This window comes from Pipra filicauda, unplaced genomic scaffold (assembly GCF_003945595.2).
Source record: "Pipra filicauda isolate LSUMZ 115617 unplaced genomic scaffold, ASM394559v2 scaffold539_size335297_pilon, whole genome shotgun sequence".
Taxonomy (NCBI): Eukaryota; Metazoa; Chordata; class Aves; order Passeriformes; family Pipridae; genus Pipra; species Pipra filicauda.
In genome coordinates this window covers 7,189-129,084 of record NW_024104686.1, presented here as the reverse complement: position 1 = coordinate 129,084, position 121,896 = coordinate 7,189, and the positions used below count along the sequence as shown (strand labels likewise).

The 121,896-nt window shown below is 44.3% G+C and overlaps 1 protein-coding gene across 4 annotated transcripts; it reads right to left on the bottom strand.

Annotated features, from left to right (window-relative positions):
• Positions 1 to 2,146: 2,146 nt before the first annotated feature.
• On the bottom strand, positions 2,147 to 90,419 carry ROR1 (receptor tyrosine kinase like orphan receptor 1). Of its 4 annotated transcripts, none has more exons than XM_027747954.2 (10): positions 90,318 to 90,419; positions 85,405 to 85,472; positions 51,953 to 52,024; positions 40,234 to 40,521; positions 39,123 to 39,153; positions 16,648 to 16,775; positions 15,184 to 15,501; positions 13,055 to 13,300; positions 8,724 to 8,935; positions 2,147 to 5,111 (listed from the first exon to the last, which is right to left on the bottom strand). In XM_027747954.2, exons 3-10 carry the CDS (start codon positions 51,993 to 51,995, stop codon positions 3,687 to 3,689), a joined length of 2,691 nt encoding a protein of 896 aa, XP_027603755.1. In that variant the 5' UTR covers positions 51,996 to 52,024; positions 85,405 to 85,472; positions 90,318 to 90,419; the 3' UTR covers positions 2,147 to 3,686. The 4 variants fall into 4 exon arrangements, with proteins under 4 accessions (XP_027603755.1, XP_039243113.1, XP_039243111.1 ...); XM_039387179.1 differs by lacking the exons at positions 85,405 to 85,472; positions 90,318 to 90,419 and adding an exon at positions 81,768 to 81,817 and having other exon boundaries at positions 2,147 to 3,600; positions 4,144 to 5,111; XM_039387177.1 differs by lacking the exons at positions 85,405 to 85,472; positions 90,318 to 90,419 and adding an exon at positions 81,768 to 81,817.
• Between the last annotated feature and the right edge of the window lie 31,477 nt (positions 90,420 to 121,896).

Here is a 121,896-nt window from a genome sequence, read left to right as displayed (position 1 = left end):
TTAGATGGGATATTGGGAAGGAATTCTTCCCTATGAGGGTGCTCAGAGAAGCTGTGGCTGCCCCATCCCTGGAAGTGTCCAAGGCCAGGTTGGACAGGGCTTGGAGCAAACTGGGATAATGGAAGGTGTCTCTGCCCATGGCAGGGGGTGGAAGGAGATGAGCTTTAAGGTCCTCCCAACCCAAACTGTAAACCAGGTCTACTTTGGATACATGACCCCACTTTGAGGAGGCACCTCAAAGTGCATCCTGCCAACGAGCCAAATTCCTTCTGATGAATAAGCAGTAACTGGAACCAATGGATGTTGAAGGTACACACACATTCCAGAGCACTGGATCCATGGGGAACAGCATGTGTTTGTACTTGGAGAGCTTTCATCCCACCTCCCTCACTGTCAGGAGTGGTTTGAGTTACGGGGACATTTTAAGGTTCTTCTGGTGAATGCAGGTTACAGAACAAGGAAATGTAACAGAGTATTTCCAACCTCCTGGATAACCTGATTCATTCAAAGCAAATCACAGATTCCCTCTGGACAATTTCTCATGCTCTGGATAAACATATGCTGATGATTTCTGAGTTTTCCAGCCCAAATTTCTGCACAAGCAGATCTGTGCTTTACCTTCTGCTTTCAATCCAGAGAATGCAGAAACCCACCCTAATCACTCCTTTGTGGGAACAAAGGATCCAAATCTCCATTTCAGGCTCTGCATTGTGGTCTTTAAATCAGCAAATATTTATTCTCTTTTGCAGAAACATAACTGAGCTGGAGGGGATGAGATTCTCCAGACTGAAGGTTCACTAAACAGTGTTTATCCAGCTTTATTTCCAGTCCTCCAGAGCTTCTCAATCCAGCCAAGACTGTTGCATTTCCAACAGCCTTGGCTGTCCTTTCCCCTTGAAGGAAGAAGGGATGATGATCCTGGTATGTAGCATTAAAATACGGAATATTCCCTCCTCCTTCAGTTGCCACAAAACCAGATTTCATCCTGCATTCCCAACTGAGGAGTGATTCCTTTATTTCTGGCAATATTTATTTTCCACATCTAACAATTTTTCAGATTTTCCCCTCTAATTCCTCACTCTCTGATGAATTCCTTCCTTCCTGGGTCAGCAGTTGCTCCCTGTGCATCAGGTGTGAGCCAGACTGTGATTTCAGCCTCACAGTTCCCAAATTTTGCCTGCTGGGAGAGGGAAGGCAGGGCAGGGAGAGGTCTTTCCAGGAGTTTGCAGGTGTGTTGTTCAGAGCTGGTTCACATCTGTGAGTCTAAAAATATTTTAACATTAAGGACCCAGCTTACTTTGAAATAAAGGAAAACCCCAAACTGAGCTGTGAGTGAGTTTGAACATAAAACCAGAAAGTGTGTGAGGGACTATTTTATGATCCCACTGCTGCTCCATGAAGGATGAGGTTATTCCTTCCCATCAAGGGCATTAAAACCAAGTATGGAAGTACACAGCAAAGCTTACCTGGTACAGGTCAATCCCATGGGAACCAGGTGAGGGTGATCCTTCCATTCCCTTCAGTCACTCCGTGAAGGCTGTTCCTTGGCAGGGATGAGCCAGTACTTTGATATCACTGATCTTGATATCTCAGCATCTTTTTCAGCCATGGAATCACAGACTGGGTTGGGTTGAGAGGCACCTTAAAGCTCATCCAGTTCCACCCCCTGCCATGGACAGGGACACCTTCCACTATCCCAGGTTGCTCCAAGCCCCGTCCAACCTGGCCTTGGACACTTCCAGGGATGGGGCAGCCACAGCTTCTCTGGGCAACCTGTGCCAGGGCCTCACCTCCCTCACAGCCAAGAGTTTTTTCTTAATATCCAATCTAAACCTACTTCCTTTCAGTTTGAACCCATTCCCCCTTGTCCTTGTCTGAATCTTCAGTCAAATCCAAATTTTAGCTGACATGTAACATATTTCCATTACTGATCCAGATGTAAATTCAACCCGTATGAAGCTGATACCTCAGGATCATAAAATACCTCAGAAGACACCAAAGTCCTTACTACACAATTACCTACTGTTCTTAACCTGTGAGTACATGTTACTCCCTGATGAACACAAAACATTTCAAGTACCTTACCCCAAGATGGAGGAAATACCGGTATGTTTATGGTAAAACAATGTTTTAATAAACAGCAGCATAAAATAATCAGTGTTTAATATCATCTCTGGCATGTGAAATACAAAAATGCACATATCTTAATTATAAAATAGCCTTTGTTATTACATTTTCATGCTTGCCTAATTGAAATGCCCATAATTAATAAATCAATCATCAAGTAATACAGTGATTAAAAGCATGCAGTGAAAACAAAGAAAGATATTTGTATAAGGTAGTGGCTGAATATCACCAGAATATATTTCAAGAACATCTACATCAGGTTAAAAATAAAAAGAAACAGACCAAGATATAAAATGCAGAGATGTATTTTCACTTCTGCTGTACAAAACATCCTCACACTCTTGTGCAAAAAGATAAAAACAAAGTCATATTATACAACATTGTCAACTGAGCAAAAGATTGTTTTCGTGTACAATAAAAATACTATTCAGTACAAAAAAAGAGTCTGTGGAAAACTGTACCGTACACAGCACGTGTGTAACTCATTAAAGTGGTTTCAAATGAAGAATCTGGATTGGTTGTACCTGAATGGGTTTTTAGCAATTACACAACTGATGTATTTCTAAGTGGAAAGTCAACACTAATTCACATTATTAGACACAATTGCTATCGATGGATTTGCTGCCTGATGGAATGTGAGTCTCCCTTTTTCTCCAGGGTTACTGGAGTCAGAGTCACTGAAATGACACAATAAATATTCCAGGGAAAACTGATTGTCATCTATAAAATTGGGGTTGGGAGCTTTTCCATTACACAGTTGCATAGCAACAAAAGGAGATAAAATTTCTGCGTGAATGATTAGGTTATGAAATGTTATTTTTGAAGAAGTTGATTCAGGTTCTGAAATTAAAACCCTTTAACTTCACTTCCTTTAAGGCAATTCCTTAGAACCCCATCTGTCTTTGGCAGCCAGCAGCAGATGAGTTTTGTAGGCTGCAAGTTGATAACTCGAGCATTTGTGCTGTCAGAGAAATGACGGTTTTTGGTCTGAATCTGAGCTCAGACTCCCAACTTAATGAAGGACCAAAATCCTACCTGAAGTGATTTATTCAGCTCTCAGATCACATATTTGAAACATAATCCTCGACTGCAACATTTACAAATATTTTACCACCCATTGGCACTGAAATTGCACACCCAGTGGATCTCCAAATCTTTGCATCCCTTAAAAAAAGAGACAAATATTAAAATATGTTTTCAGTATAAAAAAAGTTTCTGTGATTTAAACCACACTGGAGGTTTAAAAAGCTGTGAAAAAGTGTATAATAAAATGTTTTTATTTAAAGAAAAAAACAAAATTCCCCCTTCCCCTCTTTGAATTGTCGGTGGCACTCGGAGAAACGACGCGTCCGCTGCCAAGGCTGAGTATTCCCACCACAAGGATCTGTCCCTGGTTGTTTCTGCCCATCCTGTCAAGCAGTGAAACTTCACAGAAGATACTTCCTGCAATGTCTGTTCAACAACCAGAGGAATCTGTAATAAAATATTTGCATATAAATCTTTTCTACGACTTTCTAGTTTGTGCTGTAAATAGTTCTATTTACAAAGGCCCCGTTTATTTACAACTCTGCCGAAATCATGGATTCATTGGGTCCATGGATGCTGGAGTCTCCCAACAGGGAAGACTGCTTGGAGTCAATTTTGTATGGTTTTTGAGTTTTATTTCCAAAGACTGTAATCCCGATCCCCCCTGGATGATTAGGAATTGCCATGTGGGATAGCAAAGGGATATTTGCTTCCTGGTTGGATCCCGACGACGGCAAACTGGTGACGTGCCCTGTGCTGGTGGATCCACTGGCGCTGCTGGGAGAGCGGCTCTTGGGAGGAGGACAGTGCTGGATCACCCTGGGAGGGCCCTGTGGGGGGTAGTGGGCGGCTGGGAAAGCAGCATATCCCGGTGGGATGGGGTATCCGTTGATGGGGATGTACCGCTGGTTCTGAGGTAACGGGGGGCCGATGAACCCGGCGATTTGGCCTTGAGGTATCCCCTGGGCTGGGAACATGTAGTTGGGGTACCTGGAGTTGCTGAGGTTGCTGACGGGGCTGGCGCTCAGGGAAGTCGTTTGGGTGGTGGCATTCCCACCGGAGGGGGTGGTGGAGCTCGTGTGGCTGGAGAGCCCCTCCCAGGAGCGCAGCCGGGCGTGGATCTCCTTGAAGCGCGGCCGCCGGGACGGCAGGTCGTGCCAGCATTCCGTCATCAGGCTGTACATCCTGGGGGGACAGTCCTCGGAGCACGGCAGCAGCTGCCTCTTCCTGATCATCTCTATGACCTCCTGGTTACTAAACCCGTAGTAAGGCTGAAGCCCAAAGCTGAATATTTCCCACAAAACCACTCCGAAGGACCAAATATCCGAGTCGGAGGAGAACTTGCCGTACATGATGGCCTCTGGAGGCATCCAGCGGATGGGCAGGAGGGACTTGTTCTGCACTCTGTAATAATCTGCCGAGTAGATTTCCCTGGAGAGCCCCAGGTCGGAAATCTTCACGTGGAGCTGCTCTCCAATCAGAATGTTGCGAGCGGCGAGGTCCTTGTGGACGAAGAAGTGGCTGGCCAGGTACTCCATGCCTGCCGCGATCTGCACCGCGATGTGCAGGAAGTCCCCGTGGTCCAGGCTGGATTTCACGGTCCCGTCCTCGTCGCTGCTGCATCCGACATCGGAGTGGGGCGAGCGCATGATGAGGAACTCGTGGAGGTCGCCCTGGTTCATGTACTCGAAGAGCAGGCACACGGGCTGCTCCTGCGTCACCACGCCCAACAGGCACACGATGTTGGGGTGGTGCAGCTCGGCCATCAGGGAGGCCTCCTGCTGGAACTCTGCCCACTGCTGAGGGTTGTTAAAGTCCTTGAGGGTCTTGATGGCCACGAGCTGAGCGTGGTCCATGCCGGGGAGGTAGAGGTGTCCCTTGTAGATCTTCCCAAAGGCACATTCACCCAGTTCTTCCATGAAGCGAACAGCTGAGAGAGGCAGCTCCTTGGCTTTGCTCTGGTAAAGAAACCACAGCAGGAACATATCAGGAAAACAGGACTGGAAACACATTTTTCAGTAAAATATCTCTTTGTGCAGATGCCTGGAAGCCAAGCAAACACAGGAGCTCCTTGGTCCACAAACCCTTTTGGCAATGTTCCTGCTTGGCCTTGTGAGATGTCAGGGCAACAGCATCAGCCCTGGGCCAGGCACAGCCTGAGGGACATCAGGATCCCAGCATCAGGAAAGCACCACCTCACCTCGGTGCACTGTGCTCCAAAAAGTAATTGAGGTTTCCTTCTTACCCTCTCCACAGGATCAGGTACAAGAAGTAAGTATTAGATGCAAATATATGCAGGAACCATCAGAGTTTCAGCACTGGCATTTATATACTTGGCCTTGGGCATTCCTGTACTTCAAATTGAATGTGACTAATTTCAGGAATTGAGGCACTTTAAGAGGTCCATGCTCAAGTGTTTTCTGGGCTAGGGCCTAAAGTTTTAGCGGAAAAAAACCCTATTTTTTTATACTATGTCCTTGTAGCCAATTCTCCTTTGACTTTGCTATTAACCCTTCCAGGTACAGCACAGACTCTTTGTGTTCACACCTGACCGAATGTTCCATCCCGAAACACGGAGGACAGAGTCACCTGGAAAACTGAGAGAGTGGTCAAAAAAGAAAGGCAAACTTCTAAACACCGTTGTTATTCTGTTTGCAGATATTCACTCTCAGGCCATAAAGAAGCTGTGTTATTCTCAGACATAAACTTCCACTTGTACTTGTAACACCCAAACCCACTCTTTAGGGTCCTCAGTAAAGCCACAGGTAGTAATTTAAGGCTAATGAGTTTGGGATCTAAATTGGGGTTTGTAAATCAGTGTAAACATTGGCATCTGCATTCCTGAAATCATATAACAGCAGCTTTACAGTGGCAATATGGGAGAGAACTGGCATTTAAAATAATCACAGAAAAATGACATTTTAGCGTAAATTAATTCAAATTACAGTGATCACTTATGACTTTTAGACAAATGCTACATTATTAATAATAATAATAATAATAATAATGATAATAATAATAAAGCCATTTAAGCAGTCAGTCAGTAGACTGTACGTTGATGGCAGGAAATTAGCTATATTGTTGAGGAACAGATGGTTTATATTACACAAATCCTTTAGGCTAAAACTTGTTTAGGTCTGGTATATTGTAAATTATATTTTAGTAATGAAAGTGAAATGACCTCTGTCTGACCTGAGCCTGGGTTCGTCTGTTTGAACCAACAGAGTGGAAAACTAGGGAAGAAAATGAAGTCATAAAGTTTTGGCAGGAAGGGCTCATTTCAAGTGGAGTGATTATAAATCTGCTCAGTTTTTGTTTGACAAGTATTTGTCATCCCTGGGTGTCTAAAATGTAGGGAAGTGTAAAATACACAAGAGGCGGGAGGCCAAAGGAAAGGGGGGGCAGGGAGAGGGAAGCCCAAACCCCTCCCCCTCTTCATTAGCTGGATGACAAGAGAACCCTAATTTATTATATTTTTTGAAGGCAATTAAAATCCCTTCTAACTGGAGGAAATGCTAACATTTCTATTTATCCGAGGAAACATCTCCCTCAGTTGGAGCTCGAAGCCTAAGTGTGTTTTGCCCCAAAGTTGACATTAATACTGGCTATATTATTTAAAAATAAGATTCCACTTCCTTTATTTTAAAATATTGTTTGAAAGGCAATCAAAACATTGGAGACAGGGAGAGCTGGGTTCCTCAGTGGGAAAATCCAGAATTAGCATAAATACGATGGAAAACTTTTGCAGCACATGACTTAAAAATAAAAAAGAAAAGCAAATGGTCTATATATTTGCAAACATTTCCAGGCAAGTTGTTTTCCCATTTTGTGTTTGTCAGCAGGATGGCTGGGAATTATGACCTCATTAAAATCATGCTGATATTCCCATTATCTTCAATTTAACCAGGATTGTCTCCAAAATATCTACTAGAAAAGGGAGCAAGAAGCAAATCCAAATTTAACAAGATATTCCATGGAAGTTGGATGCAAGATGTAGTTTTGACACTTACGAAATGGGGTTTTTTTGTATTATTACCAACATTTTGATATAAAGCTACTCCAAGCTATATACAACAGTTGAGATTAAGAACTTTGAAGGAAAATGAGGATAAATTCACTGGGCTGGTATGTGTGGGAGACTGAGGAGCTAAAATATAACACCAAACTTGGACAGGGCTTGGAGCAATGTGGTCTAGTGGAAGGTATCCCTGCTGGAACGACATGAGCTTTAAAGTCCCTTCCAACCCAAACCATTCCGTAATTCTAAGTGTAACCTTTCCTGATGCTGAATTATTAGAACTGCTGAAGAAAAACCAACTCTAGCAATATTTAAAGGTCAGAGTTCACACTGCTGAAACTCAATAAAATCCAAATTGGAATTAATTTTGCTTTGTCATTCTTTATGAAAAATAATGCCCGACTGTTTCAGGCACCACAGTCTGCACAGTTTCTATTCTAATTAATTGTAAATATAGATTTTTCACTCTGAAAGAACAAAGTTCATCAAGTTCTTGAAGAGCCATAGAATATCCTGAGCTGGAAGGACCCACACGGATCAGCCAGTCCAAGAGACTTGGCACGGTGAGAAAAACAAGGGGAATACACTCCCAGGGCATTATTCTGCCTGTAGATGGCAGGAGGCAGTTACAGCCCTGAGAGGGTGACACAGGTTTGCACATCCTGCCACTAAACAAGGAGCACGAGGTTAATCAGGCTTAAATCTGAAATGATTTGTAAAAATTCTTCCTGAACCTGGGACTAAAGTGAAGCCAAACACCAGCAGCAAGAGCCACGTTGGCCAGAGCTGCAGGCAGAGCTTTGAGCTGGTTTGGTCATTTATCTTTTTAACTAAGAGAATGAAAGCCTGAAAAAACAAGGAACAAATCTTTCCAAAGGGATTTCAGCTGAGTGAAAGAGGACACATGGATGCAGCAGACCCGTGAAAATACTCTCTTGAGGAAATGCTGAACCACGTCTTGATCAGCACTGCTCTCCAACTTAAATGAGGCATTTTAGAGATGCTTCAGGAAAGGGTTGCTTGTTTTATCACAAAAAACCCTCCAGCTCCTATTTGTCCAGATGAGGACAAATTACAGGAATTTAATATAGGAATTATAGGAATTTAATGTAGGAGTTTTATAAAGTATACAAATTAATGAAATATATAATAATTAAGAACAATAAATAAAAATTAAATAATAATTAATAAATTAAAAATAAATAATAATTGAATAAATATAGGAATTATATAAGTTATAGGACTATAAGTAATATAGGAATAGAAATTATATAAATTATAGGACATATATAAATTATATAAATAATAAATAATATAAATATATGAATTTATTATAGGAATTTAGCATAGGATTTATATCAGGAATTATATTCCTACAACAAGAATATCATAGGAATTGGCTCCACGGCCCACACTTGCTATGCTGCTGCAGAGAAAAGCCCTTACAAAAATCACAGAAATCACAAGTTGGAAACCAGCTCAGCATTTCAGCACCAAGTTTTTGGAAGCATTTCCCTCCCTGCCTGTCCAGACAGCAGGAATGTGGGATTACCTTTGGTTTGTAGGCGTTGAGCATGGACATCTCCACGTTCTGCCCTCGGACGTGTTTCGGCTGCCTCTGCACCGGAGGGGACGACGACTTCTGGTTGTTGCGACAGATGCAGATGAAGAAGAAGAGCAAGGCTATGGCCAGGGGGATGGTGACACTTGGCACCAGGATATACAGGATCTCCATTTTATTCTTTTCCTTGGAATCCTTATAATCTGTTTCAGAAAAAAAAAATCCCAAACCAACAACAGCTGCAACACCCCACAGAGTCAAATACATCCCTGGCTCAAGTGTTCAAAAGAATAAAACATCCAGTTTATCTTACTGCAATTCACCTTGAATGCTGTTCTATTTCCTTAATATTAAGAGAAAAAATAATTTGGTGGAGTAACATTTCTGTAAGGACCCAAAATGACCAAGAACAATTTCCCAGCAGCCTGCCTGGTCAAACCTGCTGATGGTCAGGAAGCAGCTGAATGAAGTGAGATGGCCATTGCTTGGGGTGAAACGGAGTCCTGGCCTAACACAGATCCACAGAAAAGTTAATTCCTAAAGTAGTTTATGGAAGAAGCTTGTGGAAGGTGCCCCTACCCATGGCAGGGGGTTGGAACTAGATGATCTCTAAGGTCCCTTCCAACTCAGGCCATTCTATAATTCTAAAAAAACCTCTGGTGGGATTGCAGACTCCTAATTTTAATATGTATATTAGGTTTTGGTGCTATAGTTTCCTTAATCCAATAAAAATGTGGGGACCCATTAAAAAAGGATAGTTTTATCCCCCTATGTATTTCCAGCCTCCTGTTCTCAACATCTCCCAGCATTTCTGTGGCCACCCAGGGCACCAGAACAAATAGCATGTGCAGCTGAAAACTGATTTCCTAGTTAGTTTTAGGTGCAGGAGCAGAACAATAAGGGACTCCAGAGCAGAAGAAAGGGAGATCACACGGGAAGTGGGAGGAAATGCACAGAAATGGCAAGAAATAGAGAGAACAGTCCTGGGGTTTACCCCAGGAAGTCAGGAAAGGGGTTCAAAAAGTCCAAACACAGACAAAAGCTGTAGTGTAATCCTAAAATAAATCTTCCCAAGGACTTGGTCTTAATAGGATTAACAGGCTAATGGGAAAACCCACCCCTCTACCAACTCTATACTGAGTGTCAGCTGAGCAGGGTGGCAAAAACTGGCACAAAGGACACAGCAATGTGAGGTGAAAGGAAAGCAAGAGCAGGGATAAAGGAGAAGGATCTGGAAGAGGTTGGGAAGCCGGTTGATTTGACATAGTGTGAATGCTCCACATAATATTTGTTCCCTCTGCACTCAGGTCTCTTCCCAGTACTAATTTTAGAAACATGAACCCCCCTTCTGCCACTGCCCAAGACATCAGGCACTACTGGCTCTGGCTTCCCAGGGAATGTTGCTCAGAGGGAAGGAGGGGAGAGGCTTTGGGAAGGAGCTCACACAGCACCCGCTGGTGCTGACAAGGACAGACCTTCCACCGCCCGCTCTGCTGACGCCTGCCCTGCCCTGCTGCTTCCCAGGAGCATTCCTAAGGCTTAGGGTATCATTACACACGGATTAACACACCAGGGAACTTGGAGGATCCCCTGAGCTGCAGGACTGGTGGCTGTAGCCTGGTTGTTTATGAGGGAGATGGGGAATGCCTGTGGCAGCATCAGGTTGAGTGGATTCTGACACGATGGGGAATGTTTTATTATTCTACAGGGTCATTCCAGTTTGTTTGTTGGTGTTTTCCAGGGTGGATTTGTCCAAGTGCTCAGCGGCCCACACAGATACCTTTTATGCACTTAATTAAACACAAACTTGATCTGAAGCTTGGGCTTGACTCAAATTGTGACAGAGGCAAAGTTCAAATGGTTCTGGATGTCACTTTGCATAAGCCCTCTTCCCCCTCTCCTCTCACAGGCTCCCACTGTCCTGCTCCTCCCGCACTCCTCCTGGACCCTTCTTTTTAGATTAAGTTGTGCCATCTGTTTTTTAATTAAGAGAAGAGGTAGACCAAGTATTTCTACAGCATTTGGGAAACAGGAGAGGACTAATGACCCCATGACCTTCTCCCTGTGCCCAGTGTGCTCTCACTCCATCTCCAGTGGAAGTCCAGCATGGATCCACTGTGGGTTTCTTTGGCAGCTGCTGCTCTCCAGCACAGACACACAATCACTGCCCTTCCCCCCTCCTTCAAAACCGTCTTTGCTAAGCCTCATGCTCGAATTACTCTGTGTTTCACATCTTCCTATAATCAGGGTGACAAACTTATATGAAACAAATCTATGGCAGCTCGTGGGATACAGTTGAAGAAAGGAAAAGAAAGCAGCAGCACGAGGCAGGCAGAGACCTGGGCACCAGTTCATCACCTGGGCTACTCCAGTCAAAGGGAATTATTATTCTTATTAAGTAGCAGCCCCCGCCGTGAAGCCTCATTAGGTTAATAGGTTTCTTGGGAGCCACCCTAATTAAATCCATTTCCCATCTAGGCATGTCCTGGTGAGGCAGAATGCACAATGCTGATTAAAATGTGCCTGAAATGGCTCTTTCAGCCAGTGCAAAGCCAGCAGAATGCAAGTCCCACACAGGACTCTGGTTTTAATATGCAGATTAGCATTTAACAATTAAATTACTACTCACCTGATACAGCTCTGTTTGTCTTTAGAATAATAAAGCCACATAACAGCTGCACAGTGAGGACCAGTTAAGGCAGTGGTGAGAGGTTTTGATAATTAAAACCAAAAAGCAGAATCACAGAATTGCTGAGATTGGAAAAGCCCTCAGAGATTAGCGAGTCCGACTGTTAAACCAGCACTGCCAACACAGCTCAGACCTTGTTTGAAAAACAGAGGTGATCTTGCCAGGCCCTCTAAGCTGTATTTTAAGTTCGTGTTTACAGAACTGCCCTACCTGCATTTTGATTTTGCAAAACGAACAAAAATTGAAGATTCAGATCTAATTTGAGTCTGGTTTTCAGAGACCTGGGGGAAGTGGATGGAAGACCTAAACAAATGGTTCCTAATTGTTTTATCTGCATGTAAAAATAACAATATTGATAACATGCCAAGAAAAAAATACACATATTTCCATGGACATGCCAGAAATGTATCCAGAAATGTTATGGAAACTCAGAGTAAAAAGTTTCACACAAAATTTTATGTTGCCTACAAATTGTCACAGTAATATTCTCTTTCCCCTTGGAAAGGAGATACCTTTGATGTTACTGCTCTATAGCCAGAACCAAATTAAATGTTTTCTGGTTATGGTTATGAACATTCCTGCAGTGAGACATGTTCTGAGCCTGTTCCAAAGTCTTTTCCAATTAATGAAAAGATGGGAATCAATGCCAAAATGGGATCTGAATTATGTTCTTACTGAAAGAGGAGATCAGGGGAGAGGCAGACAGTCTGGGCTGGATCACGTGCATCTCGAACCCTCTCCTCATTTTTGGGCTCCTCAGCACAAGAAGACATTGAGGGGCTGGAAAGTGTCCAGAGAAGGGAAGGGGAAGGGTCTGGAGCACCAGGAGCGGCTGAGGGAGCTGGGGGGGCTCAGACTGGAGAAAAGGAGGCTCGGGGGGACCTTCTGGCTCTCTGCAGCTCCCTGACAGGAGGGTGGAGCCAGGTGGGGGTCAAGCTCTGCTCCCAGGGAACAAGGGACAGGGTGAGAGGAAATAGCCTCCAGGTGTGCCAGAGGAGGGTCAGGTTGGAGTCCTCACCTCTGGAGGGATTTAAAAGCTGTGTGGATGTGGCACTTGGAGACATGGGTTAGTGGTGGCCTTGGCAGTGCTGGGAATGGTTGGACTCGATGTCTTTATAGGGTTTTTCCAACCTAAAGGATTCTTTGATTCTATGACTTAATTTGGGCTAAGGAGTTGCATTGATTGCAACAGCAACCTGGAAAGTCAGGGACACTTGGGCTGCCAATGTGCAGGTATTCCCTGGGAAATTATTTTCATGGCACCACTTTATCAGCTGCAGGAGCAATAAGTGCTCAAAGGTCTCCTTGGAGCAGGGATGTTGTGCCTTCAATTACAAACACTGCAGTCAGCCTTGCCTACACACCTCTTTTCTCATGAGTTCAAAAAAGACACTTTGTGCACATCTCCCTGACCTCCCATTTGGCAGGACGTGACCCTGAGGCTGGCTCAGTTGGTTAGAGCATGGTGCCAATAACACCCGGGTCAGGGGTCTGATCCCCATATGGGCCACTCACATAGGAGCTGGGCTTGATCCTTGTGGGTCCCTTCCCACTTAGAATATTCTATGAAAATTCTATGAAAACCATTCCCCTTTCTGTCCCAAAATGAAACATAAAACAGGTCAGCACTTACCACATGCCGGGACGTCACAGAGCTCGGACTTAAAGTTCTCATCCAAGGTGAAGCACCACGGGGCATCCTTCTGGTTGCCGGGGTTGCGGCAGTAGGAGTGGCCCCCGTTGAGCTCGGGGTACCTGACGGCGGTGAAGGTGTGGGTGTGGGGGTACTGCGAGTTCCAGGGCTGGCACTGCCGCCCCGAGCGCGTCACGCTCACCGTGCCCCGGTAATCCACCCCCGTGCTGTTGTAGCACTTGTGGTCTGGAAAGGAAAATAAGCCAAAGCAATGGTTGGTGGCTGTGGTGGGTTGACCCCCTAAAGCCACTCTCTCACTCCCCTCTGCAACTGGACAGAGGAGAGAAAATACAACAAAGGATTCATGAGTTAAGGACAGGGAGAGATCACTCATTGATCACCATCATGGGCAAAACAGACTCAAAGGGGGGATATTAATTAAATTTATTACTAACAGGATCAGAGCAGGATAATGAGAAGTAAAATAAACCTTAAAAACACCTTCCTCCACCCTTCCATGCTTCTAAGTTCTATCTCCTCCCCTGCAGTGGTGCAGGGAGATGGGAATGGGGATCACAGTCACTTCTTTTTTCTGCTGCTGCTCAGGGAGAGGAGTTGGAGTCCTTCCCCTGCTCCCTGTGGGGTCTCTCCCACGGGAGACAGTCCTTCCCTAACTTCTTCAGTGTGAGTCTATCCCATGGGTAACAGTTCTCCCTAGACTGCTGCAGTGTGGGTCACTTCTCCATGGGGTCAGTCCTTCAGGCACAGGTTGCTCCAGTGTGGGTCCCCCACAGGGCCACAGGTCCTACCAGGAAAACCTGCTCCAGCATGGGCTCCTCTCCCTGTGGGTCACAGGTTCCTGCTAGGACCCTGCTCCAGCAGGGGCCTCTCACTGGCCCCTGGGTGTCTGCACTGTTGGTCACATGTTCTCACTCTGCTCTTCTCTGGCTGCAATCTTCATCTGCCCCACAACTTTTTTCCTTCTTAACTATGTTATCCCAGAGGCATTGCCGTCATTCCTGCTGGGCTCAGCCTTGGCCAGCGGTGGGTCCGTCCTGGAGCCGCCGGCATTGGCTCTGCAGGACATGGAGGAATCTTCCAGCAGCTTCTCAGAGAAGAGAGAAAGCTGCTTTGGTAGCCCCCATGCTACCAAAACCTGGTCACAGAAACCCAACAGTGCTAGAAAGGCAGATGGATGCAGCACATGGGGGGATGAGCTGCCAGCATCCCTCAGCAAACTGCTGCTGGCCCAGGGCCGGGAAAAGCCAGTTTGGGAACACGGGCTCCCAATTTGCTGCGGCTCTAATGCAGGGCCTGCTTTGCATTCACATTCCTGGGAGGATTTAAAGCTTATGCTTCTGTAATGAAAACAGCTTATGCCGAGCGTTTTTAATATAAGATACACAAAAGAAATAAAAACTACAGTGGGAACCTGAATTGCAGCCATTATTTTCATAGGAAGGTGGAGAATTTGTGGGAGCCATGTTTTATATTTGACTATTCAGATGTGTAAGGGTTGTGAACAGGCTGCAGCCCAGCCTGATCAAAGAGTGAGCTCAGCCAGTGCCTAAAATTAGGCTGGCTTAGGCAGGGACAGCCATGGATCCAGCCCCTACAACCATTCCCCTCGACAAGCAAGGGCTGCAGTGGGAGGGCAGGGAGGATGAAGCCACCCACGTTCCTCAGCATGCAAATGCTTACACTTCAGGGTTTCCTACTTTATATTAATTAGAAAAATTTCATATTAATTAGAAATTACCTGAAGAAGTCTTTCTGAATTCCTACACCCTGGACTAGCTGGCAGAGAAGTGCTGGAGTTGGGAATTAAGAGAGGACAGCACCTGGGAGCTGGCAAAGCCCAGCACCAGCTCCAACTTGGATGCATCAGCTCCAGACTGGATGCACAAACCCTCACAGCCAATCTTTACCCAGCAGTATTTTACTTATATTATATATTTCTATTTATATATTATATGTTATATGTTATAGATTACATTATAAAATACATAAGTATATGTAATAAATAATATAATTATGTTATAAAATACATAATAATATTGTATATTTATTTTTATACTGCTAGTTCTTTAGGTTATATTTCCATGGAAAACTAGACATTTTTCACTTACTTTTATTGATGGGATCTGCCATTGGAATGCCAATCCGGATACAATTGACAGCTTCGGGGCTGTCTGGCTGGGGAAGATCTTCGCAGTTGGGCAGCTTTAACCTCATCAGAATCATGGGGTTGGATCTTGCAAAAATATACTCTGTCTGGCACAGGACATTTTCCAGGATCTCACACTCATCCCGGCACAGATCCCGAGGCTTCGGGGCCGAGGAGGTCTCGTCGCAGTAGGGGAAGGCGTAGTGGCACAGCGAGGGAATGGCAAACTGGGAGCACTTGTCTGACAAATGGCTGGAAGTGCCAATCATGGTGAAGGCAGCTGAAAAACACACACAGGGGTTGCACTTAAACTGCTGGGAATGCTATTCCTGTGCTCTTGCCTCACTTCCCATTGCAGCTTTTATTCTCAGAGGTTCAGGTGATGATTCCAGAAACACACATCACGAATTACACCAGAAGTTATTAATGATGCTAATTTCACTGACAAGGAAAATACACCTGGTTTTCAACCAGGGTTAATGCTAAGCACATTACCAAAACCACAAAGCCAATTATTCTTTTTTTTCCCCTCTGAATAACTTCTAATAGTTTGCAAATTCTTGTAATACTTGGATGCCTCTTGGCCAACAGGTAAAACCCAAATTCCCGCAGGCTGCAGGATGACAGTACCAGTTCCTTTGTGGAAGATGACAACTTTCATACAATCCCAAAAGACTCTTCAAACTAAATGCTGTAAGATTATGAACTGTTGGCTGTACAAAAACCATTGGCCTTTCTTGGGGGCAATGCAGAAGCCTTTTTTGTGATGCTGACAGTGTCTGGGGACAAAGGAAGAACATTCCGGGGAGAAGAGAAATTTGGGATAATCTGACAGCAAGAGAAAAATCTGAATATAGAGAAGATGATTACCACAACTGGGACCTGGCCAGGAGTAAATTATATTAAAAAGAATAGATGTATCATGATATCTATGAGGCCTCTCTTTGAATTTCCCATCCGCATATCCCACAAAAACAATGAAAACTGGTTCTTTACTAAATCCAAAGGAAGAACACTCCCTGCTGGATTTTTTATGCAGCCTTTTTCAGCACCTAAATGATCTCAACCACATAAAATCAACTAATTCTGATCTCCCTTTGCTTTCAAAATCTGTTTGGGTAACAGCAGCACAAGGTAGCCTGGCTATGAGCCTCCCAGAAGCTGTAAATACACAGACCCTTCTCCTTGAAAAATCAGTTTTTAGGTTTTTTGGGGGATCTGGAGGAGTAGAGGCATGAAAGTTGTTCAGACTGTCACTCTCCAGGTGACCCCTCCATGGACACCACGCAAGGCAGAGTCCAGGGTGAAGCTCATGGCAAGAGGGAATAAAGTGCAAATAAAACCGGTATTGCTGTTTACAAAACTCTAGCAGCTTTTTGGGAAGAGACAGCTCTGTGGGGAAGAAGCCAATGTGCTGTTTACCCACCTGTAATCTGGTTCTCTATCTCCCCCTGCATGTGCAAGGACTCCATGTAGACGGTGCGGTTGCCGATGAACCGCGCGCAGGCGATGCCCCGGTAGGGCTGGCAGAACCCGTCCTCTTCATACTCATCCCTGAAATCAATCAGGAACACAAAGGGCTGAAACATTTCACAGGCAACTCTGCAACAAAATGTCCCCCCAGGGAGCTGCCTCTTGTATTGGGAGGGGCCGAGGCGAGGGGCTCCTGGGATTTGTGCTCACGATTCGATTCGTTCTGGACCTGCCGTCCCTTCCAGGAAGGATCTTGGATAGGGGATTATTTGGTCTTTAGATACTGCTTGGCACGGGCTTTGTGCCCTGGAGAGTTTAACATTCAAACATTCCCACACTGCTGCAGGTAGTTTTTAGTGCCTCACCAACCAGCCCAAAGTGAAGATGAGGATTATTTCCTTCTATTAACTTTAGGTTCATTTGCGAGATATTGAAAACTCTTCGTGAGACACTGAAAACTCTTTGTGAAATGCTGAAAATAATAAGGATTATTTCCTTATATTCAACAAGATCTTGAATATTTATTATTTTAAAAAATCTTCATTGGCCTGGTAAAAAGTATTTGTGGCATTTCAGCTCAGCCAAAATATACATTCATGTTGTATGAAATTAATGTTTTTTGCATAATTCTTGTTCTACTCAAGAATACACCCAGCCTTGATTAGAAAAGAACCATAAACTGCCTGAAAAAAAAATACTTATGTTTATTTAAAGCAGCTAACACATTGTTTTCTATTTTTGAACCAAACTTGCACTTCATATTGATAAATACAGCAGGCAGAGACAGAATTTAAAGCGTGTATAGAAAATGCAAACTCTCCCAGCACTGATGCCCTTGAAATAGGAAATGTTCCCTCAACCTTCCGTGTGTGGTAACATTTAGTGATGAAACAGAACCAAGGCTAAGACAGGAGTTAAATGGACACATTTCTTTCATTAGGTGCTTTGTTTTAGGCAATATAGGAGACCTTTAATACATAAATCCAGATGTGAAATTATTTGCCAATATTCTTCAAACAAAGCAAAGAAAGGAAATTACTAAACCTCTGAAGACCTGGTTATTTTGAACAGATAATCCACAGCTCTGTGCTGGTACTCAATGGAGGGTTTTAGGGGTGTTTTGAGGTGCATGAATCAGCCCTTTTACTTCCTTGCTTTGAGAATCCAGGTGGAGGCATTCTGCATTGAGATATTTGGGATCCATTTTCTGGGCAGACACCCGGGCTCTGCTGAGGTCCCAGCAAAAGGAGACGCCTAATGAAAATTTGCTGATAATTTCTTTGTTATTCACACCCACCCCAGACAGCTCCTATATGGTTCTCAAAATTGGATAAAGGATACTGGAATATCCCTAAGTATGATGACAGCTGGGGAGGCAACAGGTTACTTTCTTTGTGTGCTTTTTTTTTTTTTGCAGAATTCATCCTCCCCCAGATGCCAAAAGCCGAACAGTGGAATCACCCTATGCCTTAACAGGGAAAAATCAGAGCTTTTTTAATCAACTCCGCCATTAAGTTTAACAAAAGGCACTTTCATCCCCTCCTGAAGATTTTGGCTGTGAGAGCTTGGAAATGCAAATTCCATTTATCCTCTTTGAAGTGGCCCATTCATTGTGTGCGTGGCTCACAGAGCCAGCGGCTGGTCCCTGTCACAGCAGCCAGGACCAGCTAATGGGATTAGTGGGAAGAAGGGCTAGGCTTGCCTTCCAGGACACCCCAGACATCTCCCAGCACTCCCGAGCTACCAGCTCCAGAGCAGCCTGTGGGATTCCCACAGAGTCGCTTTCCAGTTCATAGGGAGAAGCCAAACACCAGGAATTAACCACAGTAATTTATGAGTGTGAAGACAGGGGGGTGGGAAAGAGGGATGGGAGAGATGGAAACCTCCTTCCATAGGCATCTTACAATTGAGAAATCAATGGGAAGGGGGCCAGGCTTCATTGGATGATGTTCCCAAGATGTTCCCAAGCACATTGGAAACGGATTGCAAAAGCACAACCTTTAACTGCCAATTAAACTCGTCATTAACAGCCCGATGGTGGGTTGAGATGCCTCAGTTAATGTGTTGTATTCAGCCAACAAAGATACTCTGAGATGTAACCAGGGACACAAACCACATCCACCAAATCCCCCAATAGGATATAATTAATTATTCATTTGTTATTCATTTATTATTTTCTCCAGGCTAAATTTATTATGGAATTTAACTCAGGGGCTACACAAAGGCTCACCTTTATACGGAAGGAGGTTTAACTGCAATAGCTGCACACAGCAAGGATTAGGAGTGAGCTGGGACACCAGTTTACCTGGATGGGAATGCCCCGAGGAGCAGGATTTTGCAGATTACCTCAGAAGGTGAAGATTTAAAATGAAAGGCCTGGATTCCAGCACCTCTGCCCTGGGGCTGCATGCCAGGGGAATTCACAGAGGGAAAACAGGAGATTAGGAACTCCTACAGAGCAGGCACTACTTAGAATTGTTTCGGAAATCAGTTCCTTAATGGGGCAGAAGGATAAATCAAAGGAAAGGAACTGGAGCATCAAAGTATGACAGGAGGATCCCTGAGACCCAAGAGAATGTGGTCTCCTGGTCTCTGCTCCCAGAGCTTTGGGTCATGGTGATAAAAGAAGGGATGTACTGGGCTGGGACGTGCATCAGAACAGCAGCTCCCACATCAGGACTCCTGATCCAGGCCAGTAACACATCGCTGTGGGGAAGTTATCGGCACAATGTCATCAATGAACAAAGGCCACTCCCTGGCTCCCTTGCTGTGTCACCCTTTGTCAGCTGCTGAAAGTCTCCCAAAATCCCCTGTTGCCTCTGCAACTCTTCCTGATGTTTCCCTGATGCCTGCACTGTTTTCCATGAGATGGCTCAGGATGGAAACATTTAGATTTAGTATCTCAGGACTTCCTGTGTATCCCTTTGGTCCTCGATGGGCACCCAGAGCTGTTCCCTGGAGTCAGTGCTGCTGCCAGTGCAGCTGCCAGCAGGCACTCCCTGAACCACCACTGCCCACAACACACTGGTTTTGGGGAGCAGTCACCAGTTCTCCAAGATCCTTTCCCACTGGACAGATTCTGCTCACCAGATGTCCCATCCAAACGCAGCAAACAGAAGCATGCAGGGGCTCCTACAGCTTAAACACTTTCCCCACCTCCTGCTGCCAAGAGGCAGCTGCTTTGGCTTTAAACAAAGATATCAATTTCTTGGGATCAAGGCTGAGCTGCAGATTCCTTTCAATGTCCATCTTTTGCATCCCTCACCTGCTTTGTGTAAGCAAATCACAGCATCCCTGCTCCAGTGTGTACCTGCTTCAGGGTCCTGATCCTGTTCTTCCCACAGCAAAAGGAAGGGTCCCTTTGGCTCCAACAGGATGTAAATTAGGTTTCATTCAGCAATTATTGTGTTAACATCTACAGACAAGCTTAAATCCTAATGATTAAGTCCTAATGAAATGGAAGTCAATCCAAGCCCAGAGGGTTTTCTGACTGTGGATGGACTTAATCTCTTGAGTAAATTCTGGCTCAAGTAGAGAGGACAGCAGTCAGCAGGTCAAAACCAGGGATGCCAGCTTGTAGGAACAATTCCAGCCTAATCACAGTGCAGCTTCTGGGGTGTGGGTGTTGCCCCTCAACTGACTTACACTTCTCCTGCTGCCTGCACCCCTCAAAGCCCCGGAGAGCGTTCAGTGAAGGCTACAGAAGACAGAGGAAAGTGCTGGATCTTAATGACCAACAGCTGATACAGCACTGTAGGGCTTTAAGATTATTTCTTATAAGATTTGATTTCCACTCTGTTTTCTGTTTGATGCTTTAAATATTTCTAGCCTTGATGTTTCCCTTGGAGCTTGTCCATTGCTCTCGGATCCCCCTGCAGTTCCCCCTGTGACAACACTTCTGACTTCATGGAATAACAGAACAGAAGATTAAATTTACACCACTCTCAGGTGTCTTTGAGTATCTGATTGCACAAAATTTACAGAAGACTGAGTCCACACCCAAAACCTCTGAGTTTGCACTGGGATCTCAGAGGAGGCAGTGACAGGGCCATGTCAGGACAGATCTGCTGCCCAGAGAAGCAGTGGCTGCCCCATCCCATCCCAGGAAGTGTCCAAGGCCAGGTTGGACAGGGTTTGGGGTAACCTGGAATAGAAAGTGGTATCCCTGCCCATGGCAGGAACTAGAACTTAATTTAGCAAAAGGTTTGTAACCAGGCTTCAACATATTAACAGAAAAACTGAACCTTGTGAGATCATGTTGTATTTATTTTTGCAATCCAACATATTAAAAACACATATTCCAAAGATGGTGTAATTGTGTGGTCATTTCTACCACACCCCATGGATTCTCTCTCTTTTCTTTTTCTCCCTTCCTTCATTCCTTCCCTCCCTCCCTCTTTCTCTCTTTCTTTCTGTCTTTTCTCCCCTTTTTGCTTTAAGAACGATTTGAGTGAGTACCCGACAAGAAAGAATCATTAATACAGGCCTAATTTTGATATCTTGAGCAAAAATGGACAAATGAATGAATAGGACAAGGCAAGACAAAGTCCCAAATGCTTTGAGTATCAAGAGCATTGCCCTCCCTTCTGATCCCTCTTCCAACACCATCCTTCCAGAACTCAAGCTCCCACTTAGGTCTGTCAGCAGGTTGGTTAGGTGGGATCACCATTATTTTGCTAAGTAAATCTCTAAGTGACAGCAATGTAAACAGAGGAATGTGAGGGGTTAACAAAATCAGCCACAGAAAGGACATCCTATGGCCCAGTGGCACTGGAAGATGCCTTAAAGCCAGCAGGGATTAAGGTGTGTGTGCAGAGCCAGGCTGGTTTGTGGACATGATCCAATCTGAAGAGCAAAAGCAAATAAATGCTGTATCATCTCCACGATCTACCAAGTGGAGATGGAAAAGCTTTGGTTCTGTGTGAAGACTCTCCAGACATTCTTTTCACTTGCAAAGTGAAAGGCATTTTGTCTTGCTTAAAAGACCCCAAAGTACCATAGCGCTGAACTAGTCAGAGCTGTTAATCTAAATAATTTATATTCAACAGCAGAGTCCTGATGGGAAAATGGACTGATGGGAAAAGGCAGCCAATGATGCCTAGTTCAGACAACCACGGGCTTTATACGCTTCTCTTCCAGGGAAACTCAGGAGTGCAGGACAGGAGAAACTGAGAAACTCCTGAGAAACTGAGAAACTCAGGAGAGCAGAGCTCAGGTCCCGACACCCCGGCACATCACAGGGATCAGAAGGACACTCCTGTGCCCTCTCCAGAGCTGCATCCAAAGAGTCCTGCCTAACACCAAAATTACTCCAAATTTACAACCTAAACGTGGGTTATGGACGGTGTAACTTCAGGGCATTTTTGTTCCTAACGGATGCTGAGAGGTGACAGCACAGAGAGAAGAAACACACTCTAGAAAACTCTGCCATTAATTAAAAGGTGTGTCAATAAATTATTTTTATGATTACATATAACCAATGCATCCCCATTCATGCTGCATAAATTATTTTTACATTGTTAAATAAATTAGATTTTGTTCCATACTTGTGTTCCAGCTTCACACAGAATCAAATGAAAGGGTTTTTGCTTGGCAGATATCCCTTAAAGCAAACAGATGAATAATATTCTCTCATATTTTCCAAAGAGCAAAAAGCTTGTGCCTTGCTTTGAAAATGGGAATATATTGGCTCTGGTTCATAATAATATCCCAGCAACATGAGGGCTTTGCAAAAAGAACTGCCCAGACTTCCACGTCACTGTGTAACTGAAGGGAAAGTTCTGGGTAATACAAACTATTACTGTTTGACACCCCTTTAAAGTCACAGGGGTGAAAGGGTTCACTAGGAAAGCAGGGGCATAAAGTAAAAAATTCCTAATGGTGTCCTTTGATATCATTATGAGCACCACTGGATGATAATAATAACAACAATAACAACAACAACAACAATAATAATTACCTGGTCTAGTGGAAGGTGCCCTGCCCATGGCAAGGGGTTGGAATGAGGTGAGCTTTAAGGCCCCTCCCAACCCAAACCACTTTAGGACTCTGTGATTAAAAAATATCAATATGCAAATATGATCTGCCTCAGTAACTACTTTAATTAGTTGTTACCTCACATTCCAGACTGATGTATGCTTTACATGATGGATAAAGCATCCAAAATTACTGTGGGTTTGGGATGCTGTTTTGAACAGATTAGAACATGAGTTGGCACCAGGTGGCCCAACCCAGACCTGAGGCCATTTGGGCCATTCTACACTAAAACTGGGACAGATGAAATTTCCTGATCCCCTCCAAATCCTACAGTTCCTCAAACATATCAGTCTGAGCATTTCTCAGGGCTGGATAACCCTGTCCTGGCAGCCTGGCAGCATCCACAGCCCTGGGAGCTCCATAAAATCCATCTCTCCTGCAATGAATCCCTTGGCAAGGACAATCCCAAGCAATTACTGCCTGTTTTTCTTTGGCATCCTAAGGAAGTTCTAGTGTCTCTATCAGAACAACTCATTTTGGGAGAAAAGAGCTGCCTAGAAAATAATAATGACAAGAATGAAAAGCTCAATTTTACACAACCAAGTGCTTTATACTCTTCTCTCCAGGGAAAACCAGGAGTGCAGGACAGAAGTGTGAGCAGAGCTCAGGTCCTGACATCCTGGCTCATCCAGGGATCCACAGGGATCAGAGGGACACTCCTGTGTTTTTTCCAGAGTTGCTCCAAAGGGTCCTGCCTAACACCAAGTCATGCACCTCCAAATTTCCAACTTAAATCCAGGATTATGGAGGGTATTGCTTTAAGGAGAGTTGAGTTCTAAATATTTGATCTAAATACTGATCAAAATTAAATAAATGAGCTCTCACATTCACTAGTTTTCTCCTCCTAAACACTTGAATTATCTCTTTGCTAAGAAAACTCCTGCAAAGCTGAGGGGCATTCCCTGCAGGAGAGGGTGCTGTGCCCACTCAGCAGCTGCAGCTGGTTAGGGAACAACCCTGGACAAGCACTTGGATCTTTCCTGGCACATTTCTTACATCATTATTCAAGATGAACTGCAAATCATCCCCTAAGAATTCTGGAAATGGCAGGAAACTCCCCACACTTATATTTGGGTTGACAAAGCTATTTTAAGGCTACCTTTGGAAGGTCGGCTCCTCCAAGTTTTTGGATGCAGAGGGAAAAAAACTCTGAGATGTTTTTGAAGAGGAGTCAAGCAGGGTAAGATTCCAGGCACTAAATTCTGCCTCCTCTATCAAACCTTTGTGCTGCCCAGGAAAACACACTCCCTCCTCCTGGATTCCCCCCTGGGGCTGCAGGGATCTCACACACACGGTCTTTATCCACCTCTCATCGGGCATTAGGCTCCAGATAAGGAGGTTTTGATGGGATGACCATCAGCTTCACCCCATAAATCAGCTCTGCCCTCAGTGATACCAGAGCCCTTGGCCCCACAGGGACGTTGGGCTGATGGGCCTTGGGAGAGGATGGATGGGACTGGAGCATATCCCATCCACATCCATGTCCTGCACCTTGGACACTAAACAAGACAGGCAGGGGAGAGAGAGGACATACTGTTAAAAAAGATGACAAATTCACTGACTTGCTGAAACCTTTTAAAAAATATTTTACACTGTATGAGATTATATGCTTCTACAATTTAATCTGAACCTAAATGACACATTTATTGAAATGTGGGTATTCCCAAGTGTTCTCTCAGTTTCTGTGATGCTCATTTTTGATTGAAATAGTATTAATTCCAGGGAAAAAAGGCACCTGACATCAGCAGAGTGAATGTAGTATAAGGAAACATAAAAGGATTAATGTTCTAAAGTCGCTCTTAGCAAGATGCAAACACCTTTACACCATATAATTTGGACAACTTTACATCTTTGAATATGTAGATACAGTAAAACTTTATTAATATTATCTTTATTATTTGTTATATTAATTATATTTATTTTCAAGCTATTTTTCCATTCTATGCATTTTTTTTCTTTCTCTCCAATGGAAGAACATCCAAACTTCCCATTCTCCAGAGATCTGGCTAAAACTATTTCAGACTGTTCTTTGCTTTGGAAGGAGTTCTTCCAGAAAGCAACATCCTGCTTCTTCCTGGGCCTCAGGACACTGCAAGTACAGCTTTGAACTGTTCCAAACCGACACAAAAACTTGTAATTTTGAACACTACAAAATGAGTTTCAGACCTTCTGCAGCCCATTTCATCCCTCACCAACTCTTTCCCGCTTTACCTTATTTTCTGAAGTCACAGCTTTATTTCTGTTCCTCCCTCCCCTCTCCTTCCTTCTAACATTTAATTTGTCTTATGTGCCTCAAATAGTTCTTTCTTCTGGTGACCTAATATTTTAACCTTAAGCATGATGAAAAACAGACTTCCCAAATGTGACACTTGAATTCAAAGTGAAACACATGCCTGGGCACAAGTTAATTAAAAATAATATGTATAACTTTAGCTTGGTTAAACTATTATTTGACCAAAAATTTGCACCCATCAATAACTACCAGAGCCCACAATTACTATAAAAATAACAGTAACTACCATGAGCCCAAACTTACAAAAATTAGTGTTTTACTTGTCTTTTTATTTCACAGACAAAAAGATCTCCCTGACAGGAGGGTGGAGCCAGGTGGGAGTTGGGCTCTGCTCCCAGGGAACAAGGGACAGGATGAGAGGAAATGGCCTCAAGTTGGGCCAAAATTGGATATTAGGGAAAATTTTTTCGTGGAAAGGGTTGTCCAGTCCTGGAAGAGGGAAGTGGTGGAGTTCCCATCCCTGGAGGGATTTAAAAGCCGTGTAGATGTGGCACTTGGGGACATGGGTTAGTGGTGGCCTTGGCTGGGGGATGGTTGGACCTGATGACCTTAGAGGGCTTTTCCAACATAACAATCCTATGATTCTACGGAATTCCAGACTCCTTTAAAAAATGCAGTGTATTTTTCCAACCAACCTTCTTAGGAATGATGTCGAGGCGGGAACAGGGCAGTTTTCTCTGCTGGGGGTTGCTGGGTTTATGAGCATCAACCTCCACCTTGGGCTGGGGGTAAATCCAAACCCGATTTAAGCAGTTGGTCTGACTGAAATAACTGGTCAGGTCTAACAACTGTGAAAACATCTCAAGTCCACAGAACTCGCAGGTCTGTCATAAATTGTGCTCCTGACAGACACACATAAATAGCGGCTCCTCAGCTGGGAACAGCCAGTCTGCTAAAGGGCATCAGGAGTCAGATCATTTTGCAGATAAGAAACTCATTCCTAAGACAACAAACACAAGTGACAATATGCTCCAGTGGAAATGAAGAGCTGTGCCTTCATTCCTTGGTGGTAACTGGATAAGGCAGGGAGAACCTCTTTGTTTTCTCTAAAAGCATTTTACCTCTCTCCCAAGGCTGCACAGACCACACTTCAGTACCCACCCTGGGACCAAAGCAGTCCTATTGCAGAATGCTGGGCTGTAATATTCAGAATTTAGGGCCCAAACATTCGTATTTTGGTCAGCCTTCAGAAGGATGCCAAGCCCTAAATTCTGGAAATCCTGCTTTTAAAAATCCTGCTTTTACACATCCTGCTGTGTAAAAATGGCAGTTTTCTGCTCAGAAATGGGCCAAATCCCTTCCAAAACTTTAGTTTCTGGGAAAAAAAAAAAAGGCAGTCACCACTTTTTCCTGCTGTTATCCCCAAAGAGTGAATATGTTGCAACACATCTTCCTGCCTGTTTTCTGGCAGCAGCATTAAAGGAATTATTAAGGACATTTTAACCTCTTTTTCTTTTTTTGTTGTGGTAAATAAAGATGAAACCATCTATTTTTGCAAAGCCAACCCCTTCGAAACTCTACAAGTTTAAATAATTTCTCTAAGCCACCCGAAGAAAACCCCAATTTCTTTGCAGTGGGGTGTTTGTAAAAAACATGTAAAATAACATCCCCTTGCAGCTCATTTACAGCCAATAATTGGTATTCAAGGGGAAAAAATCACTTTTCAGCCCCCATAACAAGCACCACGTTTTCTGATTCATGCGGCAGAAAGGTCCATTTTTTCCTGGACCTGCCTAAATTTTAGGATATGCAATTTATTGATATTTACCAACACATCAAATTATCCCAGTTGCTTTATTTAGTTTTTTTTATTATTCCAATGAGTCAGCAATTGAGAATAGTAATTCTATTGAATTTTGCATTATGTTAAGTAATTATGTTAACTTGCCACTGTGAATGGCTCACAAATATCTAAGACATTTTACACAGGATTACTTGGGTACTTTGATGCAAATTATATTCAGGGGACTGTTGTCTGCCAGACTTCCTACATGGAATGGTTGGCTGAGCTGTGACACCAACATTTGAGCTGTAAATCTGAAATTAATTGGTATTGATAAGCTTAAATGCATGAAATGCATGATATTAATGCATTTCCTCACTAGAAAAATATTATTTAAGATAACAGAACTGTTTCTAGAACCTTGTTTTAATAAAGTCTGTCCTGGCAGTTGTACTTTATTAATATTTTTATCTCTGAGTAGGTGAAACGCTGGTTCATATCAATACTCACTTTTATCATGGGCTTGTCATAGAAAACATGTATTTTACAACTGCATAAAACAATCAAATGAGGATTAAGCCAAACATCATTTAAAAGGCACAATCCATGTAGCAAAGCAATTTGTGCATCGTGTGTGAGTCAAAAATCAAGGGAAATCCTGGTATTTCCACACCACTGCTCCTTCTATCCTGCCAAGGAACTTCATTTTGGCAAGACCATGATTGCCTGTTTTGTGTCATAAAAGTGTCTTATAGGCCAAGGATGGACTAACAGTCCTGTCTTACTCCCACTGGGGTAAAATACAGAGCTGCTCCACAGAAACCCATGGAGTTAGTCTGGGTTCATCCCCATACAGCTGGGACCAGACTGACACAGTCACAGCTCCTCATCATAGCTCCAAACAGTGCAGAAGAGGCTTTATGATGCTTATAAGTCCAAGATTAAGAGTTTCTGCTATAATTGGTATTTGTGTGTCTCAAGATGGAAGTGGTTGAACTGTCACCAATGACACGAAATTAAAGGGATTTATTTATTTGTCATATAAATACAACAAAAGAGTTTCTACTCCAAAAGCAGCTAAAGACGCCTTAGAAAGCACCTACTAAAGGCAAATCTTTCAAACATAGGCAGGTCAAGGCAGCTTCCATCCAGGAACTGTGAAAGAGAACATCTCCATGAGCTCTTCACACCCATCGTCCAGCCCCTGCACTGCTGGTACTCACACACATCCTGAGGAGACCCAAGTGGCTCCAAATCTGCTGACTTTATATATCCAAGACAAAACAGTGGAATGGCTGAAATGAAGCCCAAACAAGCCAGGATTTAAGGTGGTAACAGAGCTGGGAGCAATTCCCAGGAGGCTACAGAAAAGAGACCTCTCAGCTGCACTTTGGCTTTGGTGAAGTCAAGAGCTGGGTTGTAAAGATAACAGTGGCTGTGTATTTAAAACCTTCTAGGGGCATTTGCACAAGTATGTTCAGAAGTTAAAGACAGGCAAAATCAACATGACACTTTTTTCCCCCAAGTATGTGCTCTAGTTAATTCAAACCCTCCAGATTTGCAACATGACACACCCTACAGCCTCTCTAGTGGGGACTCCTCACCTCTAAAACCTCCCAGTCTCTAAAGGAGCTGTGAACCTTGAAAGGGGATTGGTTTGCAAAGTGTTCTTGGTGCTAATTGCTGGGCATAACTGTGGCAAAAGACTGTGCCCGTTCACCTCCAGCAAAATCAGGACTGAGAGGAAATTTATTTGTTTAAGGTAAATTTACCCACACAAGAAATTTGGCTGGAAAACTGTGGCAGGGAAACATTTGCCATTAATTTTTGTTTAACACTGATCTTTGTTGTCTCAGGCATCAATGACAGCACCCAACCAATCCCAGCTCAGATGATAACTGCTTTCCTTCCTCACCCAGGTAACCACACATATTTTCCTGTTAACAAGATCAATAAACTTGACACATTCAGAAATCCCTGATTAACTCCCTTCCCGGTATTTGAAGTCGAAGGGTTATTGCTTTGAACGGCCAAAGCTGAAACGTCAGGAGTGGTTTCAATTATCAGGATAAATAATGTAACACCTAATAATCTTCTCCCTGGCACTTAATGACTGTGTGATGAAGTTACACAGACTGGGAGTGAGTAGTAACTCCACACAGGTTGGCTGAGCAGCGATGTTATCCTTATAGGAAAGCTCACTGCTAAGGTTTTACACCGTGTTGCGGTAATGGAAACACCTTGGGTCAATACAGAGTTATTCCCAAATTTAATCTTTTTCCTTGACTGAATAAACACTTGCCCCAACACTGGTTCTCCTACAGGCGGTGGAAGCCCGGAGTAAACTCTTAAATTGAGCTTGGGATGATTGACATGTCCTTTCATGAAGGAATGAGGGTTGTTCCTTCCAGTTTCACGGGGGCTTTCCCAGCTCCCTCATCATGGGGCTTACAACACCCTTGACACTGGATGATTACATGACTGCCAAAGATGTCCCTTTTAATTGCTGATTTTCAAGTGTTTTTCACAAGACAGACCCCTTTAAGCATGCCCCCACTCATCCTCCCCTGGGAGAGGAGGAGCTGGCTCCCAGCAGGACACCAGGCCAAGGGAGGTGGGACATTATCCAGAGTCAAAGGAGAAACAGCCCACAATCACTGAAACATTTATCAGAAGATCTAAAGGTACACAGGGGAGATTAAGAGAAATGGATTCAAATCAAAAAAGAGTAGGTTTAGGTTGGAGATTGGGAAGGAATTCTTCCCTGTGAAGGTGGTGAGGCCCTGGCACAGGTTGCCCAGAGAAGCTGTGGCTGCCCCATCCCTGGAAGTGTCAAAGGTCAGGTTGGAGCAACATGGGACAGTGCAAGGTGTCCCTGCTCATGGCAGGGGGTGGGATGAGATAACCTTTAAGGTCCCTTCCAACCCAAGCACTCTGGGGTTCTGTGATTCTCTGAAGAAAGGAAGTTCTGCAGCCCAGCTCCCAGCTGAGGGACAAGCAGTGCTCCAGCACACGGCTCTGGATCCCAGCCTTGGAATGTCTCACCAGGGAAAAAATCAAAGGCTCGGCACTGAGTCCATTTGAAGGGGGAGGAGAAGCCTAAACTGCCCATGGGAAAGGGGTTGTGGGAAGAAGGGGGTTACATATACACAGAGGTGACTTTTCATGTGGGTGAAAGAGAGCCCAGGACAGGAAACCACCCCATCCCATGGAGCCACAGCCACTGCCTCCCCTGCCAGGACCCACACTTTGTTTGCAAGACTGCAACTGTTATTATTATTACCAGTTTTTGTTCTCTTGAATAATTCCTGCCACAAGCAACCAGAGCTTGCACTACTGTAATGTTTCAAGTATTTCATCTTAATTCCGTTTTCAGCCCACTGAAAAGCCAGGCTGGCAGATAAACCAAAAACCTCCTTGAAGTTGTGCCCAGAGCTGAGCCATTAGGATCTGACACATTGCTCTTCTTTTCCTTGGTTCCCCATCAGCACAAACTGCAAGGAGCAGGATTTGCTTAAGGAATATCAACAACAGCTGGGCACTGAAGCAAAAGAACAAAATGAGAACGAGATTGAGATTTGCCCACTGAGATTTTATTACCCGATTACACAAGATGTTTTATTGCGACCACAGAAACATTATGGGCCTTTAAATAGGATTTCCCTTCTAATTAAAGGCTTTACAGCACAGGGGAACCTCCTGTACCTCAGAGATGAGCTCAGACATTAACTGGCTTCTGAAACGTGTGACTGGTTCTTTATTCCACCCCTTACACCCACCAACTCCCAACCCCAGAAAAACACAAGAACAACATTGGGCCACCAGATGCTGCAGGTTTTGAAGTAAAACAAGACCACAGAGGACTCTGAAACACACTTGCTCTGTGTGAGAGAAGTTCAATTTTCTCTTTCAGAAAATCCTAATAAAGACAACTGAGTCACAATTTCACCAGACAGTTTTCTGACTTAATTACATTTAACTCATTCCAAGACAGCTAGAAATCACTTTATACCATAAATACATGACACAGGTTAGAGAATTATTTCCCTCCAGAGACCTTTACAACTCCTCCCCAGAAGTAACACACTGGACAATAGTGCTAATGGGGACCAGAGAAAATCCAGCAATGTGTTCTCCTGCAACACCAAAGTCTTGGGGTGACTGTGAAATCAAGGAAGTTGGTTTCCAGACCTTTACTTTTTGTTGTGTTTTACTTTTTAACTTAAGATAGATCAGCAACCCTCCAAAATAGAACAGAAAGCTCCAAAAGCCTGGGATGCATTTTACACTGTAAAATATGACCCTTGTCCCCAGAATAACAGCACCCATCTCTACTTTAGCAACTCTTTGGTGAGGTGCCATTGAAGAAGGTACTGGGTTGTACAAATATACAAATAAAACAACAGATCCATGATCTCTGCCAGAAAATTTAAGATTTGGTGGTGTCTTGAGCATAACATAAATCAGGTCTAATCCCATATAAATCAGGGACACTCTAAACCATCACTTTTTCATTTGAGGACAAGACACACATTCAGGACAAGTCCTTTCCAAAATCAAGCAGCACAGAGCCAAGTTCTGTTCACAGGACTGAAACCCGACCCAGGCCAGGATGGGTGAAATTCATTGTTACTGAAATTCATTGTCACATCTTTTCTCACAGCCTTTGGGCTCCAAAAAATCTGTCTAAGCCCCTCAAAAATGCCCTTATGATTAGAGCTAAATGAGAATTTTTTGATCAAAATTGTCTTAAAGAGCAAACATGAAAACTGGAATGTTTCACACAAACCCAGTGGTTTGGCCCAAATAGCTGCTGCAGTGTTTTAGCAGCTCCACAAGGAATTTTTGGGTTGGCTTCAAAATAGTTGTTACCTGGAATGACCACATGAAATATGGGAAAACCAGGTTCTACCTCTGCTCTGAAGCAGAGCCAGTGTCTTCCTTGCTTCAAGTGAGAATGTGCTGAGAATTTTCTGAGAAAATACTATTATTTTTTACAACAGTTGAAGAATATCTCCATGAAGGAGATGATCAGCAGAAGCAATGGAACTTTTCAGCCTTTCCTGATTTTTTCCCCTCCTTTTTCAATGTGAGAAACTTCATAATGATCCTTGTTTTGCTCCTTTTTAAATAAACCAGAAAAATACACACACAGTCTGTAACTCATGTCAAATTATATAATTACAGGATTTCTTTAGTGTTGTAGAAACACTGATAACTGAGATATTCAGTTAGAGAAAGGAAACTATCCTCTATCTGTACTTAAAGTATCAGCCCACTTAGAATCCTAAAGGTTGGAAAAGACTTCCAAGATCATCGAGTCCAACCAGTAACCAGGATCCTGAGTGGGATTTGAAAAGTTCCTACACCCACAGTGTTAAAAATGGCAATAAGGTCTTGATATATAAATAAAGGCAGCAAAGTCTTGATATAATGACAATATAAATGCATTTTTCAGTGTTACTCTCAGCACTAAACTCCCCCAGTCTCTCGGGGTCTTGCCACAAATCCCATGTGCCACATCAGGGGTTACTGACTATGCAACTGCTTGTATTAAAATCTCAAAAAAACAGAAGTCCAAATACCCTTCAAATACTGACTGGAGCATTCCACAAGGGCCATTTCTATACCAAACATTTATCCACATATGTAGTTGCTATGGGTGATCCTGCACAGAAGGAAAACAAATCCAGTTCTTAAATAGCACATTGTCTTTTCCTTTGTGTTACTGAAATGCATTAGGGAAATCTGGCTCCCCATATCCAAGTCATAATGGACCTCAGTCCCTTCTCCCTCCCCACTTAAAAAAATATTGACATGGCTGTAATTCATTTGTTTTCAGATAATACAACTATGCCTCCACACTGTGCCATACAGTGCCACATGCAGACAGAAGGGCTTTCTGTTTGCACTGCAGGCAGATAAGGGAACACTTCAGCTAAAATCTGCAAAAATATTTATCAGATACCCTTTTAAAAGTCAAAAGCACTTTCTAAGGTCAATCTTTCCCCAAGCCAAAGGCCAGTTTCTTTTCTACAGACTTACCAGCATAACAAAATACAGTTTAAGCCACTTTATTAGTAAGAGCTCCATGGCAAAGAACTTGGGTGTTTGCAGCATTGCTCATATGGAAATGTAGATGGTGCAGGGCCACAGCAAAGAACAACTGGATTTTGGGAAGGAATTTTGTGGCCATGGTGAGGCCCTGGCACAGGTCGCCCAGAGAAGCTGTGGCTGCCCCATCCCTGGAAGTGTCCAAGGCCAGGTTGGACAGTGCTTGGAGCGATGTGGGATAGTGGAAGGTGTCCTGGATGGAACAAGATGAGCTTTAAGGTCCCTTCCAACCCAAATCAAACCATTCCATGATTCTATCCTTTATTTTGTTACAGGCCACTCATGCAGTAGTTTGGGCCCATCACACCAGGATGTCAAACTCAGCCAAAGTGACCAGTGGCACTTCAGCTGCACCTGAAGAAGAACAAACAGCTCCACTCCAGGCCACAGAAACACACCTTTAATCTCACTTTGGCTCAGTTTCCCACATGTGTTCTGGGAGATAAGAGAAGGTAAAGAGGCAAAGGACCCTGGGATTCCCAGATTGTGGGTATATTTAGCTACGTAAGTACCCTGAGGTAGATAAAATACACCAAAATAGGAGCCAATTCCTTTAATACAAGACACAAATATGGTTTCCTAAATTCTGTACTACAATTACCCAGAGGTTTTATTTCTTTTTGCTCACTCAGGAAAGTCCAAGAGCTTGACTCCCAAAAACCTGTACACCCTGGTGCCTCAGCGTCCACCTCACTGTCTGTGATGCCACAGGAATGTCCCAGAGCAAACTGCAGCAGAATAATCAGAACCAGGGAAAAGGTGAGACAGTGGCATAACAGATAAGTGTGCCCCAGATCAAAGACCAAAGTGAAGAGGACAAGGCCAGCTTTCCCTGGAAACATTCCCATTCCACCCTGACATGCTCACAGCAGATAACCTGACTCCCAGCCCCTGGCAAAACTGAGGGAGTATTATTTTCACTGGGATGAAGTAATGCAGCAGGATGTGACATGGTTTCTGTCAGCATCAGCCACTCACACTCCAACTCTGCACCACGTGGGTTTTTTCTTCCCAAATATATTTATATTGGCCTCCACATCGAATATCCCACTTCGAGTTTGTGTCTAAGATCCTACAGGCCACAGGTACAAGCTGTTGTACCAACACACAGAGGGGCTATAAAAGATCCTGCATCAAAACTCGTGGGAATTGTGTTCAGTACTCATCCAAAATTTCCATCATCACTGAACAGCAGGGAGGGAGCTTCTGTGACAGCCAAAAACATGGTACAGGACTGGAAATGAACACACCTCCAAGATTCTCGGGGTCAAGCCTGGCACCCTCCTGGGGGCAGAGCCTTGGGTTCTGTGGGCTGGGAGCTCGGCCTCAGGATGAATCTGCTCTTGCCTCTTTATTGGCTTTTTTTCTTCTATACATTTTAACTTCTATGGCCAAAATTTCTCTGTTACTCTCTGAAATGCACAGTCATACAGTTGGCCAGGTCTCTCCTGGATGCTGGCCAGTGGTTACGTGTTTTCTCATTGAAGGGACCATGGTGACATCCAGCCACGCAGAGCCACTGCATAAAGATCTGTTTTATTAAAAAACCCACATGTGTTTCACTACAAGCAAAAAATAATAAAAAAAAATCTTAATCACTGAAAAAGAAGATGAGGGAATCCTGGGAGGGTTGAGGTTTCACAAGCTTTCCAAGCTATTTCTGGGAATCATAAACCCCATTTGATTTTATGAATCGAGTGCCCCTTAAAATTACAGCCCTCTCATCTCCTCTTTTCCTCCCCTTCTCATTCCCAGTGGTTAAATAAAGAAAATAAAGGTTATAGATATACAAGAGGCTCTATTAAGAATAAAAGGACTGTTTCAGAGCAATATTGACACAAGGAATTTATATTCTCTGCTCGGGAGGTGCCAGTCCATGACATCCACATCCAGTTTGATCAACATTCCCGCTGTTGCGCAGCAACCACTGCACATCCAAGAGCAGGAATATTGATGAGCCAGTCATTTTTCTCCTTTAAAACCTAAAACATCATGCCTTGTGAACTCACAGAATACTCCCGAGACGTGCCACACTGATTTTCCGATGTTTCCACTGCAGTAAGTCAAAAGTCTGTGTTGTTGAGTGAACTATTTCACCTGCAGGTTAAACCTTCTTGGAACGTGCTCATGACACAATAAACTGTGTGTGGTTTTCTAACACAGAGATCATTTTCTTGAACTCTTCCCACTGGAACTCGCTCCAGCAGGGTTTTTCCAGCTCATTTTTAGACCAGATCATGTAAACTGCAGGCTTAATTTTCTCTCCCACTATAGCTCTTGTGGCAGTTCTTGAACTGTGCTCCATCACCTCTAATTTCAGTGATTTGTGCCCAGAGTTTCTCCTGCAGCGGGTGAAGCTCAGGGCAAGCACAGGGCCCTCGCTCCAGGAAGAGGAAACAATATAGAATGAGACAAAAATAATAATAATGGAAAAGATTGGGCACACAACCATTTCCCAGGCCAAAGTATCTCAATTGTTACATCAGATTTTCTCATCTCCAGGAATCTGCCTGTTCTGATTTCGATCTGTTTCGTGACCTGAGTTGAAGATACACACTGCTATGTCCTTAAAGGATCAAACCTTGCTGTGGATATATCATGGATATAAAGTGAGTTTTACAATGATGTGAAGCATGAGAACTTAAAAAATAATGTAAAGTTATGATCTTTCAAGACATTTTTAGAAGCCATGGCTAGACTGGTGCATATTCCTGGGCTAGTGGAAGATGTCCCTGCAGCAAGATGATCTTTAAAGTCCCTTCCAACCCAAACCATTCTATAATATATTTGTATTCACAATATACAGACACGCACAGAAAGCTGCACAAGTACACATGGGTTAACCACTAAATGCTCTCTTTCATCATCCTCAAATTATTAAATTAATCCAACTGGAGGTCACATTCATAAATCCCATGGATAAAAGAAGGGGGTACCTGAGCTGATGGTGGCCTTTTACACCCAGATTCAGCCAGAGCCCTGTGCTCCATGTGCCCCTCCCAGACTCCTGCCTGCTGTGGAGGTGCCCTTGACACCATCCACTTTATGGAAACTATTCCAGGAGTCTGGGAGCCAGAGCTGGTTCCTGGCCATGCATCCGGAGTGCAGGACAGAGGCATTCCTGCTTTCCCCACAGCTCACTGAGCTCCTTAGAGCTGGCACTGGATCTGTGGCACCTTCCGGCACAACACGAGATAAAATAATGATTTATTTATGAAGCAGGAGTGGGAGTTGTTGGGGTTTTTTTTAAAGCAAAAGAAGCTTCTTCCAGCTAAGTCAGAGCAGCAGAGCAGGTTAATGGGATGTGATAACCCCCAGATAAGGGTTTACAGCTGACCTTTGCCAAAAATGGGAGTTAAAGGAAGGACGTTCAGGTCAGGCAGTGCTTCCCACCCCAGCAATACCTTGGGTTCCTCACGTTCTCAGGGACAGCACTGCTGGATTTTCTTTCATTTGCTTCAGACTGATTGTCAAATCAGACTTTTGGCTCTGGATAACTCTACCGGTGCTCGGGGAAAACAGAAACATGTAACACACACATGAATTATTCGATTATCTAGCACTGCCTGCCTTCTTTTACAGAAGTCACCATTTAACCTTTTCATTTTTAAGCTACACTTGGCCCATCTATTTCTCACATCAGTGCAGAGCTCTGCTCCTATAAATTATGCCAAGAAAAAGTGCTGAGCACATGGATTTTTTTTAAAACATGATCCTCAAATTAAATCTGTAAATGAACAGAACCTTCCCCTCCTGGCAGGCTGATAAAGAGGACATGGGAAAAGCAGGCCCAGGGAAAAGGTTGCTACTTGCCATCAGTTTTGTTCTGAGCTGATGCTGATAAGGCACAAACACTATGCAAGTACAAGTTTTCATTTCCTCAACATCCTCCGAAGTGCTTTCCAGATTTAGCCTTCATCTAAACCACTCTGATATGTCCCCAGATGTACAGGGAGCGTCCATGTGCTCCGAGCAGCACCAGCCCCACCGGCACAGCAAGGAGGAGACACAGATTCCCATCGATGTATTCTAGGGAATGAAAATCAGCTGAACCCATGGATCCACAGCCAGGTTAGCCACAGCACCGGGATTAATGACTTAACTTTCAAAACCATGGCAGGAAGATATTTTATCACGCAGTTTCCAGGACTATTCCCAAAGGAAGTATTTCCCCATCCCTGGAGGGAGGATGGTGAGGGGACTAATCTATCACCTGAGAACTTGAAAACCGGGGTTGGTTTTCACAGATAAAAGCAGATCAATTAATTGCATAGCTACAAATTCATTTGTGAACTTGTACAGGGAGAAGGCTACGCTTGAGAAGGCCACAAAATCCAATATTCAGGGTATTGTTCGCATGGAAGGAACAACAAAGAGCGGGGACCAGATTTTGAGATAATTTCCCTCCTTTATTTCCAATTTTCCCTCCCACAACTGGGCCTAACCTGTATCCATAAGGCTCTTGCACTCATGCTATCAATGAGGTTCAACACAACATACATGGACTCGTTTTTTCACTCATTTAAAACAAGTTCCAAGTTTGTAATTTCTTTGTCATAAACTCCTTCTTGATTCTCTGATTTCCTAGATTAAATCTGATTGGTTTCTAGAGGAATGTAAATGTTCTCTGTTCAGTAAAACAGATCCCTCTGCTCATTTCTCTGGATGTATTTCCCTCCAATGTTTAGCACAATGTGACCTCTCACCACGCAGAGCCACAACCTCCCAGGGTAATGAAGTGTGACTAAATATCTTTTATGCTTACGAAATTATAAGGCACTATTATAAAATCAAAATTAAAGAGGACATCTCACTTTCTTTTCACCTTTTCTCATTGTGTTTGTATTTTAGCTGGTTAAGTTGCGGTATTTCATTTTTTTGCAGGGGCGCAAAGCAACCCTCAAATCCTGCCAGAAAATAAAAATGGGAAAAAAGGTTCCCAAATGTAGTTTGTTTTAAAAAGCGAGGCAATCCTGAGTGGCCCGGACAGTGAAATTCCAGCACAGCTCTGCTTTCTGTGCTCACGTGGGTTTCTGACCACCAAGGATGTCTTGCTCAACCTCACAAATTTCAGAAACCCCAAACTAGGTGGGAGCAGACACAAAATTCTCATCTTCTCACCTCATTCATTAAGTCTCCAAACTGCTGAAGAGCTCAGCAGCCCCCGCTCCCCAAGGCACCGTGATTTCCTCCCCTGAACAATCACAAAATGGAGCTGAAATCCCAGCAAAGAGCTCCCCTTCCAAAACAAACTCCAACTCCTTGTCAGGCACCTTCACAAGGGGAGACAAACCACATTTTCTGATGTTCCATTAGAGGGCATCCTCGCATGTCCTTTTGTGGTCAGATGCTCCTCCTAATTTATATCCTCTGCAACGCTTTGGGAAAGATCTTCCATAAGGAGCTAGGAATGTTCAAATCCTCAAGTTTTTGCACCTCTTGTAATTATATTAAGAGTTTCATTTTGTGTTTTAGTTGGTTCTGTATTTCTCACCCTCACCAGGAGAGGTGGATTTTCATTATTTTTCCACACATGAGTTGTGAATAAGCTGGACACACCATCACAAAACTCATTTCAAACTTCAGGACAAGTGAAAATCACATTTGAAACACAATGAGGGGCTACAAAAGGTAAGTTTGATAATGTGTTTTGAAACAAGAGATAAAAGTGTATATTCTCAAAACCTGCCGAAGACAGAAGCTCCACTGCCAAAATACAACATGGCAAGTGCTCAGCCCCAGCAGCAGGAGCCAAACCTGAGCTCCAGGAAACAGGGAGCTGCTGTACCAACAGCCACTGCTCCCACCCACATACTCAATCTTTAAAAAGTCAGGTTTAAGACAGTTTACTAATGCAGGTACAGATAGATACAGACACAGTTTACGACCAGCAGTCCCCTTAAAATCAGTAAGAAGCCCCTTGGTAGTAAAATCTACTTGTAGCGATAAATATTTTCTATACTGGGCTGTGACATGCATGAAGCACCTGGAAGTGCACTGGAATCAGCTCAAGGACTGAAGGCACCAGAGGATCTAAAGGCAATAATATTGGAAATTAAGAAGTCTAGGATAAGAAATAGGAGTTGACATGACAATATGAAAATACAGCTACGAGACAGATAATTCAGTTATAATAAATTACCATCCTATCTGACTTAAAGCAGAATGTAAAAGTGCTCCTGTCACACAGGATGACAAATGAACTTCTGACTGCTGAAATGGAAGATTAATGAATAGATACAACAGACATGAAACAACTTACGAGGATCCTGGGCTGGCTGTTGGCGGGGGACCTGGAAAAGTGACAGAAGAAAAACAGCGGGATGAGTTATGGTGAGGTGGGAACAGGAAGCTTTTGAAAAGCTTTTAGAAGATAAAAGTAACAGTCTGTCATGTGGGATGTGGTTCGTGTAGCTGAGTAGAGGAGTGGCAGCTCCTCAGGCCCACAGACAAGCCTAAATCCTGCAGCACTGATGGGCTGCAAGAGGAGGATAATAAACAGGTGAGGAACGCAGCCCCCATTCCAAACTGCCTTAGGAGAACATCTAAGGATTAATTTCTTATCAGAAATTAGAAAATGCGGGAGGTTTATGAAAAAAGACTATGAAACTCATCACATAGATGATTCATTGTGTCCCGCTTCTAAGAGGATTTAGCAGAACTCTGTGCAAATATCTTCATCTCAGTAAGTTATTTCCCCCAACTGTGGAAGAGGAGAAGACACACTAAACCTGTTTCTTGTTTGGAACCTTCTCAGCTGTAAGCTTTGAAGGCAGTTATCTCAACATATACTTGGAAGAAAAAGTGCTTATTTTACCTGACAGGTACCTATGTATCTCAGTACCATGCCCTCAGTCTGTTGTGCAAGCTGAAATTTCTCACTCACGAGGGACAAAGGTCACTCAGGCACTTGAGAATAAAATGTTTTCTCCCCTCTGGTCTGAATCCAGTCAGGTACCATATTAGTGGAGGCTCAGGGGGGACCTTCTCACTCTCTGCAACTCCCTGACAGGAGGTGGAGCCAGGTGGGGGTCAGGCTCTGCTCCCAGGGAACAAAAGACTGGACAAGGGGAAATGGCTTCAAGTTGTGCCAAGGGTGGTTTAGACTGGATACTCTGGAAAATTTCTTCACGGAAAGGGTTGGAACAGGATACCCAGGGCAGTGGTGGAGTCACCAACCCTGGAACTGTTCAAAAAATGTGTGGATGTGGCACTTGAGGACATGGATTAGTGGTGAACACGACTGATGGTTGGACTTGATGATTTTAGAGGGCTTTTCCAACATTAATGATTCCATGACACTAGTACATCAGTGTGTTCATTTTCAGTGGACAAACACACCTTTCCCAGTGCTTTCCAAAGAGAGAACTCACCAAACTTCACAAACAGCACCCCGGTGGTGGACACGGTCTTCCTGCCGTTGGTGGCCACGCACTGGAAGTAGCCAGTGTCCGTGGTGTCCAGGTTCCGTATCCTTAGGCGGGACCCGTAGCTGGTGGCACGGAAGGAGATCCTGCGGGGCTCCTGCACCACCGGAGCGTCGTTCTTCAGCCACCGGACCGTGGGAGGGGGATTCCCAGAGACCTTGCAGTGCAGCTCTGCTGTCTGGCCCAGCGTGGTGGTGATGTTGTTCATGGGCTCATCCAGCGTCAGGAAGTAATCTGTGACACAGAGAGGAAAAAAGGTGGATAAAGAGCTCCAGAGCAGGGAATGTCATTCTGAAGAAAGCTCTGAACGTCTTTGAAGGGAAACAAAGGAAGTTACTGTCAGGTTTCCCTCTACTTTCTCAACATCATCCAATTTGACTTCATTTAACACAGAAAAAAGAGGTAACACTGCTTCTCTTTTGGCTTTTATTTTTTCTTTTTGCCAACCAGTAAATGTGAAAAACACGTATCAGAGCTCCAGTTGCTCATTCTGATGCAGACCTGCCTCTGCTTGTGTTTGGATCCACAAAATATAGGAATATATGAAATTAATTGCTCAGAAGTGAAGATCTTGTTGCCCAGAGAGATGTGGATTCCCCATCCCTGGAAGTGTCCAAGGCCAGGTTGGACAGGGCTTGGAGCGATCTGGTCTAGTGGAAGGTGGCCCTGCCCATGGCAGGTGGTGGGACTGGATGAGCTTTAAGGTCATTTCCAACCCAAACCATTCCAGGATTATCTGATCCTGTCTTGGAGCCATTTTTAACTGACTCACAAAGAAGTGCAGACAGTCTGTTGTCAATGACTTTGTAATCACTAACTGCAAATATGAGGAATAAGGATCCTATTCAGGAGGAGGAGACTTTGTTCTCAGTCAGTATGTCCATTGCTAAGAGCACTAAACTTTATCTTCAACCTGAAATTGGTCTCATGATCAAAAAATCAAATTAAATCAAAATTATGCAAAATTAAATCAGATTTTTAAAATATCATATTAAATCAAAATTAACCTCTTCTAATCCATTCCCAAGCATTGCCTTCTCCTATCAAGGGCTGTTTCACTCTGCATCCTTCAGGAGGAGGCCTATTTCTAGTAAACTGTATTCAACATTTAATTAAATCCTCTAAAGGCAGAGAGTGGGAGGGATTGGGATCGGTGAATGGGACGCTCAGGCTTTCATCTCCATGTCAGAGGTTCAAACCTAACAGTGGTCATTAGTGGTCCAAAGCATTATCAGACCCTGGCTGTCTCAGCAGGGCAGCCAGGGAATGGGAAATCCAGGTCGTATCCAGCTCCTGCACTCTCAGAGTCAGCCCAGGAGGTCAAGAAAAGCCTGTATCAGTAAGTGAACTTGGAGTCATATAATCCCAGAATGGTTTGGGTTGGGAGAGACCTTTAAGATCATTCTCGTCCTCTACCATGGGCAGGGACCACTAGACCAGGTTGCTCCAACCTGGTCTTGAGCACTTCCAGGGGTGGGGAGTTCACAACCTTGTGCTGTGCTGCTCCCGCTCCGCCGTTCTCAGGTCCACCCACCATTCACTCCAGCAACAAGCCTTCCTAAAGGTGTGCACAACCCCTGCAGCATGCAGAGAACCAGCTCAGCCAACTAACTCACCGGAGTAAGCCACTTCCCTAATTACTTATTGTAATCATGGCTTTACCAGCTACTCCCTTCATTATGGTTTGTGTAGAGCAATATCTCTTCCCTTTGTATTCCATCTGTCGAACACGCCAGCGCTTCCCTGGATTTGCACAGCACTTTGAACAGGGCATTCCTGTCCTCAGCTGGTCCCCAGGAGCCACTGAGGACAAACACCGGCCTTGCCACGTAATTTTCTTTCCACATATATGTGGAAAAAACCAACCCTTTAATGTGCAGGTATGAAACTGCTTCTCCCAGGTAACAAGTGACAGGATGAGAGGGAACGGCCTCAAGTTGTGCCAGGGGAGGTTTCGATTGGATATTAGGGAAAATTTCCTCATGGAAAGGGTTGTCAAGCATTGGCACGGGCTGCCCAGGGCAGTGGTGGAGTCCTCATCCCTGGGAGTGTTCCAAAACCACGTGGATGTGGAACTTGGGGCCATGGGTTAGTGGTGAACGTGGTGGTGTTGGTTGAGAATCTTTTCCAACCTTAAAAATTCCATGATTCGATGCAAATACGGCTGTTTCTATGCTCCCATGGATCCAGTTAGTTAGGAAATGTGTGTATGGGGTTAAAAGGGCAGAGATCCCAGCCCTGGGTGCAGACAGACCACAGGGCTCAATGGCTCTTTCCAGGGTGTCAGACTGGCTTTTCAGCTCCCCGGAATCATTCTCCAAGCTCCATCTCAAGGCTAGAAATGTTTCTGACTTGCCATCTTAATAACCTCCCTGGGAAGCCCAGTTTAAGTCAGCCTGGGTTCCCTCCACAATCTGGGTTTAATAAAGTCCCACTAACAGCCTGGAACTGGAGAACCGCAGTTAATTACCCAATGTAACATTTCTATACCACAGCCATTTATATAATTCCTGATAATGTTTCAGAGGCTGCTCCAGACATCCACAGTGTAACAGGGAAAAGGGTCTTGTGGAATACAGGAGAGGCAAATAGAGGAGTAAGAATGTAGGGCAGGTTTCCAAAGGCTGGAAAAGGATTTTAAGGTATCAGTAGCAACCGTAAGTCAGTGAAAAATAAGGGTTGTAATGCAAGAGCTATGGGACAACTTCTCTCTAGCTTCTGACTCCTCTAATTGTTCTCCACCTTCCTCCTTGAGCCACTACAGAAACACCAAAACAAAATGCATCTGCTAAATTCAGCTTAGCTTAATCCTCAAATCCATAAATTCAGCACCTGAATCATAAATCAGATCAAGCAGCTCACCTGAGATGAGATTTAAACAGGGTAGGTTTCAAGCCATTGGAAGCTTCATGAGAAGATGTTTCTCACAGATAAAGCAGTTTTGGGATCAAAAACAAGCTCCCAGAAACCCTTGGATGTTACTGAGGCATATAGAATTACGAGCATTCCTTCCCTGGCATGCACAAAAGACATCCATCACTGTCCTTCCCTGGCGTTGAGGGGCCAAAAAGAAACCCAGTTTTATTTTTATTAATTGTGTCAAACTCTCAGCTACCAAAGCCCGTCAAAGGAGAAATTCTTGGCTGTGAGGGTGGTGAGGCCCTGGCACAGGCTGCCCAGAGCAGCTTTGGCTGCCCCATCCCTGGAAGTGTCCAAGGCCAGGTTGGACAGGGCTTGGAGCACCAAACTATCTCCCCATATTTCACCTGACAGTCTCTCTGCCTTGAAGGAGCTCCCCAGATGCCCAGAGTTGACTTCCTCTGACCTAAAGAATAATTTCTTAGAAACAAGATGGTTCTCATGGACAAAGTAATTGCTGCACTTCTGAGAATGAACCAGTCCAGTGGCACTGGCCTTTGGAAACTCTGAGTTTAATCCTGGCTCTGAGTAGTCTTGGGTGAATCACTTCAGCTGTGATTTTTAGAGGAGCCAAAGGGAAGTAGACACCCAAAGCCAATCAAAGCTCACATGGGATTTATGCAACCAAGGCCTTTTAAAAACAGCCTTAAACCTTTTGGCTCAATCTCTGCAGCTATAAAGCGAGGATAATAATCCCTCTTACATCATGGGGAGGCTGCTATGGACATTAATGAGATAATGCTCATAAAGCACTTTGAAGGTGAAAAGTGCTATGGTGGGATAAGCACTGTTATTATATTTTAAGTTAAATCTCAGGGTTTCAAGCACATAACAAAAGCCCATCCATATTTAAGAGCAGCACTCTATAAAAACATTTGGGAAATGATTTAATTTACAGAAGTAAAGAGCTCTAAATAAAATTTAGCCCACCTATAATTTAATAATAGTCCAACTGATTTTTTTTTAATTTGTAAAAACAATTTACTGCTGGGCCCAGACCCCTAATGCCAAGTTTCAGCCCACAGAGAGGTTTTTTTTAATGGCTGAGTTATAAACCCTTGAAAAATGCTGACAGCCCCTTTACTGGAGCAGCACTAGCGGGTGCCCTATAATGAACTTTTAAATGACTTGAGATAATATCTGGAAAGCCAAGCTTGAAATATATTTCTGGGTTTGAGCCGTTGCCAAGGCAAACACAACACATCATAAGTCATCTTCATGATTCTGAGCACATAAATTGGAGACACTGCATATAAAACCCAAATATTAGGTATCTTTCATGGCCAAACTTTTTGCTGGTTTGATGTTACAGAGCAGCAACAGCTGTGCAAGGATGAAATGGAGAGAGTTGCGTGTCTCAGAAGAAGAAAAGTGTGTGGATTTCCACAGCTCTGTCTTGACATTGTTAAATAGGAGCCTGCCCAGTGTAATAAATCCTCAAATATTCTACTACTTTTAAGTGGAACCCAGGTGGCTTTCAAAATAAAAGCTCGTCCTGGCTGGCCAAGGAATGTTAATCTCCTGTGTGACCACATGGTTACTCTATCTTAAATTACCACAGACACATCTTAGGGCAGTAACACCCTCTCTGCTTGCAGGGGATTTTGCTGGCCACAGGGAGACCTTTATCCCCCCCAGCACCGTGTGTGCTGCATGTTTCTGATTTCACAAGGTGTTTAAAGCACGAAGGGGATGCAGGATTAGACCCTGAAAGGGTCATTTTATGAGAAGAGTTGTTGTTTCACTTATCCTTTTCTTTTTGCCCTTCTGATCTTTCAGAATATTCAAAGAAAAGTTAAAATTAAAGTCTCTGTTCAAGCCTAAAACAGCTTTAATCCAGGTGCACCAGAGACTGGTGTACCAAGTTAGTTCCATTACAGATGGGTAACAACACACCTCCCTGGAAAGGAGCATCTCCAGACCTTTTCTAAAGCAAACCTGCAGCTGTGGGGAACCATTTCCAGCTGCTGGACTGGAGAACTTGTTTAATTCTGGATTTGAAAATTCAAACCTGCACTGCGGCACATAAAGCAACCACCTGACCTGGCTGGAATAAGGCAGGTGGGATACCAGTCCACAGGCTGCTTATGGCATTTATAGAATCCTGGAATGGTTTAGGTTGGAAGGGACCTTAAAGCTCATCCAGTTCTACTCCCTGCCATGGGCAGGGACACCTTCCATTAGACAAGGCTGATCAAGCCTCATCCAACCTGGCCTTGAATTAACTTTGTGAACCAAAAGGTCTAGCAGTTCCCTGGTTCTTTGTCATACCATGCACTGGAAAGAAGAAATGCCAAAAAATGTCTCAGTCAGTGACTGCAAGACAGATTTGTTTAGTGAATGATAACACAAGAGTTATCATTAGTTAGAAAACCTCTATCTAAAAGGAAGGAGCCTCTTGGGCATGTTGGAGGGTCTGACACACTCTGTCCCATTTAATATCTTAGCCTGGAAAGCAGCATTTTCATTCATCCAGCGCTCTGGATTATCCACAAGAGTCCAGTCTGATGCTACACTAACAAGTGTCCCATACTCACAAGTATTGGCACCACCACTGAGCTCAGCCTGTCGGAAATTTTCTGTATGGAATTAGAAAATCTCCAGTTGTCTTTGGAGAAAATCAACAACGTGAAGCCCACCCAGCCTGAAGTCGCTGGAGGGGCTTGCTGGCTGTTCCATATGTTCAGTCGGCTGGAATTTTGAGCTCGAGAAGGAACCAGAAGGACTTCTGATGGAAGTGCAGCCATAGACAGGGCACATAATTCTCTGTTGGAAAAAGGATTGACCACTGATTGCTTGATCTGCCTATAACACACAGACAACTCCCAATCTGTGGGTCTGATCACCAGATCCTTGCTATTAAAAGGAAAACTTCCTGCTGGAATTTCACTTATTTTAAATGAATAAAAGCAGAGGAAGAGATGCCACACTCAACCCATGATTTGGTGACCCATATGAAGAATATCAACACTAAAGAAGTCCAGATAATGGTGTGGGATATTCAGTGACAACTGTCTTGGGACAAAAGGAAACCTTCCATGCCTTTGTTTGCCTGGCTAAATTTCCAAGGAGTTTCCTCAGTGGTAGGTGTGTGCAGGACTCAATTTGGGATGCACACGGAAGCTGGGCTTCCTCTTCCCAAACATATCCAGAGGCCTCAGAGCCACCCAGGATAACTCCCTGAACCCAAACAGGCTGCCTGAGGCTCGATGGCTTTGCAGATCTCCACGGGTGACACTCACTGTGCTTGGGATTCTCAGGACTAATTGCTGCTTTCTGATAATTAACAGTTTAGATACAGCCCTGGGCCATAGGGAGGGAGGGAAACCAGACTTCCAAAAAATGACCTGGAACTAGAATTCTATTGCTTTGATGGGAACTCGTCCCCCTCCACGGCACTGTGAACTCTTTATGTGCATCTGAGAGGTGGCATCTGCCTCTCCTTTTCCTTAAAACTCTGAGGTTTAAGGACAGATGTCTCCGAGGTCACTTTGACGCTCCGATCTGGAGAGGGGAAATGAAGTTTTCTTTACTCAGGAACCAGTTTTATAGCACAAGTAGGAAGCCTCTAAACTTCATCGCCCAAAAAAAGTGATTTGGAATAGGTAAACAAATGTCCACATCCAGCTATAAACCCAACTACTGAAAACCATCAAGGGATTTTGTTGTCACTTTAGAAGCTGCTCTGCAGTAAAGAGCCACGTAGAAAAAGTGCAGCATTAAAGGGAGGGTGCACGGAAAGGTATGTGCCTCAAGATTAATGCTGTAGAGTCAAAGAAAAGCTGTTATTTCTGACATTTTGACATAGCATCACTTTAGGATCTGGTTCTTATTAGCCCTTTCTGTGCCTTTTAAAGGTCTATTTTTTTAAAACCAAAAATGTCAGGAAATTTGGACCAGAAATGTACAATAAAACACGTCCCTTGACCCTCTGATCTATCAATCTTTCAAATAAACAAAGATAGCTGGATGAGCCAGGAAAAGATTATTATATACAGTTACCTTATGGATAATGGTCAATATTCACTGCACACACACAGCTTATAGAAAAAAATCTAACCTAAGTGAAGCTTTTTGTGAAAGATTTTTGCCATGAATGCCCCAAGTTACTCAGGGTTTCTTTTTCGGGTTGTGTTCTGTGACCTTCGAATTTCACACCCTGTATTATTTATAAATGAGACATTCAAGAAACACAAATTCTCAAATAAAACCATACACTCCATCAGTGGAAAAGCAAACAAAAGGAGCTAATGTACTGTGGCTAAAAAAATGTTCAAACAAAGTAGCAGTAATTTACTGCCTCGCTACTAACGGGACCCCACAAATCGAATCAGGATCCTGAGCCCCATCAGGGGACCTTGATTTACCCAATATCCCCCAGATAATAAAGGAAAATAAAAAGGTAAATTGTGCATGAATGTGAAAGCTGTAATTCTTCCCCTTTCACCACACGGATCGAATTCACATGCAGTGATTTCAAAGGAGAATCTGGAAATCTCCAAAGAGCTGGGGCCAAAGGCAGGAGGCACTGATCCACCTGGTTTTCTCCACGTTTGGTTTTGTTTATGTTGTTTAAGATGTAGTTTGCCTAAGAGTCAAATTCTCCCTGGGAGATCACAAAGATCTCCCCTACAAGAACTCGAAGCCAGGTCATTTCTCTGCCTGGAAAGATGTTCCAAGGGGTAGCTCTAGCCTGGATTTGTCAGGAAGGATGGCAGAGCTTCCCCTTGGAAAATCGCACACCCAAAGGGTCCCTCAGCACCTGGATGTCCCACAGACCCTTCCTTGTGCTGTAGCCATGGTCCAGCCCACCCTGCCAGGGAACATTCTGCCCACACAAGGATCTCTAGGAAGTTAATGACACATTCCCACATGCTGCACTTCTCCCATTCCTTGTTTTGACCTTCCACAGTTATTTCCTGCTGCGGATGCCCAGACCATCCCAGGGGGATGCTTGCTATAGGTGATCCCTGTATTGATATGCCTTTGAATATTAAGGATAAATCCCAGATTAACCTTAAACTACTGAGTGATTTGGGGTGCATTTTGTAAAATCCCGACTCCTGCTGCCAAGCTCTCCAGGGAATGTTTGCCTTTCCTGGAGCACCATGGGACTGCCAAGTGCTGACTGCAAGGTCTGTGCCACATGGAGAGGCTGGGAGTGCTGGGAGCTCAAATCCCGGGCTTGGGATCATGGATATCTGTAAATGGAAATGGCTCCCAAGCCCTGAACCATTCCAAAGTTTTATACTTGTTTGCCAAAGGCCATGGAAGGGAAAGAAAAACAGGCAGCATCTGCAAAACTTCACACTAATAGTTTTCTTTGGAAGCTGAAGGACCAAGTGAAGATGCCAGGAGGAGGAGGAGGAGGTACCAGCACTCCAGCTGCACTCCAGCCCCAATGCCCTCAGCTCCAGGACACATCCTTGGGCATGGCCATGATGGAACAAGCTCCACAGGAGGCTGCAGGTGGGAATGGGGGGATCACAAGAACCCGCCAGGAGAACGACTCCATCGTTCTCTTATCAGTCCTGCAGAACCAACAGTCACTGAAGTTGAATCCCACTCACAGTCAAAAGAAAATAATATTTCAAAGCTGACTCTTTCTTGGCAAAGACTCCAGTATTATCTTAGCCTAAGGATGGAGAGATCCCAAACAATTCCTCCACTGTACAGACGTAAATAGGCTCTCACTCAAATTCAGGCCTATTTCTTTGTAAATAAACCCAGGTCTGAGGGAAGGAAAAGCCTCCCCTTCCACCATCATTTTTGTGGAAGAGAAGCAGCTGAAGGAAGGGCTCTTCACCTTTTTAAAGAAGGAAAAGAAGAGCTGATAGTAAATCGGAAGCTGCAGGTTCCCTCAGCCTGAGAGAATCTCAACCAGCAACTTGGGGGTGAAAGGTTTCACATCCTGCCACTGACCCCCTGAAATGGATCTTTTCCTACCACCAGAGCCCCCTCTTTCCCCTGAAGTTCACTTAATTTTCCTTATATAATTAAATATCTCTTGAATCATATTTTCATTTCTCTTTTTCCCTCGTGGCATTCCCTCTGCACCCTGTGGTTTAGCAGTGGGAAAAGAGAGAGAAATGCTCACAGCTAAATCCCCCCTGTTTTAAAAGTGATTATTTCTTTATTTTTTATGCCCAGTTTGTTTGTTTTTTTAAGGTTTTGGTGAGAAACCACCTCCTCCCTCCCATCAATCGCTGCTTTCAACAGCTCTTCACGGGTGGCTGCGTCTCTTTTAAATTCATTTCCTGCTAAAAAGAATAAACAGGCAACTGTTTAATGCTGTCGATTTGGCTTATTTAATAGAAATTGAAACCTGAATAGGGCTCAGTTGTAAGATAATCAGTGCAGAACTCACTGAGAGCGAGGGAAAGCAGCAGATTAAGTCATTATTTCAAAATGCAGAATATTATTATCAAGACTCTGAGCTGTTCCTCCTTCCCAAACACATGGGATATAGTGGAGATGCTCATTTCCAAAAGGCAGCAGGTAGAGTTGGAGCCACTTAGTGCAGGCAGCCATTTAATTGGGAAATTTGGCTGGGAACCACTTTCATGTGGTGAACTTAATAGGCTTTAAACTGAGTTTTACTGCGTGACCTCCTGGCTGAGTGCAGCAAAGACAAGTGGATGTTGATTCCTTGAGATGCTTGTTTGCAAAAGAAATGGAAACTAAGTGCACACCTAATTTTCTCCTCTGAGGTTTCAACTCCCCAGGTCAGCATGTGCTTTATACAAGACCTTCAGCAGAAGCAGCAGCTCCCACATTAAAGCCCCTGCTCTCTCCCAGACAAGACAAAACCTGTGTGCTTCACTTTGCTGGGAGGAGAACTCGCCCTCTGACTCAGCTTTTGCATTTTAATCCCATATGTAAATTCGTGTTTAGGTGTGGGAGCTGACAGCAGCCTGAATGCTAATCAGCTCCAGCAAAGGGGCTGGTAATCCCCCAGGAATGCAGGATTCAGCCCAGCCAGTGGTAATTGCTGCATTCCAGGTGGATTAGGAGCCTGGAAGTTCATTTTACCTGTTTCTGACAATATACAGAGCTCAGGAACAGGTGCCATGGAAGTAACGTGGAAAATGGTTCAGTTATTAATGGAGAGGTCAGGCTCAGCTGGCACAGGAAGTGTCAGCTCTGCTTTGACTGTCCAAAGTTTTGCCTTCTCTCTGCAATTTCCAAATTTTGAGCGTTCGTGGCCTTAACTTGCATTTTCTAGGCCACTTAGTTATTTCTTACTTTTTGAAAAACCAAAGAAAGCTGCCAAACAAGTAAAGAAACACTGAAAGAGGGTAGATTAAGATTGGATATTAGGAATAAATTCTTCTCCAATGTGGCTTTTTACAAGGGCATGAAGTGACAGGACAAGGGGGGATGGCTTCCCACTGCCAGAGGGCAGGGTTAGGTGGGATATTGGGAAGGAATTCTACCCTGTGAGGGTGAGGAGGCCCTGGCACAGGTTGCCCAGAGAAGCTGTGGCTGCCCCATCCCTGGAAGTGTCCAAGGCCAGGTTGGACGGGGCTTGGAGCAGTTTGGGCTAGTGGAAGGTGTCCCTGCCCATGGCACGGGGTGGAATGGGATGAGCTTTAAGGTCCCTCCCAATCCAAACCATTCCATGATCCTGTCTGGGGAGACCACTGCCTTCACCTCTCTGCAGCTTTGGGATGTTCCCTGAGCACAGCCCGGCCCCGCCACGAGCACCTGGATGAATCCCTGCAGTGGGATAAGACATCCAGTCTGGCAACACCTTCTTTCAGCAATTTGCTGTGATTTGGGAATTCTCTGCTTAATGACTAGAAGCTTTTCTCCCTGTCCCACCACAAAGCACCAGCCCTTTGACTTTTGTCTTCTCCACTGTGTCCTGGGTCACCAGAAAGTCCTGCTCCTTCCCCAGTGGGAAGGCAGATGTGAAAGAATCAACCTCAAGTACTCAGAACCACATATTCTCTTCATACTTAAGCACAGCAAACATATTTATGCATAAACATAAAGCATTATGAACACATGTTCAAAAAAACATTAACAAAATACAGACAAAAACAGTTGGAAAAACCATCTGTGGCAAAATTCCACTATGGGAAATCTCCAGCTAAAGAGTAAACGGTCGGTAAAGTTTGAAGCAAATGAAAGGAGTGGTTGACAAATTGCACTCCACTGGAATGGTTCATCAGAACCATTTCAAAGACCACATTGACTCAGGAGCTGCAGCCACTGCCTTGCAATAAGGGCTGGAGGAATCTGAGCAATTTGGCTTAAATAATTAGTGGTGCATCATTTACACAATCAAGGGGAATGAGAAATACATCCCTGTTCTTACAATATATACCCTTCACAGAGCTCCGAGTCACACATAATCCCCACCTGCAAATGTATTTCTCCCTCTATTATTAAAGCCTCAAAATTTCACAATAAACACACCAAGGCAAAGTGACTGCCCAGTGCTTGTGAATTGTGAGTCCAAAGCTTAACATCCACCAGACAAAACGAGTGAAGCAGTTCATAAACCAACAGAACTCACATCTTGAAATATTTTTGCCATGTGGAACATTTTACTGATACGAGAAACAAACACAGCAATCTCCAGAAATCACAGAACCACATGTAATTAAATGCCAAAGGATTACAAGGCAAATGAGCTTTATCTTAAATGCCCCCTCTCCCCTTTGTTGGCTGATCTGGTCAAGAATTGGGATTTTCAAATCTGATTTCAGGTGCTTCTATGTATTTTGTGTCCTCTTACCTTTATCTAATTCACTGGAGATGTTCCATGATGATGTGGGCATGAAATCAGCAACAACTGAGGAATTTGCCCCTGGAAGGGAAAAAGAGAAAAACCAAGAGATGCTGTTAATATATCGATCCTACATGATCAGGAATAAAGTTCCTGGCATAGTAATGACATTATTTGAAGAGCAGCAGCTATTAAAACGCTGGCAGGCTGAGACAGATGGGCAGCAGGACCAGCCAAGTGGAAAAAGGCACTGCGCCAGTGCTGGAGCTTGTTTTGCAAGACTGTTCACTGGGAGGCCTTGTGCTAATTAAGCAACCAATCCTTGGGATGTGTTTGGCCCACCTTAAAATCCCTCCACGAGTTTTACAGAGGCAGAATGACTCTGCAGTGTGAGGAAAACACCAAAGCTATGAGGCTTCTCAAAGTGTTATCTATTACTATTTACAAGCGATTTTAATCCTGCAAACCATGAGCACAATAGGGCTATATTTATGAAAACTTCTCCTAAACAGGGGCTGGACAGACTCATCTGAACACCAGCAGCATTTGCTCATTGCTGTGATAAGTCTTTACTTCTCAAGTAAAAGCTGAATGGGGACTTCAGTCTTTACTTGTATTTTTACCTAATTTTAACATGCAATCATCAAGCTGCAGGGAGGATGGTGTTAAGGGAACTGCCAGCACATGTACAGCCTCAGCTCTAGGTCATGGTAAAACACCTCCCTGTATCCAAACATGGATGATTTCATCTAACACCCATGCAGGACTCTGGGAACTGTGGCCATCCGTGGCAGCTGCCACATCCCACCAGGCTCCAGGGATTAATGACCGTATCTAAGAGCTTTAGTGAGTGATGGTGGGAAGAGTGGGAAGAAGGGGTGTGCGCACACATTCCATGGCATGGAAAAGCAGTGCACCTCCTAATTCCCTGTGTCCACCCAGCCCCAGGAAACCTGACCTCAAAAATGAGGAGAGCGATGCTGGATACGGCCCTGAACGTGGGAAAGGAGAGGGAATCTGAAAATAAAATCAAGCAGTGCTCAATGGGAAAAGATTCACTACAAAGCACCATCCTGCAGCCCAATCCTGCATCCTGGCTGGGTCCCCAGTGCTGGGTGATCTCATTTGTCCCAGAGGTGTACAGAGAGTCGGGGGCTGAGTGTCAGGTGAGACCAGGAATGTTTTGAAGTGTATTCGTTTTACTTTGACACCATCCCTTTACCTTATTCCCAGATTTCACTTGCAAAAAGTGGCAGTGCAAGGATATGCAAAGATGTTCTGCCTCTATTTGACCCACTAGCAACTTTCTATCTCATGAAAAAATCCCGAGAACATTGTGAACACCAAGTTACAAATGCAGGAGCCGCTCGGTTCAGACACAGCCACCACACTTCTTACAAATATGGCCCTGCTTACAAGCCCACCTGGTAGCACTGCTTATTTAACACTCTGGCAAGCATTTCCAATGTAAACACCAATTGGAAGGCACTATAACTCACCTCCAAACACAGCCCAGCCTGTGCAGATACACAGGGCAGGAACCACTGCTGGGACAGATCCTGGGCCCAGGTCAAGTGGAACAGCCAGGGACACCCCTTCACACAAGCTGAGATTTTGGCCCACTGGGTTCATCCCTCCTCGTTACAGAATCCTTTAGATTGGAAAAGACCTCTAAGATCATGGAGTCCAGCCTTTGACTGCTCAGCACCTTGCAGTCAGAGTCACAGAATGTTCTGGGTTGGAAGGGACCCACTGAATCCAACTTTCAAATGAATGGCCATGCAAGGATCAAACCCACAGCCTTGGTGTTATTGGCACCATGCTCTGACCAACTGAGCTAATCATCGTTCTTGACTTTCAACTAACAGCTGAGCTTCTTATCTAACCTGAATGCTTGGCTAAACCTGCAGGGTTCACGGAAAACAGCGCGGATCCAGTGCCAGTGTCACTCTCACGGTGACCAGGATCATCCAGGACACCGAGGTCGATGGGTTTGCTCTGAGGATAAAGCTGAGATGGGGGAGAGGTGACAAAGAACCAAACACTGACCAGGACCTGGTCAGTGTAATGCTGGTACCCAAGGTTTGGATGCTCAATCTCCTGCCTCCCCACGTCCTGATTTTTCCATCTCTCCCACCCAAAAATGGGGCAGCTCCTGTAGGCCTGTGAGAAAACCCCTCAGAGACAGCGATCTGAGGTGCTGTTGCCCCTGCTGAAACCAAACTGATTCATCCCTTATGTCACAGGGCACTGCTCAAACCCACAAATAATGGGTTACATCATTCCCACCACTCACACATTCACATTTGGCACTGGACAATATATTTTCCACAGGTACTTTTGTTCACCTGGCAATATGTTAGTGTTAAGTGCCCACAAAAGAACCATATTCTGCAAACAGGCAACACATTCACCAAAACAAAAGTACTAACAATGCTATGACCACAGAGGTATTTTGATATTTAAAACTCCAGAGTGTTCAAATTGATGTTTTCTTAAACAGGCTTTGAAAACATCACAGTGAATCTCACAGAGCAGATGTCCATCATCTCATCTACAAAGGAAACCATATTAGAAAACCAAATGTCACTGCGAGGTAACTCTCCAGGCTGACAACTGGGCATTTTCTGATATCCCTCAATTAAAGCTCAGACTGAAGAGCAAAGCATTACTGTGCCCTTAGTAAATGTTTTATTTGACTGAAGGGAACATTCAGAGCGGCTACACCGTGTAGGAACGTATCACCCAATCAAAGCAGAACACAAAAGCCTCCCAGAAAAGAGGTCCACAAGACATGCCCAAATTTAATCTCTACCTGTGCTGACTCAGGACTGCTGTGCATGGAAGTGACAGCAGTGACTCCTCCCCTTGGAAAAGCTCTGTTGTAACTCCAGGCCAGGTAGGAAGCGCTCCGTGAGAAGGTGACTCCCAGCCAGCCACAGAAAGGGATGAGTCATGGATGGGGGAAGGATCAGAGCCTCATCTCAGCAAACTCATCCGTGATCCACCTCGCTCAGTAAATGTCTCCAGGAGGAAAATGGGTCTAAAAAACCAGGAATGAGAAGGACTTTTCTCCCTTTTGGGACTCACCATGTGTAGTGGGTCCAAGAGGTGGAGCACCAGGAAGGTCACACAGAATGCAAGGCACCTGCAGCTATTCCACCCAGGGTGTGGAGAGGAGGGAGCAGAGCTCAGTATCCATCACTCCAATGGCCCATCTGCCCACTTCACTCACACCCCTGACCTTTAAACCCCCACCAACTGCTCCCTTTAGTCTGTGAATCCCATAAACGGCATTTACACACAGCAACTTGTATTGGGGGCACTGCAACAGGCTTGTCCATTTGCTGTCACCAGTAAAAAATAGAGGAAAAAAATCTCCTTAATATTAGAATCACAGAATCCCAGAATCATCCAGGTTGGAAAAGCCCTCCAGGATCATCGAGTCCAGCCTGTGCCCGATCCCCACCGTGTCACCCAGCCCAGAGCACTGAGTGCCACGTCCAGAAATTCCTCCTGATACCCAGCCTCAACCTCCCCTGGCACAGGCCATTTCCTCTTGTCCCGTTAATATTGCAACTGAATTTTGAATGAAGAGTTTAAAAGTTAAGCCTTAATCCTTAAAAATTCCCTCATGCCCTGCTTGAACTTGAACTTGTTTGGGAAAAGAGTCAACCTGAGAAATGTGAGCAGCAGAGAGAGCCATTATCCCGTTAAGATTTTATTTATATATGGAATCATTGCAGATGAATGATGACTCTTATCCTTAACACTTGGAAAGATAATTATCTCTTCAAATCTCTCTGACTGTTAAGAAACATTGGTTTTAAGTTAATGAGAAGTCACAACAGACAATTAGAACCCTGTGAAAAGCCAAGTCAAGTGTATTCAAACACACTCCCCACAGAGAAGTTGGCTAATAGCTGATTTTATGACCAGATTGCATAAGTGTGGAGTGAATTTCACACGTCAGTCCTTGTAAAGCCTTTGTGACTAAATAAACTTCGATACAGTTTACAAAAAGCTGCCTCTCTGTGCAATGTATTTTAACATGAACTAAAGGCAGTCTCAGCCAAAATGGGAAGAAGGAAGGTAACTGAGATGACACCAAGGCCAGAAATGAATGAAGAGTTTAATGTGGAATAAATTTGTTGTACAGAAACAAAGCAGAGAGCAAAGGAAGCAGAGATTAAAATCCTCAGGCTTGCAGGAACTCATCTTTTTAAGGTCAAAGAAAAGTCCACTTAAACCACGCAAATAAAAAATTCATAGTGTTTTATTAATGGGCCCCCTCTGTCTTACTTTATATCCCACCAGTGGGTCATTCTACACCTTAATTATATACCCTAATTCTATAATTATATACATATAATCAGGAGTAATTCATTTTTCCTGATACAAAAATGAATGTGATTGCAACACATGTAATTCAGATCTCACTACAGGATAACCAAAACAGCAAAAAAGGAGTTCAAAGTCTGAGTAATAAGATAAACTATCCAAAATGAATGTTTAAACTACAGAAAAACAGTTTTCCATTTGCAAGTCTCTTTCTGAGTCTGAGCAGAAAGCCTACCCTAAGTGAGTTTTGCTATTCCATGAAGGAATTTGCCTAAGGAAGTGATAAAACCCCAATTTCCTGAGACGTTGAGAACAAGATTGGGCAAGACATCACTAGAGACACAAAGGGGAGTTATCCCACACTGGCAGAAGGGTCAGGGCAGGACAGCTCAACAGGGGACACGGGCACAACTATTTTGGCCAAACATTTTATGGGAGCAGATCTACTGGAAACATCAACACCCCTCAAAGAGGTGAAGAAAAATCTCTAGGAAACAGAGATCCTACTTGGGTGGAACATTAAGAAAAGAGGAATTGTAGATAAAGTTATACAACTCAGAGAAAAGCTAATTATCCCGAGTGCACAGTATTTTTTGCTTTTCTGCACATTCCAGACCGACTCTTCATCTCTCTCCCTGTCTGGTTCCTACCTGACTGATCTCCTCCAGGATCTTCCCACAGATCTGCCTCCAGGCTGTTTTTCTTCTCACCCTATCTGCCTCATCTTCCTTTTCTGCCTTTTGCAGTCTCTGTTTCACTGTTCCTTTGTAAGTTCCCCACAGGTTTTCATCTGATCTCCCAAGATATTCCATGTTGCAACCACCAGTTACAGCCTCTCCACAGCCCACCCCGGAGCTGCTGAAGGAGATCTAGACATACTTTCTGCAGACTGTAATGGATTTTACCTCATTTTACTAATTTTCTTGTCTGTCTCAAAGCTGGCACCAGCCTGAAATTTCTATAATTTATCTCAAATTCTGCTTATACCTTTAATGTGTGAAAGGATTGTCATGACATCATTATCTCAGCGTGTCAGGAGACATGTCTGCATGAGAATGTGCTTCAAAAGGAGGTGGGAATTGGGAATACTTCAATCAGTTGAATGTGGCAAAACTGCAGGAAGATGGGAAAAATTGAGAGCATTTCTGCTCTTTGAGTAAGGCAGGTGTCTCTCAAGGAGAATATATATATATTTATATGTGTATACTGCAGCAGATAGTCCATGTTAAAAATATATTTCTGAAAAGAGACTTCCCCTTCCATGCTCAGGTGAAGCTGTTGTTTCAAATATTTCAAAGTTCAATATTCTGGGGCAATAAATCTACCCCAGAACAGCCTTTATAACTGGTAAGCAAGATGAGATGCTGCATGATGGCATTTCTCCTTCAAAAGCTTAACACCAGAGTGTTGTGCTCCACCTGGTTACTCCATGGCTGAAAAAGCAAAGGCAAAGCTTGTGCTGCCAAAACCTTGCCTTGGCAGACCCAGGAGATAAGGGTTTATCAGATCACAGAATCCCAGAATCACTGAGGCTGGAAGAGACTCCCAGCCCATCAAGTCCAACCTGTGCCCAATCCCCACCATGTCACCCAGCCCAGAGCACTGAGTGCCACATTCAGTCATTCCTTGGACACCTCCAGGGATGGGGACTCCAACAACTCCCTGGGCAGCCCCTTCCAATGTTTGAACACCCCCCTCCATGAGGAAATTCCTCCTGATGTCCAACCTGAACCTCCCCTGGCACAGCTTGAGGCCATTTCCCCCTGTCCTGTCCCTTGTTCCCTGGGAGCAGAGCCCGACCCCCTTCGGCTCCACCCTCCTGTCAGGGAGCTGCAGAGAGAGACAAGGTCCCCCCTGAGCCTCCTTTTCTCCAAGTTGAGCCCCCCCCAGCTCCTCACAGGATGTACATCATTCCCTCAGAGTTCAAAACTGTCACTGTGGTGTCCAAAACACACTTTCTGCTGGCAAAGGACCCTCTGGAGCTCTCCAGGCTGCTCCATGCAGAGATGATGTTGTGGGATCCCAATAACCTTCAAATGGTTCATTTTGTTCACGTTCTTAGAATTTAAAACCCTCCAACACATCTACCTGTTATTTACCTGCAGTGTGTCACTACCGATAGCCCAGAGAGGTTAATAATCAGCATTGGATTGGGGAATTTGTCACACCAGTGAACAACTCAAGCTCTGTGGATTTCAAATTTACAAGACATTAATTTCCAGCTTCAAAAGGGAGATGTGCAGCAGGATGATTTAATTTAGTGCGAGACTGGAAATTGTTAGGAACTTAATTTATATCCCAGCCTGTTCCATCTATCAGAGCACCTCATCACCACTATTGGCACTTTCATCAGCACCCACCTCTGCCTGGGAGTGTTTCTAAAAGCCTCAAGCTCCCGAGGGCTGGAGATGAATGGAAGGATTAGCCCATTTATGATGCATCATCAGAAAGAATCCCTGATTTCAGGGCAGAAAGCCAAGAGTGCTTCATGCACCTGACACCTCTGCCGTACCTTATCCTGCAGATCTGCTCTATTCCATGAGGATACACCAGCTTCTGGCTCAGAGGTGGGCACTCACTGGGGTTTCCTGTGCAGGATACCAGTAATCCCCACCCCAAAAGGCTACTGGGGGGATTAAAGCTAATTCTCGAACACATCGTTCTTCAGACTTGTTCTGGAATATTAATATCATCAGAAAATTAAGTGATTGCTACCTGTGAGTGTCTGCAAACTCTTAAAATACCTTCAGATGTTTTGGCAGCAGCCTAGTGACTACACAAGTCAGTATTTTTAGTAACTTGGTCTTTGGCTCAGGTTATATCAGTTAAAAGTTGTTTTCTCCCGCGGGATCAGAGCCATCTCTTGGAAGAGGAGCTTTTTAAGAGGCCTTTTTTATATGCTAATACTTTAATCCTAAATTTCTAATTACTGAACTACAATTCCTTTTGATTGCAGCTATTAATTACAGATTATCATTACTGTTATACGGATTTAGAAGTCACTGTGGAATCTGGGTGCACTTTACATGGCTCTAAATTGGGTCGTTAACAGTTCCACTTAAGAAGAGCAAAACACTGCACCCTGGAGCAACCCACGGCTTTAATGACAGGGAGGGAAGAAAAGAAATGGCCAGTTGGATGAATGCCAGCAGTTCAGAGCTCACAGTCGGGTCTTTGTGCTTCTGAACTGGAGAAATGTGGCTACAATGGCACTTCAAGGCACTTCAAGCAGACGTGGAGCTCGGGAGCAGAAAACCACTGCTCAGGTGGACCCAGCACGATCCTGCACTGCACAAACTCACAGGACCTCGATGCTCTTCTAGGAAGAATTATTTGTACTCTGCTTAATCTGAAACACGAGGGATGTGGAAGGAAGACACTGGAGGAACACACTGTTTTCTTGCCCATTATTCAGGTTTTGTTGGATACGGAAATCAGAGCCTGATTGACTTTTTGTAGTTATGACCCTGGAAGGAAGCACAGCACAGCTGCTTGTCATGCAAACCTACAAACGTTGGGAATTTGCATCATAAATGCAAATTTCCCATCTCTCCAAACCTACCTGAAATAATACTGGATTTGTTTCTATGCTCTGAGCTGTTCTCTTCTGGGCATGTCAGACTGGGAAAGTCAGGAGGGAAAGTGGAAGTGGGAAGCACCCAAAGGAAATTGCAACAGAAGGAAACAAAAAACTAACAGTGACAGCAAGAAATTCCTGGGTGGGACTAGTCTGGGGCAAGTGGATGTGCCAAGAAATAGAGGAGTCACAAAAACCCATCGTCATATCACGAGGGTATGAAGAAGGACAAGGACGTCCCGGGGCACTGTTAAGTGAGGACACTTCAGTGCCAGGAACGGTGAGGAAGGGTCCAGGGAGGAATGGAAGGAGGCAGCACTCCCTGTTAGGCACTTTTGGGGGGCAATCTGGGTTGTGTGAGATGGAGGTTTCCCTAAGAACCCCCATAAAAGGCCCTGAGTCTGAAGAGCGTCGAGATCCCTCCAGCAAAAAGCAGAGTCTCTCCTGCAAAGACCTTGTGACTCCAAGTGATCCACAGCCCACAGTGACTATGGAAGCTTGCTTTCCTGAAGGTATCGATGCCATGCTGAAGGATTTCTGGGCTCTGCCTCCCTACTGGCACAGGTTCCCATTTCTTTATCTCCCCAAGCAGCAGACAGAGCAGTGCCCACGAGTGCACAGTGGGGACAGACGTGTTTGCAGACGAAGGATGAAGTGCCTGGACAGGGCTTTGCATTGCACCTGCTGGCTTGTCCCTGGCTTCCATCAGTGCCACTGCACTAAATCCACCCACAAAAGCTTTAAAGAAGGCGAACCCAGCCAAGCACAGAGAGGGCAAACAAGAAATCATTTACATCCCCCATAAATCGCGGCACACCGTAACTCCTGCACCTCAGGGCCAGGAATGACTGAGAGGGACAAGGCTCCCAGCAATCTACAATTAAACCCTTATAACTTGGGCAGAAAATTACAGCAGAACTCTACCATGTGCAAATCCATTACTACTTTTCGAGCTGGATAATTATTTTTGTTGCAGTGACGAAAAACGTCCCCATGTCAGCTCATGAATTAATGGAAGGGCCTGAAACAATTACTCCTTAAATACACAGAAGTCTCCCCAGTGTAAACACGCTCCTTTTTATGCCATATCCTCCTGCTACAAGGCAGACATTGCAACATGACTTATTGGCTGCCCATGATGGAACAGTAAATGTTGCCCCTTTGACGGCTCCAGCCTCATGCCTCGGATTTTACATGATGTTGATTAATGTACAAACTGCCAAATGCAGAAAGAGGCTGAAACACAAGGACACACTGTGAGACGTATGCTAATAGGGCACAATTTATATTAAAAGGGGGGAATGTAAATATTTAACTGATGCCAGAGCTGGATGCTTTGGCCAAGTCCGGACTGAGCTACATTGATTGTTTGAGAGGAACTTACACCCTGGTCTAAACCCACACAAGCCTGATCTCAGACAGGCTTAGAGCCCGTGCCTTTTAGAAGGTGGATTTAAAACTTAATTTCTTCTGCTAAAAGGCTGTTTTCTTCAATTTTACTTCAAGTCAACCAGCTGACACTTGTAAGAGCTGCCCCGTGTGCGTGTGGAGAGCTGGGCTTAGCCCAGGTCTCAGCGGGAGCACCGAGGGAAGCGCCGGGGGCAGGATCCTGACCCGGATCCCTCCATCTCCGGCACACGCAGGCACAGCATCCTCCAGGGACCAAACCCAAACCACGACCCTCCAGCTAATTTGGGTTTATTAGCAGCCCCAGGAGAGGTCTCTGGAGGTGAAGACTGAAGTCCCCTTTCATGGCTCGGGGTTGGGTTTCAGACACAGCGGTGACACGACACAGGCTGTCCCTGTCCTGCCCTCGTGGCACTCCGCAGCAGGGCTGTCCACACGGCAGCCAATAAAGGCAATTATACAGGTAATTAGGCTGCACAAAAGGTTTACATCAGTGTTTCAGAGGTTTATTTTAATCCCTTCATTGCTGGAACGAGTTAATGTACTGATTTAGTTACAACTTATTTACTAGAAGAAAGTTTCCGGAATCCAAGGTTTATCAAGATCTCCAGGATTCTGATACTCTCTAACATTAAGAAAAACTAAATCCAAAATTAACTTTTCACTGCTATACTTAGGAGTATCTTAAAATTGCTTCACCGGTGACTTAAGCAGAGTTTTGCAATAGATTCCTCATGATTTCAAAGGATGTTCCAGGGACTGCCAACCACCCTGCATCCCTCGGCACCACGAGCTTCGTGCTGGCAGCTTAATAAGAGCCCCCAAATCCAAAGGTTTGATGAAATCAACCTCCTGAATCCTTAAATTATGCAGCAATCCTTATGCACTTCCCAAAGCACAGTCAGGGCTGAAGAAAGGCCGGTGCTAAAGAGCCACTTCTAAACAACATAATTAAGCCTTCACGAGCCTTCACCTTAATTGCCCCCAGCAGCACAAATGTCTGTGGTCTCCATGACCCCGGAATGGCTTTGCCACAAAGCAAAGCCCACAGTCTGTAAAAGTTAACAGCCTGTACAATAGAACATCAACAGGAGCAGGGCAGGCTTGCCTTGTTGGGCTTTAACTGCTTTTGCAGCCTCATGGAAGGATAAACCACTGATGATTTTTTTATTAGCTCAACAAACAAGAGGCTCAGCATTTGGTGTAACGCTACTGCAGAGCCACGGGGATTATGTTTCAAAGCCGTGGCAACTGCCTGCTCTAAGGAACTATTTTCAGCCTGGAAATGGATCCAGGTTCCCCCTGAAAGGGAAGGCAATCCAAATAAACACGCTGAGCACAGCACATCCACATGAAGTTCCAGTGGTCCCACTGTTCCCCCAGTAGCTGCAAATCCCAGCTGTGCCAAGGCTTTGCGTGGCTGCTCCTAATTCCTTGTTCTCCAGGCCAAAGGACTGCAGCAATATCAGGCTCAGCAGGTGATAAGAGCGACTCTGCCAAAGAAAGCCCGAGCACAGGGATTCTGCTGAGTTCAAATGCTCCCATACTCATTACAGGGAAAAATTTGCCTGGGGGTTCATTACCACCAGGCAGCTCTGAGAGCATCCAGACACACTTGAAATATTTTGTACAGACTATTTACAAGTCAAGGAAAACACAGTTTCCCCTTGAAAGCTTCTAAGCAAACATGACACCAGGAAATTGGGATGGGGGAATGTCCCGGAGAATTCTCCTTCATTTCACACCGAGTATTTACAGGCTGCTCCTCCAATTTTTCTCCACTCATCTGTAATGAGTTCCCAAACCACTCCTTGTGGTCAAGCCAAATTTTTGTGCTGTTTAGCTTTTCAAATTTCCTCAAGTTCATTCCCAGGTCCCTTCCTCACACTGCCAGGAGCTACGCCCTCTGTTCTGCCCCACTGACCATCGTGTCCTAGACTCCGTTCTACCAAAAAACCCCAAAATCTTCATGATACCAAAGGAGATTGTGAATGAAAGATGGAGACAGACCACGTTCAACTGCAGTTCTTATCTCTTGAGGAGTGGCTGCAGTTTTGGGAGGAGGGTTCCTGCCTAAAAGATACAGAACACTGATACACAAAAACTAAACACTCCATCAGAGACAGGAGAAAAATGTTGGAAATAGTGATTTTTTTTATTCTGGCAATTTCCTTATCATTTTCATGATTCTGGTCACATATCACAACCTAACACCTGCTTAGTTTAAATTAAAATACCGAAGTAACCAACTTACCCTGTGGCATTAAAAGACTAAAAACTTTCCACTATTTAAAACATGGATGTTTGAGGAATATTTGAACCTAATCCAGATTTTACTGAGATACTCAGAAAATCCAGCAACAATTAATGATTTTGGATGCTATTTCAGGTTTGGTCATGTCTTTAATCCTCCTGAAACACAGTACTGCCAAGTTGTGTATTTTCTTACCCAAATTCCCAAACTGATTGACTCTGACAAGGGGTTTGTGTGCTGCTGTTATCCCTGTGTTTATGTAAGGCCAGGGATGGCAGATTAGAGCATTATAATAATCTTTGAAAAATTCAGCTATTAAAGACTCAGAAGGGGTGTAACAGAAGTAAGTAGGTTTAGATTAGAGATTAGAAAGAAATTTCCCCCTGTGAGGGTGGGGAGGCCCTGGCACAGGTTGCCCAGAGGAGCTGTGGCTGCCCCATCCCTGGAAGCGTCCAAGGCCAGGTTGGAGGGGGCTTGGAGCAACCTGGGCTAGTGGAAGGTGTCTCTGCCCGTGGCAGGGAGTGGGACTGGATGAGTTTTAAGGTCCTTTCCTACCCAACCCATGATTTTATTATTTTTTTGTGGGTTACCAGATTTGATAATGACATTTTATTTCTTGAGCTCAGCCCAGCTCCCAGCAGCCAAACACAGAGAGTACAACCAGCAGACACAGGAAACCTCCTGGCAAGTCCAAGAGCAAAAGGATTGAGTTTCTCTCTCTCCCACCAAGAGATCTCTCAGTGCCAATACTCCTCTGGAACAGGAACAACTCAGTCTGGAGGGACTGGGAAATTCAGGTCAGTCCTAAGCTTGTGAATGGGGCAAATCTCACTATTCTCACAGGAATCCAAATTGATAATCAGAGAATCCCAGACTGGTTTGGGCTGGGAGAGACTTAAAGCCCACTCAGTTCCACTCCCTGCCATGGGCGGGGACAGACACCTTCCACTAGACCAGGTTGCTCCAAGCCCCATTCGACCTGACCTTGGACACTTCCAGGGACAAGGAGTCTGCAATCTATCATAAGTACTCTCAATTTATGACAAATGACCTGCAATAGGAGGCATATTCACAAAAAGATGTGAATAAAGCAGGACTGGATTCCACAGACAGGTATATCCTGGTTATAATCCTGATCAAATTCCTCCTGCCACATCGGGGCCATGAGATGGTACAAAGGAACATCCTCTCAGAGCAAACTGAGACACACCATAAGTACCAATTGTGCAAAAGTGCCTTTTTTCCACCACATTTCTCAGCAAATCGGGTCTTTTTTGCAATGCCTGGGCTTGGAATGTGGAAGGTGGGAATTCCCAGAAGATGTGGTTCCCTCCAAACCACGGAGCAAATCGTGCCCTGTGATTTTGGTTTCCTGGCATTACTGCCTTAGAGCTCTGGATGCATTTGATACATACACAAACATATTCACAGAGACACCATGTGCACACAGGCCCAGAGGTCGGGTTGGGAAACAAAATCCTGCTCACCCAGGGTCACATCCCAAACATCTCGCCTGTGGGGAATTCTCAGTGTTCCCTGAGAAGCATTTCTTGTGGCCAGAAGCTCTGACTAACAAACTGCATTTCAATTACATGGCTGACAGAGACAAACACATTTTTACTAATCACATCTTTGTTGCTGCTCCTTCAAACTCAAATTAGTTAAAACCAAGGAGTTATTGCACCAAACTTCATCCACTTCTACCTGAGCCCTTCAAAGACACGGTTAGCCTGGAGTTTTAGTCACCTGCACTGTCATATCCAAAGCAATAAATACAATTGTTATTTATTATTAGTGATGAGCAGAACCTCTGTTTTATCCCTTCCAGACAGGAATTAATTATTAAACATATTTCTGCATCTGTGGGCAGTTTTATACTCATTCAAAGCTGGGCACAGGGATAGAATTGGGCACTAATTTGTCTTGCTGTGGGGTGTGAATCCAAGAGATTAATTTGGAAATAACTGACGTTAGGTGACAGAGCTCCTCTCTGGGCAAGGACCAGTTAAACCTGGGATAAACCAGGTAAAAATCCACAATAAACCAAGTATCCTGTGATACCTGGACATTACACTTCCCAGTCTGACCTTACAAGAAAGAAACCAAATACATCTGAACATTTGATCTCAGAACCTGGTCTCTGCTCTAAGTGGATAAACACTGGAATCTGGGAGATCTCAGCATGTAGGTATGGAAAGCAGCGCAGGTGGGTTTACATTTCAAACAAATAAATACAAAAATACTGCAGAACACTTGGAAGGCAGCAGAAAACAGTGGGGTAGAATTTGTATCTCATTTGCTGGGTTGAAAAGAAAGTCCCAGCAGTACCAAGTGTCAGTGGTGATGGGAAAGAGCTAGGCTGGAGGGAGGGAGGAGATTCCCTACCCTGAGTGCTTAAACACAGAGCAAAACCCACAAACAGTAAGAGAAAATAGCAATATCCCCAGGAATGTATTTGATTTGAGTAGGAATTTCTCCTTAACAATTAACTCTTAACAACAAATTAATATTTGCATGTCTCCTTGAAAGGACTGTCTGGTGACACCGGGATCAAACAGACATCGAGGAATGTGCTGAAATTTTAACTCTTTCAGTCATCACTCGATGATGTTACTCCTTTATTCTCTGAACTGTGAATTAAACAGAGCAAACCCCAGAGAAAACAGTGTGGTTTTTCAAGAGGCACTTGGTTTTGTTGGTGCTTCATTGAAGTCCCCCATGAAGCTGCTGCTGAATTAGGAAATGCTGAGCACTCCTGAGAGCTGCACAAGTGGAGCACAAGTGCCTTACAAAGCTATTAGCTCCCAACTGCTCTACAACTTACAAGCAATGAAAATAAAGAGAGCAAAGTAAAAGCAAAGAAAGGGGCAGAAATGTTTGAAAGCCCTTCTAAACCATCACACGCTGACAGCCTGCAGCCCCTTTCATCTGCACACAACCCACTGCAGCCACTTCATCAGGCTCCAGGTTTTAATTAAATGGAATGTTTATTTACACAATGCAGGAGAGGGGCAAAGCCCTGCTCTGCAGCCACCAGAGTCACCTTCCTGAGGTTTGTGGGCCTAAAGAGTTGGGAGCTTGGCAGATTGCAGACATAAAAAAAAGCCAGGACTTACTGAATTGAGGGGCAGGCACTGATCTCTGCTCTGTGGGGACCAGGGACAGGACCCCAGGGAATGGCCTGAAGTTGTGTCAGGGCAGGTTTAGGTTGGATCTTAGAAAAAGGTTCTTCCCCCAGAGGGTGGTTGGGCACTGAACAGGCTCCCCAGGGCAGTGGTCACAGCACCAAGGCTGCCAGAGCTCCAGGAGTGTTTGGATGATCCTGTGAGGCACCTGGTGTGACTCTTGGGGATGGGCCTGTGCAGGGCTGAGGGTTGGACTTGATGATCCTTGTGGGACCTTCCAGCTCAGCATATCCTGGGATTCTGTGATTCTGTGAACTGGAGCAGTGACCTGCCCTGGTGCTGTGGGCTCACGGCTCCGGGTCTTCAGCTGACTCTTGGTTTGGAGCTTTCCTGCCCATGAAGAACCTCCTGACATGAAGAAGCTCTGCCTGACCCAAGAGATACAACGCCAGCAGCAGACACTGCCCAGGGCACGAGCCAGAATGGCCAGTCCTGCTCCAGAGGGTTGGATGAAATGGAATGAAATCCAAGCCCACGGTGTTTGCCGGTGGCACCTCGACAAACTGCAGGACCCTGTGGAGATTCTGAGCTCTCAGAAGCAGCTCAGCCACGCTGAAGGTTTTCCTCAATGCAAACACTGGGGAGAAGAATTCCAGAACTGTGAGATTTGCTTTGGCACAGGGCAAGGACACTGTGGCACCGGGGGTGTGTACTCAGCAACTCTAGAATCCCAGGATTTCTCCCTGTTGCATGCTTGGAGATCTAGTAAGAGCTCTCTGGCAGCTTAGAAAGCAGACAAATGGGGAAAATGAAGAGCTTTGTTTGCACTGGGCTGTCAGTTAACACTGAGCAGCTGAGCTCAAGTTCCCTTTCCAAGGTGCTCTGCTCCATCCCAGCTATTATGTGAAAAATGACACAAGGTGCTGCTATTTCAGCATTAACTCAGCTCCCCAAGACCTTTATACACAAACATTTGTATTCCTCACAAGATGAACGTGGAAGGACAGGAATGAAGGAAATCTCAGACAACTCACCCAGACTTCCAGTTCCAGTGCACACACTCTTAGAGCTCCCACCACGTCAGCAGCCCAAAAACATTCATCCACTTACAGATTGTGCTTTCATGACTTCAGATTTGGGGAACCACGTTTCAAAGTGCTGTTCTTCCCAAACACTGACGGCTGAACCTGGCTTTAAGGATATCCATAGTTACACCCAGGCTAAGGAAGGCACAGGGTTTGTCCAAAAGGGATTGGGATCAGTGCTTTAATTCCCCACTGAATGACTCCTTCACTCAACTCTGACAGGAGAAATACATGGCATTACTGCAGAAAGAGAACTGGAAATCTGGCATTCTTTGCTGTCCAGAATATAGAAAAGAAGGATGGGTTTAAGGAAGGAATTTCAAACCCAGGGAGCTGTTTAAGAGCAATTTGAAAGCTATTTCCTTATGCTCATCTTCATCCTAAACTAATAAGGTCCTTAAGGAAAACCAGACCGTGAACCAAGGGGTTTATATCTCTTCTCCATGTACTGGAGCAAAGTCAGCTGGTGGGACAGAGAGGGGAGATCTGTAACAAGAATCCATTAAGTCACATGTTCCCGAAAAACCCCTGACAGACAATTTTTTGTTGAAGAAGGTCAGGGGAAAAAAAAAAGAGAAAGCTAATCCTTGAAAAATAATCTTCCAAATAAACAGAGCAGCCTATGGAGAAAGGATGAACACACTGGAGGGAAACACCAGAGAATGATCCTTTCTTTAACAATAAGTGACCTTCCACCTTGATCCTCCCTTTACAAATCATTGACAGCAAATACCACCAGAAATAAAAGATTAAATGAAAATGGTACCCAGGAAATGAGACTGATCGTACAATCAGTTCCTACCACAAGCTTTGGGAACAAGTATTTTAAATCCTGGGAAGGCCGTTGGCATTTCCAGCTTGCTTTCCTATTGCATATTTCTACACATTCAGAAACACAGTGACTGATACAAAGAATAAGCATAAAAATAGTAGTTGCATGTAAATCACACCAAGTGAGGGGAAAAAAAACCATAATTGCATGTAAATCATTCAAAGAGAGGGGAAAAAACCCGGCAGAAGCAGGTCCAAAAGGTTGAGTGATAATTGCAAATCTAAACAAGAGTTAGTTGAAGATGAGAAGAAAAAAAACCCAACCTGCAAACCAGATTATTCAAGTTTTGTGCCAAATGCCTCACTTTAAAACTTAATCAGCACTGACTGCTCAAAGCCCTGTGTTGCCAACGCCAAGCCAGCCCCAGAGATATCTGGCACCCTCATTTCCCAGCAAAGATGATTTATAACTCTGCTTGGTAACACTGCACCCTTGGAGCAGGGGGGATTTGGAACCCCTTCCTAATGAGCTTATTTGGGGGATGAAATTCTCCTAATGCTGGCTGGCAAAAGCTGAAACCGAAAATCCTTCAAGGTATTCAATTTTTCAAAGATTTATTGGGAACATAATAGCAAATATGGTCAGAATCAGGAACCAAAGCCTTTTTTTCCAGCCTAGAGAGGGTAAGTAGTATGTTGTTCCTTACATCTGGAACAGTAGTAATCTATTCCTTAAGCCTGAGCAATCAAATTACTCTAATTTTCTGTTGTCTTGGCTTGAATAAATATTTTCAAGACAAGTTATGTTAAAAATATGCACAGGCTGACTGTGCAGTTAAATGTGCTTAACATCTGTGCTGCAGTTTAGTGGGGCAAGATGGAAAGGTATCCCAATGGAAAGGGACTTCTAAAAAATCACCCTGCTTCCAGTTGAATTAATAAAAGACTAAAGAATAACTATTGTAAAAAATAACATAAAAAGAAGGGGGAAATTTAAATTAAAAATATAGAAATATATATCTAGAAATAGAATATATAGAACTATATATAGAGGGAATATATATGGAAATTAGGGGGAAATTAGGGAAAAATTAGAATAAAAGGGAGGCTGGAATTCCTGTGGAATAAATCTCCAAGGGGTGATGGACTGTAAGAAACTTTCCATCATTTCACGGGATCCAGAGCTGCCCTGGCTAAGCTGAGTAGGCAACTGGGGGGAAAAAAAGCAAGTGAGAAAAATTTTAGGGGTTTTCTGTCTCTGGAATCCCCTCCCAGCACTTGCAAGGCTCACTCACCACGTGTGGAAGTGATTTCAATTGCAGCTTGTAAGGAAAAAATGGGAAAATGGGACTTTCTCATTCCGCGACCAAGTACTGAAAACTTCTGAAATGCTGAGTGAAAAAAACAGGGGGAATTATTATAATTCTTACCAAATTATAATTAATCCTGGCCAGAATTACAAGGCAAATGCTCCGACTTCCACATTAAAATGGGAAAGCACATCCTGCCTGCGGAGCGACCCGAGCGCCTCCAGGCACAGTGGTAAGGGGGAAAACTGGCTCAAATTTCGGCTCCAAGTCCCATGTGCTTCTCATTTTCCCCCTCTGCATCAGTGACAAGCATTTCTTAAACTGCACCAGCACTTCCAGTTTGCAACAGGTCACCTAAAAAAGAAGTTATTTTCCATTTACAAGGCCCCACTTATATTCCACCCAACGGAAGGAACCAAATGAAGGCACTTAACTCTTTTTCACTAAAGCAGTTTTTCCTTCCCATTACTTTCCCCTCCAATATGAGGACAGGGGGAGCAGATCTGGGATGAAGATCTTTTTCATGAAATAGTCTTGTGCCATTTACCATTTGAAGAAATAAAGACTTGGCATGGTTTTCCCTTAATGGCAATGTCTGGAGGAGTGGGAAGCTCGGGGTTTAAATGAAGATGTGCACATCTGTAGGTATTTATTCCTGCTGGTCAGGTTTAAAAAAATAAAGACTTACTGCTCTTTCTCCATCTTAAAATCTTCAAATTGATTTAAAATGATGACATTTTGAAAGCTAATGCTCTCTTTTGCTCTCCAAGTCAGATGTTTGCACTTTCATCATAATTTCAAGCTCCTTCCTACAAACACAAACCACTTTCTGGACCATTTCAGCAAAAATATCAGGAAACCCAAAATAACCCTGATCCTTCTCATCCCCTTCTTTGCCTCTGTACAGATCCACGTTGTGGTGCCTCAAAGCTGAGCTGGGGCAGAGGGAGGGGAGGGGATGAGGAAACCCAAGAGCTGCACAGCTTTGGATGTGCTTTGAAGGGAGAATTATGTCTGTTGAGATAGAGCCTAATTGATGTTGAAAATGCATGTGCACTAATAAATTAATATCACAGCAAACTGGAATTACAGGATTTATGGGGATGCAATTTGGTAAACAGAGCTGAAGTACAGACGATCTGGGAGGATAAGAAATACAGAAGCTTGGTTTGCTTCCAACTGAGGAGATTAATGTCAATATTTAAGAAGGGCTCAATTCGCTCACATAGGAAAGGGGAAAAAACTCAGCCATCTGAACCAAAATATTGGATTAGCCCAGTGTTGGAAGATTATCCAAATGCAGGAAAATGTCACCCCACTGCTCTTTATGTGTTTGAGTCCATCAGATCCATGGAACTGCCCCTTCCAGCACCGCTCTTTGGGAAAAGTCTGTGAGACTGGAAGTGCTGGAGTTGCTTGTTCTTATTTTTCAGGATGTGGAGAGTCCCCACTCCTGCACTCCCAGAGTTCATAACCCCTTGTGAGGGCCATGATAACCATTAAAAGTACTTCATGTCACAGAGAAATGTCACCTTCCTACAGCATCACTGAGAGGAGGATCACGGAATCCCAGAACAGTTTGGGCTGGGAGAGACCTTAAAGCTTATCCAGTTCCACCCCCTGCCATGGGCACTGTCCCAGGCTGCTCCACCCGGGCCTTGAACACTTCCAGGGGTGGAAGATCTTCTGGAAGCGAGGAATAGCAGCCCTACCCCAATCTTATGCACTCCCTGAAGCACAGATGAAGCAGAAGGTCTTTCACCCTGAAGGTGAGAAGACCTGTCCTTTCCCTCCTCCAGCTGGAAGATACCTATCCCAAAAAACCTTCCCAGAGCCTTTTATCAGTCACCAAAGTCCCTTTTGATGCTCTTTCTCCCAAAAAACAGACTCTCTTGGGCCACTCAGATCAATAAAACACATTTTACTGTGGAAGGAGCAACTCAGAATAGTTGAAGTGTATCCATCCTTGTAGCTCCTTAGAAACACTCTGAGGGGTCAAAGGTTGAAGGCCAGTCCTTTGAAGAATCCCATATTGCTGAACTTTTAAAGGAATCTTAGCAGGAATGTTAATTACATGGAGTGGGGCATGACACACTCTTAATGTGCTGTGTACCCAGGCAAACTTCAACAAAAAAGCCTCAAAACCATTTTTCCTGAATGTATTGCAGGGCCCAGTTAGTGCTTAAGCACATCAGTAACTTTAATAAGGTTGAAGTTTGTGCTTAAATGCTCTACCGTAAGAGGGTTCAGATCACAAAGGGACTAGAACCAGAAAATCCCAGCCCAAAATGCCAAGGATACCAGGTGATCCCGAGTCCCCAAGCTCTAAGGGAAGAATTGCTGTGAATTGCTGTCCTTATTTATCTGTTTTATGAGCATCTCACAGTGTATTTGTTATGAAAATACTATGGGAATTGAAAATATTAATATACAGCCCTTCCTATTTGATAAAAACATACTACTCATCCATCAAAATAATGGTGGAATAATAGTGGAAGGTGTCCCTGCCCATGGCAGGGGGTTGGAATGAATGATCTTTAAGGTCCTCTCCAACCCAAACCACTCCAGGATTCTACAATTATTGGTGAGAAGAGGCAAAATTCAGCATCAGCCCTTGGAAGCACATTGCAGTTGGAGCCCACCAAGTGATTACTGGCAAAAGATAGGATTTACTTTGTGTATCATTAAACTCTGACATTAATACTTTCTGGTTTTCCCCACGCACTGAATTTTTGATGCGTGAATCCAAGGGTGTTGTTCATGGACCTTCTCTGCTGTGCCACAGATGGTGAGCGCCTCTCTTCCAAAATTCTTCATATTTACAAGTGGGAGTTATTTCTAGGGTCTTGTTTATGTAAAAAAATATTGATTATAGAAGACCTTCACACAGTTTGTCCAAAAAGTTCCTGTTTAAATTCCTTTTCCATTAACAATACAAATACTGACCATGTTTTCTTTTTTTGGAGGAAGAAACCATGTGTATCTAAGGATGTACTTAATATATCACCCCCTTGGAAAGGCTCAAAGTTTCCTAAAGGTGCATCAGTAAAAGCAGACAAAACATCCTGCAGTTATTTTTCCAGAAGATGGCTGGAAATTCCCGTTGTAGTAAATCCCAACTGCCAGTGCAGTCATGCTTATCCTCCTTTTCTAGTGAAGCCAACATGGAAACTTGGAAGACTTTTTGCTGGACAGTCCTTGCTCCAGCTGCTCCCTCCCCAAGCTTGGAACGGAGGGATTATCAGAATGTGTCCAGTGAATTAATGGAATGATGGCACCAGCAAAAAACAGCGTCTACAGCTGAAAAATAACTTGGAAAAATTGGAGGGAAGCAGCCATGAATGTGTTGTAATACATGATTTCACAGGGAAAGCCTTGATGTGGGCTGGACTTCACTGGACACTGGAGATTCCCACTTTGTTCCAGACCTTTTGGTTGTAAATGCTGCTGGTGGGATGTTGGTTCCCTGTGAACATCAGGGAAACCTGGAAATCTGGGATTTCCTCCCAAATGCCAGAGCAGCCCCTTCCAGCAGCACAGGGCAAGGCAGCACAGATGGAAAAACCTTTTATGGACTCAAAAGAGGCTCCCAATGAAACCACAGCTCTTAAAGTGGGAAAAGTGGGAGAAGGTTGATGTGGGGCCCCTCACAATACTGCGTTGGCTCATCCTTGGGAGGTGGAAAATGCCCATGCCGAGGACATGGGGTACAACTCCCTACGGACACCAGGTCTGTATCCACATGGGAAAAAGGAATATTTAGATTCCTACTTCCCACCGTGTGAACACACAGGATTACAACAATCTGTCACAATTTATTCCACAATTCCTGCAATTCTGTTACTCTTCCCTTCCATATCACTTCATCACAATGTTCAAATTCACAGGCTCATCAGTTCTCCAACAAGATTCCACCAATTCTATTTCTGCTACCCCAGCAGTCAGTGAAGTCCTTGGAATTGCACCACTGTCAAATTTATAATTAGAAACATTTTAATTGCTGTCTCTCATGCAGAGAAAGATAACTTATCTCCCTTCAAAATAAACAAATCCAAATGTAAAGAATTCATTCACAATTAAATCATTCTCTCCAGAAAACCTACAAGCAAGATGGATGATATGGGGGAGAGATAAGAGGATTAGAAATATAATTTTAAAATTGTCTTAAGGGGGAAAGTTTACACCCACTTGAGTTAAATGATATCTGTATCAGTTACTGAGAATTAGCTCAGTCCCAATTAAACAAAAATATTAGTAAAATAAAACTATAAAAGTAAAATGAATAGGCAGCATCTTTCAAAGTGGTGGCGTGTTCCAAAGTGCAGAAAAGCTTAAGAAAGGTGGAATATTTAAAGAAATCCGGAAGGCTTTAAAGTGGAGTTTAAATATTGTCCAAATAGGTTCAAGTAGAATTTTTTTAAGGTTTTCCACACTCTGTGGACCAAGTGTGAATTAAAATAAAGTATTCCAGGATGAGATGATGCAGACAATGAGAAACACCCAGGAACTGAAGGAACCTGGGTGAGGGCAGGAACCCACGGGACAGTCTCTGATAAACTGAGCTGTGGGAGCTGGTTCTAATAAAGCCCCGACTCCGGCTTTAATCAAAACCTTGAGAAGTCATACCCAGCACCAACAAAATGTGGTTCAGGGCTCTGTTCCCTCATCTATCAGCACAACTTGATTCCAGGGAATAATCTTTGGGATGGGAACTCAGATCTCAGCAAACATCCAAGGCGCCTGTTCTCCTGGTATTCCAGCACTGCTGGAAACAGGAATTACTGTCCTCCAGCAGACCAAAGAGAGCTTAATCCTGAAAGATCCACAGTCCAAATTCCAGCCCAAAAGCATCTGATATGCTTGGATAGGCTTTCCATAAGCAGCTGAACTCTGAGTGTTGGCATGAGCTCCCCCTGAGCCGTTTGAAGTCTGCCCCACTGGATCATTGATGTGCATCCGCCTCGGAGCAGACACAGCTCATCCAACAGCTCATCCAGCTGTTCACAGCCCTGGCACTGCCTCTGGAACAGCTCACAGGTTTTCCTACTAGAAAGTGAATGAGCACCTTCAGAACTCCAAGGGCATCAATAGCCCAATGTTCCAACTTCTACAGCAGTGGAGGAAGCCCAGCATGTCCCAGCACAGGCAGTGTCCTGCACTACTGAAAGAGGGCAGGGTTAGGTGGGATATTGGGAAGGAATCCTTGGCTATGAGGGTGGGGAGGCCCTGGCACAGGTTGCCCAGAGAAGCTGTGGCTGCCCCATCCCTGGAAGTGTCCAAGGCCAGGTTGGACGGGGCTTGGAGCAACCTGGGATAGTGGAAGGTGTCCCTGCCCATGGCAGGGGGTGGAACGGGATGAGCTTTAAGGTCCCTCCCAACCCAAACCATTCCAGGATTTCATGGTTACCATGCCACCTCTCCCCATTGTACAATCCCAGCACAAGGCCAGGGATGACCCTATTTGCTCCCAGCACTGCAACCCAGTTCGATAGAACATGAAAACTTTGCTCCAAGGAGTCACAGAACTGAGCACTGGATCCAATGGGACACAAGGGAACAAGACCCAAAGGCTCCTGAGCCACCAAGCACTGACTGCAGTGAATGGTTTGGGTAAGTGACAAAGTGAGTCACAACTGTTCCCCTGGCACGTGTGACAGTCCCAACTCCCCTTCCTCAAGTTCACTAAAGCACAAGAGACCTGAAATTCAAGAGAATACTTATCCATGAAAAATCACAAGGAATCTTCTTTTCCTGCTACCAAAAGCAAAAAAATTCCCAAATTATAAAAGACAAACACAAGGACACCCACTGTTGCTGTGGGCATTGATTCAGGGATGTCCCATTTTTCAGGAGAGCTGGAATATGAATTACATTTATTAAATGTCATGGTAAAGTGCTCAGGCACTGATGCACAGCCTATTAGTAGCTTTAGGATTCCAGTGTTTTGGTGGGAATGCTTCAAAACTGAAGTATGTTTTCTTTGGCTGAAGCCCCACCATTAGATGCAGTTTCTCCTGACATTTTCAGAATTGGTTTATGACTGTTTCCATGGAGGTCAAAAAGGAAATTACTGTTCCAGGAATGCTTAGATAGCATCCATGGCAGCACAAAAGCCTGAGTTATATGGCTGCACTCTGGCCAGTGTGATGGTGTGATGATTAACAAGTTGTGCTGCTATGAGGGCCCTGAGCTGGGAATGCTGCTGGGAATACGCTTCCCAAGCTCAACACTGAGACTGATCCAGGATCTTCCAGGTCATACATTTCTCTGCATGTCCAATTATCAAATTTTCTTCCTATACATTTCATCAGCCACAATTTTTATTTGTATTGTCTCCCTACCAACAGCCAGACAGCAGAGAGATCAAACAAAGAACCCCACTCCTTTTTACTTTATTTTAAAGAAAGTGACTCTGCTTAAGACTTCCCTAAGAATGGTGATTGTAAATTTATTACCTTCACTTGCTCTGAGGAAGCTGTTAAAGGCATCAGGAAGCAGCCAGATAACCAAGGCCATAAAATACTTTAGAAATTAATGAATGAAAGATGGGCTGAAGCCACAAAGTGAGGGTCTGGTTCTGGTTTTTGAACTTGTGCAGAGTTCACAGATGCTCACGGGCAGGGCTTTTATTCCAGAGAGTAAAGCACCAGTGCTCAAGTTTAGAGCAGAATCAAACTTTTTTCCAAAGTTCAGAGTTATCCCAAATCCTTGTGTTTTGTTCTGATACATGATTCAGAAATCCTGTGAGCTGGGAACTGCCACAGCTGGCTTTTGTCAGGCATTTCCTGAGACAAGGCTCGAGAAATATCCCTGTTGCTGCTCCCACCAGGAATTGCTGGCTGGAGGGACCACGCTGAGAAGGAATAAGATTCCTCCCTGCTTAACAGAATCCATGATCTGAATGGATAAAACACAGAAGGGGAAGGGATGGAGCAGTGCTCAAGCAAAATGACGGACCTAAAAGCACTGCCCACCAATTACCCCTCCTGATCTGAGCTCTCCCAGGGCACAGGGGGGGCTGAGCACTCCCCTTCCTCAAAAACTGAAGGGAATTTGAAGTTTTACCCAAGTTCTGCTGAAATCAGAGGATTCTCTACTAATTTCAGAGAACTAGAGAATCCCAGACTGGTCTGGGTTGGAAGAGACCTTAAAGCTCATCCTGTTCCACCCTCTGCCATGGGCAGGGACACCTTCCACTATCCCAGGTTGCTCCAAGCCCTGTCCAACCTGGCCTTGGACACTTCCAGGGATGGGGCAGCCACAGCTCCTCTGGGTAACAGTTTAAACAGATTCCCTGAAATTGAAATCTGTATTTTGCAAGCTGGTGCCTCTCAAACCACGACAACACCCCACCCACAGAGCCTTGCACAAGGTGTTCAGTACATCACACCTTCCACCCATTAGCACCTGCTGAAGCTGTATTCTGTCCTTCAAAGTTAAAATTCACTTTTTAGGATATCCCTCTTTTTCTTCCCTCCACATTAGCACAATGAGACCAGTCACAGCTGCTTGAGACTCGCCACTCCTTTTCCTTGCACAGTTCCCTTGTCTCTAAATGGGAAAGGATCCACCCCAGAGCCTCCCAGTTTCCCCCCAGCACAGCCTGTGGTATCAGTAGACACGGTCTTGGACCACCCACAGCCCCAAATGGCCACTAAGGCAGCGTCTTACATGGAAAAAATAATGTTAGAGAACTATTTGATGTATTTTTAACTTCTTTTAATGCACTTTAGCAGCTGGAAACAAGGTGGGAAGCCAGAATTGTGAGCCAAGATGCAAAGGCATAGGAGCTTTTCCATGGATTTTGACTGGCTTGGAATCAGGATAGCTCTGTCCAAGCTGCCTCCCATGCACAGCTCAGAGATACTCAAACTCTTTTCTGGGATTCTATTCATTATTTCCTTCACATTTCATACATAAGCTTCAAAGAAGTACACACAACAAACATTCTAGGAAATGAAGATTTATGGGGGGAAAAACCTGTGGAATAATAAATCTTCCCCTGAAATGTGCCCAGCAGAGGAGAGAGATGAGAAGAATTATTTTCACACTTTACAGTGCTCAGAGCTATAACTTTATTTATAGCATCTGTTTTAACTGAGGTTGTCCCAGAGAGGGAAAAGGGCAGCTCAGCTCCAACTTTAGGTGACAGGTCAGGCTTTTAAAGTACCTTCTGAGGCTTCTTTGAATAAAACTAAATACCAGACTTCAATTTGACCTTCTGTACACTTTAAGCATAATTACAGAGATAAAGGACTTTTCATTAAATCACTGATCTTTGGGGTACATATCTGGGAAAGAACTACCATGGCAGGGGGTTGGAATGGGATGAGCCTTTAAGGTCCCTCCCAACCCAAACCATTCCATGATTCTATGAGAGTTCATAAAGTACATTATGGGCTTCCTGCAATTATTCAGATTTGTTTGCTTAATGGCCCTATTAATGCAAGGCATCCTTAGGAATTCCATTGGTCATTATTCCAAATCTGCTTCCCAGATTTGCAGCAATGGCACAGCCAAAGTAGAATCCCAGTGTTAACCCAAGCCATGTGCAAAACTTCCAGAAAAGTGGTATCATCATTTTTTTTAATAGTCAAGCATCACTAAAATTCAGGCCATTCATTCCCACCCTAAAAGAGCTTTCCAGGCTGCCCACACCAGTGGGCAATAATTCACATTTAAGAAAAAGAAACCTCTCCTTAACTAAGGAGGATGTTTATTTTTCTACCTGAAAAAAACTTGCTGTGAGACCCAAATCAGGCAGTCAAACGTTTCAGCAAAAGTTGTTACAATAAACCACCTTTTCAGGTAATTCTGGTACGTGGCAAAAGCCATTCTAACCCTCTAACAATGAGCTTTCTGCAGCACATACTCTGGAAATAACTGTCCATTCTCCTGACAGCCTTCTTCCTGGACTTTTTTGCCTTAAACCCCATGAATGAAGGATTACCAGGATTTATGTAGCTATTTAATACCTTCAGGAAAGAAAAAGCACACAGTACAGGAAGAGAAACAACAGGTAGAGAATGGATCGATCATAATTTAAGTTAAACTTGCCAATAAATTTCTCCTAACATTGACTGATAAATATTGAGATTATTTGAACTTGTTTCCTGGATTGGGAAAACTATCCTGCAGCTGCTTCCTCTGGCTGCTCCAAAATGCTGGATTTTAGGGAGCAAAGCCACACCACAGAGGGACTCAAGTCAAAAAGAAGGACAAGTCAGAGCAATTAATAACAATTCATCTCTTTCTCGCCGAGAATTGTTTTGATTTGGGTTTTGAGAAGTCTGGGTTAAATACCACTTGTCTTGCAGGCTGTTCATGTCAAAATGATCTGGCCTGGACAGTTTTAAAAATATATTCATGTAATTTTAAAAATTCAATTTTTAAATATCTTGTTGAGTCAACGAGAACTGAAAAAATTAAGATGTTTCACTGAGACTTCAGGATTGAATCCAGAGTGTTATTTCCCCAAGAAGTGCCCCAAACACTGAATGCTCCTTCATCTCCTGACTTAAATTCCCTTTTTTTTTTTTCAGATTAATGGGATGCCATAACACACTTCCAAAGGAAATGGCCACTTTCTCTTCTCCACTGTGCCCACCAGGAACAACAGGACATGATAATCCACCTCTGCACTGCTGCTTTTCCCTCCTGTGCCCTATCCAAAGGGGGAGGGGTTAAGCAGCTCCAATCTTCCTTGTCTTCTCTGCCAGCAGGAATTAGGAAGCCCCTGTGACCCGGAGAGCTGGAGCCTCAGGGAACAGTGGGGTCAGTGTGCCCAGCAGCAGCCCCACTGATAACAAGGCTGGTTTTGTCAGGATCCCAGCACAGCAGAGCTGGAAGGAAGGATTCCTGGAATAGCCCCTTAGACACCAACAGGGAGCTCCTTCCATGCAGGAGGGGAGAGGGACGAGCACACACAAAGTCATTTGCTGGAAAATGTAATGAGGAGATGATGAAGGCTGAGCCAGTGAAAGGCAGGGCCTGCCCTCCTCAGCCCAGGGAATGTGACAGAGAGCAGAGCACGGCTGGCTTGGGAAGGGAAGGGAAGCAGCTTCCCTGGGATATGGCTGAGGAAGAAGAGGCATTTGAAAGCACAGGGAGAAAATGGAGCTGAATTTCTTTTTCCTGTACTGCTCAAAGGAGCCCTGTTGAATCCCTCCTGGGCTGGCTCTGGGTTGGGTGTGTGTTCCCCAGTGAGCAGAGGGGCTCTGTGAGTAAATCCCTGTGGGTTAATATAAATGGGTGGATAAAGGAGAGAAATCCTGTGGCAGAACCCTGAGCTCAGCCTTTACAGCCACCACAGGGTCTACATGGCAAAAAGCACTTTTTAAATGCTCCAGATGTGAAATTCCAATTCCACTTCAATTCCACTTGAGCTGGCAGTGGATGCTGTAAGGCATAAATCCCTAGGGAAGCAGGTTTCCCTGGCTCATGTGCTCATACTGGGTTCTATTCACATTGCTCATGCTGCACAATTTTGGGGGAAGGGAATAGTTAAACCTGATCAGAAACTGCAAGGGAAGAGCAGTGTGCATTCCCTGGATCCAGCTGAGACCCAGCAAGAGATGGGGAATGCTGGCTCCAAAGGAGGCCAGAGAGCACTGGTGTCCTTATCACAGATACCTGCTGGTGGCAGGGATGATTCCTGGAGAGCTGGAGCACAGCAGGGGCCGGGGAAAGGGGGGGGTTTGGTTTTCACAGAGCCTGCCCTTTCCTCCAATCCCATTAATTCCAGGGCTGTCTGTCAGCTCAGGAGCAAACCTCCACGTGACAACTCTTCTGTTCAGCTTTTGATATGCTTTTACATGGAATAGACGTTTATACACTTGTCCTGCCTAACAATAAAGAGAGGAATGATGGAAAATGTGCCTCCAAGTGTTGTCTGTGCATGGAAATGACACAGAGACATATAATGAGCAAACCCTGATCAAAGCACACAGGACAGGGATCCTGGTTTCACTTCCCTACAATGAACACGCTGTTCCACAAAAAAATGGGGAAGGAATGGAGCACGTCCTGCTTCCTTCCTGCTGCTTTTGGAGGAGCCATGGTGCAGGTACTGACTTCTGATGTCCCAAGGGTTCCAGCAGCCTTTGATCTGCAGGACCCCCACCACCACATGGGTTTGGATGCTCCACAGTTTGACTCCCACCTCACTTTGACGGTTGTTTTTTGCTGGCTAAAGAGCTCATCTGCTTTTGAATGGCAGTTCTGGGGCTGAAGCCACTCCACCTTCAGATGAAAATGTGTGATTTTTAACCTAAAACCAACATATCAGCTGGCACTGGCACAGGCATTGTGTTGATCCTTCGTTGCTGGGAAGGAAGAGGTTAAATCACCCTCCATTTTAACAAAAACATATTTTAACTAAATCCAACGCTTATTTAACATTAAAAAAAAAAAAGAAACAGGCCTGCTGTGCTCTAATAAATTTTTCCTTGGCTCCCTTCTCTTTCAATCTTGGGGAGGGGGAAGAGAGAGAAAGAGGGACAGAGATTAATTCTTTGGGAAGGTTGACTGCCCTTCCAATTGTCAGAAAGCCTGGAAGACTATGAGCCTGCTGTCCTGACACAACCAGGGATGTAGGTCAGACCCTCAGGCTCTCCCAGCCCGTCAGCCATACACGACACACGATGTCAGAATCCCATTTAACACCTTATAAAAAGCCCCAAAATTGTGACATGGCCAGACCTGGCCAGAGGAACACTTTTTATTTTGTTTAATCAACAATTGCTGGGTTAACCTGGCAACAAGCATGAAGTTAAATAGCGCTGAGACTTCAGTGGACCAGTCTGAGTCTAACTCTCCCCTCTATGCTGGGCAATCACATTCGCATTTCCATCTACTCCTGCCTCTTACCTATCCAACATTATTCCCTACTGCACCCTGAAAAGTTTATTCCATGTTACTGCAGCTGACCCAAGCACAGAGTTCCCACCACTTACTTTCATAGTTAATCCTGGAGGCTACAAAATCCTGCACTAAGGATTTCATTCCTGACTCTTGCTCTGTATTTTCCACTTCTCAGTTTCACCCGTCATTCCCTTGGACTCTGTTAAAACAGTTCCTCTCTTCTCTTGGTTTTCCTCTTTACTATCCAACACCACCCACTTCAAGGGAGTCAGCAGTTCCCACAGAGCTGTTTGCCATTCCAGACTTGGAGGGGAGAACGTGGCATCTGCAATGACACTGTGTGGTAACTATTAGCAAAGGCTGGGACACAATAATTACAAATATACTGTGAGATAATGCAGCCCTTCCCTCTCTCTGAGCCCTTGCTGCCTGTGCTTGAGGCTGAGTGAGAGGTGTTGATTTTGGGGCTTTGTTTCATTCAAACGAGTTTCTCAGACCTTCCAGGCAGTTTGGAGAAGTCTTTTAAATGATTTTAAGGAAAAACAGGAAAAATGTGTTTTCTGCAATCAATTTCAGGGTATTTTACATATAGAATAACAGAATATGCTGAGGTGGAAGGGACCCACAAGGATCATCCAGTCCAACTCTCAGCCCTGCCCAGGCCCATCCCCAAGAGTCACACCAGGTGCCTCACAGGATCATCCAAACACTCCTGGAGCTCTGGCAGCCTTGGTGCTGTGACCACTGCCCTGGGGAGCCTGTTCAGTGCCCAACCACCCTCTGGGGGAAGAACCTTTTTCTAAGATCCAACCTAACCCTCCCTGACACAGCTCCAAGCATTCCCTGGAGTTTGTTTATTGTTCATATGTATCACTTTATTTATAGTTTATATTTATTTATAGCACGGTATCAACCCAAGGTATAATGTGAAGCATGAGAGCATGATGAGAATATATATAGCTGATGTTTATTTATAGTTTATATGTATCACTTTTAGGCATTTCTAAAGGTATTAGTAAGACTACAATATAATCTCAATTTTCTTTCCCTCTTCTGTAATTTAGTTTAGAAATGTTGGTGCCCTCCTATACAGACCTCTGTGCTCATCATCTACCTGCTAATCTGAGTCTCGAATCAAGGCCTGAGACCTCACCAAAAAGCTGCCTTTTAAGATCCTGTTATGTGTTTCAGGAGGGGAAAAAATAACATTAAACTGGTTGGAATCCGAAACTCTCCTGTCTGAGTGGCTGCAGCTCGAGCAGCCAGAAGAATTCCTACAGAAGTGCCCTCTCACCCAGGCAGGGAAGAGGCTCCATCCCAAAGTTCCAAGGAGAAGCAAACACAAAGGATCTGCTGAACCCACGCTGTCCTAAGCCAGGAATTCAGAAAGTTAACAACAACCCGCTGGGGCAATATCAGCCTTCATTCCTGCTTTCCCAACTCCTGCATCCCAGTGGCCAGGAACACAAAAAGATCATTCACCTCCACATTTCTCAACAGAGTCTAATCAAGAGGGACTGTGGAGTGGCACAAACTTGCTGAGAGAATTGCAGAGGGGAGGGAAGAGGGGGCTGAATAACCTTTAATAGCTTTGAAACTTGATAGTTACCTACAAAATAATGTCATGGCTGGGAACAATGGGATCCCAGAAGCTCCTCATGGAATGACTGAGTTCATTGTTTAAATCCACGTGGCATTTTATAAATACCTATTGGTGGTGTTCAATAATGGAGGGATTTGAAAGGTTCCCTCAGTGGAGTGATATTGCTGAAATATTTATCTTTCAATATTTTTTATAGTTTAATTCTAATACTGTGTTTAGCTGACAAATGAGATTTGAGGTTTTCAAGCACAATAATCTTGTGTATTCACCTCAGACCTTTTCTTTTACAGCTGAACTTCCCAAGCCAGCTGGAGCTCTCCCTTTGCAGGATCTGCCAGGGATGGATGAAAAACAAATACAGAAACCTGGAGAATGAACAGCCACCTCAGCCATCCTGTCTTTATCAAGGCTGTGCATTTTTGGCTATGCCAAGTGTTAAAAAAAACAAATGCATACCTGTGAGCTCTCTTTAAATGCAGAGTTTAACAGCAAAAGTAAACTGCAGCCACTTAGTGTTATCTCTGCTGTGTCACTGAAATAATCAGAATGGAACCTGAAAGGTCTGAGAAATCAAATCGCCTAAACCTAGTTCAACAAAGTGCAATTACTGCATGAGATTGCTTTAAGAGTCTTTACATCCCTGCCCATTTCAGCCCCGTGCTGAGGCTCCAAGGGTTCATTTCCCTCAAAGTCCTAAAGCCCTTCCAATCCGGGATCGTGTTACGGGCTGTGCGATGGAGTTTGGGACGTGCCAAGAAAATGTCTTCAGCTCTGCTTTTACAAATATGGCAATGATCAACCCGAGGCATGATGTGAAGGCTGATTATATTTAAAGCAATTTAACATGTTGCAACAACGTGATCCTTAACGCTGCTCCACAAAACGATCCCGGGATTTAACAGCCCTGCAAACACAGCTCTGCGGGCCCGGTCCCACAAACCTGATTCACATCAGCAACATCCACCTCCCTGAGTCATCTCCCCGAGGGAAAGATAATGGATGAAAGGGAAAAGCTGAGAAGCTGCCTACAAAACTTGGCTTCAGCAGCGCAATTCAGCGCTTGGTCCTTGCTCTGCAGGCCTGACCTCAACTCGAGGGCTTCTCATTCGTACCCCTGTTTTCAGAGATTGCTGCAGGACAGCAAAAACTAAGGATTCTATCAGCGAATTCTGTCAAAGTGATTCACCTTTCCCAGCGTCTCCCTGCAGAAGCCCAGTAGAGCCACAGCCACCACTCCAGAAGGGACCATGAGTTGGGGTTCAGGATTGGGAAACAGCATCCCAAACCACTTCCAGTCAAATGACTGCTGCATTCCACAAGGATATATATTCCCAGATATTACCTTCCCAGGTGACATTTGCTTGTGAGCAGAACTCCAGTAGCATCAGGTCAGGGATCTGATCACTTGGGTTTTATTTGCATTATGGAATCATAGAATGGGGTGGATGGAAGGGACCTTAAAGCTCATCCAGCTCCAAATCCCTGCCATAGGCAGGGACACCTTCCACTAGACCAGGTATCATTTGATTACTATTCTCTACTGGGTTTTTAAATCTATAAGACCCATGAAACCCACATAAATCTAGTTTACACATGTGAGCAATGAGCACTGCAACACAACAGCACAGATTATCACCTCTAATAACTTGTAGATCACCGACCACAAAAGCCCTACAAATAACAGCTGCTGTATTTACATGTCAACAGATTGGATATTCCCGATGATCCAGATAAACAACTACACAGCTCTGGGAAATAAACAGGCACGTGAGATGCAAAGCAAACAAAACCACAAGAGACCAAATGATGCCAAAGCAAGATGTGATGGCATTCCCAGGGCTGCCAGAACAGGTATTCCAGAGGGAACTCCTGCTTCCAAGTACTGCAATTAGCAGTGTCTGTGCCATGGAAACTCGGCTCCATGGACACAGAAATGTTCCCAAATCACCTGGTACTTTTCAGTGACAGTAGAGGACTCTCCCTAGTATTCCACAATATTAAAATAAGCAGCACAGCAGGAAATTATTCGCACTGGTAAAGTAATTTTCCTCATTTCCAGCCATGCCCGTCCACAGAAGGCACTTCCCATCACTCAGTACACACATTTAAAGCTCTGGATTCCAAACCTCATTAGCTGTAGACTACTTCCTCCTCTCCAATAGACTTTCTTGGATCCTCTTCATCAAACCTTTCCCTAGACAGATATGACAACAATATGAATTCAGCTCAGAGCCTCCTGTGTACTACAAGTATGGTTTGCTGATGAGTTGCTAAGAATTATTCATTCAAAAATCAAAGGAAAGGTTCCTGTCAATTCTGACAATGGTTTAGATGTCTCAGAAGTGCAGCCTGAGATGGAGCCAAAGCTTGCATCAGGCACAACTATTCCTGCAAGACATGTTGGCACCACAGGCTGTGTCCTGAGGAACCACAAACCAGCTCAACACACTTGGATTCGGTATCAGAAAATCCATAAAAGCCCAGAGATATCATCTGGGCAGTGCTGGCAGTGGTTTTCCACTGTCTCTCAGTGATGTACAGGTCAACTTATGAAATCTCCTCCGGTCTTCAAACCTACTTTTGGAATTGTGAATTCAAACCTAAAGTCAGTTAAAAAGCACTTGGTAAAACCCAGGCTTTGCCATCACCAGCTCACGCAGGACTGAGAACAACACATCTGGACAATGGCAACACAGAATTCCTGTGGGAATGCTCAGGAAGTCTGAACTCCACTAAACACATTAATTCCTTAATAGAGCTCACTAATTATCTACTCACTTTATTGCCCAAGACTTGGAGGACTGACCTGGAAGAGCCATTTTCCCATCTTTATACAGGCCCTCATAGTTTAATTTATTTAAAATGATTATTTACTTTAAATTATTTAAACACATAACTATCTCTGTTCAATGTTTGAAATAAATAAAAATATAGAGGAAATCTGTCATTCCACCATTACCAGGAGATCTTTGTGAGATGCTCATCACCTTGGTGGTTTAGCTGACATTCAAGTGTCACTAAATGTCATGACAAAGCCATAAGATTTGTAGGTAAAGCATCAGCACAGTTACTGGGGGGGGGGGAGTTTCCAGCTTGAATTTGCAAATAGGCTTTTCTTAAGGAGTTAAATATCTCTTTGTAGATATAAAAGCTATTTTTGAGGAGGAGAAACATAAAAGCATAGCCTGAGAGCTATCAAAGTTGAAGTTTAGCTTTGTACTGCGAGTCTCTGACCTCTTCCCTCAGTCCTAGACCTAATCAATCTTAGTATCTCCCACCCAGGGATCCCTCAGAGCACGGCCCTTATCTCTGGATCAGCCCAGAAGAAAGGCAGAGCCAGATATCAGGAAATACTTTCTCTCTCCCCATCCATGTGCTGGACATAGTTGGAATACCAGCACTGATAATGTGTTGGCCACTCGTGAGTCCCGTGTACACTTAATCACTCATTTCCTTCCCGACTAAGAATAATTCCAGCATCATTTAGTGGGATTTCCCCCCTCCTTCTCCCGGGACATCTGGCACGAGGCCAAGGAGTGGCACTTCTGAGGCAGGGAAGAGATGGGGAAGGAGGCTGAGGGCTCTGATGAGAAAGTTATCATTGCCTGCAGAACTGATGGAGAGAAAATTTCCCTCAGCTCCAGAGGGATTTGGAGCTCAGGAGGCTCCAGGAACTCAGCCTGACCAGGATGTTTGACCCTTCCTGAGCCAGTCAAGACTCTGTCTCCACTTTGTGCTGCAGGCAAACTGGCTCTGCTAACCTAAGTCATGCAGAGCCTAACTCCCAGTCCCACTGGAATCCTTGGATAACCAAGGGAAAAGCACAGTTTCACCTCCAGCTTGGATAGGAAACCTCCCTCCTCCCTCCGGTGTGCTGTGCCAGATAGATGTGAGGGGCTGGAAGGACCATCCATACAGATGTGAGATCTGCTCATGGCATCATTCCTCCACAGCTCTGGAATGGGGGGTTACACCTGAGCCAGGATCAAGGACAGTGCCCAGAAGCAGCACATGGTTTGGGGAGTTCCCCCAAAAATGCACAAAACCATTTTACCACCACACAAAGCACCATTTAGTTGTTCCTAATTTCTCAAATGCAAGGGGACACACAGACATTTGTCACCTGGGGAGCACTGGTCACCTCACACCCATTTTCTAAAGGCATTTTCTCTCTTTCTGAGCGTAAGACACTTGGCAGTGTCACTTCAAGGCCATAAATCACCGAGATTCACCTGGATCACATTTCCAGGGCTGCAAAGATCAGCCACTCCATATCAAACCACAGTGTCCCTGGAAGCAGAGTGAGAGGGAAGCACTCAACACCTCTAACAACACTGCCTTATTTATAAAAATGACACCTTCAGGGTCTATCTCAGAAAAAAAATGAAGGTTAAACCTAGGAATGGTTTATTCTTAACCTCACATTTTGTGCACGCACAAAACACACTGCCCTTCATTCCTTCAATTCCAAGGAGGTGGGTCATCTTTGGTGGTGCACTTTCCATCCACGAAAACACAGCAATAGATCTGAATAAATCCAGAGTACCGAGCACTTCGGGTGTTTTATTGCTTTTCCTACCGTGTGCACCTGCACAAGTCCAGCAGTGCAGTCCCTCAAGGCCCAATACACAGATTTATACACTCTTAACACATCTCAGAAGTTAAGGAAATGATGCTTTTTTTTCTCAGAGAGATCTGATTTCTAAAAACCCTCAAGACCCTTTCACTGTTATTCCTGTTATTTATGCAAGAAAAAAGGAGGGGAAACTATGAGTGGTCTGTATTTAAAACAACAGGCTCTTTCTACCTCTGAGGGTAGAAAATATTGACACTGTTTTACATCAGTAACTGGATCCAGACAGGATGAGAAACAGCATTTCCAAGCAGAACTTCCACTGTGCCCTCTCCTGGGAATGACAGTTCACTGGGAATCAACTAATGAGTAAAATGGGTGCTCCAGGCAGACACATAGATTGTTGTGGATGTGGATTCCCCATCCCTGGAAGTGTCCAAGGCCAAGTTGGACAGGGCTTGGAGCAACCTGGGCTAGTGGAAGGTGTCCCTGCCCATGGCAGGAGGTGGAATGAGATGGGCTTTGAGGTCCCTTTCAACCCAAACCATTCCAGGATTCCATGATTCTGTGAAACAGCCTCTTCTGGAAGAACCCATGTCTGTGCCCACAATACAAACTCTAGGTTCTGCTGGAATAACCTTTCTGGAGAATTTCAACTTCCTGGCTCTCTGAAAACAGGGAGAGGGAATGGGAACCTTGAGTTGGTCTGGTCACATGCAAATTAAGTCCATGGCATTTTAAAATTTGTTCTGCTGTTTCAGAATGAGCACTTACAACCAGTTTGGAAACACCACAAGGTTGCCTGAAATCCTGTTTAAATCACAGACCAGTGAATTGCTGAAGCACAAACACCAAAACAACTGTTCTTTCTGTTTGTTTCTTAACCTTTTCCATGGAGTGACATGAAAACTTGCCTTTCCCCCTGGAGACTTTATACAAGTGGCAGCTTCAGTTGCAGCAGTTTTACAAGACTATAAAGTTAGCAGCCCCTAACACCCAATTAGCAGTTCCCTATATAAAGCAAAACCACTTCCATACTATTGTATTCCCAATAACCTGAAGCCCACTGCATCTTTTCCCTCCTTGCCTGAACACCAGCTTCCTTAAAAAGCTGCAAGGGGAAGTAAGAAGGATTAACACTCCTAATAATCACCAGTGAGATGAAACTTCGCAGATAAAAAAAAGGAAGATATTTAGACGTCTATAGCAGGAGCAACTTGGTTCATTTAGAACATGCAGTTGAGGTATTTGACATTTACCTTGTGAACAACTCGGGGTATTTTCAGATCATCTCAGAAATATTTGTGCAGCTTTTTGTCTTGTGGGCTCTTTGCTGTCACTTCACATCAGAGTCCTACCTGAGGATCCCTGCTGAAGCCCCAGCCACTGTCTGAACACATTAACACACAATTCCCAAACTTGCAGCTTAATGGATGGTACAAAGAAAGGAATGAAGTGTTGTCATCATGTTTGCAGATGCACCAGAGAGGCACAGGAAAATCAAGACCCTTACCCAGGTCACAGGGTGGATGCCTTTGTATGAGGAATTATGGGAATCCCTGGAGTCAGCCCTTAAACCATAAGGTCACTTTTCCTCAGCAGTTGAATGGGATATCTTTTCTGTCAGGAATGGCTGAACAGGGGCCCAGAGAGGCTGGAGCACCTCCACCTTTTTTTACACCAGACAGAACCACTCATGGGCCACTTGAGACCACTCTGAAGTCAGCCTTGACAGGAGGTCAGGTGAGGTGACCTCCAGAGGCTCCTTCCCATCTACATTTTCATCTGATTTCTACCTTCTGTGCATCATTTTATTATAGAATCATAGAATAATTAAGGTTGGAAAAGCCCTCCAGGATCATGGAGTCCAACCTGTGCCTGATCCCTACCTCGTCACCCAGCCCAGAGCACTGAGTGCCACGTCCAGTCGTTCCTTGGACACCTCCAGGGATGGGGACTCCACCACCTCCCTGGGCAGCCCCTTCCAATGCCTGAACACCCTTTCCAGGAAGAAATTCCTCCTCATGTCCAATCTGACCCTCTCCAGCACAGCTTGAGGACGTTTCCTCTCATCCTGTCCCTTGTTCCCTGGGAGCAGAGCCCGACCCCCAGCTGGCTCCACTCTCCTCTCAGGGAGTTGCAGAGGGTGAGAGGTTCCCCCTGAGCCTCCTTTCCTCCAGGCTAAAGGTACAGGTTACACAGGCACCAGCAACAAAGTCTGGGTGAAAGAGTTTAGTCCACAAGCAGTGTGACACTTCTGCTGTCACTTTTCTTAATCCTCCAGTGTTTCCATGAAGCAGCAACCAAGGTCTGCTTGTTGGACCTTGGACACTGCACAAAGTGCCAAGTTCCTGGCAAAGCCACAACAGATTTTTGATGTGTGCTTGTGTGAACAAGTGTCACCCCCATCTCACATGTCTCTTCCAGAAGAACTGCTCTTTTAGATGAAAATATGTCCAAAAATACCTTTCAGTGACCCACAGCAACAGCAGCTCCCAGAGAGCTCCAGGGCTGGGATCCCACACAGCTTTCAGCAGAAATCGCTGGCCAAGACTTTTCCATGCACAGTTCACCCAAGAGAGAGGAATGGGATCAATCCAGCTCCCCCTCCCAAGCTTCCCCTCTGGCATGTGCCTCCCTGGGGCTGGCTGTCACAGCCCATCATGTCACCGGGTGGTGACATCACCTGACACAACAGCCCGGGGCGCTCCATGTCAGGGAGATTGTCTCTGACACCCAGGGAAGATTCCAGATTCCGGCCCATGTGTTTGCTATCCCAAATCCTTTGTGTTTAATGACTGGAACACCACATCAGCACAACGCTGAGAGCAGGTTCCACGATTCCCTGAGTCAGCAGCTGCTGCAGGAGGATCTTCTTCCACAGTCACTGAGACACCAAACTGCACAGGGCAGGGAAAGAGGAGCCAAATCCCACCCCCGGGAAGTCCAGGCTAAAGCTGGACCCCCCATTTACCTCTGAGACCTCTTTAAAAGCAATTTGGAAAACAGTCCTAAGGAAAATTCATGCTCTACATGCACCCAAAAATACAACTCCCTGCCTCTGACACACCAGATAAGCAGAAATACAACACATCTAATAAACTCTCTATTTTACCCAAAAGCAAGACATAAAACAGTTGTTTTAACTACAAATGTGTCCTACTACTACTGTATTTCTTTTTTTACAAGATCAAACCAGACAGAATTGGTTTAATAAGCCAGACTACAAACCTATAGGAGTTATTTACAAAAATAATCGAAAATAAATCAATCTTTCTCACAAATCTCAATGCTGTAAATTTTCAAGATGAAAATATTCTTATTTAAATGGTCCTATTTTGTAAAAATAAAGTTTGAATTGTTTATCCTTAAGTGTAGGGTTTATCCCACCCCTTCTTGTTTTGGGTTTGCCAGGCTCCCATTTTCCATGTATCTCTCAACAATAAAAGGAGTTTCTTAAGCAGGAGTAAGGTCAGCCCAGCTGGTCCCTGAGGACTCACAGGGGCGTTGGGGATATAAAGGATGACTCCAGGTACCATCTCCTGTAAAGATACAAAGAGTGTCCACTGGTTCCTCAGAGAGGAAGATCCCTGGAAGTAGGGAGGGAGAAATGGGATCTTGGTCCTGCCCAGGGTGCTGTGCCACATCCTGCCCCGAGTTCCCCCTCCCTGCACAGGTGAAAAGCTGCCTGAGCTGTGCTGGGAGCCCAACCTGGGAGAAACATTAGATTTTCCCTCTGGCAAAACTTCTTTCCCACTTGGCAGCCCTGGGTTGGCCCCACCCATTCCATGACGAAAAACACCTTTCCAAAGTTAACGAATTCAACTGCTTTTCCCTGGCAAGTTCAGATCCAGCTGAGTAACTCTCCAGTTACTGAGTCATCCCCAAAATAAGAAGTCACCTTGTTTTTGTTCTGACCTCAGAGATTAAGAGGAAAGTCAGATTTTGCCACCTGGGAAGTCTGTGTGAGAGAAGCTGGAGGAAAGATAAGGAGTCAACTGGGGAAAAGAAAAGCAGTTTAATTGAAAGGGGAATTTTGAAAATGCTGGAGTAAGGATTTCTTCCCTGGCAGGGTTACATTCCCTGGCAGGGTTACATTCCCAGGGGAGACAGGTCAGGTATGAAACATGGGGAGAAGTTCCCCACCCTGCACTGTGGACGGGAACTCCTTTCTCCCTCCCTTCAGATGGGACAGGAGCATCCAGGTGGTGGAGTCCTCATCCCTGGAGGTGTCCAAGGAACGACTGGACGTGGCACTCAGTGCTCTGGGCTGGGTGACACCATGGGAATCGGGCACAGGCTGAACTCGATGATTTTGGAGCCTTTTCCGGCCTAAATAATTGTGGGATTCTGTGATCAGATTTCCACCATAAGGCAGCCCCACTAGGGACTTGTTCTCTCCAAATAATTTAGGCACAGAGGTGACCACAAAATTTTGGATCCTCTTTGGTAGCAGGGATGAGGATCAATCCCTTTGCTGCCTTTTACACCTTTGCAAATGAAACTAAAAACAACAATAATCAACTGGCCTTGCATGAGCTTTCGGCTTTCAGAATCCTCTATCCTGTGTTCCACTGGCGTAACATTGTCCTTGGACCTGGGATAAGTTTGGACTGGGGAGAAAAAGGGAAGGGGAAAAGAAAAGTAAATCTCTTATGGGATTTCTGAGATGAAATTCGTGCCAGCTTCAAGCACAGTCCGTGTGAAGGGTCAGGAAATGTTCACAGCCGTTTTAAATAGATATCAAATAGAATTAACTTCAAAAATTTACCATGATTTCTGCACATCCTGGAAGTCAAAAAGAGCTTCTGAGAAATCTGGATCAGTGGATCAGCCTGATAAAAAGCTCTACCAAAATTCCCCGTGGTTTCTGCGATTCTTCAAGTGAGCAAAACCTGCACAGCCTGTTCACAAAACCTCTTTTTTTAAAAAGAATATGGGCACTGCAACAAGGAGTGTGAGCCTGGAGATCAGCTCCAAGCAGCACAGAGGTTTCTAGGAAAGAAAACTGGGTTGAAAGAAATGCATTCATAATTTGCAGGACTTTGAAACTCAGATTAAACATAAATGTAGAATAAACACCAAAAGCTTTAACCTCAAGGAATAATGACTGCACATAAAAGCTAAAAAACATTAAAAGGAAAATCAACAGTAGCCATCTGTAAAAGAAAATACTACAGTTGACTCTGAATTTTTCAGTTCATTATGATTAAAAAACCCAAAATATCTCTGGCTATGTGAAAAAATTTTAACAAAATGAGCAATGACTGAGCAATGCCATAGAGTGGGTTTCCGTGCACATTTTAAAGCAATAAAACTTATCTTCCTCCAGTATCTGTGAGATTAACCATGAGTGTTATCTAAAAAAAACAATAAGCAAAACTCTAAAATTTGATGTTTCTTTATCATATAGAACCCAAAGAAAACAGGTTGCCCTCATACAGGTACAGAGATTTTATTCCTGCCTGCAAAGGAAGTCCTTCAAGGTGGGTTTATTAAAAAAAAAAAAAAGAAAAAGGTAGTTTGGGGCCATCACATGAATTCCAAAAGCTTTTGTCTCCCAGAGTTTAGCTGGTACTGGCATGAGAAATGACTTTTTTTTTTTCAGAGGCAAGAGTTTTAAAAAGTTTTTAGCTTTGCTTAATAGAAAAGCAAAGCTGGGGAGGAAGGAATTTTTTGGGAGTCTAGACAGGACTCCAAACAAACTTCAAAGACCAGCCCACTCCCAGCACAGCTCATCCAGGGACCAGATGGGTTGAGAGGGGGGACAAGGCCCTCCGAGCCCTCTCAGACATCCTGGCTACTGCTCCGAGGAGGTGAAGCCCCGGGACAGACCAGATAATATCCTGCTACTTAAGGCTTATAAAAATAACCTCCCAAAGTTATTAATTAATTCCCAGCTGAAGGCTGCCCAGGCAATGAATCAAGAGAGACCACATTTCTCACCATTTGCACTGTTTTCATTAAATAAAGCCTCCAAAAGGCCTCTTTTGGGTTCTGTCATCTGGCAGTTGCCGTCTCCGAAGGGAACTGGCTCTGTTGCTTCCTCCCATTATCCATGGAAATTTGGGAGCAGGATCCAGCCTGGCCCCTCAGATATATCCAGTTCTTGCAGCAGACCCTTTGCTATCTAAATACAGAATTTGAACAAGAGCAGCATTATCACTCCTTTACAACCTGGGAGGGGGAAGCTGATTTACAGCCACCCATAAATCTGGGCTGGTGCAAAATAATCAACCCACATCTCTTGGCTTTTTTTTTTTCGTTGTTTTTTAAAGCAAAAACACATGTTGATTGATGGCACTTTTTTTTTTTTGCAGGTTCATGTTGATCTTAATGAATTGTTTATGTAAAAACAAAAGCTTCATACCATTCTGAATCCTTTTTAAATGGCTTCAGGGAAAGAGTCATTATTTCAGCTGAAATGACCTTTCATTTCAAATTGTTGCTGAACACAATTGAAAACTTAAAACAGCCAGAACCAAGCAAGATGGTTTGGTTTGCTCTAATAAAATACTCTGAGTCAAAGTGAATCTTTTTTTTCAGTGTTTTAAGAATTATTTTTACAGTTTCTGTTGGTTCCACATTAAAAGTTTTACATCTCTAAAAAAATCTACTCGATGCCAATTCTCAGCTGCGGACTTTGCTCAAAGAAAAAGATGAGGGATCCAAGCTGAGATCCAAACCTCAAACTCCACAAGTGATTTGTTATTGGAGTTGCATCCCACTGCAGCATCCTTTCAATCCTTTCTGTGGCTGAGACACCGGAGAGGAACCAACAGGAATGGAGGAAGGTAGGATGGAGAGAATGGAGAGACTGGAGAGAATCAGGGAATCCCAGACTGGTTTGGGTTGGAAGAGGCCTTAAAACCTATCTTGTTGCACCCCCTACCATAGGCAGGGACACCTTCCACTAGCCCAGGTTGCTCCAAGCCTCGTCCAACCTGGCCTTGGACACTTCCAGGGATGGGGCAGCCACAGCTGCTCTGGGTAATCTGTGCCAGGGCCTCACCACCCTCCCAGCCAAGAATTCCTTCCCAGTATCCCACCTAACTGTTTTTTCTTCCACTTTAAAACCACTGCCCCTTGCCCTGTCACTCTCTGCCCAAATAAGTCCCTCTCCCTCCTTTTTCTAAGCCTCCTTAAGGCGCTGGAAGCAATGAGCTCCCTGGAGCCTCCTCCTCTCCAAGGTAGTTAAAGGTGTAGCAGGAACAGAACAGCAACTCTGAAAGCTGGATAGGACGACTTCCCTCCACGGACCAGCTCTGTGCAGCAAAACCAAAACCCTTCTGGAAGCAGAGGGTGGTGGAAAGGAGCATTTTCCTTTATATACTCTGTGCTGGGGCTGCTTGAGGACATAACCTTTAGTACTCGAGGAGCACTTGGATGCCTCAGATGGCTTTGTGTGATGAACACCTGGGCCACGGCCACCAAACACAGTCCCTGCAACGTGCCCTTGTGCTCACTGCTACCACTGGTCCTCATTGCCAAGAAGAAATCAGACATCTTAAAACAAAAGAAACATCTCACATTTGGCCATCCAGAAATATTAGAATATTATTGTATTAGTTCTGGGCCCCTCATGACAAAAAAGACATTGAGGGGCTCGAGTGTGCCCAGGGAAGGGAACAGAGCTGGGGAAGGGTCTGGAGCACCAGGAGCGGCTGAGGGAGTGGAGGGGCTCAGCCTGGAGGAAAGGAGGCTCAGGGGAGACCTTCTGGCTCTCTGCAACTCCCTGAGAGGAGAGTGGAGCCAGGTGGTGGTCAGGCTCTGCTCCCAGGGAACAAGGGACAGGATGAGAGGAAACAGCCTCAAGTTGCACAGGGGAGGTTCAGGTTGGATATGAGGGAAAATTCCTTCATGGAAAGGGTTGTCCAGCCCTGGCACAGCTGCCCAGGGCAGTGGTGTTCATAAAACATGTGGAAGTGGCACTTGAGGACATGGTTTAATGGTGAACATGGTGGTGGTGTTGGTTGACACTTGGACTTGATGATTTTAAAGATCTTTTCCGACCTTAATGATTCTATGATTATATTTATTATTATTATTTTACTTCATCTGTTTTTAAAAGAAAACTTAAAGTAGCAGCCAAGCACTTGTGGGGCTGCACTGCCACAAACAGGGTTATAAGTCCCTTGTTAACACACAACCAGAGAGTAGAAAAATAATATGGACAAATTCAAACAGAAATCACCCAGGAGTTATATTGTGCATATAGTGGATATACAGTGCATTAGACTTGGTTCAGCTAAATTCATTCCTTAACCAGCTGCAAGGAAACAGGGATACAAGGAACACAGAGAGCAGGTGAGCACTACAGGACCGACCCTGAAGCCAAACTCCTTGGTCAGGAGCAGAGGCTGGAGAGTTCCCCCACACCTTCTGGAGATGTTCTGCAGAGCAGCCCTGGAAAAGGGAGCCCAAACCTGCCCACGGCACCGTGGGCATTCCCAGCCCCACACCTGCACTGTGGGCTCCTGAAAGCAGCGGGATTTCAGGGCAGGTCATTTGTCACAACAGCAAAGCCTGGTTTTAGTAACACAGCAAACTTCTTACTGTTTCTTTTGATTAAGATGGCATTAATTTGGGATTTCTTTCTATTTAGTCTACGCGGGGAAATGATAAAAACCAGACCTGCCAAGCCCTGAGCTCAGGGGGGACTGGCAGAAAGGGCAGCTGGAGCCTTTCCCAACAGCCCCATGTCCTTGGGATGCCACATCCCCTTCACACCTGCCCAACGCTGTATTTACCCACTTCCTAAAGAAACCACAGGGAATTCCAGCCTTTATTCAGCCTTTTAATCAGAGCCTATACAGTTAATTTGCTCCTGGATTTTCTTGAAGGAATATCCAATATTTCATTATATTTTGCAAATGACTCAGACCTGCAAACTCATTGTGTTTATTTGCATCACAGACAATAAAGCACCTTCTATCTGGGGAACCCCATTAAAAATAAACGGCCTGAGAAAACTTGGCTTTTCAAACTGTGTTGTACACTTGGTTCATTATTGTCCTTTCCCCAGCCCTTATCCAAACAGTCCTGACAGCTTGTTTATGGAGAGCTCTGCAGTTCTACCTACCCAGGCTGTGCTGGGCACAGAACCACGGGAGAGCTCCAACTGCAGCCTGACCTTAAAAATAATGATAAAAATAAAACTAAGTAAAATAAATTTAAAATTTAAAAATAAATATAAACCCCAAAATCACTAAATGGTTTAATTTGTGGATGATACTGGAAAACATCCTCTAGTGACTCACTGCCAATTAGCCAGAAATTTCTACCTAAAATGTTACACATGACATCTTTTAATTTGATATTATAGTACCCCATATCTCAGGCAATATAAAATTTACCTTTAAATTTACTCTTAAATTTAGCCTTAAAATTTACCCTTCTGTTTGTGGGATTTTTAAGGAGAACTCACGATTCCTTCTGCTGGCAGTTCCATTAAAGCAGAGATATAAATGTTCATATATTCACTGAAGTTATTCCCTGAAGTTACATGTTTATATGTTCTATATAACAGTCTATATATATTTGTATAACAACATACATATGTTGTTTTCTAGACAGCTAAACTCTTGCTTTTTTGAAGTTTGGTTCTGGGAAACTGTTCAGTCCTGACCAAAAAAAGGCACATTTTTATCCCTGATAGATTAAAAGCACAAGTTGCAGCAGTTTAGCTTTGTTAAGTACTGCTCCATTAACATCCTCATTTTTCCCCAGGAGGGCTGAGGAAGATGAAAGCTCCATTTCCAGACCTGCTCCCAAAGGTAGTCTGGTCAATGCCACATGGCCATGGGAGCTGTTTAAGGAAACATGGAATTAAGACAACTCCAAACTCACTTTGTGTCATCAGTCATCCACAGGAACTGGGACTCACCAACAGCTCTGGACTAGACTCAACAGCTACTTCCCCAAACCCCCTGGCAGCACCTGGAAGGTGGTTCCAGGAGTCATCCCTCAGGGATAGCTCCCCGGACACTTCCTTTAACAATACTTTTAAATGCAGGTGTGACATGGAGTGAAATCCTTGTTGGAGTTCCTCAGTAAGGTTTTCATCTATCGAGTGTAGCATGGAAACGTGGTTATTTAAAGCAATAAGTAAAAATAGCTTTCTAAAGACAATTTTGGGGCTTTTTAAGAACTACACATGAAATGGAGCCTTTTAAATGAGATCATAATTTACAGCTAAATACTCTGACAACGAACATGTTGAAATTTTGTACTGAATCCACATTAAACCCAGTGTTAGAACATTGCTGTAGGACTCCAAGGAACTAAACCAGCCACAGAATTCCTACTCAGAGCTCAAACTGTCATTAATTCCCTTTGCTTCCTGCCTGTTCCCAACACTGAGGAGCCCAAATGCTGCCCCTGACTTTGACAGCAAACCTGTCACTGCCCATGAGGATGCAACGGAGGAATCACCTGAAAATTATGGATGAGGAGAGATCTCCTAACAGGTGGGATTAACCACTGGACATTAACAATTCTGCATTTGGGAACTTTTCTGAAGGCAATTTTGACCCTCAGGTTTCACAGCACTGGGACAGTTCCAGTGGCTCAAAGGAGTATTCAGGGAGTCTTAAATCCAGCAACTATTTGGCTCGTTACGCAGCTCCTGAGAGTCACAAATCCTAACTAAATGTTTGCTGAAAAGCAGGAATGTCACATGGCTCCCCCAAAAACACAACAGCATCTTAGTCTCATATTGTTTTCCCTGTCCAAACTACCCAGAAGGCATTAGCCCATAGAGTGAGCTACTGCCTGGAAAACTCCAAGCTTCCAGAAAAAAACCCCATTACATGTGCTATCTATGCACAGGTTGGCTCTGGGGCCACACTGGATAATCACTGCCAGTATATTCCATTTCCATCTTTCCTCTTTCAGATCACGAACAACAAATCTGCAAGTCCAGGATCAGCACTGAATTTGAAAGCAGGCACTTGGTGGAACATCTTCCAGGATGTATTTGGAAGTACAAGGTGGATCCTCACCAGTAGAACAACAATTTATATTCACCATCCACTGACATGTCAAAAATTGTCCCAATCTTGCATATTTTTCCCATCTTCTTCTGGAATTTTCTTTTCACAAGGTGCCAAACACAGCAATATTTGCTCTGTTCTAACATAGGAAGAATTGCCATCTATCAAGCCAAAGAACCCAACTGTACTATGTGTTTTGGCTGCAGTGCACCAAGTTTAATTGCTGAAATACCCTTAAAATTTGATAAAAAGGAAAAATAACATTCTGTATTGCTCGAGGAATTTCAAGGCATAAAAAAAAGGCTGTAAAATAACATTAGAGGCTCAATTTCAGAAGTGTCTTTCAAAAAATGTAACCCCAAACGTCAGCTCTGCTGAGCCCTGCCATTAATCAGCTCATGCCACTGCTTTACATCAGTTGTAGGATCTACTACTCTGAGTAGGTCCAGAGAGGGCACTTCTTCAGAGACAGGGAAATCACTGACTAGAGCAAACCCTGTGTTTTCTTAGGGGCACTGCACAGCTCCTCAAATGCTGCAGCTGGCAGGGTAGAAAGTAACCACCAGGACAATTTTGGTAAATAAAAGCTGGAGAGCAACTGGCCCATGAAATCCCACATCCCAGGCACTTGCACTTGCCTCTTCCTTGGACAGGCTGAAATGTGGTCAAGCCCCCCCCGGAGAAGCACTTGCCACATTCACGGCTATGAAATGCATTAAATAACAAATTAAATCCCAATCTGCACCTGGAACAAATATCAATCAACAAGCTGAAAATAACACTATTCAAGAGGCGCTTGTATCGACCTTTTAAATTCTTTTTGGTAGTAGAGCAAGACACACAGTGCAATAAAAATGTCCAGTTCCAGAAATGGAACTCAAGGGTTAAGGGTACAAGCTGTTGATGGTTTAACCTCACCTAAAACATGTGGCTTTGCACTTCAGGGCAAAGCTGTGGAAAGGAACTTGGTGCGTGGAATTCTTTGAAAGGTCACTGGAAGGCAAAATGGACCTAAACAGGACCTGCACACACTGGGTTCATGAGATGTCCCTGCTCCCAGCACACAAAGATTCCTGAGCTCCATGGATCCTGCTAAAAGAAGAGAGCCTGTTCTATAACTTAGTCATCCAGGAGTAAAAGACTAGTTAGTAACAAACAGCCAAATACTCTATTTTACCCTTCTCTGCATTGGTTTCCAGCATCTTTTCATCAAAGATATCTCAAAAAGTGTTCAACAAACTCAGACCAGTAATTATCAATATCCAAAGTACAAGAACCAGACTGTTCACAGGACTTGTTTCTTCCCCAGGAAAACACAAGTGAGCCCATTCCAAGTGCAGCATCCTCATGTGCAGTTCTCTCAAAAAATGCATTAGGAAGGAATAAGAAAGAAGCTGTTAGTGACAAAGCATAAAAGTGGAGTTAAAAACCTTCAGGAAACAAATCTGAATAAGGTTACTAAACACATATGAGAGGATTAAAAAAATCTTCCTTTCTCACATCAGAAGTGCAGAGCTTTCTAAATAATATCCTTTTTCTGTAGGGTATTTTTGTCCAAACTCTTGAGAAATCAGCCTCCTGGCCCCGAGGATCATTAGGAAGTGGCAGGACACCAGTTTGTGCAACTTGCCCTTGTGACAATCCAGCTGTTCACTGGAAGAGCCAAGTGTTTGGACAAGTCACACCAGAGACTCGGCACCGCTGGAGAAACTGGTGCTGGAGAAATGTGTTCAGGGTTAATGGACCCACAGAACTGGGGCAGAACAGGAACCATTGGGTCAGGGGAGAGAAAAAGCTCAAACACTTCGATGTGCAGCTCAATCCAACAATTCTGAGCATCCTGTGCTATTATCTGTACTGTTTGAAATGGCTCTTCCCTGCACAGTATGAACTGCCACCACCACATCCTGCTCCTTCCAGAGGTACAATAAAGAACCACTTCAAGAACACTCATTTTCTCTCCTTTGGCTCCTAGTAATTATAAATCATAATAAACACTTCCATTAATATTTATCTTTTGCAGATAATATCCCAGGCACCAAAGCAGGAATTACCAACCTACTGCACAGAGAATTAAGAAAACAGCTCCTGTTGGCTGAAGCTGAATTCCTGATTTGGAACTTCACATTCCCACATACACAACTAGAAGCCCACTGTACAAACACTGAGCAAAATGTAATTTTCTGTGAAGGATTTTGAATCAAACAGGATTTGTGAAGGCTAAACCATGATGCTGCATTTTACTCCTTGGGTGATATAAACTGATGGGAGGAAGAAATTATAGATGTTCTACTTCTGTACAAATTGAGAAATGGACAATACCATTTTTGTAACTTTTAATTCATAGTCTTACCTTTTCTTAACCTTCAGTATGACTTACTCAAGCTAAATATTCTAATATAGTAAAATAAGGTGGGTTGAGTAAGAGAAGACAGAAAACAACTTAATCACTGGGATTGAAGTTTGTTGCAACACTCTCAAGTGAAGTGTGATGGAAAAGTCCCTGCATTGCTCCATCACTGACAATCCAGCCTGTACCTGCAAAGTGTGAGTGTTACTGAGTTCCACCTCCGTGTGTCACCCTATAAACACCACCAGTACATGGGGTACTAGCAGGGATTACTGAGAATTGCTTCTCACAGGAGGACACCCTTTGCTCCCAGCTTGGGACTGAGGTGGTGATGATGCCTGACACAGCTGTCCACAGAATGCAAACTTCACATGGAATAACTACTCAGTTCCTACTGTCCTGTTTGTCACCATTCTGCTCGTCTGAAAGCAGCACCGGTGCCATCCCAATCCCACGCTGCTGGATGCCACCCCTGGAAGGTGTTTCCCAGCTGCCCAGGCACTGAAAAGGCCCTTCCAGTGCTCTCCCAAAATATGTGGATTCTGGAGACACGAGTGACTTCAGAAATCCTTACAGCTACTAATTAAAAGGACCCCTCCCCTCCTTCTTCCCTGTTAAGCAGCAGCAGGAATGGTTTCCATGGTGAATGTTTGGATGCAGAAGAATTTGAGAGACTGGTGCATCTCTGCAATTTACCTTCCAAGGGTAAGACTAAGCCAAACAAACCAGGTGTCACAGAAAAGAAACCCCTGTGTCACTGCCACGTGAACCAGCAGTGACTAACACACATGCAGAGAGAAACTCACAGAAACCAAACCAAAAAATACATTTTTCCCATGTAATCACCAAAAGGTGGGTAATATTCACCTTCAAACCAAGATGAACTTAGACAACCATTTCAGTGAAAGTATATTTAAGCTAATTTGCACGAACATGCTAAATTCAGCAGTTAAATTCATGTCTCACATTCCTCTGTGCTGCTCTCCACACTGGATGATGTGGTGACAGACATGGAGGAGTGAAATCATAGCACTATCTCTTGGAAATTGCCAAAAAAGTGATTTCTCACCATATGGGACCTGTAACAGCCCTGAAGTGTTTCAGCCTCTTACCCTCAATAGCTTTTCCCTTCCCCAGTGTGACACAGTCACTCACCTAAAATTCCCCAGCTCAGCAGTTTCCTGGGGATCCTGATCCAAAGGGGTTTTATCTCTGCTCTGACACGAGATTAAGAGTTATGTTAATAACATCACATATCAAGATGATATCAAAAACCAGACCTATCCTTCAGCTTGTTTAATGTTAGTTCTGGCGACGCCTTAAAGCAGAAATCACGTCTGGAAACTTTATCTGAAAGTTCCTGCCCCACTAGCACAATCCTGTGCTCCATCACCAAAAGCCTGAGCTCAGCATTCTAAAAGCCATCTTCATATTTCACTACTTTCTGCATGTCCTCTCTGTCCCAGTTTGACATTTTAACCTTTTCCCAGAAGCAAATTATCCTCCCTGACTGGAGAAACCTAGAAGGTGTGTCAGGTTACGCACAGGACTCTTGTCCTTCAGGATCTCCTTGACACAAATTTTCCCCAAGAGCATTTCCTGCCTAATATAATGTGGATAAAATCTGTTTTTACAGCCCAGTTGTCCCTTTAGCAGGAAAGTTGTAGGACTGAGCTTCACTGAGGGTATCAGGACTAGGGTGCTCACACGGACCCACAGCACAGTCAGGGTGTGTTCCCAAAAAAAGAGTGTTTTTCAGTAAGAAAAGCAGCTGGTGAGTCCACTATTTATTGCAAACCCACAAAATCAATCATTTCTAGTATTACTTTATCTAAATCTGTGTTTAAGGAATCTGCTGTTTATCATGCTACAATCTCACTGTTACCAGTTTCATCGCAAGAGACTTTATTTCTCCACAGAAATAGTAATATTCCAAAAAAAAAAAAGGGCTATAGGATAGGGCAGTGATGAAAATGTTGTCTACAGCAACATTCACTGCCAAGTTAAATTTCTGAGGTCAGCAGTATTACTATTACATATAAATTTATATCCTTAAGTGATTTGTTGCACTGGAGTGTTTGCGTATCTCTCCTCTTGGAAGTCGGACAATCATTACAAACTGGCTTTGGAGATGACCCAGTAGGTTCTGTGCCATGTATTTCTCCAAAGTTAAACTGCCTGAATTTTTCTTGCTGTGAAAATGAGAGAAGTGCAAAGACTTTTGGACTTAACCCTGAGATTCTCCCCTTCCCTTTTTCTGGGACATGCAGCCCAGACCCCACTTAATGCAAGGGCACTATTTATTAATGCCCTGAAACACACACATCCAGACATTCCCTAATTGTGAAGGACAAATCAACCAGTGATGGGGAGCAGAGGAGGAAAGCGAGGCGTCGGTTGAGGTTTTCTCCCTGTATGTGCTCAGTTAGTCATCTTTTCCTGCTCCTTATTTTTCATGGCAAGCCCTGAATTTTCACCTGGGGTCCATCAAAGACGTGCTCAGTGTTGTGTGTACAAAGTGAAGGAGAAGATGATGAGGTTATTCTGCCTCCTGCACTCCCTCCAGAGCTTGTGGGGTGGTCTGGTCAGGTCCAAACATCTCTTAAAGGAGCAACAGCACCACCAGAACTCGCCTGAACTGACTCCTCCTGGCAGTGTCTGGATATAAAAGCTGGAGCAGTGATGGGAATGGAGGAATTCCTCCCCAGGTCAAGGCTTAGGTAGCACCTGAAGGAAGCCTGTCCTGGAGCTTTCCCATGCTGTGCTTATTCTCTGGGTAAACACAAGACCTCAGTCTCCACACTTGTCAATTTGGCACCTTTAACGAGCGAGAAGTTGGTTTTATTAAAGGAGGAAAAACGTAGATTTCCATCACTCCTTATAAAAGAGCGAGAAAATGTCAAACATGGAGGTAAAAGTCATATTTCAACCCAGCTCCAGCCCAAAGTCCCTCTCCCCCTGCACCTGCACGGGGATGAACATGTGCTGGATGGCTCTGTACGGGCTCAGTGTTCAACATTTGAACTGGACCTGCTCCAGCTTCTGAATAAATATCTCTTTGGGGGGAGAGGGAATTGCATTCCAGAGGCAAAATGCACTTTTTCTTCTCCTAAATTTTGAAAGAAACATGTACTTGTGAACATCAGGAGTCACAGGAACTGAAATCCTTTCTATCTCCAGCCTTCAGCACCGTGTCCCCCCAGCCTGACCACGTGTCCAACCGAGACGAGAGGGCTGCACTCACAAGGGTCTTCCTGGGTTTTTCTTCCTAAATAACACTTATTTCCGGTGGGGGCACTTTTGGGGAACTACAGGAGGCACCATTCAGAGGGGTAGGAAAGCCCACTTGGGATCAAGAGGGCAACACCCACTTCGTTTTACACAGGGTGGTAAATCATGAGCAATTTAAGTATGTTGGAAATCCTCCTGCTGGATGGTGAAAGACCATCTTAACATTATTTATTTATTATTTAACTAACATTAAAAGAGGAATAATAAAAAGAGCTTTTTGTTCTGAATAGAACTTTAGGTAAATAGCTGTGCTCATGATTCCGTGGGGAAAATCACACAGGATCTGGGTGGTACGCAACAGGCTGCCCAGAGAAGTTGTGGATTCCCTGTCCCTGGAAGTGTTCAAGGCCAGGTTGGACGGGGCTTGGAGTACCCTGGAATAGTGGAAGGTGTCCCTGCCCGTGGCATGGGGTGGAACTGGATGATGTTTAAGGTCCCTTCCAAGCCAAACCATTCCAGGATTCTGTGATTCTACCCCTACACTGGGATCTCACCATCACTGCTCAGTGCAGTCCAACCACGGCTCCAACAGATGTTGGGAAAAGGAAGCTGCCTGTGGACCACCAGCTGCTATGCCCCTGCTTCCCAGTAAAAGCATGGAGATTCCCCTTGGATGGTCACCCTGGATGTGCCAAGCAAACTTCCACTGGTCTGGAAACGCCTGAAGTTGGTAACTCTGCTCGCCCACAAACTGTTTGTACGTGTACAAGTGGTGGCAGAATTGGCTTTGGGGATAATAAGAGCAACTTTAAGTTCTAAAACAACTCTTTACCATCCCCATTTTAGGTCTATGGTATAACCAACCCAAAAAATTAACATATTTGAGAACAAAGGGAGCTGTGGAAAAGCATAATGAAGGAAGCTGAACAGAAAAGAAGAAAGGAACAGATGTCAGATTATACTTAAACAAAGTTACCAGTTTATTTTCCCACTGATTTGAATATCTAAAATATACATTTTTGCCAAGGCAAACAGGTGATTAAAATACATTAAAAATCCCAGTAAGCAACGGGCTACACTTGTATTTGCCTGATATTTGTCAGCCATTGCCCAAGTGCCAGCACAGGCAGAGCACAGCAATAATAATATTAATGTGACAAAGGCTGCCTGTTAATTGCAATTAACTGTGGCCTCACAAAAGGAAAGATGCACTCTGGAGTGCACACAAGGCTCATTTACCCTGCAAGGACAGCGAGATGAACCTGGCATGAAATGTTAAGATCACAATTGCTGTTGGCAAGGCATCTGACAGGAGCTGCTGGCTGGGATGAGCACGGATTGCACAAAGCAGCCAAGAGGGAAAACAGCCGGGAATCAGCCCCACAAACGTCCTTTCACTGAGGAGCGCCAGGAATGGTGGGCTGCTGGCACAGGGATGCTGTGGCTGGAATGCTGGGAGTGCCAGGGATAACCTCTGAAGGAGGGAATGCTGGAGGATGGAGGGTGGCTGGGCACAGTCTCCTTATTGCTGAGGAACTGAACCGGTGCCATAGTGAGCTAATTACAGGTCTTGCCCAAACTTCTCCTGCTGGAAAGCCATCCCAGTGCCTCACAGCTCTTCCACTTTGAAAACATGAACTAAAGTTTGCTGATGGCCAGTTTAGACAAATTTCATTTTGCATCAGCATTAATCTGTGCCTCAGTCGCATTCCCTGCCTCCCTGGCATTTCTGAGGATAACTGCTGGATTCATCCAGAGCAGTAACATTCCACTGGCTTGACTGAACAAGCTGTGTCTGCAGCCTCACCAAGGAGCCTGTCCAGAGCTGTGGTGGTCTCCAGAACCATAAACCACAGCTGTGCAGAGAATTCCAGGGGTCTTGTCCTTGCTCCACTATTAATATCAGCTCCCACCCTAGGACACCATTTGCCTGTTCATCTGCCTGCCCACAGGGATGATTCCCAGTTGGATTCTTGCTACGCTCCCATTTCCCTTCCTTTTTCCATATTCTTCATGTGTTCCAAAAGGGAAAAAACCACAGAGGATAGAATGTTACCTCAGAGAAATCCAGCATAAAATTCCCATCTACCTGGAACAACAAGCAGGCAAAGGAAAAGGGTTCTTAGGAAAAGCATCTGTGAGACCAAAAAACTCCCAAAGGGCTGGACCAAGAATCTCCATCAAGAAACACCAACTCACATGATGGGCACAAATGGGATTTAGAGCTTAGTTATGAGGAAAGGAAAATCAGGATGGGTACTAAAGGAGCATGAAAGGAAGACAGGGACCACCTTGCTCAAGAAGAATGTGTGACAATCCAATCAACATGTTTTAAAGGACTAAATTCCATTACAAAGCCACATGATGACATGACCAGGGCCTAAATTTCTATTCCTGGTATGCTGCAGTAAAGTTAATTTGTCTGAAATTTGTCCTGACTTCCGTGGGAACCAAGTTTTCCTCATGTTGTGACAGTTTATACTCCAGCATATGAAAGATGTACTGATCACCCTCCTGGACATTTGCTATGGAAAACTAACCAGAAATTCTGAATAACAAACAGCAACAATGGCACAAAGGAAGCAAATAAGGTGATTTAACTGCTACAAAAGCAAACAGAATTTAACTGCTACAAAATCAACAGAATTAATTTGTTTGAAAAGGAAAATAATCCCTGGATTTTAGAAATGCTGACCAGAAATTCTTTCAGAGAGTGAGCTTCCAGCAGACAATGCCAAACCTGCACACTCCAAACATCACCTGGAGATGGTTCGGTGCTGCAACATTTGAACAGACCCTCCCTTGCTGACAATAACCCCTCCAGCCCTGGGATGGTACTGGGGATTTGCCTTTCCATCCCAGCCCCTTGGCAAAGTGCCTTGCAGTTCCCACAGCTCCCAGTGCCGGGATGGCCCCCCTCCAGGGCAGCTCCCGGGGGTATGGGAAGCAGGACTCCCTGGCTCGCCACCAGGAGCTGATGTGGAGCCAGAGCCTGCAACCAAAGCTGAGCCAGACACTTTGGAGCCGTGGCTCCTCAGACTTCCAGTTTCCTGGCTTCCCTTCAGCCCACCTGGCAGATTAAAGGGCAGCCCAGAGCTTGGAAACATCATTCCCAGGACTGTGTGTCGTAAGGAGCCCATGGCTCCACACACCCCCCAGGCAGCTTGTCCCGAGTCAGGGCCCGTTCCCTTTACAGGGAATTTCACAGCTTTGGCTTTCCCTGCAACCCTGAGCAATCCCACAGCTTTTAAAGGCCAAGCCCTCCCTCGGTGGTCATCATCCTTCTCCACACAACTCCAATTTGAATCCTTCAAAAACACAAACAAGTCAATCCAGGGGGAGAGCAGGAGTCAGCAGTTCCCAGTTTTGTGGATCACAGAGATTCTCTGCTTGAGTTTGTGCCCCTGCAGATTTCATGGAGCTGCTTCCAGGATGGGGATACAGCACTGCCTGTGGTGCTTCCCTTTGACCCACCTCCAGAGCTCCCAACCTGTGCCAAGAGGTGCTGGGACACTCCAGCAAAGCTGCAACATGGCCCTGGGAGCAACAATTCCCATTAAAGTCCTGAGGAGTGGAAAAAGATCCAGGAGAGAAAATCACAGGTGTAATTTTACAGCTTTCTAACCCAGCTTTATACGAAACAAAGAATGAAATGAAGAACAGTGTTTGTCCTTTGAAATGAAACAACCTCCAAACAAGAGACTGGTCCTGAAGGTCCAGAAGTGCTTTAAAACTTGATGACGCAAAACTTGCTGATGTTCCAGATCAGCCCTGAGGTCCCTCCAGGACAGATGCTCTGTTAAAAGTTCTCATCCGAATTTTTTTGAAATTATCGGCCATGGCCCTGTGTGCACCCCCTGAAGCCAGTGTATGCAGATGGGCTTTAATAAGATTCCCTTAAAAACAGCAGGACCCATCAGCTGTCCCTTGGAATACTGAAAGGAAAACACAGGTGTTCCCTGGCCCGCAGAAAGAGGAAATATCACACTGACTAAACCTTGAACCACGCTCCCAGGACAGACCTGACCCTCCTCCTGCCCTCTTCAGGCCTCCTCTCCCCAGTCCTTCCCGTCCAATGAAAGGGAAAACATCCCAGGATTTGCACGTGTAAGTGGATAACCTCCAGGAGTCAGGAGCATGGGGTGGAAGCAGCACTGTCCCAAAGGGATGGGTTACCAACATCACAACTCTCCACTATATATCAGAAAAAAACACATTATATCACCCTAAGAAACACATCCCAGATTCCCAAGACACCGTTTCTTATTCCTAGCAGCTCTTCCAAAACAGCCTTTTCGAAGTCCTTCCTCTTCTGATGAGCATACAAGATTCCATCCTGCTCCCTCTCTCCCTCCTTTCCCTATCCCTGCTTCCCTTTTCGCAGCTAGGCTGGACCACACCCCTGAGCCCTTCAGAGCTACACACCCTGCTTTATAGTTATATAGAGAAACAAATGAAAAAATCCCAGCTCACTCTTTCCAAGGGTCTTCTATCCCATGTGGGAACTGCGATCCGGCAGTGTCGGGATGGAGGCAGGGTGGGGATCAAGGAGTTACTCCGAGCTGTGTGACCCAGGCACAGCCTCAGGCCCCCAGATTTGCAGTTCTGTGAGTGTGATCAGCTCGTGGAGAGACAAAATCCCTCCTTTGGGAGCAGAGTCAAATGTTCTTTTCCTGCTACAGCAACGCCTTTGGAGCGGGAGGAGAAACGGGTCATGCGAGGGCTCTGTGCTCCTCTGGCCTCTCCAGGCACTCCCAGCTCGTGGATCCCAAATCCATCGTGGTGTGCAGAGAAAGTGTTAAATCAGCAATTCTCTTACTGCTCAAGTCTCAATGAAACCACAGCAGCTTTTTGGTCCTTTTCCCAAAAACGGGCCCACCAGCGCTCACTTTCTTTAGGAGCCAAACAGCATTTTTGGAGAGCAGTTCAATATCTCCAGAGGTGTAAATCACCACCCTCTATCTTATTAGAAACATTTGAAAGAGGGCAAATGCTTTCAGAGCCATAAACTCTGGATTCCATCCGTGTTCCAAAGCTGCAGCGAACACACATTCCTGACTCGAACTGCTTTTAATTTGCAGTCCCTTGAAAGCACAAAAGTCTAAATAAGGAATCAACTTAAATAACAACAACAAACCAGTGAAAAAATTGTCTCTTTGCAGCTTTTTAAAATAGACTGGAATTAGGAATCCCTCAAACGCTGAGGATGTGTGTCCAGTGCAAAGGCAGCCGGAGCTTCCCAGGAAATGCAGTGTAATCGCTGCTCCACCATGGATTATTTACGGTCACAGGCCTGATGGAGCGCTGGAAACTAAAGCAACAACTCTCCCTGCCTGCTGCAAAAGGATAAAAATCCTGGGTTACAATGAGAACAGCAGAATGGAAACCACAGGAGAGCTGAAGAGCAAGGAAAAGTTGCCACATCCTTTGTGAACCCAGGTCCTGAGGAGCCGTACCTGGAAGCACAGTGTGGGCAAGCACAGCCCAAGACAGGATTTCTCAGCAGCCCCAGTTGTTCTGGGGACTGGCAGGGTGCCCTTTAATTAAAGATACTGCCAGTTATCTCCAACCACAATCACTGTCCCAGTGATCAGATGGGAGCCGGTGCTCCGGCACATTCCCTGAGGAAATCACGGTGCCAACCATGGCAAGAGCAGAGCTTTCAAACACACCTTAAATGTACAAACCCAGCAGAATTCCTGCTCATGAAGCAGATAAAAACTGATGCAAACATTGGTGTGCTTGCAAATGCCTAATTAAAACATCAGTTCTTGGTGAAAATCCTCAGGGAACAAGGACTGCTGTGAAATTGTGGAAGTGCAATTTGAAATCATGACTGGGCAGGAAACACTTTTCTTCCCATGTATAACCTGCAATAATGGAAATTTTTCCAAATAGCTTTCAGTCTTTCATTAGAATTTAAAATCCAAGTGACAAACTTTCAAGGGAAAATGGGAAAAAAATTCCCTAGAAAACTTTGCTTTTAATGAAAAAGTGGACTTTTTCCCTGACTCCAAAGTTTCAGCCAAGATTCTCTGTAAGGCATCAGGAATTTACAGTATTTTACTTGCACAGCTGCTGCTCTGCATTCACAGAAAGCACCTTTTGTCAGAGCAGGGGAAGAGCTGAATAAAGAGCACGAGAATAAGTGTCATTTAATCACTGGGGAGCTGCCTCCTTCCTCCCTAATCCATTGTCAGCAGAAAAAGCTGTATTATTGGAAGCAGATTAGGGACAATATGGACTTGCACTGAAACACGGGACACATCCAGAAGGTTTCCTTGACGGTACTGAGGGTTCAAGAAATATCATTAACCTCAAGTATTGTCACTCAGCAAATTGATTTTAACTCCTCAAAGCCCATGAGACAGAAAGTACTCAACCTCTGAGCATCCTGATCCAATGGCAAAGCTGGATTTCGCTTCTCTCTCCCTCCCTGCAAGTGTCCAAGGCCAGGCTGGAGCAACCTGGTCTAGTGGCAGGTGTCCTGCCCATGGAAGGGATGAGCTTTATGAGCCTTTCAACTCAAACTATTCATGATTCAGCCCAAGCTGCTCTGGGATTTTAGGTTTATTCACCAGAAATATTGAAAGACACTGAATGTATAGATAATGCAAATCACAGGCCTTTAATACACTTTCCAAACATTGCTCATTGTTTACCTTGTTTTCAGTATAGGAAAAAAATACTGGCACTCTAAATAAGATGTCAGGGTTAATAATGCCTTGCCACCATGCATTGCATACATATATATTACACATATATATAAAATATAATGTATTATACTAGGTATAATGATCCCCTACTGGCCAGCAAACTTCAAGAGGCACAGAACAATAAGAAACACTTCTAAGCAGCCTTTAAAATCCTGAGTTTCCTAACAAGTTGGAACAAGGATAAAACATGCCATGACCTCACCTTGTACTTTTTGGATTACACAGGAACTTAAACTTCTCCTAAAAATACCATATGGTGAGACAGTAAATTCTGTCAAGTGAGTCTTTATTAAATCCTGATTGCTATCCTTGGAAGCAAAATTAAGTCATTTCAAATCATTACCTCTGGAATGATGAAAATATGGGGCTTAGATGGAATTGGTGTGACAAAAAAAAGCCAAATATTTTTTCCAGTAGGAAAAAAAATGCCTGTCACAGGTGTTCCTGCAATAACAACACCTGAGGCTGTGATGGTTTGGGGTCAAAGGAGGTGGCAGAGGTCAGGTCAGGTCAGTGCCTTGATGTGAGACCTCCAGGAGAAGGTAAAATGCCACAGGGAATTCCAAGGGTGATTCCCTGAAGGTGACGTTGAGGAGGTTCATGCTGTGGAAAAAGCAAGTGACTGTGGTTTTCCATGTGCTGCTTCCCATGGGAGGGTCTGAACCGCCTGTGGTTGTTCCCAAAGCAAAGAGGGAGTTTTTAACTCCAGTGAAATGGAGCGTTTCGTTCGGAAAACAACAAAATAACAAAGCAGAACCAACAGAAAAACACAAAACCCAGGAAAAGCTCAGGAAAAAGAGCTCTGAGAAAGGAGCAGAAACAAGGAAAACCACGTCAGGAAAGGGACACACAGGGAAGGAGCTGCAAGGTGAGTGAGGAGGGTGTCGCTCCCTGTCAGTCACTGCTCCTGCTCATTCCCTGATCCAGCAGCTCCCCAAAAAGATGAGGAATTCATTGATTTTAACTCCTCAAAGCCCATGAGACAGAAAGTACTCAACCTCTGAGCATCCTGATCCAATGGCAAAGCTGGATTTCACTTCTCACCCCTCCAGACTGAACTCTGAGCACAGACGGGGGCTCGGATCAAAGGCTCTGTTATCAGGCAAAGGAAGTCTCCATGATATTTTCCATCTCCATTCTTCAACCAAAATGAGGAAAAGTTATCTCAAGGCAGAAATAAAATCCTCCTACAGGACTGCAACCTTCAAATTCTCTTTTTGGTGGTTGTTCCCCCTTCCTCTACATTTTTCTGTATCATATACCAGTTTGTGTGGTTTAGTCATAGGATAAGTCTCCCAAACCTATGGATTAGCAGAGGGATGAAAGGCAATGGTATACAGGAATAAAGACCTGGTTTTCCCTTTGAAGTGAGTCACTAAAGGCTGCCAGCTTGGAAAGAGGAAAAATACCTTTTCCTTGCGTGCCAACACAGCTCCTGTGGATCCCTTCTCATGAGTAACTCTGCAGGCAGAGTCACTTTTATAGATAGATAGATAGATAAATATACACACACTGTATAGTGCTTATATAAATGGATAACCAGCCCACACCTGCCGTGTATCACACATTCCAGCCATTCCCTGAACACCCCAAAATGAGATGATGTTACTATTAATATTTCCAGGAATAAACAGAATTTAAGGGAGTTAAATAATAATTTTTAAAAAGTTTTAAACAGAGTTAAAGGAAGTCACCCTGAAACAGGAGACAAAATCCATGACAACTTGCTAGGCATTAATAAGACTCTCCACACTTCCCAACCACTAGTTCAAGCTTTTTATCTGTATCAGCTGCTTTATTTTATTTTGCAGTAAGACATTTCCCAGGCAAGTCTTGAAGGAGAAGTACAAAAATGGTGCTTCCACAGAAGTCCTACCACACGGCAGGTACACCAAGAGAAGTCAAAAGACAGTTCTTCTCACTGGTTTTTGCCCCATGTGCAGACAGATTTCCACTGCATAGTCTCCATTATTCCAGAACCTGCCCCTGCATGTGTCTTTGGCACAGGATTCCAGTCGGGAGTCACGGCCTGACAGACAGCACAAGACACCGGCAGTGGGAAACGGAGCTTCCTGGGTTTGTTTGGTTTTCAGTGTTCTTGCCAAGGAGTGAACTCTTTCTAAACTGTCTTCAAACCAGTTTAATGGGAGCAAATGACAGATACACAAAAGAACCTCCCTCTCCATCCTCCAGCTGATCCTACAGGATCCCAGCCCCACACCTGCAGTGCTGGAACAGGAGCAATCCCACAGCCTGTGTACACTTTTCCCCTCCATTCATCTTTCAGATTAATTTCTGTCACTATCAAACCCTTTTTCCTCTGTGAACCCAACAGAAGAGAAAAACAATAGCATGGAAATCCCCTGATAGATTGTACTTTACTGATCAAAGCCCATTAAACTCACTGAGTCTTCCCTGTTGACCCAACAGACTTTGGGTCAGGCTTAGTTTTTAAACACTTACTTAATACCAGTGTTGGCATTTGGATGTTTTCAGGATGATAATAGCAAATTTCTGATGTTTAGTGGAATCTCTGGCTCAGGCTGGGAGAGCTGGGGGTGTTCACCTGGAGAAGAGAAAGCTCCAGGGAGACCTTAGAGCCCCTTCCAGTGCCTAAAGGGGCTCCAGGAGAGCTGGAGAGGGACTTGGGACAAGGGCCTGGAGGGACAGGATAAGGGGGAATGGCTTCCCACTGCCAGAGGGCAGGGTTAGGTGGGATATTGGGAAGGAACTGTTGGCTGTGAGGGTGGGGAGGCCCTAGCACAGGTTACTCAGAGGAGCTGTGGCTGCCCCATCCCTGGAAGTGTCCAAGGCCAGGCTGGACGGGGCTTGGGGCAACCTGGGATAGTGGAAGGTGTCCCTGCCCATGGCAGGGACAAGATGGTCCCCAAGATGGTCCCCAAGGTCCCTTCAAACCCAAACCAGTTTGGGATTCTGTGACTCCAGTCACATTATGGAATTAAAATGTGTAACTGGCCAAAGTTGAGAGCAGGAACAGTCAGGAAAACATATATTTATTTCCAAATGGAAAAAGCATGAAGCAATCCTGGAATACCACTACCATGAGAAGTGAAATCTGGAAATTTGCTTCAGCACTGGATTATCAGCAGGTCCCAGAGCTCCCCTTTAACATCATTTGCTTGTGCTGGAGTTTAAAGCCAGGCCTGACTTACCCAGGACCAGACAGATGCTTTTCATTTCTCCACACCCATTACAGAGCCCAGCTTTGGCTGTGGGCAGTCAGGGAGATCCTCACAGCACATTTCACTAACAGTCCTCAGCCAGAAACCAAGTCATTAATTATTAACTTGTTAAGAAATTAAACCCACCTTTCACTTAAGCAGGAGGGGGCTTTCCCTGACTAGTTTTTCATTATTTCCACAAAAGACGGAAGTAAAAATAACACAAACCCCACCATCTGCCTCAGCACCGTCCTGAAAATTATTAAAATTGCCAAAATATTCTGTGTCTGTTCTAAAGAAACACTGTGGGGTCAGGTACTGATCACTTAAAGATTCACTAGTTCACACCTGGAGCAAAGGTGGCCCTGGCAGAGCAAATATGGTGTCAGACAGACAACAATGACAAGAACAAAACTAATCCAAGTTAAAGTCAATTACCATTGTTCATGGACATGAATAATTACAATTGTAATTTATAATTAACAATTATAAAATCAATTGCCACATGTCATGTTCATGGTGCTTTCACCCAGCAAGTAGATCACATTCCTAGAAATTCTGCTGCTCATCCCATGGGAAAAACGATTCCCTCCAGCTACAACAGATTGCCAGAAGCCCTGCAGTCACAGACTGAATTATTACAATTAGTATGTTGCTCATTTATTATAATTTTCAATATAAAATTAGTGCCAAGCAATCCCATTTTTCAGTCTCTAGTTTATAAATGAATCCTTATAATTTTCTACTTAAAACTTCCCAAGATTAAATTAGAATTTTTATTTTCCCACTTATGTTGATATCACAGAAGTAGCAACTAAAGACTTTGACAAAATGAAAGTTTTCCAACAGTTTCGTGCACAGACCCAATGGAGATAACAGAGCAACAGATTCAAACTATTAGGATTAACCAGCTTCATTTTTATCTTTTTTTTTTTTTAAAAAAAGGAATATTTAATTATTCTGGGCTGTGTTTTGGAAACCATTTCTACCTTATTTTTCTTGGTAAAACAATTTCATGCTACAAAAAAGGCACCAAAGGATGAAAAGTGTTTGTTTCTTTCTAGTTCTTAAGTAAAACCAGCAATGTTAAACAGGTCAGATATAATAAATACAGCTATTTCAAGGCAAAGAAAAATGTTTTCCTGTCCTAACTTTGAGTGACAAGAGAAAATTTTTACCAGCTTGCAACTCCACTTTATTAAAAGTGTCCAATTGGATTTAATTGGATAGAGATGTCTATGTTATATTGGGCTGCTTTGGTGCATTTTTCAAATTAATCATACACCACTGAAGCAACATTTTGAAGTGAGTGGATGTTCTAGACACCTTTCAAAGTCCTGGGCTGTGGCAGCCACAGTCTCCCACCCCCCATTTTCCAGTTCTGATCCTTGGATTCCCCCGGCAGGAAGGCGATGGGCCTTGAATGGAGCTTTTTGTTCAGCCTCCTAATCGCTTCCAGCACTTGCCCCAGCCCACAAGATACATACCAAATTTAGTCAGACATCCAGCACAGACAGGGAGAATTGCTCTGCAGATCCACTAAAATCCACCAGTGGAACATTTTGGCTCCTTGAGGGCAAAGAGGAGACAGCGAGGCAGCTGCAAAGTTCATAATTGAGGCTACAAACCTCCACAAGCACTAGAACTTTTCTATTTTAGATTAAAAATAAGAAGAATTGCCCACCCTTAGCTCTATTCAACACTATATGCTGAAAATGAGGCTGCTGTATTTCTATATATCTATTTATCTAGTTCTACTTCTTTTTCTATTTCTGTATCTATTTTTTTAAGTCTAGTGTGCCATGGCATAATCCTGGAGCTCAAATCTGCCGCGTGGTTCCCCAGGAAGACACTAAAACATCTCAACTCCTCTCTTCCCAATTTGTTTCAGAATTGTTACCAAGAGTTTAAACTTAATAGAAGGAACTGGAAGGCAATTTGTGCTCTTGCATTAAATTGTTGTGGTTTAAAGCCATTTATTGTGATCTTGTCACACTAATCCTCTCCCACGCAGAACTGGTACAAAGGGAATATATTTCTCTTCCCCAAAATGATTTAGCAGTTGGAAAAGGGCAGAGGGTGGTGGAGGACCCCCAACCAGAGCCTGGAAGAGTTTGGCCTTGCCTCCTGCTGAACGTGCAGGATGGACACTCCAGGCGGGAATGTCCTGTGAGGTATTTCCTGACTCCCAGCCCACGCTCCAGAGGGTTGGAGATTTTGGAAGAAGTTCCCTCTGGGGTGGGCAACGGCCTTGTGGGAGAACTGGAGAGGCCAAAGCTTGGGGAGTGAAACCGCAGGGCTGCGATGGGGGATCCACGCGAGGCCTTCTGGGAGACCATGAGAACCCACTGCAGAATTCCAGCCCAGTTCCAACCCCACGCTCCTCATTTGGAAGTAATTGCCCTGTGCAATCCATCAAGAGGGGCCAGAGAAGATATCTTTGTGAAGTGGAAAAAAAAATGAGTTCTTAATTTATACATGACAATTAAACCAAATTGGATTGATTTCTTTTTTTTTTTCCCTTCTTTTTTTTTTCTTGGAAGACTTTAAAATGAACTAAAAGTCAGAAGATCTGCCAAGGCTCCCTTCCCTAATTAAACACATAATTCCTATGAAAACCCTTTTTAATCCAGCTGCTGAGAGACTGGGGAATTGTGGAGATGTATAGTTTGTGGGAAACATTGTGTTCCTTCTTGAATTCTTCAGCTTTCACAAAAGACACCACGTGAAAACTTTCCATAAATACAAACTGGGTTTTCTAATTAAACTACTGTCACTTCTATGTAATAAGCAAGAAACCAAATGAAAACTTAGACAAATATTTTTAAAGTTAAAGTAACCAGCTTCAAATGAAATATGTGACTCCTCACTCCAGCCATACCTTCAGTAACTCAAGCGACAGTTTTTTTAAAATAAGTAATAAAATATCCCTGGTTTAGACAAGGCATTGCCACCAAGAGACTGCAACACACCACGGGTGTGGGTAATAAAAGAGAGAAAATCCTACTCTAGAAGGAAATCTCTTCTCTAGCTACAGCGGCCTCAGAGTTCTGAATGAAATGCACGTTTCTTACAAAAAACTGCTTTCCTCCCTACAATTTAAGAGCTTATTTATCAGTGTTGGTTATTAGAGGGAGACAAGAGTTTGATCTTTAACTACCTCCATTCCCCTGGAAGTGCACATGAAGATTATATGAAATATTATATCCTTGCACAAGGAACCAAAGGGTTCCCTTTGCTGCATTTGTTGGTTTATGACTATCAGATTGGCTCTGCACAAACACGGCTCTGCAGGTATTACATGCTCAAAGCTTAGAAAAACAGAATAACTGGGAAATATCAAAGCCCTAATCCTACACAAACAGCTCTTGCTTTGAAAAACCCAACTGTTTCCAGCCCTAAAGCAGCCAATTTACTGTACATTTGTAAGGCCCCGCTCGGGTCAGGCCTTGCAGAGCCCAGCCTGGCTGAGTCACACTTACATCACCTCGTTCCCAGAGCCCCCACGTCAGGCTCTGTCAAACAGCGCCTTTGGAATCCAGCCTGAGCCACTTAATGCCTTCTGCAGAAAGTCCTTCTGCCGGGCTGAGATCATTTTCCAGCACAAATTAATGGATCGGGAAGCCAACAGCTCTTACTGTTCCCCAAACAGAACCAGTTGCCCCCTTCCACCCCGATCCGCTACAGAGGGTGCATTGTATCCCTGTATCCTTCATTCACTCTTGTGCACCAGATTTTCTTCCATCAAACCCTAAAACAAATAACCTGCTTCCAGCTCAAGGAGTTCTTAACCCTGTGAGGACCCTGTCCCTCCCAGTGTTTCCCAGGTGGGGTCTCCTGGCCATCCCTCCCTCAGTGACACCCTGGGCCAGTCTGGCAGGTCTGTGCCTGCCTCCCAATTCCACAACCAACCAACACACAGGGAAGAACGGCTCCTTAGCAGGGAATTGGCTTTGGCATCCACTGATGTGGATCAGCACATCTGCCACTGTCCCAGACTACTTGGAGGAGTTTCCACCTCTTTTCCGGAGGCTCCTAACGACCCATTGTGCAGAGACCTCACCGAGGGGAAATGGGCTCTTCCATTCCCATTAACAACTCTCAGCCTCCTGCTTTTGTCATGGAAGCACCTTGGCACCTCTGAATTCACAAACCCAGAGTGGCCTTTCCCTAAGTGACAGCAGCAGCTCCAGGTACCATCCCTTTGGAGACCTGACCTGCTCCCTTGATCACAGCTAAATAAAAATGACATTATGGCTTTCCCGTTTTCAGCACCAAATTCCCCAAACTGTCTCCCAGCTCATCTCCTTTTAGAGCAGCACAAGATCCTTCCCATCCTGCCACCCTCAGGTCATCCCTACAAAACCTGAACCCTTTAACACAGACAGATTCCCTGTGGAATTCTGTCTCAAAGAGAAGCAGCAAAGGCTCCTGGAAAGCCCCTGGAGCACAAGCTGCAATAACCACTGAGCAAAGCTCAATATCTGCTTTAAAGACATCCCCCAATGTGAACGAGAGCTCCCCTTTGTCCTTCCAAGAGAACGTCGCAGATGCTTCATTTCGACCATTTATTTTATATCTTCCAAACCAAAATATTGATACATGTGGACAAACTCAGGCCAAGGAAAGAGCACCATTCCCAAAGCATTCATGAACAGATCATAAATCCTAAGTATCCAGAACTGACCACAATTAAAGAATCTGTCCAGGGAAGCCACCTTGGCCGGGCTCTGCCTGCTGACAGACACTCAGAAGGTTAATTCAAAGTATCATCAGTTTGTTGGACTGGAGTCTCCTGAGTCCCAGAGTTAAGACAATCTAAACTGCAATAAACCTCCCCGGAGTGGGGCAAATATTTATTCAATTTTTGTGCCTCAGGGACTCCCAAAAAACTCAGGAAAAATAATTTCTATGCCTCGATCAGACTGAGTTCAGGATCACACATTCACAGGAGGCATCTGCTGGGATTCGGTGGCAGGGAAATTCAGGATGAGTCTATCCAAGAGCTTGGCTTGAGTTATTCCAACCACTGCACTGCTCATGGGGAAAGGTGAGTTATGCCAATCCTTAAAGCAGGAAATTGGTGCTACTGCCAGCTGTACACTGGGAGTCATGGGATCGCGAATTATTAATTCTTGTTCCAAAGAGAATTTAAAAAACAGAAATATTTTAAAGATAATTTTAAAAAAATAGCTTCCTTCCCATCATGTCTTATTTTTCAATAAAGAGGTACTTTCCTGGCTTAAAAAAAACCCTCTCAATATTTCACTTTCCCTTTAAACCATCTACAGCAAGTCATTCAACCTGAACATAAGAGTTGGGCATTAACTGACTTTATGCATCTTCCTTTCTCTACAGAAGAAAAGAAACAGTTTATAAGTGAGGAAAACTCCATGAAGTTGAACATTACAAATTCAGATTTTGCGACTGTTGGCTCATACAAAGCTGTGTGTGTTACCCAGAGCTTATCAGTAATTAATAACAGATCTGGATCTAATTATGCTTAATTACACAAACAACATCCAAACAGTGGTTAATAATTAAATACAAGCATCTGTAATAACAAATTGATCAAGTAACAGGAACAAAATCACATTATTATACATTGAAAGCTCAATGTGAATAATGTAAAGAAAAATTATCTGAAAGTGTCAATTTGGTTTTTTCCAAGAAAGGAAGGCATGTCCAAATCATTCTGAGGATGTCATAATTCTTGCCACTTTTTTTAATTGAAAAAATAAGGAAAAGCACAGGTAGTAACTACTGTCACCTTCAGTACTATTTGTAGCATTATTAGGTAAAAAGTTTCAAAACAATGTCATTACTTTCATTTGTAGCATCACTTTAAAATACTGTCTTTAAAAACTGTTAATTATTTTTTCCCATTGACACAACATCAGCAAAAGCCTCAGTGTGGGACATTTAAAATCACTTGCATATTTGCATCTTTATAGAGACACACAGGCAACTTATGGCATCTCTATCCCCTGGAGCTTCCCAGTTCAAATCCTTTGGAACAAGTACTTGGAGAATCACCCAAGAGGTTGTGAGCACACACTTTGATTTTTTCCAATGGAAAGTCATTGGAATTCCATGTGCTTACAAGTTCTTTCCACAGCCCTGTGCTCCTGACAGAATACATCAAATCAATGAGCTCCTTGGGAAGGAATAAAGTTATGAATCAGCTCAACAAACAAGGACTGTCCTCGTGGCTTAATAGATCTAATCACTGGAAAATAATGCCAGGAATGTGCCTCATCCCAGTGCCCCCACGGCAGGAAGCACAATGCAGCCACTCCTGACTCCTTGCAGGCATTAAAGCCCAGCCAGGGCTCCAAAGACAAACAGGCCTTTTGCCCAGGCTTTGATGGAGTGAGATTTATTCTCCAGAATTACTGGAGCTGCTCACAGCTTTCAGGGAGAAAAGAAAGGAAAGGAAAATCCATAGGCTGCTGGAGTGAGACTAATGATGATCTATGCTTGACATTAGAAGTGCTAAAACCAGGCTGTGTGTTGGTAAATTGTGTCATGTGCCTGGAGCAGGAGCTGCTGCACAACAACTCCTTTTGTTGTCCTGGCCAAGCCATCACTCCCCTTCTGCTGTGGGGAGGAAAGTCCAGAGCTCACCCACCACTCCAAGGCTTCAACTTGGGAGTTCCAACACGCCTTAAAAAGTGCAACCTCACCATGCAAGTTCTTGGCTCTGTTGTTATGAATCCAGCACTGCAGCTGGACAAGTGCAAACGGCAGGAAGGAAAGAACAGGTCCCAGTGCATGACATTGTGCCCAGCTGCTCTGACACAATCACATTTAACCCTGATCACATAATACACTGCTGATGTTCATGCTCCTGCTCATTTAGCCAGTGTATCCATTGTTTTCTTCTGGAAATAAATAGCCCAAGAAAAAGCCATGGTGGGCAGGTGCTGTGACACAACTCTGCTGTACAGTTCAAGAGGATCAGTTCAGTGAACAGGCAGAGAAATGAGTCTGCAGCTGAGTGATTTCCCACTCCAAACAGGGAAAAGCCACCAGTTATCCTGCAGATATGGTCATCAACAGCAGGTCCAACAAAAATAAGCAGGACAAACACTGGAGAAGAGATGAGTCCTCACTTTTTTGCTATGGGAAACATAACAAACCTACCTTAGTCACCTCCAAATTATGTGTATGTTTTTCTTAATCAAATTGGAACTATTTAAAAATATTTAATTTAAAAATCCTTTCCATCTCTACCCCCTTCAAACTCATTCTGAAAGCCTCCAGCAGCAGCAGCTGCTTAGTCTTACCTAACTTGAGAAACAAAACCCAAACGCAGAGAGAGCAGCTCACCGCAACACCCCCAAAACCCAACACTGAGTAACTCATCCAGCAGGACTTTGGCGAGGAAGTGTGAAGTCTCAGACCTGCTGGATATCTGGATACCTGCATTGCAGTGACATCCAGATTTCCCCTCTCATGGACTCACAGCTGTGCAATGTGTACACAGTGTGCCACCTTGGACATCAGTCCAGATTCCATATGCTCCAAACAGATGATTTATAAGGTAAAACCTAAACCAGCAAAAAGAAA

Coding starts and splice junctions, on each gene's coding strand:
- ROR1 (XM_039387177.1), bottom strand. CDS start 81,816: ATGAAATCCTTAGTGCAGGATTTTGTAGCCTCCAGGATTAACTATGAA. Junction 52,025..81,767: donor CTCCAGGATTAACTATGAAA/GTAAGTGGTGGG, acceptor TTTCCCTTCCAG/GGGCAAATTCCTCAGTTGTT. Junction 40,522..51,952: donor CTCCAGTGAATTAGATAAAG/GTAAGAGGACAC, acceptor TCTGTGTCACAG/ATTACTTCCTGACGCTGGAT.